Source organism: Haliotis rubra, unplaced genomic scaffold, assembly GCF_003918875.1.
Source record: "Haliotis rubra isolate DU_JTF1 unplaced genomic scaffold, ASM391887v1 Scf43, whole genome shotgun sequence".
Lineage (NCBI taxonomy): Eukaryota > Metazoa > Mollusca > Gastropoda > Lepetellida > Haliotidae > Haliotis > Haliotis rubra.
In genome coordinates, this window is record NW_025767113.1 from 957,329 (window position 1) to 1,097,429 (window position 140,101).

The 140,101-nt window shown below is 41.6% G+C and overlaps 5 protein-coding genes and 2 long non-coding RNA genes across 14 annotated transcripts; 3 read left to right on the top strand and 4 right to left on the bottom strand.

Moving 5' to 3' along the window:
• Positions 1 to 16,972: 16,972 nt before the first annotated feature.
• On the bottom strand, positions 16,973 to 26,905 carry LOC124288962 (putative amine oxidase [copper-containing]). Its single transcript, XM_046725554.1, has 4 exons — positions 26,610 to 26,905; positions 19,025 to 20,909; positions 17,754 to 17,961; positions 16,973 to 17,585 (listed from the first exon to the last, which is right to left on the bottom strand). The coding sequence occupies exons 2-4, from the start codon at positions 20,902 to 20,904 to the stop codon at positions 17,295 to 17,297; spliced, it is 2,379 nt and encodes a 792-aa protein (XP_046581510.1). The 5' UTR covers positions 20,905 to 20,909; positions 26,610 to 26,905; the 3' UTR covers positions 16,973 to 17,294.
• Positions 20,407 to 41,417, top strand: LOC124288965 (alpha-methylacyl-CoA racemase-like). Of its 3 annotated transcripts, XM_046725558.1 has the most exons (8): positions 20,407 to 20,421; positions 32,494 to 32,585; positions 34,936 to 35,072; positions 35,943 to 36,081; positions 37,069 to 37,212; positions 38,238 to 38,420; positions 39,965 to 40,129; positions 40,563 to 41,417. In XM_046725558.1, the coding sequence occupies exons 2-8, from the start codon at positions 32,525 to 32,527 to the stop codon at positions 40,961 to 40,963; spliced, it is 1,230 nt and encodes a 409-aa protein (XP_046581514.1). In that variant the 5' UTR covers positions 20,407 to 20,421; positions 32,494 to 32,524; the 3' UTR covers positions 40,964 to 41,417. The 3 variants fall into 3 exon arrangements, with proteins under 3 accessions (XP_046581514.1, XP_046581515.1, XP_046581516.1); XM_046725559.1 differs by lacking the exons at positions 20,407 to 20,421; positions 32,494 to 32,585 and adding an exon at positions 34,220 to 34,351; XM_046725560.1 differs by lacking the exons at positions 20,407 to 20,421; positions 32,494 to 32,585 and adding an exon at positions 34,220 to 34,331.
• A 1,386-nt stretch (positions 41,418 to 42,803) lies between these two features.
• On the bottom strand, positions 42,804 to 70,395 carry LOC124288963 (coiled-coil domain-containing protein 112-like). Of its 2 annotated transcripts, none has more exons than XM_046725555.1 (14): positions 70,322 to 70,395; positions 68,116 to 68,219; positions 66,855 to 66,976; positions 66,436 to 66,525; positions 65,163 to 65,238; positions 63,306 to 63,492; positions 62,933 to 63,019; positions 60,034 to 60,183; positions 59,369 to 59,509; positions 57,511 to 57,606; positions 51,440 to 51,589; positions 50,900 to 50,995; positions 45,906 to 46,024; positions 42,804 to 43,829 (listed from the first exon to the last, which is right to left on the bottom strand). In XM_046725555.1, exons 1-14 carry the CDS (start codon positions 70,346 to 70,348, stop codon positions 43,796 to 43,798), a joined length of 1,479 nt encoding a protein of 492 aa, XP_046581511.1. In that variant the 5' UTR covers positions 70,349 to 70,395; the 3' UTR covers positions 42,804 to 43,795. The 2 variants fall into 2 exon arrangements, with proteins under 2 accessions (XP_046581511.1, XP_046581512.1); XM_046725556.1 differs by lacking the exon at positions 70,322 to 70,395 and adding an exon at positions 70,110 to 70,200.
• Positions 70,396 to 75,738: 5,343 nt separating this feature from the next.
• LOC124288991 (oocyte zinc finger protein XlCOF6-like) lies at positions 75,739 to 86,452 on the top strand. 3 transcript variants are annotated; one of them, XM_046725589.1, is made up of 5 exons: positions 75,739 to 76,290; positions 79,736 to 81,033; positions 83,038 to 83,194; positions 85,410 to 86,046; positions 86,077 to 86,452. In XM_046725589.1, the coding sequence occupies exons 2-5, from the start codon at positions 79,926 to 79,928 to the stop codon at positions 86,407 to 86,409; spliced, it is 2,235 nt and encodes a 744-aa protein (XP_046581545.1). In that variant the 5' UTR covers positions 75,739 to 76,290; positions 79,736 to 79,925; the 3' UTR covers positions 86,410 to 86,452. The 3 variants fall into 3 exon arrangements, with proteins under 3 accessions (XP_046581545.1, XP_046581543.1, XP_046581544.1); XM_046725587.1 differs by having other exon boundaries at positions 85,410 to 86,452; XM_046725588.1 differs by lacking the exon at positions 75,739 to 76,290 and adding an exon at positions 76,386 to 76,607 and having other exon boundaries at positions 85,410 to 86,452.
• Positions 86,453 to 88,728: 2,276 nt separating this feature from the next.
• On the bottom strand, positions 88,729 to 94,642 carry LOC124289016. Of its 2 annotated transcripts, none has more exons than XR_006901565.1 (2): positions 94,303 to 94,642; positions 88,729 to 94,245 (listed from the first exon to the last, which is right to left on the bottom strand). It is a non-coding gene; the product is annotated as an uncharacterized LOC124289016 (long non-coding RNA). The 2 variants fall into 2 exon arrangements; XR_006901564.1 differs by having other exon boundaries at positions 94,280 to 94,365.
• LOC124289015 lies at positions 93,801 to 94,870 on the top strand. Of its 2 annotated transcripts, XR_006901563.1 has the most exons (8): positions 93,801 to 93,911; positions 93,968 to 94,040; positions 94,097 to 94,169; positions 94,286 to 94,333; positions 94,375 to 94,412; positions 94,469 to 94,584; positions 94,641 to 94,800; positions 94,857 to 94,870. It is a non-coding gene; the product is annotated as an uncharacterized LOC124289015 (long non-coding RNA). The 2 variants fall into 2 exon arrangements; XR_006901562.1 differs by having other exon boundaries at positions 93,968 to 93,997; positions 94,054 to 94,210; positions 94,299 to 94,412.
• A 1,970-nt stretch (positions 94,871 to 96,840) lies between these two features.
• On the bottom strand, positions 96,841 to 120,579 carry LOC124289014. The gene is given in 11 exon segments (XM_046725613.1): positions 96,841 to 100,245; positions 100,247 to 100,827; positions 101,080 to 101,369; positions 102,142 to 102,275; positions 104,272 to 104,399; positions 105,539 to 105,637; positions 106,656 to 106,877; positions 107,169 to 107,313; positions 107,316 to 107,893; positions 108,032 to 108,193; positions 120,483 to 120,579. Coding segments are annotated over 10 exon segments (3,105 nt in total). The 5' UTR covers positions 108,132 to 108,193; positions 120,483 to 120,579; the 3' UTR covers positions 96,841 to 99,417.
• Positions 120,580 to 140,101: the final 19,522 nt, after the last annotated feature.

The following is a 140,101-nucleotide window of genomic DNA, read 5'->3' on the forward strand; positions in this document are numbered from 1 at the left end:
ATTTAACACTAATAACAACAAAAACAAACCGGAACCAAAATGTGTTGATAATTACTTAAAGGATGGTTACCATGAATACGCCTCCAATCGAACAGATCTCAAATAACGATTGTTTATAAACATTTACAGCTGTAGTTTATACATTGTGTCATAGTCCCAGAATCTGTCACATTTTCTTATATGTTTTTGTTGCTGATTTTGACTTTAAAAGATGGAGCAATAAACATATTTGGTAGATATTAGTGAGTAATTGGTCTGTTAACGTCTATCTGAGTCGGTGTTTATATACGCCTGTCTCTGCTCCCTGCAGGCTGTGGTTGATCAGCGTTATGTGTAAAGCGTTACGACTACACGAACGTTGGGTCCTTGAGGGACAAGTTAACTGCTCGTGATAACGTGCTGTCCGAGAAACCTGTTATGTCATTTCAGGCCTTTTCTCATATCTCATATCTTTCAGAAGTTCGAGATAATCTCTACATTCAGCTATGCTGAAGATTATCATCTTGGTCAGTATTGTTTAAATATGTGATAACTGAAGATTATCAACTTGGTCAGTATTGTTTAAATGGGTGCTAAATGAAGATGGGGCCGTATCACGACCTCCAAGGGCATGGGTGGTATAAACAACGGCCTATTTCCGGGGTACCTCGCTGTTACACCACATCAAGGCAACATTTTACTTGATTTGGTGCAACAGGCACTTATATACTCATAGAAACGAATAAGGGAACACATGAAAGAGTTAGTGTTCCTCTATTTATTTCCAGAATGTTACTCACAGTGCAATACATACCTTGTGAAGAAACCTGAAAAGAATGAAGGAACACTTTCATGTGTTCCCTTATTCGTTTCTATGAGTATATTATAGAGAGATTATAGTTAGGTTAGACCATGTATCGCTAGGAATAATCTCACAATATGGTATATGCTGAAATGGTATAAAATGTAATATCATACCATATAGACATGTATGTGTTTGTATTTTTCAGTTGTACTTAAATGTGTTTCCTTATTCGTTTCCATGAGTATATTTTGGTGTGTGTTCAGGTTAAGGAATATGTAAATAAATGAATCTTTTAATAACCAATGCATGTGTTCAATTCAATTGATTCAAATTACCTTTGCTTTGATAAATATGCAAATATGTTCTTATGTGAGATAACTGTGCTATATGTATAGCAAATCTGTGAGCCAATATAACACTCGCTGTCTTTTTCCATTGCTGTTTATCATCATCAATTTGTAGTATTGTTAAGCTCTGTTTATATATACTTTGTACATATTCAGTTACAGTTTATTCAAAAGTATTTACAGTCAAGTCTGTCTTAGACATAAAACGAACTTCATTGTTTAGGATGTGAAGTAAAAAACTAGTTCCCCGACAACCCATTCTAGGTCTTGTAATTAGCTTAGACCAAACATAAACCTGTGAAGGTTATTATAGGGCAGGCGATGTATACTATTTGCGATGGTTCTTATCTCCTTATATTCCTCTTTAAAAGGTAGCCATCTGGCTGGGAGAGGTTCTTATTTTATTCGCTAAACTTGGGTGGCTTTGGGTGGGGCAAGTCTCCGTTGGGCTGGTCCCCGAATTGCTCGAGTTCCGTCAAGTGAAAGTGGCGGTGTGTCCAATTTATTATGCACACTGTCCGAGATATGGCAGTTCCTGCTTGAAACCATACGTGCATACACGGGGTGTTTCAGTCAAACTCGAAACCATCATCAAATAGTTAATGGTATAACAAGAGGCAGTATATTCACGACCAGTATAAGCAGATCTTCCGCCTCGATTTAACATAGGGGACAAGACTGTCATGAGCAGAGACCCCAGTACAGAACCAGGAAGTCTCGTCAGCCTCTGTATGTGGATGTACACAGAGCCAGTAACGGTGGAGAGGCCGGAGCAGCCACGTGAAGCAGGTACCCGTCAGTGCCAGGCTTGTCTGTATAGTCTGTCAGTATCGGGGCACAATACTGCATGGTTGAATCATATGTATAACTGACAACAAAGATTACCTTCTCCATGCTGTCAACTCTGTGAGCTAGCATCTCATACACTGAGACCATGAAGGGAGGAAATGGTAGGCCGGAGGCATTCACCACTCCCCTGCCAATACCACACCACAAACCCGTCGATGGTAGTGATATCGGCTCGCATGGAGTGATTTTCAATTTGTGGACAACAATCACGGGGACAATTAATTTGCGTGAAACGTACTGCAAGAATGTCACTTCACATACTTTTGTATCATCTCTTTCCTCCTAACTCTACCTCTCATTATTCCCCTGAACTACTTACAAACGCGGGCTTGACTGTCTTTTGTCAATAACGAACACAATGTTGTCTCAATAACTTCATAACAGACATGCGACTTGCTGTCACCCTGGCACTGTGGCCCTGAGGTCTCCTTGTTTCAGCATTACATATTACTTACACCCTGACTTCATCCACTGGTACATATTAGGCCTCATACACGTGACAAGGCCTGTAACTTGGAAATCAACTGCGGATATTCTGGTCATGATGTGTCCTGTCTATCGTGCACAGGTAGATAACGGTGTTGACCAGGTGGGAGAGGTGAGGTAGGGATATTCTGGTCATGATGTGCCCTGTCTATCGTGCCCAGGTAGATAACGGTGTTGACCAGGTGGGAGAGGTGAGGTACGAATATTCTGGTCATGATGTGCCCTGTCATCGTGCACAGGTAGATAACGGTGTTGACCAGGTGGGAGAGGTGAGGTACGGATATTCTGGTCATGATGTGCCCTGTCTATCGTGCCCAGGTAGATAACGGTGTTGACCAGGTGGGAGAGGTGAGGTAGGGATATTCTGGTCATGATGTGCCCTGTCTATCGTGCCCAGGTAGATAACGGTGTTGACCAGGTGGGAGAGGTGAGGTAGGGATATTCTGGTCATGATGTGCCCTGTCTATCGTGCCCAGGTAGATAACGGTGTTGACCAGAGGTGAGGTGGGAGGTGCCCAGGTAGATAGGGATAGAGGTTCTGGTCATGAAATGCCCTGTCTATCGTCCCAGGTAGATAACGGTGTTGACCAGGTGGGAGAGGTGAGGTAGGGATATTCTGGTCATGATGTGCCCTGTCTATCGTGTTGACCAGGTAGATAACGGTGTTGACCAGGTGGGTAGAGGTGAGGTGGGAGGAGGTAGGGATATTCTGGTCATGTTGTGCCCTGTCTATCGTCCCAGGTAGATAACGGTGTTGACCAGGTGGGAGAGGTGAGGTAGGGATATTCTGGTCATGATGTGCCCTGTCTATCGTGCCCAGGTAGATAACGGTGTTGACCAGGTGGGAGAGGTGAGGTAGGGATATTCTGGTCATGATGTGCCCTGTCTATCGTGCCCAGGTAGATAACGGTGTTGACCAGGTGGGAGAGGTGAGGTAGGGATATTCTGGTCATGTTGTGCCCTGTCTATCGTCCCAGGTAGATAACGGTGTTGACCAGGTGGGAGAGGTGGGAGAGGTGAGGTAGGGATATTCTGGTCATGTTGTGCCCTGTCTATCGTGCCAGGTAGATAACGGTGTTGACCAGGTGGGAGAGGTGAGGTAGGGATATTCTGGTCATGATGTGCCCTGTCTATCGTGCCCAGGTAGATAACGGTGTTGACCAGGTGGGAGAGGTGAGGTAGGGATATTCTGGTCATGATGTGCCCTGTCTATCGTCCCAGGTAGATAACGGTGTTGACCAGGTAGGAGAGGTGAGGTAGGGGAGAGAACTATCACCTCATTGTTGTTAGGGTTCGTTTCAAAATCATGAAAGTGACTTCACAGATTCCATACATTTGGTGTATTTGGCGCCTTTTTGTATTGATGTACATATATGTTTATTGAAACTTTAAAAAAATGAAACACAGGCGATAATGAGAATGTATATATTATTTATTCATAAAACATTCAATACAAATGCCATAGTCTTTATCAGACTATACTCAGCATGTTCGTTGGCTGGTGTAATGCACAAATGCAACCGGTGTGAACTAAAGTCTGTTTGACTAAAAAGTGTCCCCAGGAATTGCTTAATATATCAGTTTAGAAAGGTAGTTAATAAATATTACGAGGCAAGATATTCATATATAACCTATACCCAAACACCTTTTCAGCTATTAGAAATTGTCATGCATCACCGAAAAAGTTGTTTAACAAACTTTCATCAATATAAACATGATTGCTGACAAGATACACCGGCTCATATCCCGCGTCACGATTTTTCTGGATAGTCCTAAGAAAATGATTTCTCAAACGTACGCTATCTGATCGTTCGCACAATACTCTCTGTCCCTATACCCGAAAGAATGTAAGAGTCGTCATAGTGTGTATTTCGTTGCTGACAAATTGTTTTTGGTTTTCAAGGTGTTTCTGTAATACTTTTAATGACATGTATTTGTTTTCTGAGCACAGTTTAGTGATTGCCTGTCTGACCCGGTTCTTCTGGAAACTGTCTAATTTATTAACCTTTGTTGTGTGAATGAGTGAGTGAGTTTAGTTTTAGGCCACATTCAGCAATATTCCAGCTATATGGCGGCGGTCTGTAAATAATTGACTTTGGGCCAGACAATCCAGTGATCAACAGCATGAACATCGATCTACATGCGTTGTGTCGACAACACTGTCTCTCTTCTGTATTACATGTTTCTTATACCTATCGGTGGCATAAAACGGCCTCCCCCTTTCCGCCTCAGCGCGAACGAACTCATACACTTTAATTATCAACTTTTTTGCCTGTACAGTGAACTTCATTTCGTCAGCAGCACACAGCAGTTATCACGAAATGCCCGTGCATCAGATGCACCTGTCTATACTGTTGCTGCCGTGCCCCCCATCCGCGCCAACTGTCAGCAATCATGTTTATATTGATGAAAGTTTGTTAAACAACTTTTTCGGTGATGCATGACAATTTCTAATAGCTGAAAAGGTGTTTGGGTATAGGTTATTCATGAATATCTTGCCTCGTAATATCTATTAACTACCTTTCTAAACTGATATATTTAGCACTTCCTGGGGACACTTTTTAGTCAAACAGGCTATATGCAATGTTTATAAGATCGCACGTCATGAAGACGAATTTGAGAGCAGAAATACAAGCGCAAGTGACACTCAGGTACAGTGACAATGGCGGGTCAAACGTCAGTAGTCAACGTTGCAAACGTTTGTCGTCGCCATAGGACGTCTTGAAGCGAGAGAGTCCCCGTCTGCAGTTTTCATCTAAGTTCAATAGCACAATAACTCGTTTACTAGATACCCGCCTCTTCTCAACCCGAGAAGTGGTAGACAAAGATTTTCATTGACGTCTTGGAGATGCTACTGCCACCGACACTGAAGGTCATGAGTCTGGTTTGAATAACCGAGAGGATGGAACACTGTACAGGCGTAGACTCTGGTTCAGTGGTGAATCACGATTTGGTCTCCAAAGCCGAGATGGACGACAGCGTGAAACCTACGTCAACCTGTTCACAGTTTCGGTGGCGGAAGTGTTACGGCACGAGAGCCATATACTACTGACGGAGATCTGAACTGGTGGTTGTTGAGAATCATCTGACAGCATATCAGTACATCTTCCATGCTCTGTATTGTCACCGGCTTCCGATTATCAGATGCTAGAGGTGTTGTTGCAGCACAACACGCTACTCCACACACACAACGTGTCACTGTTGACATCCTCCATAGTTGTTAGTGTCTTGTTATGGCCTTCCAGATCTCCGGACAATAACCCGATAGAGCAATTGTGGGATGAACCTGATAGAACATCTGTGGGATGAACCCGATAGAACATAAATGGGATGAACCCGATAGAGCATCTGTGGGATGAACCCGATAGAACATATATGGGATGAAACCCGATAGAGCAATTGTGGGATGAACCCGATAGAACATATATGGGATGAACCCGATAGAACATATATGGGATGAACCCGATAGAACATATATGGGATGAACCCGATAGAACATCTGTGGGATGAACCCGATAGAGCATCTGTGGGATGAACCTAATAGAACATCTGTGGGATGAACCTGATAGAACATCTGTGGGATGAACTCGATAGAACATTTACTTCATACTCCCCACGCCCTCCGCATCCTGTCACGTCTTGTGCAGACGCATCCTGTCACGTCTTGTGCAGACGCATCCTGTCACGTCTTGTACAGACGCATCCTGTCACGTCTTGTGCAGACGCATCCTGTCACGTCTTGTATAGACGCATCCTGTTCCGTCTTGTACAGACGCATCCTGTCACGTCCTGTACAGACGCATCCTGTCACGTCCTGTACAGACGCATCCTGTCACGTCTTTTATAGACGCATGATGACACGTCTTTTATAGACGAATCCTGTCACTTCCTGTATATACGCATCCTGTTCCGTCTTGTACAGACGCATCCTCTTCCGTCTTTTATAGACGCATCCTGTCACGTCTTGTTCAGACGCATCCTGTCACGTCATGTGCAGACGCATCCTGTCACGTCTTGTGCAGGCGCATCCTGCCACGTCTTGTGCAGGCGCATCCTGCCACGTCTTGTGCAGGCGCATCCTGTCACGCCTTGTATAGACGCATCCTGTCACGTCATGTACAGACGCATCCTGTCACGTCCTGTACAGACACATCCTGTCACGTCTTTTATAGACGCATGATGTCACGTCTTTTTATAGACGCATCCTGTCACTTCCTGTATAGACGCATCCTGTTCCGTCTTGTACAGACGCATCCTGTCACGTCTTGTACAGACGCATCCTGTCACGTCTTGTGCAGACGCATCCTGTCACGTCTTGTTCAGACGCATCCTGTCACGTCTTGTACAGACGCATCCTGTCACGTCTTGTATAGACGCATCCTGTCACGTCTTGTACAGACGCATCCTGTCACGTCCTGTACAGACACATCCTGTCACGTCTTGTACAGACGCATCCTGTCACGTCTTTTATAGACGGATGATGTCTAATCTTTTTATAGACGCATCCTGTCACTTCCTGTATAGACGCATCCTGTCACGTCTTGTACAGACGCATCCTGTCACGTCTTTTATAGGCGCATCCTGTCACGTCTTGTACAGACGCATCCTGTCACGTCTTGTACAGACGCATCCTGTCGCGTCCTTATAAACACATCCTGTCTTATATCAAGTATAGATTCATCCTGTCACATCCTATTGCTTGTTGGTGAACAAGGCTAATGGTTAGAGGCTTGGTCCGTCCCTGGGCAGGAGTAACTGTATCCCGTTGCTGTTTTGTGGAGGAGATGTTAATGTTAATGTTTTAGTTCTTCACGCCCGCGTTCGAATACCGAGTTCAACGAGCGAAGTCAACGTTTTGTGTCCACCTGCGACCCGAAATACAATCTGTAAGGCTCCAAATTCTTTTAATTGATTTGGAACAAATTAAATTTCATTTTCCAGCCAGGTTTCTTAAAAATGGAGTGGATCCTCGGACATTTCCAATATTCAGCAAGGGGCATGTCTGTCTGTACAAGACGGGCATCTATATTTTGACAGATTTAGACAGAAAGATCTGCAAAGTGCTACAAGGAGCTGGTTTCAGAGCCACCGGCCTAAGAGAGTATTCTGGAATTTCTAGTATCTTCTTCTTGGGTATATAAAATATCTCAGTGTGTGGTGACCATTATACACCTGATGCAAGTTGGATTACTGTTTCAGACTGAATGTTACCATCTTTGTCTGTATTGCTATAATCACTCCTCTTGTATTACCTTTGTCTGTATTGCTATAATCACTCCTCTTGTATTACCTTTGTCTGTATTGCTATTATCACTCCTCTTGTATTACCTTTGTCTGTATTGCTATTACCTCTTCTTGTATTACCTTTGTCTGTATTGCTATAATCACTCCTCTTGTATTACCTTTGTCTGTATTGCTATAATCACTCCTCTTGTATTACCTTTGTCTGTATTGCTATAATCACTCCTCTTGTATTACCTTTGTCTGTATTGCTATAATCACTCCTCTTGTATTACCTTTGTCTGTATTGCTATAATCACTCCTCTTGTATTACCTTTGTCTGTATTGCTATTATCACTCCTCTTGTATTACCTTTGTCTGTATTGCTATAATCACTCCTCTTGTATTACCTTTGTCTGTATTGCTATAATCACTCCTCTTGTATTACCTTTGTCTGTATTGCTATAATCACTCCTCTTGTATTACCTTTGTCTGTATTGCTATAATCACTCCTCTTGTATTACCTTTGTCTGTATTGCTATAATCACTCCTCTTTGTATTACACCTTTATTACCTGTATTGCTATAATCACTCCTCTTGTATTAATTCTTTGTCTGTATTGTATATAATCACTCCTCTTTGTATTACCTCTGTATTATAACCTTTTGTCTGTATTGCTATAATCACCCTCTTGTATTACCTTTGTCTGTATTGCTATAATCACTCCTCTTGTGTTACCTTTGTCTGTATTGTATAATCACTCTTTGTATTACCTTTGTCTGTATTGCTATAATCACCCTCTTCTTTGTGTTACCTTTGTCTGTATTGCTATAATCACTCCTCTTTGTATTACCTTTTGTCTGTATTGTTATAATCACTCCTCTTGTGTTACCTTTGTCTGTATTGCTATAATCACTCCTCTTGTTGTATACCTTTGTGTATTGCTAATTTTCCTATAATCACTTTGTCCTCTATAAATCACTCCTCTTGTATAACCTTTGTCTGTATTGCTATAATCACTCCTCTATTACCTTTGTCTGTACCTAATCACTCCTCTTGTCTGTACCTTTGTTATTGCTATAATCACTCCTCTTGTATTACCTTTGTCTGTATTGCTATAATCACTCCTCTTGTATTACCTTTGTGTGTATTGTTATAATCACTCCTCTTGTATTACCTTTGTCTGTATTGCTATAATCACTCCTCTTGTATTACCTTTGTCTGTATTGCTATAATCACTCCCTCTTGTATTACCTTTGTCTGTATTGCTATAATCAATTCTCTCTTGTATTACCTTTGTCTGTATTGCTATAATCACTCCTCTTGTATTACCTTTGTGTCTGTATTGCTATAATCATCAATCTTGTATTCTTGTCTGTATTAATATAATCCTTTTTGTCTGTATTATTGCTATAATCACTCCTCTTGTATTACCTTTGTCTGTATTGCTATAATCACTCCTCTTGTATTACCTTTGTCTGTATTGCTATAATCACTCCTCTTGTATTACCTTTGTCTGTATTGCTATAATCACTCCTCTTGTATTACCTTTGTCTGTATTGCTATAATCACTCCTCTTGTATTACCTTTGTCTGTGTATTGCTATAATCACTCTCTCTTGTATTACCTTTGTCTGTATTGCTATAATCACTCCCTCTTGTATTACCTTTGTCTGTCTTGCTATAATCACCTCTTGTATTACCTTTGTCTGTATTGCTATAATCACTCCTCTTGTATTACCTTTGTGTGTATTGCTATAATCACTCCTCTTGTATTACCTTTGTGTGTATTGCTATAATCCTTTGTCTTTGTATTGCTATAATCACTCCTCTTGTATTACCTTTGTCTGTATTGCTATAATCACTCCTCTTGTATTACCTTTGTCTGTATTGCTATAATCACTCCTCTTGTATTACCTTTGTCTGTATTGCTATAATCACTCCTCTTGTGTCTTATTGCTATAATCACACTCCCTCTTTTGTCTGTATTGCTATAATCACTCCTCTTGTATTACCTTTGTCTGTATTGCTATAATCACCCTCTCTTGTATTACCTTTGTGTGTATTGCTATAATCACTCCTCTTGTATTACCTTTGTCTGTATTGCTATAATAATCACTCCTCTTGTATTACCTTTGTCTGTATTGCTATAATCACTCCTCTTGTATTACCTTTTGTCTGTATTGCTATAATCACTCCTCCTTGTATAACCTTTGTCTGTATTGCTATAATCACTCCTCTTGTATTACCTTTGTGTGTATTGCTATAATCACTCCTCTTGTATTACCTTTGTCTGTATTGCTATAATCACTCCTCTTGTATTACCTTTGTCTGTATTGCTATAATCACTCCTCTTGTATTACCTTTGTCTGTATTGCTATAATCACTCCTCTTGTATTACCTTTGTCTGTATTGCTATAATCACTCCTCTTGTGTTACCTTTGTCTGTATTGCTATAATCACTCCTCTTGTATTACCTTTGTCTGTATTGCTATAATCACTCCTCTTGTATTACCTTTGTCTGTATTGCTATAATCACTCCTCTTGTATTACCTTTGTCTGTATTTTGTCTGTATTGCTATAATCACTCCTCCTTGTGTATACCTTTGTCTGTATTGCTATAATCACTCCTCTTGTATTACCTTTGTCTGTATTGCTATAATCACTCCTCTTGTATTACCTTTGTCTGTATTGCTATAATCACTCCTCTTGTATTACCTTTGTCTGTATTGCTATAATCACTCCTCTTGTATTACCTTTGTCTGTATTGCTATAATCACTCCTCTTGTATTACCTTTGTCTGTATTGCTATAATCACTCCTCTCTTGTATATACCTTTGTGTCTGTATTGCTATAATCACTCCTCTTGTATTACCTTTGTCTGTATTGCTATAATCACTCCTCTTGTATTACCTTTGTCTGTATTGCTATAATCACTACCTCTTGTGTATTACCTTTTGTCTTTGTATTTGCTATAATCACTCCTCTTGTATTACCTTTGTCTGTATTGCTATAATCACTCCTCTTGTATTACCTTTGTCTGTATTGCTATAATCACTCCTCTTGTATTACCTTTGTCTGTATTGCTATAATCACTCCTCTTGTATAACCTTTGTCTGTATTGCTATAATCACTCCTCTTGTATTACCTTTGTCTGTATTGCTATAATCACTCCTCTTGTATTACCTTTGTCTGTATTGCTATAATCACTCCTCTTGTATTACCTTTGTCTGTATTGCTATAATCACTCCTCTTGTATTACCTTTGTCTGTATTGCTATAATCACTCCTCTTGTATTACCTTTGTCTGTATTGCTATAATCACTCCTCTTGTATTACCTTTGTCTGTATTGCTATAATCACTCCTCTTGTATTACCTTTGTCTGTATTGCTATAATCACTCCTCTTGTATTACCTTTGTCTGTATTGCTATAATCACTCCTCTTGTATTACCTTTGTCTGTATTGCTATAATCACTCCTCTTGTATTACCTTTGTCTGTATTGCTATAATCACTCCTCTTGTATTACCTTTGTCTGTATTGCTATAATCACTCCTCTTGTGTTACCTTTGTCTGTATTGCTATAATCACTCCTCCTCTTTTGTGTATTGCTACCTTTGTCTGTATTGCTATAATCACTCCTCTTGTGTTACCTTTGTCTGTATTGCTATAATCACTCCTCTTGTATTACCTTTGTCTGTATTGCTATAATCACTCCTCTTGTATTACCTTTGTCTGTATTGCTATAATCACTCCTCTTGTGTTACCTTTGTCTGTATTGCTATAATCACTCCTCTTGTGTTACCTTTGTCTGTATTGCTATAATCACTCCTCTTGTATTACCTTTGTCTGTATTGCTATAATCACTCCTCTTGTATTACCTTTGTCTGTATTGCTATAATCACTCCTCTTGTATTAACCTTTGTCTGTATTGCTATAATCACTCCTCTTGTATTACCTTTGTGTGTATTGCTATAATCACTCTTGTCTTGTATTACCTCTTGTGTTACTGTCTGTGTTGCTATAATCACTCCTCTTGTCTGTATTGCTATAATCACTCCTCTTGTATTACCTTTGTCTGTATTGCTATAATCACTCCTCTTGTATTACCTTTGTCTGTATTGCTATAATCACTCCTCTTGTATTACCTTTGTCTGTATTGCTATAATCACTCCTCTTGTATTACCTTTGTCTGTATTGCTATAATCACTCCTCTTGTGTTACCTTTGTCTGTATTGCTATAATCACTCCTCTTGTATTACCTTTGTCTGTATTGCTATAATCACTCACTCCTCTTTGTCTGTATATTACCTTTGTCTGTATTGCTATAATCACTCCTCTTGTATTACCTTTGTCTGTATTGCTATAATCACTCCTCTTGTATTACCTTTGTCTGTATTGCTATAATCACTCCTCTTGTATTACCTTTGTCTGTATTGCTATAATCACTCCTCTTGTATTACCTTTGTCTGTATTGCTATAATCACTCCTCTTGTATTACCTTTGTCTGTATTGCTATAATCACTCCTCTTGTGTTACCTTTGTCTGTATTGCTATAATCACTCCTCTTGTATTACCTTTGTCTGTATTGCTATAATCACTCCTCTTGTGTTACCTTTGTCTGTATTGCTATAATCACTCCTCTTGTGTTACCTTTGTCTGTATTGCTATAATCACTCCTTTGTGTTACCTTTGTCTGTATTGCTATAATCACTCCTCTTGTATTACCTTTGTCTGTATTGCTATAATCACTCTTGTGTTACTTTGTCTGTACCACTCCTTTTGTCTGTATTACAACTCCTCTCTTGTGTTACCTTTGTCTGTATTGCTATAATCACTCCTCTTGTATTACCTTTGTCTGTATTGCTATAATCACTCCTCTTGTGTTACCTTTGTCTGTATTGCTATAATCACTCCTCTTGTGTTACCTTTGTCTGTATTGCTATAATCACTCCTCTTGTATTACCTTTGTCTGTATTGCTATAATCACTCCTCTTGTGTTACCTTTGTCTGTATTGCTATAATCACTCCTCTTGTGTTACCTTTGTCTGTATTGCTATAATCACTCCTCTTGTGTTACCTTTGTCTGTATTGCTATAATCACTCCTCTTGTATTACCTTTGTCTGTATTGCTATAATCACTCCTCTTGTGTTACCTTTGTCTGTATTGCTATAATCACTCCTCTTGTATTACCATTAAATGTGTACTGCCACTATGTTTTGTACTGCCATAGTGAGACGTTGGAAGTGAATTGTGTTGATTTGTGAACTTGTTAATTGCATCACACTTGTTTTGATGTTTGTTGGTTTCACCCCTAGTTCCTGGTTAACTGTTTACTTTCAACTTGGGAATCAACAGGACTTGTCTGGAAGTCTTGTTTCGGTGTACCCAGACACGACCAAGTCTACCGAAGAAGTGAAAAGATGTTCAACATAAAACAGGACACGTGACCAGTGACAATTACCATCCTTCCGACGTTGTGTGCACCGTTGACGCCTGCTGGCAACATGGAGCTTTGTCAGCAGCTTGTGGACATTCTGTAATTCCAGGAGCCTGGGAGTGTGCAGCAATCTGGTTCACCGTACGAGTTCGATTAGTTGTGTCTGGTTTTTGATCTCTACTATGTCTAAACCAACAGTGAGGACTACCCAAGTGATAACTTCCAAACTTAACACAATACGAAAGACAATATCAGATATAACAACTATGGAGTATCGCTTGCAGAAATGTGTTGTACACATGGTCTACATGTTTTGAATAGAAGGTTGCTTGATGATAAGGAAGGCAACTTCACTTGTGTGACCCATAATGGTGCTAGTGTTGTGGATTACTTCCTAGCAAGTACTGATCTATTCCCCTATTTCAGCTCTTTTGGTATTCATGAAAGAGACGAGTCAAACCATTTCCCTCTATATTGTTCTATTGATCTTCCTGGTGCAGCTTCAACTCAAAGGTGTACAGATAACAATTCCAATCAGTCATGTGTTATGGATCAAGAGGCATGGATGAAATACAACTGGTCCCCTGAAATGTACAACATATTTTTAGTGGATTTTCATGAATTGTTTATGATGCAGTATGACACAATAAATAAACAGATTGAAGAAAATGTGGAAGAAAGCGTCAAAGCATTAACTGCTCTCTACCAGGCTGCAGCAGATAAAGTCAAGAGAGTTTACAATAATTCTCTTTCCATGTATTCCAAGCAGCCCCCTTGGTGGGACTCCGAATTAGAGCATATCAAACAAAAGAAATACTCAGCTCTTAGAGCACACAGATCAATGGGGTGAAAACATTGATTCTTATATATGTCAAAAGAAACATTTCAAATCTACATTTCAACTGAAGAAAGACTTATATCTTCAAGATCAAAGGAGAAAACTTAGTGACTCAAGAAATGACCCTAAACAATTCTGGAGTGTATTAAAATCAAATTCAGTTTCCCGTTCAGAGACTCCTAATATTCCTGTAAATGAATGCATGATCACTTTCGGAACCTTTTATATTGTGAATCTGTCAATGATGTTATTGAAGAGACATTATGTGAGGATATAAATGACAACATGACATCACAGTTGAATGATCCCTTTTCAGAACATGAAGTATTTTCTAGTCTTCAAAACATTAAGAGTGGCAAATCAGCAGGACCAGATGGCATAGCCGGTGACTTTTTCAAGGCTTCTAAAAGTTATATTGCACCATTATTAACTAAACTATTCAATAAGTTATTTGAAGATGGCATTTTCCTTGAGACTTGGGGAAAGAGTATCATCTGCACCTTGCATAAATCTGGAAACAAACTGGACCCAAACAATTTCAGAGGTATTTCTTTGATCAACTCAATGTGTAAAATTCTTACTTCCATAATCAATAACAGATTACAACAATGGTGTGATGACAACAACATAATCTCAGAGTGTCAAGCTGGCTTTAGACATGGTTATTCAACCACTGACCATATATTCACCTTACAAGCTATGGCAATCAAGTATTCATCAAAAATGAAGGGGAGATTCTATTGTTTGTTCATAGACTTTACCAGAGCTTTTGACTGCATTAATCATCAAATATTGTTTGGGAGTCTTGTGAGCATTGGTGTGAAGGGGAAATTTATGAAATTTATCATCAAGATGTACTCATCATTATGTGCTTGTGTCAGAACTGATACTGGATTATCATCTTATTTCAACTGTAATGTTGGCACAAGGCAAGGATGTATTTTAAGTCCTCAAATTTTCATTATTTTTATAAATCAACTATCACAAATGCTGGAGAATGATGGTGGAAGAGGTATTTTTATATCTTCACAAGCCAAGGATGTTTATTCTCTCCTATTTGCTGATGATGTCTCATCTGTATCTGACAGTGCTTTGCAGCTCCAAAAGAAAATTAATGTTGTTGAAAGGTTTTGTGCAGAGACTGGAATGAAGGTGAACCTGAAAAAGACTAAAATAATGGTATTTCGCAATGGAGGTCCGCTCAGGGATTATGAGGAGAGGTTTTTAAATGGAACACAAATTGAGGTTGTTAATATGTATAGATACTTAGGTATTGTGTTTACTCCAAGATTATCATGGATAAAAGCGAAAACCTGTTTATCGTCTCAAGCGAGGAAGGCCATATTTTCTATCAACAATTATCAAAAACGTTTTGGATATATTAACCATCATTAATTGTTTAAGATATTTGACTCTATGATTGCACCAATACTCTGTTACGGATCTGAAATATGGGGAACAAGCTACTGTAAACTAATTGAAACTGTGCACACCAGATTTTGCAAGTCATTTCTTAAAGTTAGTAAAACTACCAACAACAACATGGTTCTGGGAGAGTGTGGGAGAGCTCCCCGCAAGTATCAATATATCTCAAGAGCAGTCAAGTACTGGTGCAGACTGATACAGCTTCCACGAAACAGACTTTCTTATCAGGCATATCTAATGATGAAAACTCTCGATGATAATGGTAAAACAACATGGGCTTCTCATATTAGGCTGATATTTTTCCAATATGGATTTGGTTTCTTATGGATATCTCAAGACATAGGCTGTATATCCACATTCATGGTAATTTTTAAACAGAGATTCTATGGCTGCTTCACTCAAAACTGGCATGCATCACTAATTTCGTCACCCAAATGTAAATACTATTCACAATTTAAATCATCTCTAAGCGTCGAACCATATTTAACCAGTGAATTGCTACCAAATCAACGTAAAATCATAACTCAGTTTCGGTGCTGTAACTTCAGACTCGCAGTGGAATGTGGCCGTCATACAAACACCCCGTATAATGAACGTCTCTGCCTCTTTTGTCATGCTGCTGGCCTTGATTACATCGAAGATGAACTCCATATTTTATTAATATGTCCAAAATATTCCCAACAAAGATCTGATTGTTTTTCAATACATCTGACTCAACCACCGACAATCGAAACCTTCATCCGATTGTTGTCATCAGACAATATACATATTTTAAAATCATTGAGTAAATATCTTTCACAAGTTCGCCGTAGAAGGAATGAATAACTGTAAAACAAATCAATACAAAACTTTACTTAGCTTTACTCAGTATGTATTTACTTTTGCCAAATGTATGTATTATGGGCCTTGGGCCTAAATTACCGAATAAACCTGTCTGTCTGGTTTCTGATCAACAGATCCTGTAGCATTGTCGAATGGGATCGATTGTCACCCTGTTTGGTTATTGGTATCTATTGTTGTGAACCATTGAACGTATTGGCAGTTGGCTCCTGCCACTTGCCTTCATGCCAATAGCCCGTAGACGCCACATCGGTAGTTCATAAGCAATGAATGAATTCCTCAATAATACTGACAGAATTTTGGTCCACAGACCTAAAGCGACCTTACTGAAAGTGTCAGAAACGAAGGATGCCACCCAACGCACAATCAGATGTGTGTTGATGGTAGCTTCCACAAACGTACTTGCATGGGATGTGGGTAATCGCCATGTTTTGACTGTGCTCCAGTATTGGGCAGTAACCTATACCTTCCGTGATCCCCTACTTCTGTTACGAGTATATATGTAGGTGACTGCACACTCTAACAGACAAACATATTGCTGCCCTATTTACTGCAGTCAATAACTGTACCACCGCTTGGCGTGCGTCTTATCTGTCTGGTCGGGGTCACAGCAGGTAAAGTGGGGCTACACAGACGGCTTGCTGGCAACTGCAGTACCTCCTACTGGCTCCCGGGATACCGTGATGGGGGGAGACATATACCGTGATGGGGGGAGACATATACCGTGATGGGGGAGACACATACCGTGATGGGGGGAGGCATATACCGTGATGGGGGGAGACACATACCGTGTATATCCAAGGTCATGACCCGCGTGGTTGACAGGAACAGCTCTGCCCATATTGCATGCAGATGTAAACTCCATTCTTGTTGGAATTTTAACTGTTTAAAGTATTATCAGTTGGTATGTAACTTTGATTACAACAAACATTTCAGTGAGTGAGTGAGTTACATATTAGGGTCCGCAATATATCTTACCACGTGTTAGAATTAAGCATTAGATAGAAAGGTCCTTTATGTTAACTTTACTAGTAGGTTTTATTTAAGACTATTCCTGGCACGTTCATCAGTTGAACATTTCCTCTGCATTGTCCCCAAACAGTCTGTGAAGATCGGTTGATTTCGGCAAGCACGTTGACTCGTTGTTATATCCGTCAACTCTGACCCCTGTTGCCATGGTGTATCTCTCTTTAAGTTCTAACCTGACGGAGTCACGTGACGCCATAGATGGACACTCCTGAAAGTAGTTGAATGGAAGCAAGTATATTCCAAGATGGCCGCCGACTGTGGGCGTGACCGGCAAATCCTCTGTGTGGGGGATATGGTGGATCCCCACAGATGCCCACAGTACCAAGTCCTGAAACGACAGAACGAAAGGTGTTTTCGGTTATTTCTGTCCTGTTCCGGGTGTTAACAGCGGGAAGAGATAGTAAACATGGACTCATACCATAATCATACATACTATTCACAGCGGCGTTCAACCCCATAATCACTCAGTGTCATGGCCGAGGAGACATTTCCTTACCTCATCAACTATGCTTTCATTGTCGGCCAGGAAACTGGTAAAGTTAACAACTGGATCCCTCGAGTCGAACATGCCATAGCACGAGCTGCTCTCTCTCTCCCAGTCCTTGAATTTGGTTGCTGCTAGCTGATACCTCGACCACGATGCTGTAGCTTCGTTTCCACGGTTTTCAGGAAGAGGTTGATGGGACATTCCTTGAAGGTGAAGCCTGTAAGTAAAACAATACCAAAATGAGAGAGCATTCTTGTCTTCTCGCTCACCAGGTTAATGGAATATACGATGTGAATCTATACCTAACACCAAATAGTGACTTCAAAGTCTCCCATCCCAGAGCTCCTTAAGGTCAGCCAATCAGTTGTTTCGAGCTTTACTAGTTTCAGTTACAAGCCATGCTCTGAGAACTGTTTTAACAAAGTTCTCGATTAAAGATTTGAAAACAAACGTTTATCTGTTTATTACAGTCAGAGATAAACGATGGTTAGGGCGGAATCTATCGTAATTGTCGCTCGGAATTATAACCTTTACGAGGTTCACTGATTACAAAACACTATCCGACTGCCAGTTTCATAGTCAGCATCACTCGGATGAAGGGTCGTTCTGACGTGGTTTGTTTTCAGGTGTTTGTTTGGCGGCACCGAGGACTGAGATCTGACAAGTAATGAGTATATGTTGCCACTTCACGTCAGCAGTGTTTCGGCGACTGTTTTCAGCCATGTTTACACGGTTTTGCTAAAACGCTTGTTTAAATTAACTTTACTCCATCCTCGATAATCTCCAGGGTATACGTTACGATAAATCTCAACTAATACCATGGTTGCATCTATGGCTCTGTCCGATAATTTTATTACCTCCCTTTGCTGGCTCCGCATTCTCACAGTGGCCAATCAGCTAAGCCGCTGTTACACCCGAGTTTGCCAGTGTCAACAAAGACAGCGGTTGCAGCCGCGAAAGTTTGTTCGCAGTGCGACTCAGATTTTGGGGGAAATCATACATACAAATTGACAGGTCTGAAACCTTAAAAAATATATGCAAGAACCCTTTATCCCTCTTTCAGAGTACCTCTGCTACAATTATGTTGCCAAGTTTAATCGGTTAGATAAAACAAGCAAAAGTGAGTTGTGATAGGTACGCTCAACTTAGACACCTGATTGGATAAAAAAACAGCCAAGGGAGGTAATAAAATCATTGGGATTTTATCGGAACGTATACACTGGAGATAATCGAGGACGAGTTTACTCTGGTTGCTTTCCTTCACTCCCCAGTGCAATTACCTGTATCCGCTTATTTCTCCGTGCCGGGTTTTCACTCCACCATTGTGAATCACGTGATACTTTGGTGACTGGAAGTCATATCTAAAAGCTGCTTCCAACTCCGATTCTTTCAACTTCCTCTCAACCATGGTCTGCCAGTAGGTGGCGTTTGTGACAGATACGTCATTGGGAACCTCCACCGCATGGATGTCGAGAGTTTCGTATCTGTTACTGGTTCCATGAATGTCAAGGTCAATCTTGAAATGAACCATATGGTGGTGAATATTACCAGAAATGTAGTCCTCCAGCCTGAAGCCGTATTTTATCTCGTCAGACGTGTAGAATGAAGAGAAGATATAACCAGTAGCTGCTGCTCGGATGTGCAGGGCGCCATTTTGATGAAAAACAAAGTCCACTATGTAATCATAGTTAGCAATAACCGTGACAGCTCGCAGGACGAGGGCGGAGTCCACCAACCCATGGTAGAACTGGCCGTCGTGAGCGTAGTACGACTGATGACGATGCAGAGGGAAAGCTGTGTTTTCTTCAAAGACGCAAAACATCCTCGGAAGCCGTTTCGGTGACTCCACTGATCCCATCAAGAAGAATCCATCAACGAAGGTACTGGTGTCAGGACAGTCGACCCCGGGGACAAGAGCGTGGGAATTTTGACCAAGACCATCCGCACTGTCGATAAAGTCGGCAAATTTGTGGCCCCCGCTCCCGGAATAAAACACACCGATCTCCTGCAGGCTGATCTCATATGCAATCCGTTCGTCCAGGAAGCGGACATCGTACACCTGAGGTCCTGACTGAGCAGACATCCTGAAGTCAAACTTCCACTGCATGTACTCCACGTGGCGATGGACGATTCTGTACCTCTTGCCGTCTGGTTCGTAGAATTTGGGCGGCCTCTTTGGCAGCTCAGGGACTGGCTCCCCTCGTCTGTAGAGGGTCGAAAATAAGTCGCGTGTAATGTTCGGGAAAGGCTTTTTGTGTTTAGTTACTTCCCCTGAATTGTACTTGGAAATGAACTCGTCAATGGAATGGAATCTCTGGCCACCGTAATCAACAAGCTCAACAATGTATTTCAGTGGATTTGAAAGGTTGATAAGAAGTGAAAGTCCTACAGGATGGAGTGTATAGTATTCTACTGACTGCATAAGGACGACCCAGGTCTTCCTTTCGTCGGACCCCACCACCCCTGACCCAATTGGGACAGGGTAAAAGCTGAGACACTTTTCCAAACATCCAGGAGAGGGAAGCTCTGCTTCGTAACTTTCTTCTAAAATCTTTTTAAGCTTAGATCCGAGTTTTAGAAATAATTGCTCATATATATTTATGTATTCATTTCTTTCCATAGGTCTCTTGCTGAAGGGAATCGGATTTGGTCTGTTCGCGGAATGACGTAGTTCAAGGTAAGATGGAAGGGGAAGTGCTCCGACGATATATTCCTCGACAACTGGGGGTAATTTATCTCCCCTGAATATTAGCACTAATGCCTCTCTTTCGGGTTTCGCCGCGTTCTCGTCTAAATACCGCAATACGTACTCCTTGTTCGGAACGTGCAACTCGACTGAGTGTACGAAGCTTCTGACCAGTCCGGCTCCAGAGGGTTGAGAAAGGTTGAGTTCCGGTACAGAATATAGATACTTCTGGACAGACGATAGTTCTTTACTAGTGAGGTCATCAAAGACACCCGGGTCGTCTGCTTCTGTGACATCAAGGTCGTCAGCGTCATCACACATATCCAATGGGACGGTTCTTGGGATCCCATGGGTGAAAATCGCCATGGCAACCAGGAATATTGAAAGTACGATAGAAATCAGGATAAATACGACCGCAGTGAAGCGCCATCTCCCGATAGTTCTTCGGAACTGGTGTTCCTCTTCGATATTCATGGTACCTGCAACAAAAATTATGTCTGGGATTATTATGTCCATAAACGAACGAGCAATTTCCAACTTCATTATACTCATGAATCCATAACGTACCATAACGTAACGAGCAGCCCCGTCTTCCAATGTATTCATTCAATCACAGTGTAACAAGCAACATCGTCCTCCGACGTATCCATGCATCTACAACGTAATGAGGAGTCCCGTACTCCGATAAATATGATAAACTAAACTCCCGTCACCAATCACGCATCGGGGCAGCTCGACCTATGTGATAAAGTAACTTTCCGTCACCAATCACGCATCGGGGCAGCTCGACCTATGTGATAAAGTAACTTCCGTCACCAATCACGCATCGGGGGATCTCGACCTATGTGATAAAGTAACTTCCCGTCACCAATCACGCATCGGGGCAGCTCGACCTATGTGATAAAGTAACTTCCCGTCACCAATCACGCATCGGGGCAGCTCGACCTATGCGATAAAGTAACTTCCCGTCACCAATCACGCATCAGGGGATCTCGACCGATATGATGAAGTAAATGCCCATCACCAATCACGCATCAGGGGATCTCGACCTATGTGATAACATATTCTCCCAAAGGGACCTTAAATTGAGCTTAACTTTGTCGTTAGTAACTTAATGTAACTTCAATTATTTCCCAAGAATATTTATTCCCATTCAGAAACTCTGTCAATTAATAACTATATTTATATATATATATACATACATATATATATATATATATATATATATGCGTTGAAAAACACGCACCAAGGGAAGCAACTCAGTTACCTCCGGCAGAATAAGTATTTCTTCGTGCAATAAGCAGGCAAACTTTCATTCACGAAATTGTCGAAATGTTTTCTTTCTGAATAAAGTGAATCTTTTATCGGAAGATTTTTATATTAGCTATATCCGGTAGCACTGGACGCTACTGACTAAGGCCAAATATTTGTTGTGCATTTCTTTTTAATAATATTAATGCCTTTGCACCCTTTCTGCCAGCAGTTGTGAGACATGTATCCAGTTGCCCGTTGTTGTATGACATTGTCAATAACACTGACCGAATTGGGTTGAGTTGGGAAAAGTGCATCTATCTTACCATTCAATGATATTTTTACATAAGAAATGTATTCAAGTAACGAGTACGATGAGGCTGCATATACATTTGTAAGAATTATTTTACTGTAAGAGATATTTTACTGTCGCTTGCTGTCACAAAAGCAACTTGGTCAGATCATGTTAGTAATCGTGTCTTAAAATGTTTAGCTGAACAACTGTCAGTTCCTCTGTGTAATATTTTTAACATTTTTTTTATTAACTTCCCAATTTCCAGACATATGGAAATGTTCAGCTGTTGTACCAATACATAAGAAAAATGGCGTACACCATTGAACTAACTACAGACGTGCTTCACATAGTAGCTGCTTGTCGAACATACTTGAGAAGTGTGTTTTTAAGCAAGTATCAAATTTCTTTGTGGATAATGAAACTATCACTACATTACAATCGGATTTCAAAACTGGTCATTCTACATCATATCGGCTTCACCATGTATATGATTATATACGTAAGGCGATGGACAACGGAAAGGAGGTACGCGCTGTCTTTTGCGACATTAGTAAAGCGTTTAATGAGGTGTGGGACAAGGGTCTTTTGTATAAATTATGTGCTAATGGAATACGCGGTTCCCTTTTATCACGGCTCAAAAGATATTTGAGTAATCGGAAACAATATACAGCGATTAATGGATATAAATCAAATGTTAAATCAATTGAAGCTGGCGTTCGTCAGGGATCAGTGTTAGGCCTCTGCTTATTTTTGGTGTATATTACTGATATTGTTGAAAATATTCAGTGTAATATTAAACTATTTCCTGATGATACATCTTTATATGTGATAACTGACTACCCTGTTTCATCCAAACCGAAACATGAGTCTCATTAACCTATTCAGACAATGACCTACTTTTCAGCCGATCCGAATTTGCTCACGTGAAAGTGAAAAGAGACACTCCAAACAATTATAGTTACACTGAATTCCAATTCCTTGTTTCATAAGAAAATGGTATTTACAAATGAATTTTAATTTTAAACTTTAATAACATCGTATTTCTATATATTATGACGAGGTGTAGGTAGCAGTCACAGTTTGATGAGCTCGTAAAATGATTCAAAATGCATTTGGCTCATTGGTTACACCTGTTATGTGTTTTATGCGCTTATTAAGTGTAGTTCTGTACCGCACAATGTGATTGATATAATATCAATTCCGTACCAGACCGCCAACCTTTTCTAGCTGCAGAGCCTCGTTTTGCGATTTCCACGATTTCCATGTTTCTGTTTGTCAGAGCTCGCTGCACGACAGAGCACGCTGCACGACATGTTTGCAAGGATTATAAGGAGCGTAGCGTTGGAAAGTACAAGTGCTCAGATGTATCAAATAATACTGATTAATATTTAAGCATCCAGTTAAATGAATTGGTCTCAAAATTCTGGACTGGTTATTGTACTAAGTTGCGCAATAGGACGGAACCCAGTCAACAGGAAACAAGACTGTTGTGTAATCAATGTTTTGACTTGTTCAAATATGCTAAATGATGATCTAGAATTAATAGCAAAATGGGCCGAGGCATGGAAGATAGATTTTAACCCTAATAAAACAGAATCTATATTTTTTCTAGAAAGAAGGCAATATCATTAATGCCACACCTTGTTATGAATGATACAACTATCAAATATGTTGACTCTCATAAACGTGTAGGATTGACTCTGCAAAATAATGGCCAGTGGAATAAACATATAGATGATAATATTTCTAAGGTTGGTCCTGTGATCAATTGTTGGAGAAGCCTGAAATATCGCTTTCAAACAAAAAGCCTACAGCCATTGTGTAACGCATATATTTTACCAATATTTGATTATTGTGATTATATTTGGAATAATTGTTCAAAGACACAAGATTATCATAAGAAAAGCTTCATTCAGGTGTCTTAAGAAGCATAAGTTAGAGGGGTAAGTCATTCCAAACTGTATCTTGAAACTGCTCTTTCATCATTAAGCGATAGACGCAAACGTCACATGATGTGTGTTTTTCACAAAATGTTAACGCCGAAATACCTATCAGATTCAATTCCATTAAATATATCTTCTGTATCCACATATGAATCTAGGTCATCCAACATTCTTCAAAATACACATTGTCCCACATATAGAACATCATTTCGTCCGTCAATTCAAGAAATATTGATTCTGTTACCTTGTTTAAGAAACATTTTGATAAAACTTTACCTTGCAATCTGCATCCTGTTGTTAAAACCACCGGTACAAGACGCAATCAAATTATTCACTGCAAGATAAGACTGGGCTGTAGTGACCTAAATGCCCATAAACTTGACCTTTTCCTTCAAAATATTTCCACTTGTAATTGTGGCTATCGCTATGACGGTATCATTCCCTATCTTTTTATATGTCCAAATTTTGCTGAGTTTCGATCAGGATGTTTCTTTTATGGAAATGGCTTTTGATCTACAATTAGTTTTATATGGAAAATATTCATTTTCTGACGAAATTAATCAAACTATTGTCAACTCTGTACACAACTATTTTACCCTAACAAAACGTTTTTTCTCTAGTTAATTTCCTCCTATATCAGGTAATGTTAATGTACTATTATGCTATTACTTATTACTCTAACTCTAAAGTGTGTTTTCCAGTGTTGATAAATGAATTTGTATTATGTATTACTTTTGTATCGGAGAGGTATTCTTATAGGCGTAATGCCTGTTTACTGATCCACTCCTTTACTGAATGAATATTGTTTAAATCATATACATTTGTTAAGCACCAACATAATGGAGAGTAGAACGAACATGTCCTCCAAGTCATGGGTGGCCATGTCGCTTCAATGTCTTAGATATTGATGGAAGTGAACATTGCACAGCATGCAGTGGGGCATTCCCATGCCATTCCTCGCCTTTGGAATAATGTTTGGAATTGTTGCTCTCAAGTCTATAAAGTCACATGACCTGTGGAAAATGATAATGGCATTGCAACTGTGTTTGTGTCAAATGTTTGGAATGTGTGGTCATTGAATGAGGTATCTCCCTGTATTCAGAATAATGATTGCACACAACAGAATTCATGCTTTGTATGTTTATAGCTTTGTACGGGTCTGAAATTAATGGAAATAGCGACTGAAAGTGATGCTAATGGCAGTACAGTTTACGTTTTACGATTCGCGTTCGCGCCTGTGTACACATCCAGGTAGAAACTAATGAAAACACTGGGCCAATGTTTTCACATGTGCATGAAGTTGTGCAAGAGTTCCGACAAAGAGAAAAGAACGGAACGCACGCACACACATGTATATACACACATTAAAATACATATGCACACACACATACACATATATCTACACACAAACATACATGCACACACAAGCATATACACACAGAACATACACACACAAGCATATACACAGAACATACACACACAAGCATATACACAGAACATACACACACAAGCATATACACACAGAACATACACACACAAGCATATACACAGAACATACACACAAGCATATACACACAGAACATACACACAAGCATATACACACAGAACATACACACACATATACACACAGAACATACACACACAAGCATATACACAGAACATACACACAAGCATATACACACAGAACATACACACACAAGCATATACACACAAGCATATACACAGAACATACACACACAAGCATATACACACAGAACATACACACAAGCATATACACAGAACATACACACACAAGCATATACACACAGAACATACACACACAGCATATACACAGAACATACACACACAAGCATATACACAGAACATACACACAAGCATATACACAGAGAACATACACACACAAGCATATACACAGAACATACACACACAAGCATATACACACAGAACATACATACACATACATCTACAAACATACATGCCCACACATGTATATACATACAGAAACGCACACATATACACACAAACACGCGCACATGCACACAAGCGAGGAAGGCACCGACTTCGGGTGTTCACTTGATATCATGTGGCTCGTTTGTGTCTGAAGCCCGAACCATTTCTCACATGTCTGAAATGTTCTCAAAGTTGTGTCCAAAAAGTAAAGGTGAATGGTAACGTGCGCCTCGTGTGTCGGCAATAAAGCGTTTGGAGCTGAGACGTGTAAATAGTTCCGTGCCACACGGCCATCAGTGGCGGTAAAGAGCGTACCCTCAACACGTTCCTCACAATAGATAGGCCAGACTTGAAACCCACTACTCTCTGTGCCTTCAGGGTTAGATTGACTGCACTACATGTCGGCAAACCTGCACGGATTGTTCCTTGTAACATTGTTTCTAAATCCGAGAGCTGGGGTGTGAGATGTTGTGAGCTGTGATCCACAAAGTTGGATCACACGATCAACACGTCACAGGGCCTGACCACCATGTGGTCGCCGAGAACGACCAGGTTGTTGGGACCAATTCTGAAATCCACACGTTTGAATAGTAAACTCAGTGTAAACACACCCATGTCATTGACACCAGCTGTGCAGCTGTTGTGAGTACACACTGAAACCAATTGATGAGTTAGACAGCGAGGAAGGAAAATGAACAACACAAAATGTATTTATATCTCTAGTCTATTTTTCCTCTTACCGCAGAGTATTCGTAGAGGTGAATTCCGAAGTACCTTGCCAGCTTGCGAGTAGAACGAGATGAAGATGCGTTTCCCAGAAATCGTGTACTTATGAAAGACTTAAATTTCCTTCTGTTGTTTACGTGGACTCGGTAAGATCGGACAACAAGAGTACAGAATGGGCTAACTTTGTACACTCCCTAGAAAGCGATGTGGTTCCATAGTCCATCACTGTTCCATCGGGTGTGCACCTCGCCAACAGCCGGAAAGGTAGGATCGCCACGCACTGTAGGGGAGCTTTGTACCATAAAGTTGAGAGGTTGTATGCATCTGGCTAAGCTCCAAACAGAGAACCGACACTTTTTGCAACCACATAAACAAAAAGGCAGATGGCTCATGGAACATGGTTGCTGACTCGTTTGTTCGAGTGGGCGTGAAAGTCTCTTCTAAGATTGCCCCGACTCCACCAATTACCTCGATTTCCAGAGAGTTTGGTTTCGAACTTCGCAGATCCCATATCCTTCTTTCTGCTCGGGTCTCTGGACAACACATGCTAAGTAGCTCTAAGTGTTTCATAATGTGTTATGATCTAAGCCTTCTGTTTCGAGATGTCTACAATGTATATTTTATGTCAAGAAGTAGGCGATATTTTGTTTGGAGAGGAAAGTACAGGAACTAATGTCTGACCAAAAAAATGTGATTTATGTGGCGAGAAACAAGCTCCCTTACACAACAGTGTGGCTAGTATAAAACAATGGGGCCAGTAAATCTCCAGTCACTGGTCACGACTGGCTAGTGAAAGTTCATGGGGTCGTTTTTTTATGATATTTTGCCTTTTTGCAATCATTTGCTTAGTTTCTACATTCAGATTTCGTGCTAGTGAATTATTTTATGGACTAGTAACTTTCAGGCATAGCTAGCATTTAGAAAATATTTTGCACACTGATTGCAGGTAGGGGCACTTGGGATTAGTGTTGCCCAAACAGTCCGTCATCAGCAGACTTTGGACCCGGTACCAACAGCCACATGACGTCGATGAACGACTCCGCTCTGATCGCCAAAGGGCAACAACTCCAGCCTAGGACAGATTAGTCGGAGCAATGGCATTTATACATCGGTTGGTAAATGCCTCTCACACAACAGACGTGTTGCAACAGTACATGCCCAGACGGCGCGAAATCCGCGGCACATGTGACAGTTGCGAGTACGTCTTCCACGTGTCACCCCACTGCAGGTCATTTGAATGAGAGGCGTCGGGGCTGCAAGGAACGGAACATGAGCACTGGGGTAACATCAACATCAGCCCACGAGCTAAACACCCATGTAATACCATGTCCCTGACCTTTCCCCATAGAACACGTTTTGGTCATCTCCAGCAGCCCACGAGCTAAACACCCATGTAATACCATGTCCCTGACCTTTCCCCATAGAACACGTTTTGGTCATCTCCAGCAGACAATATCCAGTCGAAACGAACTCGGTCAAGATGACATCATCAAGAGCATGTATCGAATGGGCATGGGTCATGTCAGAGATGGTACTATTGACGTTGGCTGCAACTTGCACATTTTGAATTTGACCCCCAACTTCCTCAACGACCTTGTGCTACACCAGCTCATCAGCTACACCATCTCATCAACCCACAATCAAAATCAGCTAAATCGGATCGCTAACTTAGTATTTCGATTTGCCAATTCAATAAGTTTTCAGAATATGCCTTGCCCTTATTGGAGCTGTGGGGACAATGTTAGTCAGGATGGGGGCATTATTAAGGATACTGAACTAGACCATTCTTGGGCGTTGTATACCCTTTAAAGGAATCCACCATGGTGCTCAACTGTTATTTACACTCAGGCCCTACCCAAAAAAACCTGAAACGTTTCCACAACATAATACTTATACATAAAATATATACTATATATAATGTTTTACACATGCACGAACACACGCACACACACACGCGCGCGCGATTGACTGCAGTTCATTATGGAGAGAGATGGAGAGTGGTTGGATTATTGAAAATTAGATTCATGTTATACTCACTGGGTCGAATGTAGCATATTTTGTGTAAAGAATGTTTCATTTTCTAAAACTGCATGTACTAATAAACAAAGAATGGAATTCTGCAATTCTCACCTACGTCATAAAGCTTGCTAAACGTCAACTAATGCTGAATGGGCTTGTGGATACCACAATGAAAATGTTATTCGTTATCTCTTTACATGTAAATTATATACTGCCGTTAGATATAATGCATACTTTTATATAAATGGTCACAGCCTCCAAACTGTGTTATACGGAACACCGCCAACGACTAATAATGAAATAAGAATATTATGGAGTCCCTCCACCAATACATTTGCAAGACTAGACGATTCGATAAAACAGTCTAAACCAAATATTAAATAATAATTACCTTCACACAATAATTAACAGTAACCGCAAGCGGGTTGTTCATTAGAATTCGGTGCACATCCGATGTTACGATTTTATTTTATTTCATTTTGTCTTTTTCATTCTGTCTCTTTTGTCTAGTTCCTGTGTGTTCTATTTGTGTTATATTTGTACTGGTGAGGTATTCACAAAAGCAAAGCTTTGCTTGTTTACCAAACCAGATTCTTTCATGAATACAAATATGTTTAAACCAAATGTGGACGTCTTCTTTCATGTTAAAGCGCCTTTAAGTAGATTATGGTTACATGTTCTTAACTGAAGTTAGGCTCGACAAACGTTTTCCAGCATTTTCTTTCAAGTAATATTGAAAATTTAGACAATCATTGTTTTTATTATTCTAGTAAATGTGCCTTTTGAAAACGTATCTCGTACACCTATCCACACTGTAGATTATGTCTACACTTTCCAAATATGTCGTCATTGTACAATAACTTATACAAGGAAGGATTATTTAGATGATTAATTGTGCCCCAAATATTTCATGTTAGCTATGTTCGACATGTAAATACTTCCATGTTCCCCCTATACCTTGAAACTTGAAGTATTTTGTTTTTAATAATAAAAAATGTTTTCGGGAATGTAAATGGACAATTCAAGTATTGAGATGTTGTCGAATCCAAATATCAGGCGACTACAGAGGAGAATTGGTATGAGCATATTGTTAAAAAAACGCATTTAACATTTAAGTGATACATTCAGGTTCCGCCCTTTGCATAAAACATATAACATAAATTTCTATTAAAGGTCACATGCAAACAAAAAAAGAAATATAATTAAAACACAATTATCACTTATTCATGACATATAATATACATTACTGATGAAAAAACAAATAAACAAAATTATAAGAGCACAATCGCAAATCAAAGTGCAATATTTTGTTTCTTCCCTCGAAACGAAGCACCCGGGAGACCGAACCCAGTCAGAGCGGGTGGGTGTGCACTCAAGTGTAACGAAGCCTTTCATTGGGTGGTTCATTGCCGATACGCTGAGGACTCGTTGTGTGTGTATATAGAGATGTTGGGTTTTGTAAATACATGCTAATTTTTTCTGCATTTGCGTTCGATCCAATCAACAAATACTGAGATGGTGAACTACTGCGTGGCTGGAACTGTCGTTCGTCCAAGTGCAAAGCAGGACTTGAAACTGACAATCTGAGTTTGCACCGGTTTCCGTCCGATCCAGTCATCTGAGAAAAATGGATGCAGTTTGTTTGCAACCCACAGACATAATAACATGTCATGTGTACAAGTATCACACCTGCCTGTCTGTGTAATTACATAATGTGACAGAGACAGAACTCAGGTGCACGAGCCATAAATCAATGCGTTTTGTTTATGGTGTATAGCCTGGTACGTTTCAAGTTCAAATTGCATGTGGTCAATGACTGAAGTTGTGTATTGCATATTGTCATTAGCAGACAGGCAGACAGACACAAAGGTGTCAATAAAACAGACATTTAGTTTTGTCTGTGACAGAGACTGCTTATCACAATCAACATATTTTTCTATGTTTCCATAGACATGTATTTAAACATTTCAGTTTTCAAGCTGAGCAATTCTTAACAAAGAAATTAGTATTTCTAATGCTACACTTTCTTGAAAACTTGGTTTGCAAATCCAAAGCCCCCCAAAAGCAAGATGTGAAAACATATAAGACAAAGAATGGGACCAGTGTATTTTTATTACTGCAGACCAAAGATGCTTGTAATCACAAGAAACATCTTTTGTTCTCCAACTTCGACCACAGCGATAATCCTTGCACGCATCACTTGCTGTGTTTTTACGAGTCGCCTTTCCGGGGTTCAGGTACACCAAAAGGGGAGATGACAGAGCTGTGTTTAGAGAAAAGTACTCAATCCTGTCCATGCGATCAGCTTATCTCAGTTGAATACCCTCAAATTATATACCACTGATGAAACCTGCTGTAATAAAAATCCCTCAACCGATAGGATGTGGCTTCCTTCAGGTTGTTATGGCACGGGTTAAGGCACCAGCGTTACCATCAGGCAAAGGTAGACGCCTGGTCATCTTGCATGCTGGTACCCGTAGTAAGGGACTGATTGGGGTTGTGAGGGACTGATTGGGGGTTGTGAGGGACTGATTAGGGGTTGTGAGGGACTGATTGGGGGTTTTGAGGGTCTGATTGGGGGTTGTGAGGGACTGATTGGGGTTGTGAGGGACTGATTGGGGGTTGTGAGGGACTGATTGGGGTTGTGAGGGGCTGATTGGGGGGGACTTGTGAGGGGGACTGATTGGGTGTTGTGAGGGACTGATTGGGTGTTGTGAGGGACTGATTGGGGTTGTGAGGGACTGATTGGGGGTTGTGAGGGACTGATTGGGGGTTGTGAGGGACTGATTGGGGGTTGTGAGGGACTGATTGGGGGTTGTGAGGGACTGACTGGGGGTTGTGACTTTGTGTTTGAGGCCAAGAAATCTGACGGTGATGACCATAGCGGAATGAATGTGCAGGTATTGTTGGATTGGTTCGAACATCAGCTTTCACCGCAGCTGCATAACGCTGGATACCTGCGTGTCCCTGGTACCATCACACCCACCATGAGCAATCTCAAGGCTCATTTGCAGGATTTTCTCACTTCCTGTAACATGCCTTACAGGCAATCAGAAACAAAGCCCCAGCTCATGGAAAAATCCGGCAGCACAAAAAGCCAATCACAAAAAGCGAACTAGCTGCAAAATAAGGCCACATAGTTCTACGTACACCAGTACAGCACTGTGAGCTCAATCCCATCGAGCTGATCTGCAGTAACTGTAAGAATTTTATTGCTCGCAATAATACCACATTCAAGCTTTCGGACGTTAAAGAGCTTGTGCATGCTTCTTTTGGGAGAATTACCCCAGATGTGTGGCAAAAGACTGAGACCCTGTTCTCAAAATCGAGGACGAATACCGTCTGCGGGACGGCGTTAACGTCGGACGGAGGCCTCGACCAGCAGTGATACTGACACTTGATATTTTGAGACGGTCCCTGACATGTACTGCCCGTGCGTTACATAACGCTGTCACCCTGTCTGCCTGCCAGGTGGGTCACAGTATAGTTTGTTTCTTAGAAGTGTTTCTACCATGGAATCTTTCGATATCTTTTTCGATATTTTACGAGTAATCATTATGATTAGGGAATGGTACATCGTTATTAATCATATGCCCTATTAGGTCGAGGTGGTATGATTGATTATATATGAGTTTTGAATCTGAAATATCAACCAATATCAAATAATTGCCGAAATGCATTTTCCAAGCATTTCTGGCCTTTAGTGAATCGTTTGAACTCCGATTTCGCGGGGTTTTTTTCATCGCGTTATTTTTCAACTTTATAAGTTGAATTTGCATTTTTGATAATTTGTTACTGTAAGTCCATACCGAAATGTATTAGAATCTGCAAAGTTGTGTTTTGCGTTGCATGTGACCTTTAACGTTTGCTTTGTTGTAGTGATTTAAAACCAAAACCAAAACTCATTGAGATGTCGACGGGGGCCATTTATCACAAGAGTCTGAGAAATCATGAACGCTGGATATCACTAGGTAGGTATGACAAGAAGCTAAATATCACCAGAAATATGATATCGCAAGGCACCAAATATCATGAGATGTTAGATATCTCAAGATCCTAGATATAACTACACGCTGAGTTTTACGCCACTGTTGCTTTTATTCCAGCAATATCACAGCGCGGAACACCAGGCCTGCCTTCACACACTGTACATGTGTGGTGATCGAACACGGGCCTTGGGCGTGACGAGTGAACACTGGGGGCCGTTCATAATTTATGGCTAGTGGGGGTGATGATGAATTTCACGGAGAAGCATGTACAATGTGAATGCCCCCCTCCCCCCCTCTTCCCACCCCAAATAAATTAAAATAAAACTTAAATAAATAATAAAATAAATAAATATGTACAAAGTAAGTGACCCCGCCCTGCATGTCATGTACAAAATCAATCTCTCTCACTCCCCACACACACACACAGACACACAAACAAACAAACACACACCTGAACATAATTTTTAAGCATAATTTTTAAATATTAATATGTAAAAATTGCTGACCCCCTCAGTACTTGTGTACAAAATTTATGAACCCAACCCACCCCCACCCCCTCATCGCCAGAACAAAATGGGTGACCCCCTCCTAAAAAGGTCATAAATTATGAACGGCCCCTTCTACTGGCCAATGTGACATCGTCCTCTGCTGGATGCCGGGTCACGTCGGCATAGCAGGTAACACAAAAGCCGATGCCGCAGCAACAGCAGCTCTTGACAAGCCCTTATCTCCACTGCTGATCCCGTACAGTGATTTAAAACCCTCTATCAAAAGCTATACTCGGGAACTCATGCAAAACGATGGGACACTCAAGTACGGAAGAAATAAACTGTATGAATTGAAACCAACAATTGGTTATACCTACTTGGGTTGTCAGTCAAGACGTGATGAGGTAATTTTACGACGATGTCGTATTGGCCACAGCCGATTTACTCATGACTATCTGCTGAAAACGGATGGGGGATGGACCCCCCATGTGTGTCTCTTGCGATGAGATTTTCACCATCAAGCATATCCTGCTTGAATGCGTGGACTTATCGTCTGCAAGGGACTCACATTATGATGCAACAAACCTAAAAGATCTGTTCTCCCGCGTGAGCGCTCATCGGATAGTGAACTACCTGAGGGAAGTTGATCTGTACCATAAATTGTAACTGTCAAATGTAACTATCATAAATTGTAACTGTCAAATGTGACTAACAAATTTCCTGCCATTAAATTTGATATGTTTTTTAAATAAAACTCATTCCGAGTATGTACTTACAATGTTTATTAATGCAAACTTGTTCTCGTCACTATACGGCTGGAATAATGCCGATGTAACGCAAAACCCAACTCAACTCAACTTAACCACTTTGCCTCATGACCCTGATATTACAAGACGCAAGAAGATAGATGTCAGTGGCAGTTGCAACTATCAATACAAGTCTTTCTGTACTGCAGAGATTGTATTTGTAACGACACCTTATCGTTCGTTATTAGATATAACATAGATCAAAGACCGTAAGACGTATATTCTACATACGCCTTTGCATCTACAGATCAGCGAGTGGGCATTTCGTAGTGGTATGCAAACGCACGAACGTATGGATTAGTGACCTTAGCTAAAGCTCCGTACGGCGACAAATGAGGAGGCTTGAGTTTGTGAGCGTCTGCTCGAGTTCAAAGTCCCACAAACATGGTCACAGATTAAGCTCCAAAAAGGGCCAAGAAGCTGACGTTGTAGAAGTGAGAATAGTCGATGCAGCGTTAGTAATGTATAATGATGAGATTAGGGAGCTGTAACTAGTAGCGACATGTATAGCTACAGTGCTACAAATTTGAGTTGATAATTGTTTCTGGTGTTTACAGCTATTGTTTTCGAGGTTACATGCGGTGTACCGTGTTTTTACACATAGTAATATAAAACCCGTGGAACTAACTGCCACCACTTTACAGAACTGCATCTACAAGACGATGCTGGTGGTGGCAGTCATTTGATAGCTTGCTCTTCGACATCCATGGCATGTTTGGAGGGTCCAGGGTGACGTTATACACTGAGCATCTTGAAAACATAATCAATTATTAAGGGTGACCCTATCAGAAAGTATGGTGCATTCTTTAACATGCTGTACTGTTTCTATTTAGGGTTATATTATGCCACATCCTAGGTTTTCGGACCTCGGTTCTCACTGACATGATCACTAGTATAAGTGCGAACATGACACTTACAAAACACAGCACTACAACTGAAACAGACATAAAACACACTTCACTCCTCGCTGACATGATGCTAATAGTCCAGTGCCAAGGGAAGTGAAATGTGTTAACACTGATTGATGTTTAATTACAGACGAATCCATGCAAGGGAAGATATCCGACATGGCTCTCAGAGGTATCCGAGTCATCGAGATGGCAGGGCTGGCTCCAGCCCCCTTCTGTGGAATGGTCTTGTCGGACTTTGGAGCTAAAGTTATCAGAATAGACAGGGTAACTTCATATCAATACTACAAACTGTGTACAGTGGACTATTTCACAAACAAAGACGGTCTTAGCATGTCTTGTGCACTAAAAACATATATATCATGCAATGAACATAATATATATCATAATGCTGTTTATGGGAACTGCTACATGTGTCAGTTGCAGCTAGAGCACCTTTGTGTGTTAACCACTGCAGTAGCGTTAATCGGTGATACCTGCTTTCAACCAGTGAATAGAGATGAGTGAAGATTCATGCATTCAGAAAGGCAAACACAGTGTTGTTATACCACTTGTTTTGGTTTTTTTATTTGTGTAAGTATATGAAAGCAACTAACACTTCATTGGATAGTGGAGGTATCTTTTGTGTATTTATGTAGTTTATTTTGAGCTCCTTGAACTCCTTGGAAGTGAAGACCCGCAGTGATATAAAGAGAGTAAAGTCATTAAACCCTCCTGCAGTGTCTCTGTATCTAGGTGTGTGTGAAGGAAGTGTCCCTGTGTGGGAAGTGTTGCGACAGGACATCCCTACATCATGCAAGACATTATCTTGCCATTATGTATTTTCTTGAAATATACGTCTTGAAATGTCAAGTAAATGTAATATATTTAAATCAGTACAGAAGTCTGTAGTGCATATACTGCAATTATGAAGTTTATACTCCAATGTACTTGGCGCCTTTGCATGACTTGAACATGTGACCCATAGTATTTGAGATATTGTGTGAAGCACATGCTTTGCATTTGCATTCCAGAGCACAAGCGAATGACTGCCCTGTTTGGACCAAAAATTTTAAAATTATGATTCAGGCAATGTTTGATTAGCCGTCATGTGTATAGTTCTGACGTACATATTATATACGGGTTGTTTGTTTTCAGACAAAGAATCCTCCTGACACCGACCGCTTAGGTCGAGGGAAGAAGTCAGTAGCTGTAGACTTGAAGCAAAAGAAGGGAATTGAAGTTGTGAAAAAACTCTGCTCAGGAGCTGATGTGCTGATAGAACCTTTCCGCCCAGGTGAGACATGTCTCCAAGAAGGATTGGATATTAGCACTTAGCTGTGCTATTTTGTGAATAAAGTAGAAGAATTATAAACAAACCATATCAGCTGATCAACTAGAAATTGTAATGACAAACCATTTGTTCTGAAGTGTAGAGACATATGATTTACATTGTAGGAATTGTCATAGCAACTTGTTTCATACATATAGATTATTTAAAAATAACGCGAAAAGTAACAAGAAATATTTCAGGTATGCTGAGTAAGACATGTCTACTCTGTTGAGTAGCCAATCTTGTATTGACTCATCTGTAGGACCAGGTCACAAGTTGTGTAGGTATCAATCAGTAGGCATGTTTGTAGGACCAGGAGACAACTCATGTAGTTATCACCCAGTAGGCCTGTCTACAGGACCAGGATAAGTCATGTAGGTATCAATCAGTAGGCCACTCTATAGGACCATGTCACAAGTTGTAAGTTGGTAGGTATCAGTCAGTAGGCCAGTCTATAGGACCAGGACAAGTTGTGTAGGTATCAGTCAGTAGGCCAGTCTATAGGACCAGGACAAGTTGTGTAGGTATCAGTCAGTAGGCCAGTCTATAGGACCAGGACACAAGTTGTGTAGGTATCAATCAGTATCAAGGAGGGCCAGTCAAGTTGTGTAGGTAGGCCACTCTGTAGGACCAGGACAAGTGTAGGTATCAATCAGTAGGCAGTCAGTCAGGACCAGGCCTGTCTATAGGACAATCAGTAGGCCTGTCTATAGGACCAGAACAAGTTGTGTAGTTATCAATCAGTAGGCCAGTCTATAGGAGCAGGACAAGTTGTATAGGTATCAATCAGTAGGCCAGTCTATAGGACCAGGACAAGTTGTGTAGGTATCAATCAGTAGGGCATTCTATAGGACCAGGAGACAAGTTGTGTAGGTATAAATTAGTAGGCTTGTCTGTACCACGTTACAAGTTGTGTTGATATCACACCATGTTGCTGATGTTGCTGTGTAGGTGTGATGGAGAAGCTTGGACTGGGACCAGAGACACTGATGGTTGACAACCCAGGCCTGGTGTACGCCAGACTCACCGGCTATGGTCAGAAGGGAAGTCTGTCCCATCGAGCTGGACATGACATTAACTACATTGCTACATCAGGTGGGTGTGGTCAGCACTGGTCTCACTGACCACAGTGGACATGTTCCTGTTGTTGATCCCTAAGGTGTCGACAATCAGGGGCCAGTTACCTTGTACTGTATTGTATTTGAGAAAGTAAGTAAAGTGTCAATGTGGGTGTATATATAGTTATAGAATCCAGGTGAAACATAAGGATGATCTCCTGATCTATGAATACGAACAACTCTGACTTACTATAACAATGTAGAGTAATTCAGTGGTTCACATCTAAGTATCTCCCACCATGACAGTATGGTGTGTGTGTTACCTCAATGAGGGTGTTCTTCACATCAACACAATTGTTACTTGATTGGTTATTGATGTCCAGTTTAACCCATGCACTGGCTGACAGATAGTGTACAAATTACAAAGCCTGGGAAGAAGCGTTGAACTTTAGAAATGTGTGCATACAATAATATGAGTGTGTATTACCTTGAACTGAACACCCATCAATACAGGGGGCTTAACCAAGCAAGTTCAAGAGTGATGCAAGGGCGTGAACTTTGGATGTGTATACTGTGTACATAGACTTGCACTTGGTGTACACAGACTCTCATACAGGGTACGTAGGTACAATGCCTCGATATTAGCAAATGTTTTTCTGTTCTTGGGGAACACAGAATAGGAATTTTCCACTTTGGGACAATGAAGAAACAAGCAATTGACATGAGCCAAGAAAAGGGAAAATACTTTGATTGCTAGGCTACTATGACTTGCGAATGTAGTTGCTAACTTCACTCCAACTCACCTAACAAGAAAGTCTGGTTGTTGATAACATAGTGAAAGGGGAGGGGGGGGTCTAGTGGTTAAAGCATTGGCCCATCATGCCGATGTCCTGGGTTCGATTCCTCACATGGGTGCAATGTGTGAAGCCCATTTCACCGTGATATTGCTGGAATATTACTCAAAGCAGCGTAAAACCAAACTGACTCACTCACTTTCATCACACAAACGTATTATGCCAGTAATATGCAAGCGTTCTCAATGATATATTGCTTGTATTGCAGGTGTTCTCTCTACACTAGGCCGTAAGCATGAGAATCCCTGTGCTCCAGTCAATCTGTTGGGTGACTTTGCTGGGGGAGGACTGATGTGTGCCCTTGGGGTGGTGCTGGCCCTGTTTGAGAGGACACGGTCAGGCAGGGGCCAGGTGGTTGATGCCAACATGGTGCAGGGCTCAGCCTATGTCTGTGAGTGCTGGCATAAACAGCCTCCATCTAATACTCTTTTTGACATGTTTTGTGTAACAAGTCCAGTTTGGTTGGTAGGAATCGAAATATAATCAAGACTTTTGAGAGTTATATTTGTTCTCTAAATTTTAAATTGAAATTGTGTGCATTGTCTCATTGTTTAACCAGTGGTAGTCTATTGGTTTAGTTACAACTAAGGATATCTAGAATTAAAGACAAACTGCCCTAGAAAATTGGGATGGCTATCTAAGCTACTGACAATGCATCAGCTGCAGTTCATTGAGGGCTGTTTTTATCCGCCGCATAGTATTAGGCTTTGTCCATCCATCCGTACGTACGAATTGGAATATCTTAAGAACCGTTGACTAGATTCTTTTCATATTTAGTACCTAGGTTCATCACAGTATAAGAAAGGTCCCAGTCAGGTTTGGTGACCTTGACCTTAATTTCAAGGTCACAAGGGGACTTTAACGTTTTACTCTTGTCAGCAAGATATATCAAGAACCGTTCACTAGATATTCTTCATATTTGACGCCAAGCTTCATCCAGTGCAAGGCCCAGTCGATTTTGGTGACCTTCACTTAATTTTCAAGGTCACAAAGACACTTGAAAGATTTCAGCATGTTAAATTGCATGTTAAGATAGTCAGCAAGATATCGCAAAAAACATTTACTGGATTCTCTTCATAGTTGACACCAAGCTTCATCTTATGAAGGTGCAGGGCCCAGTTGATTTTGGTGACCTTCACATAAGTTTCAAGGTCATGGTGACACTTTGAAGATTTCAGCATGTTAACCTGAATTCACTGGATTTTCATCATAGACTTTCAAGACTTCCCTTGAATGTTTTTCAATAAGCAGTTTCTTTAGTACCATTTTTGGATATTTCATACACTATGACATCCATGTCAAGGTCAAAGTCAGTCTTGAAAATATTTGTGTTTGAACAACTAAAGAGCAAGATATCAAGAGAGGTTGACTGGTCATGTTTTTGTTGATATTTAACTTCATCTTAAACTTTCATTACTTTTTAAGTTTGATTTGATAATTTGCGGCGGGGGATTATGTCACCTTAGTGACTATGCTTGTTCAGTTTTCAAATGGACTGATTTTTCCATATTTCAAGATAAGGGTCTCTCTGACTAATCTCAACTCAGTTAAAACTACATGACCAGTTTGGGTTTGTCCATCAGTGACCAGTGATGTAGAACAGGTGGAGCAAGGTGAAATGAGGTTTCAGTCTCAGACACGACTATAGCCCATACACAGAACATAATGCATCAGTGAGTGTTGGTGTGTGCATCTGGGTCTTGTTAGACCCTCTGTCCACTAGTCCATGGAGGTAATGTCTAGATCTATTCACCAGTTGTCTTGGAGTAAATATATAAATTGTAATTTGTTCAAAATTTCAGATAAATAATGGAATGAAATAGTCTGTCAAATTTAAAAGACAGAGTGTTTGAATTAAACAAAAGGCTCAGGGCAAGTGACAAGTGTATCATAGGATAAACACTCAGAGGTTCTGAAATTCTAATGATGTTTCAGCTAACTTCCTATGGGCAATGAAAGACACCTTCGTCTGGGGTGCAGAGCGAGGGGAGAACCTTCTTGACACTGGGTCTCCATTTTATGAAACATACAAGACTGCTGATGGAAAGTTCATGTCTGTTGGTGCCTTGGAACCACAGTTTTATGCTGCACTGCTCAAAGGTAAAACTGAGGATGAAGTTGAGTGAGGTTTTACACCCCAGTTGACACAAATCAAGAACATAACACTAGCAGTTGGCTTGACATGTTGTACCCATGTGGAGAATCAAACCCAGGTTGTTGTCTGGTCAAACAACTAGCCACAAGCTACTACACCATCAAGTTTAGAGACAGTCTTCATGGAAATAGAGTTATGGAGACAACTGGTCACAGGATACTGATGTTTGTCTTAGGAAATCAAAGGTGTTTCTCAAATAGTATATGCATGTGAATAATATTGTCCAAATAGTTTTTAAGAATTCTAACCATGGATTACTTCAACACAGTGGGACACTTAAGATGAAACAATATCATATCATAGAAAGCCAGCTGTGTTCCCTGAAACCATTTGTTGAGAAATCTGAATATGTGCTACAACCTTTACTTTGTTTTGCAGGCCTTCAACTTGATCCAGACAAAGTATCACAGTATGGTGATAGAAAAGAAATGAAAAAGATATTCACAGACATTTTCTTGTCAAAGACTCGTGATGAGTGGACTGAGGCCTTTAGAGATTTAGATGCCTGTGTGGAACCCATTCTGGATATGGATGAAGCACCCTTGCACCCTCATAATCAAACTAATAATACTTTCCTGAAGAACCCCCGAGGTGGATATGAGGCCGGACCTGCACCTGGTCTGTCACGGACACCAGGTGTCAGCACCTTGGAGCCGCAGCCTGTGATTGGTCAACACACACTGGAGGTGCTGCAGGATGCTGGGTACAGCCAGGAAGACATCAGGAGTCTGGTTGATGCTGGAGCAGTTGAACAGACAAGCACTAGCTCCAAGTTGTGAAAGGCATGAAACAACTCACAACGTGTTTCAGTACATTGAACCCAGTCATCAGGGAAAGATTCTATGATTTCAACATGAAAAATCGGATTTAACCAGACCAGACACAAAGATATGGTGAATTTACTCAGATGTATGGATTATCTAAAATTTTACCAGACCATCTGGCTGGCTGTAAATTTAGACCATCTGTAAGAAATCTAGCCCATCTCGGACGGTCGGACGGGCCTTATTTCATACACTGGTTGCAGCACACATTTTCAATACGCTACATCCCACGATGGCTCACCAAGATGGCTGAGTTGAATTTTTGAAGCTAGGGACACCCCAGTGATCCTATCAAGCATGTCTACATTCCAAAGTGCCTTGTATTATGAGAAGCTGGTCCCTTGTTTAGTCAGCATAACAAACGCAGAATATTAATATGGAAATAAATATGCATGATTCTCTGCCACAACATCTTTCCCATTTATCACGGGTTTACTACAGATGCGTGTCAAGTGGCTGGATATAAGTATGTAAACTAGCTGTGTTATAACCTGTGTTTCTCACAGTCAACTCAATTGGCTCAGATGGTAAGGTTTTGTCACTGAGTGTGTGAGAGGAGGCTGAAAAATGGGATCGTTGCCCTTGCTGTTGGTCACAACACCTGAATACAGGTTGTACGATACAGCTGGGGAACTGTGGCATTATCAACACTCACTCTCACTCACTCACATGAGTAACCACTCACTCACGCATGAGTAACCTCATCAAGAGAGAGGGATTAGTTTTATGCCGCACTCAGCAATATTCCAGCTATATGGCAATCAACAAGAACAGAGAGGGATTGTGTCACACTATGACACAAGAAATTGTTGTTTGGACTAAGATTCACATTTGGTTAAAGGTACATACAGTCTCAAACAGATTCATGAAATGTTAATCAGCATACATCACCAAGAATAATGCTTCTCTGCTTGACATATATAAGAAAACTGTTAGATACTGGACTTGTATTTATTGGCATCTTTATACACTAGTATATTACATGCATGTTTCATATTCCTTGTCATGAACCTTCTGTAAATGTATATACATACATTTATATTTACACATTAACAAAGTCATATTTCATATATGTACACAAAAGTGTATTCTTGACCAAATTAACATAACTTATCTAGTGATATGATTAAACACAAACAGCAAAACAAATAATTTTGTAGATTATTACAAAGAATACATTCTGAAAAATATATAAACATTTTCAAATTTGATGGGAAATAATCCACCTGGACGGGACTAAGATGTTGGACAGAATGTTTGACCTGTTGATGACCAAACTACTATGTAGAAACTGCTCCCCAACTTCTTTATCACAACATATGCAAGGTTTTATTGTAGAAGCTGACACTGTTAACAAGCAAATTGCCAAAACATCACATATTGTAATAATATCCTTTATGAAATAAGGAAGTGGTATATAAATAAAGATATATCCATAGAACTATATCCTTTGTGTATCACCTTTTGGGCTGCCAGTGGGCAAGAGTTTTCAAGCCTTTGGACAGACTTCCTTGTTCGTGACACCAACTTCTAAATGATACTCAAGAACATTATTCAGTGGTAGTTGTTTCAGTTTGTTGTCAAATATACGGAAACTAAATCATATCTACAAAATGTAAGATACTTGTTACCATGGTACTGTACATTATCAGACTCCCTGAGACACATGCCAATGAAAGGGTTGATAATTGTGTAAAATCACATCCTTTACTAGAACATGAACAGATAATACATATACTTTAGTTATAAATTATTGTACATGACAGTATTCACATTATGTTAGTTTATATCTTGTAACAATGAAAGTGTCAAGTATGCTGCTTGATCATAAACATACATCATGTGACCTGCGGGCTGGAAACACGTTTAAAACCCATATACAATGTTTATTAATGTGTGGACGGAATTTGTTAACCCTTAGAAACTAGGCCTGGCTAACAAGATTGATAACTGGAAATATTGTTACTGGGAAAAGTTCATCATTATTGATATGAAGATTTTGTCATCACTGATATCGTACATAAACTATTGTCATGAAATAAAGTTTTAATTTATGCTGACAATACCCAAAGTTTGGTCTTTATTCATGAGATGCTTCTAAATTATGTTCAGAATGGACTTTAGTCCAAGCCTAAATATGTCACCACTTTCCAGTGATGTGAAATATGTTGATTTTCTTTCAGATTTTGGGGTCAGTTTTGCTCGCAATTACTACCCCAGTATTTATTGATAACGGATCTAAATTCAATAAATGATTATTGATCTCTACGATCTACATCGATAGCCAGTCCTCAGACAAACATGAGACCAGCAATCAGTGAGCTTACTGTACACATGATGGGCAGCCATGGATGCTCACAGTGCCTCACAATAGACACAATCTGGAGATCAGGCTGATATAGCAGATACTATGTTGCACATACACATTCACATCTGATTGTTTCACATGATTGTATCAATGCACCTTATTCATGGCATATTGTCCTTGTTCACATGGTTCTGAAGTGTCAGCATTACACTGCAGTCAGATCAGTGGACTCTCACTTCACAAATGTGATCACAAAGAACTTGCGTCACTAACATGAAGGGGCATGTTTAACCACAGGTCTACCATCACCCATACAGCTGGCTAGATCAGCATTTCGTTCAATTAATACTTTCTAAATATGGAATTACAAGGGTTGTAAATTCTCAGATTGCTCTCATGTGTGAACCCACTATGTCAAAGAAATAGAATTGCACCTAAATCTTTCTGTTCTAAACTTCAGCCAGCTGTTGCTTGGGAGGTCAGTTGAGTCCCTGTCTCCATGATGGAACAGCTCTGAAGGAAATAAAGGTGATGGCTGCTAAAACAGGCTGACTACACACACTCCTGACTCACCACCCTGTACCTCCTCACTGACCACCCTGTACCTCCTGACTGACCACCCTGTACCCCCTGACTGACCAACCCTGTACCTCCTGACTGACTAGCCCTGTACCTCCTGACTGACCAACCCTGTACCTCCTCACTGTCCAACCCTGTACCTCCTCACTCACCACCTCCTGACTGACTAACCCTGTACCTCCTGACTCACCACCCTGTACCTCCTGACTCACCAGCCCTACACCTCCTGACTGACCAACCCTGTACCTCCTGACTGACCAGCCCTGTACCTCCTTACTCACCACCTCCTGACTGACTAACCCTGTACCTCCTGACTCACCACCCTGTACCTCCAGACTGACCAACCCTGTACCTCACCTGACTCACCACCCTGTACCTCCTAACTGACCAACCCTGTACCTCCTGACTGAGCAACCCTGTACCTCCTCACTCACCAACCCTGTACCTCCTCACTCACCAACCCTGTACCTCCTCACTCACCAACCCTGTACCTCCTGACTGACCAACCCTGCACCTCCTGACTGACCAACCCTGTACCTCCTGACTCACCAACCCTATACCTCCTGACTCACCACTCTATACATCCTCACTGACCAACCCTGTATCTCCTGACTGACCAACCCTATATCTCCTGACTCACCACCCTATACATCCTCACTCACCAACCCTATACATCCTGACTGACCAACCCTGTACCTCCTGACTGACCAACCCTGTACCTCCTGACTCACCAACCTGAACCTCCTGACTCACCAACCCTGTACCTCCTGACTCACCACTCTATACATCCTCACTGACCAACCCTGTATCTCCTGACTGACCAACCCTATATCTCCTGACTCACCACCCTATACATCCTCACTCACCAACCCTATACATCCTCACTCACCAACCCTATACCTCCTGACTCACCACTCCTACATCCTCACTGACCAACCCTGTACCTCCTCCTGACTGACCAACCCTATATCTCCTGACTCACCAACCCTGTACCTCCTCACTCACCAACCCTATACATCCTCACTCACCAACCCTGTACCATCCTGACTGACCAACCCTGTACCTCCTGACTGACCAACCCTGTACCTCCTGACTCACCAACCTGAACCTCCTGACTCACCAACCTGAACCTCCTGACTCACCAACCTGTACTTCCTGCCTCACCACCTCCGGACTGACCAACCCTGTACCTCCTGAGTCACCACCCTGTACCTCCTGAGTCACCACCCTGTACCTCCTGACTCACCATCCTGTACCTCCTGACTCACCAAACCTGTACCTCCTGACTGACCACCCTGTACCTCCTAACTCACCACCTCCTGACTGACCAACCCTGTACCTCCTCACTGACCAACCTGTACCTCCTGACTGACCAACCCTGTACCTCCTGACTGACCACCCTGTACCTCCTGACTCACCAACCTGTACCTCCTGACTCACCACCCTGTACCTCCTGACTCACCACCCTGTACCTCCTGACTCACCACCCTGTACCTCCTGACTCACCACCCTGTACCTCCTGACTCCCTACCACCCCTCCTGTACCTCCTGGACTGTACCTCCTGACTCACCACCCTGTACCTCCTGACTCAGCACCCTGTACCTCCTGACTCACCATCCTGTACCTCCTGACTCACCAAACCTGTACCTCCTGACTCACCACCCTGCACCTCCTGACTCACCACCCTGTACCTCCTGACTCACCACCCTGTACCTCCTTTGAGGCCAAAAGTATTTGTCTCACAATTTTAATACTTATCCTGACTCATGTTATATGCTTATCTCCCTTTCCCTTGTAACGGTTACATGGAAACTTGAATCCCTTTGCTCCCTGCAGCAAACGTAAAATCACTCACCCAGTGGGATACCTCCCTTTTCCCTCCAATGTGTCCCACGTAACCTGAACACTGGTATGCTCTTGTCACTCTCTCCATGTAACCGTTTGAAGGGAAAGGGAGATAAGCATATAGCATGAGTCAGTGCTGAACGAAGAGCTGATTGCAGGCGTACCTGTGCGGCATTTGAAGCACCTGCCCCCCTCCACTGGGGCCTGGTTCTTTTAGTCTCTCCTTCCAGCCTTTGGTAGGCTTATACAGGCGGTCCGGATCTCGCGGAACAAACATCTCTACCTGAAATGTTCATGCTAATACATTGGAATAAAGTCAGTCTTTCAAACCAATTACATTATTTCAGTATATCCTTGATTAATAACTGAAAAGTAATTAACTTAGCTAAACCTGTAGAGGTTTTCCCAATTCTTTGAAGAGAATCGTCCTTGGGGTACATATATGCATTTTCTGTGGCTGAAAATGTCATGTGACAGTTGTATCAATGTTTTAATACAAATATTGTACAATAAATAAAAATCTGTTTTATCTATTATACAGCCCCCACCTCGTGGAGTTACCTCCCTGCTACGCATGCGCAGCCAACCAGGTAAGCACCTAGGCTGCTGCTGAATAAATCAGTGAACAGAATTGCGGCGAGGTGGGTGGCCCTACCCCAAGGACAATTCTCTTCAAAGAATTGGAAACCTCTACAGGTTTAGCTAATTCTTTTTCATAGAGATTGTCCTTGGGGTACATATATGCATTAACTCAGACTCCCAAAGACAGGAGGCTAGGGAGGAGGGAATTCTGTCAAAGTACACATAAATAGCGACCGTTAGGAAGAATGTAACAGACGCCACAACACTCACCTGTCACGTGTACCGAAGCTTCCACGAGAGGAATGATGGGAGGGTAACCGACAGACAGGAAAGTACTGAGACCTGACCTCACAGGTTAAGCAAAGTAAGACGCACACAGGGCAAAAGTAAAAAAACCCGCCCACATCGTGAATCTATTAAAGAGCACCGTAAGGGGGAAAACCAACTCACAACTGACTATAATCGCATGAGAGAAATCGAAAGTAGTCAGATATGATAACAGTGGATATATCAATTATACATAATTGAAAGCAGCGTCAACTGTCCAGATAACCAAGACTCACTCGGTCAGGGTGGCAGGACACTGTCCACTGGAGAGAACAGAACGGCCAAAACGCGCCCAATCACGAGAATGTGTATTGAGCTGATAGTGCCTGATAAAAGTGCTAGGCCTGCTCCAAATAGCGTCAGAGCAGATCTCTTCAATGGGCCGATGCAAAAGCCTTTGAAGTGGCCACTGCCCTGACCAAGTGATCCTTCAACCCCTCAGGGGGAGGCTTGCCCATAGCCTGATAAGCAGCACAAATGACTAATACAAGCCAGCATAATAGGGTCTGTTTGCTAGCCGGCATGCCAGCTTTCCCGCCACCGTAACAGCAGAACAGATGGGTACCCGTACGGATCCCTTGTGTTCGCTTGATATAGACCTTGAGGGTCTTACGGACATCCAACGGGTGAGTGCTCGTTGCAGAGGTCCCCGATGTGGAAGGCTGGGTAAGAGTAGGAAGTTTGATAGGAGCTGTCACATGGAAAGCGTGATCGATCTTCGGACGGTAAGTATCCAGGAGGCGAATACTGACACGATATGGATGGTACACAGTCAGCGCCGGGCCTGCCGACATAGCATGTAAGTTGCCAACCCTTCGCCCAGATATTACCGCCACCAGAAGTACGGCCTTCCATGCTAACAGCTGAATGGAAATAGCCGATAATCGTGAGAACAGTGTGGAAAGTCAATCTAGCACGATTGACAAAGCAGTGGGCTGGTTCACCTGACAGCAGGTGCATAAGAGGGTGCTGCCCCAGAAGAGCACCATCGACAGGGGTGTGGAAAGCTTGCAGTGGAGTAGCCACGCGAATGGTCCGAAGCCGCCAAGCTTTCTTCCAAACGAGCTTGCAGAAACTCCAATACTCGGACTAAATCCGCAGAAAAGGGATCTGCAATCCCCCTATCTGAACACCAGCGCGCATAGCGGGACCACCTATCCTCATATTGAACGTTTGTCAAATCCCGCCTCGAGGCCAGAATTGTGTCTGCAACTGCTGCAGGAATTCCGCGTGCTTCGAGGCTAGACGTGACAGAGGCCAAGCCACCCACTGAATCCTTGGATTGGGGTATGGCGCGCCATTCTGAGTGAGAATGTCCGGTCCCAAAGGTAATAGAACAGGAGGCTGAGCCAGAAACCTGAGAATTACCGGAAACCAGCTCTGTGACGGCCACAGCGGTGCCAGTAGCACAAGTATCCTAGCTGGCTGGGTGGACAGCTGGGAGAGGACCCGGGTAATGAGTGGTAGAGGCGGAAACGCTCACAGCACCTTGCCCATCCAATCCAGCAGGAAGGCATTGGAAGCCAACGCCCACTGGTCTGGTATTTGAGAGCAGAACATGGGTATCTGATTTGTCCCGCCGGACGCAAACAGATCCACCTGGAACGATCCGTACAACTGGGAGATAACTCTGAATATCTGCCGGTCGAGCATCCACTCGTGCGGGGCCAGGATCCAGCGAGAGAGAGCGTCTGCTCGCACGTTCTCCAGCCCCGGGAGATAAACAGGAATCACCTGACAGTCACACTGGAAATTCCAACGTCTCCCGAAGGAGCTCTAGGGACGCCGTGACGCCTTACTTCAGGATGTACGTCATGGCCGTACGGTTGTCCAACTGAAGACGAATCACCTGGCCCTGAACATGCTCCCGTTCTAAGACGTTGATGCTCCTTGCCCTTACCTTTGGCGGGACGGCTCCTCCTCCTACCTCTACCCAGCGGCTGAAGCCAGCCGGCAGACTCAGGCGTAGGCTGCGCCCTGGAGGAAGAACCCGCTACGGGAGCGAGAAGCCCGCGGTTTCTCCAACAAGGCCTTAGAGTCCTTGAAGGAGGTAGCTGCAGCAGCCTCCAGAATGACCTGATGTGTCCCCGGAAACAATGTCGCTCCCAGCTGAAATGGAAGGGCCAGCAAGGTCTGCTGTGTTGCTGCCTAATAACGGGATGAAGACAGCCACAGCTTGCGCATCCCAATGACTGCGCACATCACCGTAGACGCGGCAGACTGTAAAGAGTCTCGCATCAGGTGGGCCTGTACTTCGGATAGTTGGCGATAGTTGGGAAACGTCACCAGTGCTCCCTTCCGCCTCCAGAGCCGACCTTTGTATCGAGGAAAGGTACGCCTCGTGGACCACGACCCGCACCTGCTGCATGGCATTCCAGTAGACTCTTAGTAAGTCTGGTAAGTGTGATGCAGGGGGGTGCCCGCTAGGGCAAACGGTGGTACTAACCGCCCTTGCTTGGCAGCCGGGGCTGCACCTGAGGAGGCTTCCCCCGAGGGTGACCGAAATAAACACACACTCGTCAACCACCGGCACAAAGAACAGAGAATCATCCCCCAGCTGATATCTCTTAACAAGTTCAGGTAGATCGAATCGTATTCGAGAACCCACCAGGAGGGGATCCATCACGTCCTGCACAAGGGAAGGCAAGATATGGAGATGTGTCTGAGAGGGTTGCCTAGGGGCAAACGCCTCACCCAGCAGGCGGAACTCAGTCAAGTCTGAGCGACATGTCGGCACCGCGGCTTGGGGAATATACTCGGGTATACGTTGCCTAACCTCCCGGAGAGCCGACGATAAACGGAAAGTACCCTCCGACTCCTCGACCTCCCAAACCTCGGCACCCGAGCCCGAGTCAGAATTCGGATCTCCACGTGAAGAGGAGCCGAACCCCGACCCGGTGGAAAGCCGAGCCACAGACGACCAAGAAGGGAAGAGCCGAAGGAACTCTCAGCTCCGGCCACCAACACAACACTCGAAGCCCCGGTCCCGAGACACGGGAGGAAGGCCGGACAGAACCAGCTCCTCCACTGACATGGGGCGGGGCGGCGCAGGGACCGGTAACCCCAGGAATCCTCAACGGACCCTGCGCCAACACCGAGAGAGAGACTGGGAGCGAACCCTCCCCCTCTGGGGCAGCCGAGGCATTCGGACCCAAAGCCAAAGGCAAAGGATCGACAGACGCCTCCAGGCCAAGGGATTGAGCCGAGCTCGGCGATCCCAACCCGGACTCTCGGTCCCCCGATCAGAGTGGGCAAGGAACTCCTGCCGGAGACTTCCAACCGACTCGTGAAAGAGGGACTTCACAGAGTCCATATGCTGCTGAAACAATTGAGTGATAAGTGACATATCAAAACCACTGGACGGAGACGGAGAGTGTGACCTATGTGAAGACTTATATTTAGTTTGCTTAGCCTTTTTGGCCTTGGGCGGGGGGAACCTCCTGGGTCAGGTCCCCTCCCGCCTCACGTAATTCCTTATAAAAAAGGAAGGCAGCCGCCCGTCTCTTCTGGGCTCGGGGGGAGAAGCCCATGAACAACTCACAGATATCAGGGTTATGCCCTGCCTTCTCCAGGCAGCATAAGCATTTGTCATCCTTATCGGAACAGGGAATATTTTGCCTGCAGGCAGCACATCCCGTGAACGCCTGAAAGCAAACACGCAAGCATGTAGCGAACAGCGTAACCCAACAGCATAAATATACACGCACAAAACATTGAAAATTATGTGAATGCAACAATGCGACATGAAATACTTGGTTAATAACGCAATATTTCAACAACGTGGCATGCTTAACTTCCTGCCATGAAATAGCAACACATGCGTAAACCACAGGAAAGCTAGCGTAAAAGTTTAATACAAAGTCACATAAATGAGAAATAACAGACTGCAAAGTCCATAAAACGTTTCTCAAAACGAATAAAGACCATACATGCAGTTGTTGAAGTCTCAGACATTCTTCTACAAGAAGTAAATCAGCTAGTAACTCTTAGGTAAATATGTGTGAACACTAGAGTGACAGCAGAAGGAATGATGATACGGGCCTAGGTGCTTACCTGGTTGGCTGCACATGCGTAGCAGGGAGGTAACTCCACGTGGTGGGGGCCGTATAACAGATAAATAAGATTTTTATTTATTGTACAATATTTTTATTAAAACATTGATACAACTGTCACATGACATTTTCAACTGCAGAAAATGCATATATGTACCCCAAGGATGATCTCTATGAAAAGGAATGTTAATTCTTGCCTGTTGCTTAATCCTGGCCATTTTCTTCTCTTTTTCCCTTTCTTCTTCTTCTTTGGCCTTCTTCTTCATAACCTTCTCAGATACCGCTCTCAGATCCTATACGACAAAACACAATCATAATGATTATATAATTGTACAGTGAGTGAGTGAGTTAAAATATATATTCACATATTCAATATTAATAACAGATAATGTTATAGTTTAAAATCTGTCAGCAAAGCAAGTAAAGTAAATCCATCAGACAATTACAAATAGCATAAGCATCACTGTAATTACATCATTCCTTCAGGTGTTGGCAACATGGCAATTTGCCATACATTAAAAGAACATATATTCTACCATCAAAATTTACAGAGGATAAAAAATACCATAAAAGAAATGGGACTTACATACCCGCTCTGAGGTCAATTATTTTATGCTACTTCAGTGCCCTTTTGCATGCACCTTCAAAACTGGCCAGGTGATTTCAGTTTTGATTATAAAGTGGAAGACAACTGCCAGTCTGGTATAAAGAACATAAGCTGAGGATGCAGGACTGACCCGGTCTCTGAACTTGACAATCTCCCGGGCAGACAACTGCTGCTTCCTCTCACGCTCTGCCTCCTCACACCTCTCCTCTTGCGCCCGGAGGAACTCCTCCTCCTCGTCTCTTTGCTGCTTGTACTCCAACACCCGTGAATGCATCTCCATCTGCAATAGTGCATCAACACCTACAACAGTGTAACCACATCCACAACAGTGTGACTACGCCTACAACAACAGTTGTCATATTTTGGGATACACTTTCTCAGTAAATTAAAGATTCCAGTACTATGTGTCTTGGTGGTCATTCTCTGATGCAAATCATGATTGGAACTCAACCCCATTGGTACTAAAATTTGTATCCCATTGGTACTAAAAGTGTAATCCCATATATAACATATGTTACATCCGACCAATTTCTAAAAGGATTTGTGTATTCATGTTGATGCATTAATTTCAGGATTTACAGTAACAAGTACAAAAAATATACAAAGTACTTTCCATTTCTTATAAACCTATGGCCAATATTGTCTATTGTTCTTGCAGTTGCTTCGCATTATGGAATAACCTCGGTAGAAGTTTTACGATTGCAGGAGGTTTTACAATGATCATTGTAATACCTCGCAGGAGTTTTACAATGACCATTGTAAAACCTCATACAAGGTACTAAGTTTTACAATGGTCGTTGTAAAACCTCATACCCTGATATGAGGTTTTCTCAAATGACCATTATTTATGACTGATACAACTTTGTCTTGCTATGACTGATCATAAATGAAATTTTTTAGAGTAAAATTAATATTTTTATACTTATCCTGACTCATGCTTATTGCTTGTCTTCTTCTTCTGGCGAACCTAGTGGAACACTTGTATCTCCCAATTGAAGCATATATAAAAGCTAAAAATATAATAACAAACTCCGTAGAGTTGTTAGCTTATATATAGTATGATATAAACACCATAGTACTGAGCTTAAGATAATAAATTAAACTTAAGCAAAATATATAGATAGCATGTATCTATTAGTACTGTTATCCGATAAGTATAAAATCTGTAAGATAGACTTATCTTCTCCGTGGAACTGTCAACTGTTGAGCGAGGACCATGGGACCGAAATTGTGGATACCTGAGACTTCCTTGGTGGTGATATCTCTCAGATAGTGGTTGGCAAACACCATATCGGATCTCCAGAAATATCCTTGGAGGGTCGCGTCCTAAGCCTTGTAGGCACGTAGTATGACAGTTCTGATCCAGATAGAGATAGTAGTACGTAAGACTTCCGTCTGCATAGCTGTAGATATAGGGATAAATAATCTCTTGAATATACCTCTGCTCTATGTGGATCGCTGGAGATATATTTTCAGTGTACGAACTGGGCATAGTGATAGATCCATTGTATCATGCGGTCCAAGTATGGATGAGTGAGCTGGGACGTGGAATAATCTGTCTGGTTGACCTGGCAGTTGGTTTTCCCTATAAAATCCCACCAAAGTCCCAGATGAGCTATGTTATGAAAATCATCAAAGCGTGTTCTCTCGTAATCCAGTGGGTGAATCTGACATCCTGGTGGCCGTAGCTAGTGCTAACAGGATCAAGGTTTTGTGGGTCAGTGATTCAAACGATGTAGATAGCAATGGTTCAAAAAACCTCACTAGTGAGGTGTTGGAGCATTATATTAGATCCCAAGCTGGAGCATGAAACTTCCGTTTCTAGTCCTCCAATCAGAACGCTTGTAACAAACCGAGTAACTCTGCTGTTTTTGACGCCCGTTCTCATAGTTATGACAGAACTTATAGCTGCAAGATAAATGGACAAGGATGAGCCTTTTAGATTCTTATTTAACGTAGATAACATAAGAAATATGCCACTTGAGGATGTGTAGCATAACTGGCTGTAAATCCTTTCTTAGCAGCGTAATTGACAAACTGTGCCTTTTGTCATCGTATAAGTTACGAGTCGAGTTACGTCGTGCAAGCGTGACCGCTGTAGCCGCTCTGGCAGAATAACCTCTTATTCAGACATGCCTTGATACAATCCATACGTGAAGTTGGAATGCTTCTGGTGTATCGTGCACTTGTTAGGTGTGCAGATGTATCAATAGATTGGAGCGTTGTGGGAGCTGAAGAATTAGTTTTCCGAATTTTTTTGTATGAAATCTGGAAACCAAGTTCTCGCTAGCCAGTAGGGCGTGACCAAATCAGATGGAGGCTCTGCATTTGACTGATTTTCTGTAAGACTTGCTTAGTACGTCCGTTGCCCATGCTAGTGGGTCTGGCACTGGCGATACGAATGATGTCAGTTGCTTGTTGAACCGAGTGGTGAATAGGTCTATCAGAGGAGATCCTATTTCCATGATTATTGATTGAATATCTGTGTGTGGAGCATCCATTCTGTCGGCGACGGTAGGTGTAGCCTAGAGAGAGCGTCTGCTAATACATTCTATGCTCCTGGAATGTGGCAAGTACTGACGTGTATGTTTAGATTGTCGATTAGATCGAACAGTCTGAAACATCGAGTCAGTAGGTTCTGTGACTAGTTGAACCTTGTTTGTTCACATAAAAAAACGCCACTGTTGAATTGTCTGTGTGAACCATTATCTGAGCGTTCTGTAGTAGGTTGCTCCAGTGACTTATGGCGTTTATAACTGCTTGCATCTCTAGCAGATTATGTGACATTTGCTCTCTAGATTGCTCCATAGACCTGAGGCTGTCCTGCCGGTAAGGTGGGCTCCCCATTTTAGGTCCAACTTAAGTAGGTTTACTAACCATCTAGTTGTGTTAGTAGCTTGATGATGAATTCAACTGTAGTCTGAGACGCTATGGATTTGGATCCATTTGTATCCCGTCGTCGAGGTAAATTCGCTGCGAAGTGCTTGACGATGTAGGTGCACAACCAGGGGTGACTGCCATCGTTGAACTTTATGTAAATAATCGCCTGACTGCCGTGCCCTCGTCCTTACTTGACAGGGGAGGTCTCTAACCTCAAGAAGGCAGCCCAATCATGAAGGTTCAGATTAGCTGGACTGTAAGGAGGCTTGCTCGTTCACTGATATATTGTTGTCACTTGCAACCTATGTGTTCAACTGTGAACTATGATCGACCTCTGCGTGAAGGCGTTGTCCATCTCGGTCCAATCAGAACAAGGCATTTTGATTCTGTAGAGTACCCGCTGTGATGATCACACGGTGTAGCAGGAAAAGGAACCTTGCATAATATAGTGCAGTCGCTGATATTAGAACAATCGTCGGTCTTCACCGTAGCTTCCCCGGGTTACCCGAGTGACCACGTGTTTCGAGGGTTGATGGTAAACGCTGAAACCTCCGGTAGCCGAAATACCTCGCTCTGTAATATTAATGCTGGGTAGGTTATTTCCCAGGCTGTCGTGAAAGTAACTTCAGTCTTGAAGATAATTCCGACTTCCTTATATAAGGTTCAATAAACCTTGCAAGTTGTCAGCTTGTAGACTGTTAAAGCTGAACTTGTTGTACATATTTCTTCTCAGGAAATCGTTGACGATTATGAGTTTTACTCGTTGTAACAAGGCTGCTGTTCAATTTCGTTATTGAATTGTCTGCAGATCTGCGTAATGGTCACATGTAGATGTCGATCGTCGTAGGTAGGTAGTCGGCTTGAAGATCCTTAATTAGGCTCTTCATCTGTTGATAAATTAATACAGCGACGTTCTGTGTTGTAAATAGCCTGTGCAATTGTCTTCGCGTAGGCTTGTAGACGGCATATTGCTTACAGTTTATAGACAACTCATGCGATGTCTTGAACGGACTGACGAGTGGCTATATATGACGAGTGGCTAGTATATGGAGACCTTGGAGGAGACTTCCTCGGCGAACGCCAGGGACTTCGCGAAGATCTCGAAGTAATGCTTCTAGATCTTCTGGGTGAAGTAGACTTGGAGCCACTTAGCCTTCGCGAAGGTATCGAGTCAGAGTCCGATCAATATATGAGCGCTTGCTTCGCGAACGACCTCTGTGTTCTACAGGGTGTGGGCTCGTCGAAGCGCTCCTTCTCCGTGATGTCCCTCTCAACTGGTGAGGCTCTAGCTCCTTCGCGGAGGCGGCCTGGGACTTCCTTAGCGAAGTGTCTAGAGTCCGATCAATATATGAGCGCTTGCTTCGAACGACCTCTGTGTTCTACAGGGTGTGGGCTTGGCGAAGCCTCCGCAACTCTATATATGAGCGCTTGCTTCGCGAACGACCTCTGTGTTCTACAGGGTGTGGGCTCGTCGAAGCGCTCCCGAGCGCTTGCTTCGCGAACGACCTCTGTGTTCTACAGGGTGTGGGCTCGGCGAAGCGCTCCCGAGCGCTTGCTTCGCGAACGACCTCTGTGTTCTACAGGGTGTAGGCTCGGCGCAGCGCTCCTTCTCCGCAATGTCCCTCGCAACTAGTGAGGCTCTAGCTCCTTCGGAGGCGGCCTGGGACTTCCTTAGCGAAGTGTTCGCTACGGGCTGGGTTGCCCTTTGCGGAGGCGCGTCTGTGGGCTCAAAGGCCCTACGCGAAGCCAAGGCGGGCTCTAAGGCCCTGTATGACTTTGTATCGGGTGGGCTCTGAGGCCCGTGGCTCTGAGGCCTCTGTAAGCCGTAACGGTCTTCCATCAGCCTCATGATTTGGTTGACCAGGTCGTCTGGGATGGTCTGCACTGGCGTTGAGGGTGTCCTCTCTGTGATAGTGACGGGACCCTCAGTTATAATCTCCGGCGTCAACGTAGGCATCTCTGATTGCATGTTGATCTGCGCTGAAGTGACGGTAGCCGATACTGGTCAATTCTTATGACATACATCTGGAATGATAATCGAAATGTCATCATCATATAAACATAATTCTGAATATCAGAAGCAAAGTTTTTTTAGTAGCCTTCGTGGATTTCCCTTTGACGAGGCTGTAGACCTGGGGGTTCGGAGCGTATCGTTGAGATGACGTGGAAGCTCTTCTAGTTTAGACTGTGATGAAGGAACGTCCTGGGAAGCAGGTCGCTTCTAGGATATAGCGGACTGCGTCCCACGCTTATCCCCCGAAGGTAACTCAGGATATATCTGACTCCGATCTATTAGCCATGACTGAAGATTGTTTCCGAGATTTATCTGCCTTCCGTCTCAAAACGGAACATAAATATTTATCAAAGGCAGAAATTGGTAAATTAATACATAATTTACAACGAGAAACAATAGAACATGGAGTAATGCAACTAGGGCATTTTAAATGTGGATCGGTAGCAGAGTAACGTAATTTACAAACAATGCAGATTTTTATTAACGCAACTGCTGAGTAACACGGTGAACCGTGAATCAAGCAGCAGAAACACGAATAATTATCAATGCATGTTGAATAATGATACTAGTTACACCTCTATAGATGAATATAAGAGGTAACAAACTAAATATAAATAAAGGATATAGTGTGCAGGGAGACACAGGTGCTCTCACGTCTTGCTCACTGGGCGAAGAAGGAGAGAGTGAGGCACATGGGTTCAGGTGGCGCCCTCGTTCCCGCGCTTGTGGAAGGGAGGTAACTCGTGGTCAGTACTAATGAGTGATTTTTTATTGAAGGGAACTTCAATTGGGAGATACAAGTGTTCCACTAGGTTCGCCAGAAGAAGAAGACAAGCAATAAGCATGAGTCAGGATAAGGAAAAATAATATCTCATTATTGAAAACTTCCAATATTTAGTGGCGATAACTGGTTTCAAACTCGCAACCAATCGCTCTCTAGCTTGGTGGTTTTATCCACTAGGCTACGAAGGATCGCTGTGAGGAATGAGATTGTTTGTCAGTATGAACCATGTGTTTCTCACAAGACAGGTACTGCGGGCAGCGCACATGCAGGACACGGGTAGCAAGTGCAGAGCAAGGTGTTGGCTGCCAGTCGCACAAATTGAAAATAATACATATGTAATTTTTGTTGTCTTAGACGGTTTATAAGTTTGATAAAAGACGACTCCGAGGTTTTGGTTGAGAATGTAAAACCTCAGTGTCAGGAAATCCATCGGGATTTCCTGACACTGAGGTTTTACATTCTCAACCAAAACCTCGAGTCGCTTTTATCCTACACTTCAAGACTTTCCATTTTTCCAACCCACCTGTCGTTTCTTTTCGTTTTCCTGTTTCTTGGCTCGAGCCATCTCTTCCCTGATCCTTCGCTCTTCTTGCTGAGCCTTCTCCAGCTCCTTCTGAACCTGTACATTCACAATAGTCGCAAACCATGTGTGGGATTCAACATGCTCAAAACTAAAACATCAGCAAAACAAGTTCTTTACAAACATTAAACCATTAGGGCCTGTAGATATCCATTCACATTGATTGCCTATATCTTGACACCCTCCAGATCTTTGTTCACATCTATCCTGCCTATACCAGTAGACATGTGTTTACACTGATCCTGTACCTATATCTTGTCACCCTCTAGACATCTGTTCACATCTATCCTGCCTATACCAGTAGACATGTGTTTACACTGATCCTGTGCCTATATCTTGACACCCTCCAGACATCTGTTCACATCTATCCTGCCTATACCAGTAGACATGTGTTTACACTGATCCTGTACCTATATCTTGACACCCTCCAGACATCTGTTCACATCTATCCTGCCTATACCAGTAGACATGTGTTTACATGTGTTTACACTCTAGATCCTGTACCTATATCTTGACACACCCTCTAGACATCTGTTCACATCTATCCTGCCTATACCAGTAGACATGTGTTTACACTGATCCTGTGCCTATATCTTGACACCCTCCAGACATCTGTTCATATCTATCCTGCCTATACCAGTAGACATGTGTGTACACTGATCCTGTGCCTATATCTTGACACCCTCTAGACATCTGTTCACATCTATCCTGCCTATACCAGTAGACATGTGTTTACACTGATCCTGTGCCTATATCTTGACACCCTCCAGACATCTGTTCACATCTATCCTGCCTATACCAGTAGACATGTGTTTACACTGATCCTGTGCCTATATCTTGACACCCTCTAGACATCTGTTCACATCTATCCTGCCTATACCAGTAGACATGTGATTACACTGATCCTGTGCCTATATCTTGACACCCTCCAGACCTCTGTTCACATCTATCCTGCCTATACCAGTAGACATGTGTTTACACTGATCCTGTGCCTATATCTTGACACCCTCCAGACATCTGTTCACATCTATCCTGCCTATACCAGTAGACATGTGTTCACACTGATCCTGTGCCTATATCTTGACACCCTCCAGACCTCTGTTTACATCTATCCTGCCTATACCAGTAGACATGTGTTCACACTGATCCTGTGCCTATATCTTGACACCCTCCAGACCTCTGTTCACATCTATCCTGCCTATACCAGTAGACATGTGTTTACACTGATCCTGTGCCTATATCTTGACACCCTCCAGACATCTGTTCACATCTATCCTGCCTATACCAGTAGACATGTGTTTACACTGATCCTGTGCCTATATCTTGACACCCTCTAGACATCTGTTCACATCTATCCTGCCTATACCAGTAGACATGTGTTTACACTGATCCTGCGCCTATATCTTGACACCCTCCAGACCTCTGTTCACATCTATCCTGCCTATACCAGTAGACATGTGTTTACACTGATCCTGTGCCTATATCTTGACACCCTCCAGACATCTGTTCACATCTATCCTGCCTATACCAGTAGACATGTGTTTGCACTGATCCTGTGCCTATATCTGGACACTCTCCAGACCTTTGTTCACATTTATCCTGCCTATATCTTGACACCCTCCAGACATCTGTTCACATCTATCCTGCCTATACCAGTAGACATGTGTTTACACTGATCCTGTGCCTATATCTGGACACTCTCCAGACCACTGTTCACATCTATCCAACCTATACCTAGATACCTAAATCGTGGCAGGCTCTTGCTCACTGAGGAATGGCTGTTGTGATCATAGTAACCCACCTTCCATGCATTAAGGTGCGAGAATCTCTCCCTCTTCTCCTTCTCCACCTTCTCCTTCAGCTGAGCCTTTCTTATCTCTTCCTCCTCTTCCTCATCCAACTCCTCTTCATCAGCCTGCGCCAGTAGTTCCTCCCTCTCCCCCTACAGCAACGCACTATTGTTTACCAGCAGTGTAGCATAGTGTAGCATAGTGTAGCACAGTGTAGCATATTGTAAAGTAGCATCGTTCAGTGTAGTGTAGTGTATGGTAACATAGTGTTGCACTGTGAAGCACTGTTTAGTACATTGTAGCTTATTGTAACATAGTTCAGTGTAGTGTAGTGTATGGTAATATAGTGTAGAACAGTGTAGCTTAGTCTAACAGAGAGCATGGTAATATAATGGCGATGAGGTAACCTAATGTTTAAAACATCCACTCATCATGCTGAAGACCCCGGTTCGATTCCCCAAAGGAGTTCAATGTGATGTCCTCCAGTGTGATATTGCTTGAATATTGCTAAAAGTGATGTAAAAACATATATACTCACTCACTACGGAGACATGGTGTAGCATTGGTCTGTTAATGTTCTCAAAGGGTTGTCTAATGTGGCACAATATGGAATGTCATCAGATCCATGTGTAGCTGAACTGGTTCGTATTACCACTGGATACCTGTCTCAACTTACCTGTTTCTTTTGTCTCCATGCTTTTATAGCATCCTTTTTGACATCATTTAGGAAGAGGTATTCCTGATACCAAGACTCATGGTCACGGATTTCGTCTTCTCGTTTTGTGGGCAGTGCTGGTATCAGGTGCTGCACAAACACATTCTTTCCCTGAAACCAGATGTCAGCAGAATTTCACAGTGTTCAGAATTGGGAATTATATCACACAAGGAGATAAACAAACCTTTGCTTTACTCAACAGATGAAAATATCATAAACAATAACATGAAAGACTCTAAAGATATAGTGACACTATAGGTTTCATGAACACCTCCCCACCTTCAATCTCTTCCTGAACTTGAGGAAGGTCTGATGGTCACACTCAATAATGAACACCCACTCCCCATGTTCAATCAGTTTCTGAACTTGAGGAAGGTCTGATGGTCACAATCAATAATGACAACACACCATATACCTTGAATCTCTTTCTGAACTTGAGGAAGGTCTGATGGTCACACTCAATAATGAAAACACACCACATACCTTGAATCAGTTCCTGAACTTGAGGAAGGTCTGATGGTCACACTCAATAATGAACACCCACTCCCCACATTGAATCTGTTCCTGAACTTGAGGAAGGTCTGATGGTCACACTCAATAATGAACACCCACTCCCCACCCTCGATCAGTTCCTGAACATGAGGAAGGCTTGATGGTCACACTCAATAATGAACACACACCACATACCTTGAATCAGTTCCTGAACTTGAGGAAGGCTTGATGGTCACACTCAATAATGAACACACACCACATACCTTGAATCTCTTCCTGAACTTGAGGAAGGTCTGATGGTCACACTCAATAATGAAAACACACCACATACCTTGAATCAGTTCCTGAACTTGAGGAAGGTCTGATGGTCACACTCAATAATGAACACCCACTCCCCACCTTCAATCAGTTCCTGAACTTGAGGAAGGTCTGATGGTCACACTCAATAATGAAAACACACCACATACCTTGAATCAGTTCCTGAACTTGAGGAAGGTCTGATGGTCACACTCAATAATGAAAACACACCACATACCTTGAATCAGTTCCTGAACTTGAGGAAGGCTTGATGGTCACACTCAATAATGAAAACACACCACATACCTTGAATCAGTTCCTGAACTTGAGGAAGGTCTGATGGTCACACTCAATAATGAACACCCACTCCCCACCTTGAATCAGTTCCTGAACTTGAGGAAGGTCTGATGGTCATACTCAATAATGAACACCCACTCCCCACCCTCGATCAGTTCCTGAACATGAGGAAGGTCTGATGGTCACACTCAATAATGAAAACACACCACATACCTTGAATCAGTTCCTGAACTTGAGGAAGGTCTGATGGTCACACTCAATAATGAATAGCCCCTCCCCACATTGAATCTCTTCCTGAACTTGAGGAAGGTCAGATGGTCACACTCAATAATGAACACCCACTCCCCACCTTCAATCAGTTCCTGAACTTGAGGAAGGCCTGATGGTCACACTCAATAATGAATACCCCCTCCCCACATTAAATCTCTTCCTGAACTTGAGGAAGGTCTGATGGTCACACTCAATAATGAACACCCACTCCCCACCCTCGATCAGTTCCTGAACATGAGGAAGGCTTGATGGTCACACTCAATAATGAACACACACCACATACCTTGAATCTGTTCCTGAACTTGAGGAAGGTCTGATGGTCACACTCAATAATGAACACCCACTCCCCACCTTCAATCAGTTCCTGAACTTGAGGAAGGTCTGATGGTCACACTCAATAATGAACACCCACTCCCCACCTTCAATCAGTTCCTGAACTTGAGGAAGGTCTGATGGTCACACTCAATAATGAACACCCACTCCCCACCTTCAATCAGTTCCTGAACTTGAGGAAGGTCTGATGGTCACACTCAATAATGAACACCCACTCCCCACCCTCGATCAGTTCCTGAACATGAGGAAGGGTCTGATGGTCACACTCAATAATGAACACACCCACATACCTTCAATCAGTTCCTGAACTTGAGGAAGGTCTGATGGTCACACTCAATAATGAACACCCACTCCCCACCTTCAATCAGTTCCTGAACTTGAGGGAAGGTCTGATGAGTCACACTCAATAATGAACACCCACTCCCCACCTTCAATCAGTTCCTGAACTTGAGGAAGGTCTGATGGTCACACTCAATAATGAACACCCACTCCCCACCTTCAATCAGTTCAACTTGAGGGAAGGTCTGATAACACTCAATAATGAACACCCACTCCCCCACCTTCAATCAGTTCCTGAACTTGAGGAAGGTCTGATGGTCACACTCAATAATGAACACACACCACATACCTTGGATCTTTCCTGAACTTGAGGAAGGTCTGATGGTCACACTCAATAATGAACACCCACTCCCCACCTTCAATCAGTTCCTGAACTTGAGGAAGGTCTGATGGTCACACTCAATAATGAACACCCACTCCCCACCCTCGATCAGTTCCTGAACATGAGGAAGGCTTGATGGTCACACTCAATAATGAACACACACCACATACCTTGAATCTGTTCCTGAACTTGAGGAAGGTCTGATGGTCACACTCAATAATGAACACCCACTCCCCACCTTCAATCTCTTCCTGAACTTGAGGAAGGTCTGATGGTCACACTCAATAATGAACACCCACTCCCCACCTTCAATCAGTTCCTGAACTTGAGGAAGGCCTGATGGTCACACTCAATAATGAATACCCCCTCCCCACATTAAATCTCTTCCTGAACTTGAGGAAGGTCTGATGGTCACACTCAATAATGAACACCCACTCCCCACCCTCGATCAGTTCCTGAACATGAGGAAGGCTTGATGGTCACACTCAATAATGAACACACACCACATACCTTGAATCTGTTCCTGAACTTGAGGAAGGTCTGATGGTCATACTCATCCCAAGCCCCACGTACTCCTCCTGTTTGCTGGAGAAATTTCTGAAGAAATATGGACTTCTTGTCAATAACAGCACATATAGGACAGTGCTTATAGTAATACTCAACACTGAAGCTGAACTTGTGATACTATCATAAATAATACAATTTCAAAACTATTTTACATGACCAAACTAACAGAATTACAAACCACTGTGCCAAAGCCTAATACCCTCACAAGTTACCATCTTTTGATAAAACCAAATCAAATAACAATTGTCACAATAGTTAGTTAGTGTCCAATTTCACATATATCCAATATGGGCAATTTGTGTCATGATATATGTACCTCAAAGGCTGCAACTTCTGGTGGTAGATCTTTGGTGATGTCACGAGCTGTTGAGGGTGGCCTAGCACTGGCAGCATTGGTAACAGACGTGCCACCATTCTGGATCTGACTCCACACCTCAAACCTCTTCTCCAGTGCCTGGATCTCGTGTGTTGTCGTCCTTTCTTCTTTCATCAGTTCTTCATACCTATACAACAGACAGTGACAGATGACAGTGACAACATACAGGGACAGATGACAGTGACATCATACAGTGACAGATAACAGTTACAACATACAGGGACAGATGACAGTGACAACATAAAGGGACAGATGACAGTTACAACATACAGGGACAGATGACAGTGACAACATAAAGGGACAGATGACAGTGACAACATACAGGGACAGATGAAAGCGACAACATACAGTGACAGCTGACAGTGACAACATAAAGGGACAGATGACAGTGACAACATACAGGGACACATGACAGGGACAACATACAGTGACAGATGACAGTTACAACATACAGGGACAGATGACAGTGACAACATACAGTGACAGATGACAGTGACAACATACAGGGACAGATGACAGTGACAACATACAGTGACAGATGTCAGTGACAACATACAGGGACAGATGACAGTGACAACATACACAGACAGATGACAGTGACAACATAAAGGGACAGATGACAGTGACAACATACAGGGACAGATGACAGTGACAACATAAAGGGACAGATGACAGTGACAACATAAAGGGACAGATGACAGTGACAACATACAGTGGCAGATGACAGTTACAACATACAGTGACAGAAGACAGTGACAACATAAAGGGACAGATGACAGTGACAACATAGAGTGACAGAAGACAGTGAGAACATAAAGGGACAGATGACAGTGACAACATACAATGACAGATGTCAGTGACAACATACAGTGACAGAAGACAGTGACAACATAAAGGGACAGATGACAGTGACAACATACAGTGACAGATGACAGCGACAAAATACAGTGACAGAAGACAGTGACAGATGACAGTGACAACACACAGGGACAGATGACAGTGACAACATACAGTGACAGAAGACAGTGACGACATACAGGGACAGATGACAGTGACGACATACAGGGACAGATGACAGTGACAACATACAGGGACAGATGACAGTGACAACATACAGTGACAGATGACAGTGACAACATACAGTGACAGATGACATTGACAACATAAAGGGACAGATGACAGTGACAACATACAGGGACAGATGACAGCGACAAAATACAGGGACAGATGACAGCGACAACATACAGGGACAGATGACAGAGACAACATACAGGGACAGATGACAGTGACAACATACAGGGACAGATGACAATGACAACATACAGTGACAGATGACAATGACAACATACAGGGACAGATGTCAGTGACGACATACAGGGACAGATGACAGTCATGATCTGTATGTCGCAAATTATTCTGAAAGATTTGTGTGTATTGTGACACATTTAGAGGATTATTCACAGATCAATGTTGTTGGTACAATCTGCTGAATGATTCCAAATCTTTAAGTCTGTTGTTCATGGAACCCTGTTCGCATGAGAAATTAGTGATCCAGAAAGTGGTAAGCTGGAAGACAGAAGATGTTTTAGTTGTTTGAAGGTATGTCATTTTAATGCTGGAGGAAAGTCTAAGTGAATCCCTTAGGGATGGGTAGAATGCAGAAAAACAAAGAAGGGATATATTTCTAAACAAATAATTACATTCATCTTGAACCAGCAACCAACACCTGACCATGCCACATTCTAGAACTGCTGATTATACGAGCATCTAACACAGACGAGAATGGAGGACACTTACAGCTGACGTTGCTGCAACTTGAATGTGTTTATAGTTCCCTCTATGTCCTCCATGATCACTTTCAACTTCTCAACAACTGGAAATAAACCATAGCAATCCATTCAGTTATTAACATAATGAACTGCAACATAAAGTTTTAAACATGCCGTAAATGACAAATATGACAAACACAATACAGTCTGATTGTTTCAAGCTAATGCTTTGAGGTCTGTATTCCAGACACTATCATTACCCCACAGTATTGTTACCCCACAGTATCGTTACCCCACAGTATCGTTAGCCCTCAGTATCGTTACCCCACAGTATCGTTAGCCCTCAGTATCATTACCCCACAGTATCATAACCCCACTGTACCGTTACCCTTCAGTATCATTACCCCACAGTATCATAACCCCACAGTACCATTACCCCTCAGTATCATTACCCCACAGTACCGTTACCCCTCAGTATCATTACCCCACAGTATCATAACCCCACAGTACCGTTACCCCTCAGTATCATTACCCCACAGTACCGTTACCCCTCAGTATCATTACCCCACAGTATCATAACCCCACAGTACCGTTACCCCACAGTATCGTTACCCCACAGTACCATAACCACACAGTACCATAACCACACAGTAACGTTACCCCTCAGTAACGTTACCCCACAGTATCGTTACCCCACAGTATCATTACCCCCAGTATCATAACCCCACAGTATCATTACCCCACAGTATCATAACCCCACAGTAACGTTACCCCTCAGTATCATTACCCCACAGTATCGTTACCCCACAGTATCGTTACCCCACAGTATCGTTAGCCCTCAGTATCGTTACCCCACAGTATCGTTAGCCCTCAGTATCATTACCCCACAGTATCATAACCCCACAGTATCATTACCCCCCAGTATCATTACCCCCAGTATCATAACCCCCAGTATCATCACCCCCAGTATCATCACCCCCAGTATCATCACCCCACAGTAGCATCACCCCCCAGTATCATAACCCCACAGTATCATTACCCCACAGTATCGTTACCCCACAGTATCGTTACACCTCAGTATCGTTATCCCAAAGTATCATCACCCCACAGTATCGTTACCCAGCAGTATCGTTACCCCACAGTATCATTACACTTCTAATGGCAGGCTCATGTGAAGTTTTTTATTTTGTAAACTATTTTGGAGAGAGACCAATATAAAATTAACATTTCTTATAAAACAAAGTTTGAGAAAAAGTTCTGCATAATGATTAAGTTAAAACATGCTGAATACTTCATCTCACATTCAGGTGTAGGTTTGACATCCTTGAGTTCCCTTTGAAACCTCTTCACCATGTGGCTGATCTTCTCCAACTGTTGGCGCAGCTTTATCTCTTTAGAAGAAGTGAATATTGAGTCTAGTCGTGTTGGGTTGGGTTGGCATGCATTGACATAAGTAAGTATCAATAAGTCTGGGAAGACAGGTGACACAAATTATTAAATATAATTAAAAGCACAGCAGGTCCATAAACAACCATATTTAATAGTGGAATCAGAAACACCTTTCTTATAAGTATAGTTTGGGCAGCCTTATGACACAAATGATCAGGTATCCCTGATATTGTTTTTAGCTTGTCATGTTGATGCCCACTTCAGAGATGAATACTAAAATACTGCCATGTTAGCCATTATCTCCTATCAACATGATGAATACTCTATTTACTTTCAGTCTTCCTCTGCATGGTTGTCTTGCTGTCCTCCTCTTCAAGTTGACTGAAGTCTGCTCTATAGTCACTTCGCTTGCTGTAGAGATGAGTTCCTTTTTCTCTCTCCATGGCCTGAATTCTTCAAAGTGAGTGAGTGAGTGAGTGAGCGGGTGTGTAAGTGAGTGAGTGAGTGAGAGAGTTAGTCTAGTTTTACTCCACACTCAGCAATATTCCAGCTATATGGCGGCGGTCAGTAAATAATCGAGTCTGGACCAGATAATCCAGTGATCAACAGCATGAGCATCGATCTGCACAATTGGGATACGATGACATGTGTCAACCACGACAGCAACCACCTGATCCTATCAGTTGTCTCTTACGACAAGCATGGCTTACTGAAGATCAATTCTAACCCGGATCTTCACGGGTGAATTCTTCAAAGTAAAACAGAAAATTATTATTTACATTCTAATGACAGAATATTCTCTTTGTGTTTTCTTAAGAAGTAGATAACCAATTCTCCAGTGTTGTACCATTCACAAAACATTACTCATTTCACTGGTGTCATGTATATAGAGGATACTAAACGACCTTCCGTGTAATACCAATTATATTAAATGAGTTAATGATTTGGTATCAAATGAGTGAAAGCGAGTTTGATACTAAATCTTTCAGGAGTTTAATAAAAATGGTATTTCACGGAAGCGAGTTTAGTATTCTGTATCTTACTCTCCAACATCAATTGATAGAAACTGCCTTCAGTGTGATGACTCTCATATCAATTTTCCGCGAGTCAAGCAAAGTCTAATACATGTACCATTACGACAGAGGCATTAGCACTGTGACATCATAACTGTAACCATTATGACGTCATATGTCTACCGGTATTACACTAGTGTAATATTGCCGTAAAAATATCACACTGCAGTATCTTCCACAGGCGAGTAATAATACCATATATAATGATCTGTTTATAATAAGCGAAATGTTGGGACACAAAGTTACAGCACAACATGTGCTGAGTAATCCAGCCCAGTATTTGGTAACTTTAAACCCACATGACATTGATTTAGGTGCATGCTATCTCAATGTTATAAAATCAGACACTATATGAGACTAACAGAACACTAGCCCATCACTCAAACCTTGGCTGTTACTTACTTACTTACTTACAACCCATCATGCCTATTTCAGAATCCAATTCAGAAGTGAGACGGGCTTACAGACGTGTCAATGGATGTGTTTATCTTCTAACAAACATGACTCTGTTTTACTTACTGTATCTCCAATTTATGAATTTCTCGTAAAACTTCACTCTTTTTTGCCTGCTCAGTTTGTGCTTTCCATGCCCTGACTTCTCCATGTCTAGACGTGTTGACCACCTACAACAGGGAGACAAGCTGTCAGTCACTAAGTGAATATGTAAGGAGAGCGATGTGACTTGCTTACACAAGATCAGTCTAAAGTATACACATAATGGCAAGTCTTTTACAAAGTGAATCATGTTACAGTTTTTGTAGGAATATGATTCATGCAGACTCAATGGCAGGGTTAATAGTGGTGTTAGTTCTGAATCAGGATTATACCACATATGGGACAGTTTGTTGCACCTCAACATCAATATTGTTCAGGGGAAGCAGCTGAGACATCTAGCTACTGTAACTACAGGTTACCTCAAGCTTACAGTGTTATGAGAGTGTGTTTTTTGTAATTTGTAATTTGTAATATCACATTGATTAAGTGATAATTATTATTGGTCACAATGTTTAAAGTTTTGAGTGTGGGTTTTGGCTGGCATCTCGCATCATATATGTTCAATGGCAATAGTATTTTTAGCGGGACGCCTTTTGGATAGCACTTCAGAGTTGCCTCCCTTGGCTGGCTTTATTTTGTCCTGACTTCCGGTCATATGTTCGAGAAAATCCTTCATCGTTCTGAGAGAATAATGAGGGAGCCTAGCTTTGCTAGAATGCTCGAGAACTGTGTAAGAGCTATATAAGGGATGGTTGTTGCGTTGTGCTACGGGACTTTTCACATGAATGGATTTATGCGCATCTGTCTGCCACCGCGAAGTTGATCAACATTCAAGACTGACCGTGCTTGCCTATTCGTCTACTGTCATTGTAAACAACCTTCAATCAGTATAACTGTTCTCACTGTAAATGTCAAGACTCTGGTGAGCTAATATCATATATTTGTGACCCAACATTTTAGATTTGTGACTCAATTGCATTGTACTAGATATCTGTATTGTCATACATTGTAGCTTGCTCATTGTTTGCTCAGTATATTATTGAATATTTTAGACTTGTCTGTGTTCTATTTTGCTGGTTCAAAGGGGACTTCTAAACCTTTTGTCACAGCAAATTATTAACCGTACCAACGGATGTTGACATTTTTATACATATTTTTAAGGATGAACCAAGTATTTTTTCAGTTCATTGAGGAACGAATCGAAAAATTCTGAGCAAAATGTAATAATCCATGTAGCGGTTTCTTAAAGTTTGCATAAAAGTTTTTTGATTTGTATGTAAATGAAATGAACAAATACAAAGTCAGTCCTTATAATTACATTGGACAACAAAAAATATATGATGTCTACAATAGTTCCATCAAAAACAATTTCATAAATTTCATAAAGCCTTCACAAATTAAAATATTGATGAAGGCGAAGAAATTCATACAATGGTATAAAATGCCAATCTGAATGCTGCGCGCACACACACACTCACGCACACGCACGAAATAAATAAATAATTCAGAAAGTTTTTTCTTCATTCTTCATGCACAATACATCACTTCCTGTTGTAGTTTTAGGACATAATATATGCAAATGCGCTAATACAGTAATAGTTGTCGCAGGATTACTCTTGACGAAGTAAGTTTTGACTTGTGCAAGATGCAATGGCGGTAGGGGTCATACTAGTTCCAGAAGTTACTACAAAGATGAATACTTTAATATTTCATGACATACCAATTAAATAAATTACTTTTTCAAGAGCGATGAATTTATTTTACGTTATTTTGCATATGTAAACAGCCGATGGGGGCGTGGTATTTCTGCTTTGCCAATGTTTTCACATGCCGCGATAATAGAGAGCTCACGATAACACTAACAGAGAGTCCCGGTATAATTCATGCCATGTCATGCCATGCCTTGCAGTACATTTCCAACAAAGCCAAAGTTATCATTCGGTGTACGGCAAGCATGCTCAGCTCAGTTAGCGAGACTTTGACGCGACGAGTTAGTACTGTCCTGCCTGAATGCGCACTTTCTTTCGGTTCCTCCAGGCTCTCATCCCTTCAGTTGGTAGTGACAACGGGGATATTTGACTGTACTTGGAAGAATCATGAAGACGGATAGCCCTGGAATGGATTAGAGTGACACAAACGTTCACTGAGACATTAACTAGCTGCAGGTTGTCAGTGATAAGTTCACTCAGCACCTGCTATTATATGGTTACTGAGAAATAATGTGTCAAACCTGTGTTGTTCTTGGTTTGGCTGCCATTTTGACGCTTACTAATATTTTATGTTAAGCTGGGCCCCGTCTTGCATATCGCGTAAGGTGGCGGGCGCAAAGGGAGCCGGGAACCAGCGTATATTTTATGTCTGATTGGTTGATTTGAGAGTATCTAAAAGCTAAATTCCAGAAATGAACAGCGCAGCGTAGAATATAATCTTGAAATTGAATAACACAAAATTTGTAATGCAGGGAAGACACATACTTTCATAAATTACCGGGTATTCTTCTTTTATAATTTGTTGGCTTTATGGTGATATATGCATTGCTTGCGTTTTGTCTGATTTCGTAAAAGCAATTCTTAAAGATAGTATGAATCATGGGTGAAGGACGTTACATCAATACTCCACGCAGTGCACAGAAGCAACTAGTAATGTGTAAGAGTCAGTTATTTCTGCGAACACTTGGGACGCAGTGTCTTGCTATAACAATTGTTTCTTATTCTCAGTAAATATGCCTTTTAGCCAGGTATCTAATCAGTTTCATTTAATTTTCACTAAATGTGTCCAGCGAATATGCTTTTTTTCTGGTGTGTGTGTGTGTGTGTGTGTGTGTGTGTGTGTGTGTGTGTGTGTGTGTGTGTGTGTGTGTGTGTGTGTGTGTGTGTTGTCTTTGGACATTGTACATTGCACTCTCCGTGATGAGAGTGAAAAAATAGAAAATGAAAATATATATATATATATATGGGGCGCCATATTTTAATGTCAACTGTGAAGAGAAAACTTCTATATTTGATTATTAATTTTGGACTGATGATTCCGTTAAGGGGTCATGAAAACAGTTACATAAATATGGATGGGACAGGGGTATTAAACTGTTACATAAATTGGGGAGGTTGGCAAAATACCATGGTATGGTTGTACATATGCTTCTCCATAAAAATCATCGTCATTCCCACTAGTGGTGGCCCGATTAATTGAAATAATCGAAGATTGGTCGTAGTCACTAACGACTGAATGTAAGGGCTTTAATTAAAGATAAAATTAGAATTAGATCTATAAATATAGATAAAATATTTCTAGAAAAAGGTATCTCCTGGAAGCTACCATTATGTACATTGTTATTTGAAAATTATTATGTCATTCTTGTTATAAAATATATATATACTTGGCATTAGATATGTTTCTTGTGTTTTTATTTGGACTGTTACATTATAATGTGTAGGTAACAGGTAGTAGCTAATCTGTTCATTGAACCGTAAATGTTGTTGTTTTAAGGCGTCTGCGAACTGCCTGTCTGCCTATGGAGAATAAAGAATCTGAACCTAATGGGAGGATACCGACTAACGGGGTCGGGTTTTGAGGCTCGCTGACACGTCATCGTATACCAATTGCGTAGATGCTGGTAATGCTGCTAGTCACTAGAGTGCCTGGTCCACGCTCGCTTATTAACAGACCGCCGCCATATAGCGGCAATAATGCGGAGTGCGGCGTTAAACAACAACCTAGCAAACACCCTGGTTCTGAATGTTCAATATCACTCAGATTACTTTTCAATTTAAACGGAGCTATTTTTCATAAAAATCATACTTTCGGAGACTAAGCGTTAGTAAATTAGGCATAGTGAGATATCACATGTGACTCACTGACCCTTTGGTGGCCTTAGTCAACTGAGACTGTCACGTGTATTAATAAAGCAGATTAAATGGTTTCTTTATATGGTGTCTGTTTACATCCGATTTTCCTCCAACCCTTATAAAACATTGCCTTCTCTTTAACTAACGTTTATATATAGTCCCTTATAATATACACCTCTGAGAGAAACAAATAACTCAATTCAAACTGGTAAGAAGAGCCTGTGAGATGAATGTTTCAGAAGGCGAGGAAACTGTAAACTATTTGGGACGTGGCATTACAGACGGTGCTGGGCCCAAACGAAAATAAAGTGGTTCAAGGACTGTTGAGGTAGACATTTCGTATGCGAGGTCCTTCAGCTAACGTGGATTTGAAAATCGATGACCGTAAGCTTGGTATTATGAAATAAACAGGAATTAACGATCTACATGGAATTAAAAGAGTTTACACTAGGTTAATGACCTATAAAATATTTCACACGTCAAAGAAAAGCAGCACCCTTGAATATACGCACATAGAGAGACTCAATAGTAATTTGGTACACAGGTATATGTTTGATGTTGGAACTATTCCAAAATGGAAATCTTTATTATTCTATATATCTATTTTGGTTCTGTCTTTCCTAAAAAATGCAGTAAAAATCACAAATACACAAGTACCTTCTTGAAAGACGTGTGTCTGTTGGCGCTGCATACATTACTATTTCTCCACAATGCTTTGAAGATTTCATTACAGAACCAGTGTTCTATTATAGTAATATGTTTGTGGCCAATAACCTAGTTTTTAAATCATCATGGTTTGATAGGGGCAGAATATCGGATTTCATCAGTGTTGATGAAAGTTACTTGTCATTCTTCAAAATCTGATAATGACAAGTAACTTTCATATATATGTGCCTATATATTTTAAATATCCTGTCATATATATCATGGTTTTGTTGCCAGTAACATACTTGCAATGATAACTTCATATTATCTGTTGTCAGCAAAGGTTTTATATCTACAAACTAAATCAAAAGTATTGCCTATACTACTTTTAATCTCACATCATATGTATATAGAGTGTGAATGTGTGAGCGAGTGTGGTATCCATGTCTAATGTCTAAAACGTACAGACAGACAGACACACACACACACACGCGCACGCATGCGCACGCGCACGCACGCACGCACACATGCACGTACATACACACAATAAATAAATAAATAACTCAGAAAGTGTTTCTTCATTCTCCATTTTTGGTGCAATGGGGCTCCTCCTACCCTGGACAAGAGCTCCGATTTGTAACAGGGATTTCTGAGAAAAAAAAGTTAATTGAAAACAAAATAAAATAATTTAAAAATTGGTACACAGGTTCATCAACATTGACGGTACATATAGCACATTTTCGCGCGAAATGGATTCGACAATATAAAATATTAAACGCATCAACATCAGCTGTATGCTCCGCCCTAATTAGCGGTCTACGGGGTAACTAAATGCTTATCGTGTAAGTACTTCCACACTAAGTCAGCAGAGGTCATGCACGGATCGTCGACCAGTCAAAGCCTCGTTTTGGCTCCACAAGGGCACCCTGACCGCGTTGCAAGCACAGAACCAGAGCGAGAGGTCACTCAGAGAGCAGTGGGCGAGCACTGGGGTCTCCGCTGGGTCAGCTCAGGTCATCGTAGGTCGCGCTAGCTCGGAAACGGTATCACGACCCCCGTGATAGTGCAAAGGGTTCAATATATAGACTGACCTGGTACAGTGGACAGTGCTAGGTGTTAACGATGCATAACGACCCAATATCAATACATTGACAGAATGGACTCGTCCAGCTGTTGTTTACCAACAGAACACACAACGTAGCAGCACAGGAAGCGAGGCATGAGGTGACGCTTACTTGTTGATGGGTGTTGTGACAATAATGCAGAAAAGGAAACAAACCTGTCTCTTACCATCAGATGTGATTTAAAGTTTAAAACTATTTGTCCCTTTTGGACCGTGCCACGTAATTTCGTGATTTCTTTACTTTACTGTTAATTACCACAGAGACATGCGACTGGTCCATGTTAAACGTCAGCTACAAGAGTAGGATGACCAGCACGTAAATTGAAAATTTGAAAAATAACCATTAATTCAGATCAATTTAACTCTCGTCGAGTTAAACGAACGAGTTAAATTAACCTTTTCTAAATATTCATGCTGTTGGTCGATTAATATTATACTCATGCCAATAATGGTTGTCACCCCCTTAATTTTTTTAATTGAAGAGGGGGTGTGGGTGTGTGACGTTGGGGTGGGGAGGGGGGCGACAACCATTATTGGCATGAGTATATTTACAGACCACCGCCATAGCTGGAATATTGCCGAGTGCGGCGTAAAACCTGACTTACTGACTCACTTTTCCAAATATAAATTTTGCTTGACCTGATTCAATACGATTAACTTGTAATCGCTCATTTTAGAACCGGACCTGTGGGAGGAAGAAGTTCTTGAAGTCTAGATGTTTTCACTAGCTTACCCTGAATTACACCATTTCAGTGGAAGAAACCGGATAACAACGTGTTTTATATCACGCTCAAAATTACAGAAACTGACCCTCCTCGCGTCGACTCCCCATGTGCAGTCTACACAGAATCCAAGGAACGAATGTATTACTGATGCTTTGCTGAGACATATATTGGAATTAACAGTCCAGTGATAAATATAACGATATGATTACCATGGGTGTCGTAACCTTTGTAGTTGTCAGATTAACGTACATCTAGGAGGACATATTTAACTACTGCAAAATGAAAGAATCTGATCTTCTTAGAGTGTTTGAGTATCTATATATGTACATAGCCGTCCACATGGCGATCGAGTTGCTGTCTATACAAGGCTGTTGAACATGGCACATCCCATCAGCGGATCCCGTCAGTAGATCTGACGATTCCCACCTTGGACAAGGTTACTGTGACACTGAACTCGGTCGATGAGCAGCACATTCTCTCATGATCTTGGCATGACCGACCACTGAGGCGAGGCTGACAGCTGGTGATAAGACAATGGGCGATGCTATTCTTTCGTTGTGAAAGATAGATCTACATTACCTTTTGGGTTGAGGTCTTCATACATAAAAGCTGTTTATAAAAGTGTCACACATGAACCGCTTCACACTTGATAATTACGCATTCATACTGCCAACACAAACTATGATATACCGTAAAGAGTGAGTGAGTGAGTTTAGTTTTACCCCGCACCCAACAATATTCCAGCTATATGGCGGTCTGTAAATAATCGAGTCTGGACCAGACAATCCAGTGATCAAATGCACGAGCATCGATCTACGCAATAGGAATACGATGACATGTGTCAGCCGATTAAGTCAGCGAGCCTGACCACCCGATCCCGTTATATTTAGTCACCTTTTACAACAAGCATGGGTGACTGAAGATTAATTCTAACCCGCATCTTCACGGGACTATACCGTAAGGAACTAGAAACATGTAGACAGACATGTACACGAGATGTATGTAGTACACGTGCATCTTGTTGTTTTCTTTGATCCGCCCCTGCATCGGCTTTACTTGTTAGCGTTTTAACTCTGATCTTACTCATCGAAACCTAATCCAGTCAACAATCAAGCAATCAAGCAATCAATTTTTTATTATCGTCTCACTTGTATACATTTTACAATTCATAAAATATGTACATTAAGAATACATAACCAATCGCAGTGCGATTAAACAGAGACAAAGACATACTATATATAATACTAAAAGACATTAAAATATACACAAAATAAAAATGGGTAGCAAAAAGGGTGAAAGTTTATTTATATAATACATAAGTAAGAGCACTTCCTCATATCTGTATACAAGCCTGTCAATCCATACTCTGTTCATCACTTCCTTGATGACGGTAATAGAACACACACCCAAACGTCCCTCCTGTAATAAAGAACTTGTTCATGCATGTATTTTATCCATGCTTAAAGTACCCCAACTTCTCAATTCCTCTCAAATACGTTATTCTCTAGAAGTAGGAGTAGAGTCGGAGATGAGAGTGTCATGGTTAAAACTATCACTGGTTTGTCTGGTCCAGGCCGGATCTCGTCACGTGCCGCTGTGCCGAACACCCACAGAAATAATTTACAGTTTTGCAAAGAGAATCCAAGGAAATTCTATAATTTCGAGCTCTTACCATCCAATCGAGACAGTTGCAGGTTCTCGAATAGTTACACAATGATCGATCCCTTAACCGGAAGAGGGTAATTGGAGGCTCCACACGAATACTCCGCCATGTCAAATTACCAAGGGTGAAATCTGCGATAAACAGCTCATATACGACAACACTATGGCCAAGCAGTCAATTTCGACTATACAAGAAAAGGTAATCACATTTTCAATGAGAAAAACGGAAAACAGTTTCGCATAATGTGATCTGGGGGGCGTGGTCGTGTGTGACCAAGGCCCCACTAACGAGATCGCACAGACCCTCTCAAGCACACACCACACTCCCCCATCTCGGCGTTACGGGGACGTCTAATTAGCTATTGTGACTTCTAATTAGTGTTTATTACATTTATTAACAATAATTAGGCTTGTGCAAGTATTTACTGCGGTATGTACTTATCTATCACCGTTGTTTGGATGTGTTAGACATAAGGGTTGTTTCTAACTGCAAAGGGACCATTCATTGCAGCTGCGGTAAGCGTCTTGTCATATAACAGGTATTATAAATATCACGCGATGACATGATTTTATTTCACGCAAAGGTTCATCAGATAATACATAGTGGTGATGATATTTAGATTATCTCATTTGAATTGATGTATGATGTTCTTAATTTGTAACCATTATCACCACAGATATTACATAAATATTTCAATTCCATGTTGAATCTATCAGCTGAAGTTTGTTACTAGTATTTGGTCCATTTAGGATTTATCTTCACAAAGAAATTGTATTTGCAACCAATTAAGTATGGTTGTGGTTGATTCCAAGACACATTAAATGTAGCATCTCCCTTGCTGAGTGGGGACCATGGTGAGATGTAACAGCAGGGAAGTTTTAGGCACGTCACATGCTGCATGAAGCCCACCACTCTCCACAGAAACAACCTGATTCATGCTGAGTTCCAGTGTTTGTTGAAATGATTCTCTACCATACATTATCTCTTATTTGTATACCAAAATATTATTGTAATTGAAAACATTTTAGATTTCTCTCCTCAGAAGTATGAATTTGGACCAAAAAACAGTAATGGAATTATGTAAACAATAGAAAACATTGAATGCAGCAAATAAAGCATTTTCAACCACCTGAACCAAAAATGAACATTTGTTTATTTATCACCTATCCATCTGTCAAATATTGGTAGACTTTGCCATCTCCACTGAATGAGTGAGAGAGTTTAGTTTTACGTAACCCTCAACAATATTCCAGCTATATGGCTGCAGTCTGTAAATAATTAAGTGTGGACCAGACAATCCAGTGATCAACAGCATGAGCATCGATCTGCGCAATTGGGAACCGATGACATGTGTCAACCAAGTCAGCGAGTCTGACCGCCTGATCCCGTCAATCGCCTCTTATGACAAGCATGGGTTACTGAAGATCAATTCTAACCCGGATCTTCACGGGTCCTCTGAATGTTGACTTTGGGCAGAGGGAAGATAACATTGAGATTACATTGCACACAGGAGAGATTACATTGCACACAGGAGAGATTATATTACACACAGGAGAGATTATATTACACACAGGAGCGATTATATTACACACAGGAGAGATTACATTGTACACAGGAGATATATTTCACTCAGGAGGCATTGTATTACACATAGGAGAGATTACATTGCACACAGGAGCGATTATATTACACACAGGAGATATATTGCACACAGGAGAGATTATATTGCACACAGGAGAGATTACATTGCATACAGGCTGGATGGCATTGCATATAGAAGACATTACACACATTAGAGATGAAATTCCACACAGGACAGATGAAATCTCACACTGTAGAGATTGTGTTGCACACTGGTTACATGACAGTGCACACTAAAGTAATAAAATTGCACACAAGAGTGTTGTTTTGATACAGCCACTAGTGTATCCGGTCCAAACTGGATTATTTTTAGACTACTCAGATATAGGTGAAATATTGGAGACTGCGGTATTAAACAACAAACTGTATGGGGGATACACCTGAACAGTCTGACATTAGGTTTCCAATTTTATGTTGTCAAATCTTTTTGAAAACCAAGGGCTCAAAACTGTTCCTGGTTCTGGCAATAATGCCATTAACAAAGAATGCTGATGAAATTATACCTTCTGAATATTCATCTAAAGTACTGTTGGAAATAGAAAAAAAACTGTTTTTAGGCTGTTACTCTGTATCCCTAAAATTTACACAACTGCAAATAGCATATGTCGAAATAACCCACTTCGGCCTAACTTGGCATTCAGTGGGATGCGTAATAGGATATCCATAAAAGCATGTTTACTCGTAAAATCGGGCAAAACTTAGAAAAAAATACCTGTAGCTGCTAAAAACAATAGATCAGACTATTCATGCCAATTGGTCGCTCAGCCAGGTATGACGACGGACCGTCGAATCACCTGGCATGAAATGCATGTGTTGCCTACAGGCACAAGGGGGCATCTCAAAGATATTTTGTGCTTTTTCATGTCTGTTGACTATGTCTCATCTATTGATTAACATCTTACATGTCTTTCTTTCATAAAGTTTATGTTAAGATATGTAAAAGAGTATGATACCTGATAACCATAGAAACGCATCGTATTAAATGTCTCAAAATATATAGGTGGCATGACCACCCAATCGCGAAGATCGACAGGACTGTAGATTGTTATGACATGCCGTGTACTTCCCCAGTATAATTGCCCTAAAGGATTATCTTATCTTAGCTGATATCTCTATCCCCCAGCCCGACCCCAACGATCGTCTGCGACACCCGTCCAGGTTCTGGTTTTGAGACGAACCCTCCTATCTATTTCTTTTTTATAGTGACAGTGAGACTCCATGGTAGCTACATCCTTCATAGTTTCAGCATGAAAGTTATTACTTATTATGCCAGCTATCGTTAATAATGAAGCTAAGTCTAATTTCAAATTACGCATTTAAAAAGTGTCCTTTGTAATACAATATTGTCGCACACTATCAATTACATAAATTGTAGAGATAAATGAGAAAATACAGTTTTTGTCTATTTCCGACAGTACTTTAGTATCCGCCATTTTAACTATGGTTAGTGTTGGGAATTGGTTAAAATCTCATAATTGATGATTGGTTCATTACAACCAATCAACCATAGAAAATAATTGGTTTGCGCCATTTATCGAAATTTCCTGTTATGTTTGTTAATGCACAAATGTTTTGGTTTCCTTTTTGCAAACTGCACAAATGCATTTGCAAATTTCACATCTTTAAAGGATTACTAGTATGTTAGGAACATAATTTCCTGGAGTCTTTAAGAAAAAATCAATCATGACTTGGAACGAACTTGTATTGCTTATGAAATGTAAATTTAATTACACAGACAAAACCAACCTTGTGAAAAATATTGTTAATGCAAACAAGTGTTCCAAAATTGTTTGTGTTCGATTATGAAAAAAACACAATGGTCATTTAGTCACAGCAACCAACCTACGATTATTTCAATTAATCGGACCACCACTAACTATGGTATATTTGCATATGAGATATTGAAAGATTTTGCCCTGATAATAACTGTCAGGGTCAGCTGCTGTACTGTGGAATTGTGGTGTCATCTAGTATGAATGAACATTTTTCAAATTTGTTTCAGATTGTTGGCATAGAAGCTGTTTTCTCCACACTTGGATCAGGGGAACGGGAGAATGCTGTGGGCTTGCTGGAGGAATACCTGCAGAAACTCCGAGGTCAGATCAAAACTCCGGAATCCAGTCAAACTGAAACCCGTGCTGTGAAGGCGGAGACTGTCCCCGTGAAGACAGAGAAAGATCATCAGCAGGAGGATGGAGCGAAGACGTCAGGGGACGTTTCAAAAGTCACCAAATCCCCGGAGAAAACAGAATGTTGCACCTCCAGTTCATAAACCAACTGAAGAAGTTAAAGTGTCGTCGCGAGGAAGGATGACAAAGTTGCGTCAAAGTTATGCTGACTCTGACTGTGAGGATGATGTTGCTAGTTTTGAAGATGTACCTAAACCCAAACCAACGTCCAACAAGCGGGGAAGGCCGCCTGGCACTGGGAAAACCAGACAGTCAGCTGTGGTGAAGATGGAGGTGAAGAAGGCAATGGAGGCAGACGATACAGAGCCGGATGATAAACCTGACACACTTGGATCTCGGAGAAGGGGAAGGAAAAAACGTAAAATCAAATCCATATTTAATACATCAAAAGCAAAGCGACTCTATGTTCAAAAGAAGAAGTTTGTGTGCAAAGCTTGTGGGATGGAGTTTAAACATTACAAATCAATGGCTGTTCATATTCGATCACATGGCAACAATCTCCTGTCCTGTCGACACTGCCAACGGGAGCTGCAAAATGAGGTAGAACTTCTGCATCACGACTGTCAGACTCTCTCTGCCATCAGTTATACATGTCCCTCATGCGGTGAGAAGTTCACAAAGAAAAAGCATTGCAAGGTGCACATGTTAGAAAAACACAACCTGAAGTACAACAAGGTGATGGGGCGAAGCACAAAGAACATCTGTCGGTTCTGTAACAGGACATTTGTGAGGAAGGTGTCCCTCTTCATGCATTATAAGACCCATGCTGAGACTTCATTTGTGTGTTTGAAGTGTGGAGAGATATGTGAAGACTTTGCCATATATACGGAACATATGCTTGAACACGACAAGGCCGCATCGTTTGACTGTGATAAATGTGGGGCAACGTTTGAGCGACAGCAGCAATATCTGCAGCATCTGGTGGGTCACAGGAAGTATGACTGCCCTGACTGTAACATGTGCTTCACCCGGAACAAGGAGCTTCTGCGACACCGCCGCATCATCCATGGCGACCTGCCACAACCAGAGCTGAAGAAGTTTGAGTGCTATGTGTGTTTCAAGAAGTTTCAGCGTCCCATGCAGTTGGAGATCCACATGAGGATACACACAGGTTAGTCACACATTAATCATCACGTGAATACATGCAGGTAGGTCAATCACTCCTCCACCCGTGGATACATGCAGGTGGGTCAATCGCTCCTCCACCTGTGGATAGACATAGGTGGGTCAATCGCTCATCCACCCGTGGTAGACATAGGTGGGTCAATCGCTCATCCACCCATAGATATACACAGGTGGGTCAATCGCTCATCCACCCGCGGATAGACACAGGTGGGTCAATTGCTCATTCACCCATGGATAGACATAGGTGGGTCAATCGCTCATCCACCCGTGGATAGACACAGGTGTGTCAATCGCTCATCCACCAGTGGTAGACATAGGTGTGTCAATCACTAATCCACCAGTGGTAGACATAGGTGGGTCACTCGCTCATCCACCAGTGGTACAAATAGGTGGGTCAATCGCTCATCCACCAGTGGTAGACATAGATGAGTCAATCGCTCATCCACCCGTGGTAGACATAGGTGGGTCAATCGCTCATCCACCAGTGGTAGACATAGGTGGGTCAATCGCTCATCCACCAGTGGTAGACATAGGTGGGTCAATCGCTCATCCACCCGTGGTAGACATAGGTGGGTCAATCGCTCATCCACCCGTGGATAGACACAGGTTTGTCAATCGCTCATCCACCCGTGGTAGACATAGGTGGGTCAATCGCTCATCCATCTGTGGATAGACACAGGTGTGTCAATCGCTCATCCACCTGTGGTAGACATAGGATGGTCAATCGCTCATCCACCTGTGGATGGACAGGTGACATCAATTGCTCATCCACCATGGTAGACATAGGTTGGTCAATCGCTCATCCACCCGTGGTAGACATAGGCCCGAGTCAATGCGGCTCATCCACCCGTGGATAGACATAGGTGTGTCAATCAATCATCCACCTGGATAGACATAGGTGGGTCAATCTGCTCATCCACCAGTGGTAGACATAGGTGGGTCAATCACTCATCCACCAGTGGTAGACATAGGTGGGTCAATCGCTCATCCACCCGTGGATAGACACAGGTGTGTCAATCGCTCATCCACCCGTGGTAGACATAGGTGGGTCAATCACTCATCCACCCGTGGTAGACATAGGTGGGTCAATCGCTCATCCACCCGTGGATAGACACAGGTGTGTCAATCGCTCATCCACCCGTGGTAGACATAGGTGGGTCAATCGTTCATCCACCCGTGGTAGACATAGGTGGGTCAATCGCTCATCCACCCGTGGACAGACACAGGTGTGTCACTCGCTCATCAATACATGGATACATACAGGTGGGTCAATTGCTCATCCACCCATGGTAGACATAGGTTGGTCAATCGCTCATCCACCCGTGGATAGACACAGGTGCGTCACTCGCTCATCAATACATGGATACATACAGGTGGGTCAATTGCTCATCCACCCATGGTAGACATAGGTTGGTCAATCGCTCATCCACCCGTGGATAGACACAGGTGCGTCACTCGCTCATCAATACATGGATACATACAGGTGGGTCAATTGCTCATCCACCCGTGGTAGACATAGGTGGGTCAATCACTCATCCACCCGTGGTAGACATAGGTGGGTCAATCGCTCATCCACCCGTGGATAGATACACGTACGTCACTCACTCATTCCACCCATGGATACATGCATTTATTTATCCACACCTGGATCTAGAGAGTAGGTCACTCAGCATCCAGACTGTGGACGATTTCCAGTCATCAATCCCATAACTTGTACTCCAGTTGCCTGATAAGAATTTGCAGCTAGCTGATTTGCCATTTGAGTGGAATTTCCTACAGCCTGGTTTGGATCAGTGGATCCTGTAGTGTTGGCACTGTCCTGGGACTCGGGGCTGAATGAGGTTGATTGAGGATTGGTTAGTGCCTGTTATGTAATCTGCTAATCAGAGACTTTAGCCAATTTACACCTGGAGGCCTTAGACACATATCCCTTTACTTTTCATGAATCCCTACTATTGTTTTCAAGAGTGTATATGCCTGTGTGTTTCAGGGGAGCGGCCACTAGAGTGTGCCACATGTCAGCTGTCGCTCCGGACAACCAAGGCCCTTGCTAAACACCGACAGACCTACAATCACTGTCTGAAGGCTGGACTCTCCACACAGGAGAAGAAGTATCTGTGTTCAGAATGTGGCAAAGCTTACTTCAGGTAACTCTCCTTAACATGGACTCAACTGTAGGCTGTCATCATTACTTTTGGAACATGGTTTTTTTTGTGATATATTTGGTATGTTACCTCGAGTATGTTTGTATATGATAGGAATTAGATAGATGCCATTGTTGTTTAATTGTCCTCACTAGAAATGTGGGTTTTAGAGTTTGTCATCCCAAATTAAAAACCTTTCCTTGATTGCTATCATGTAATTTCATGATGGGATGTATTCCCTTTATGGTGGTAACAGGAAATGATGGAATGTGTGTCAACACTGACAGAATGTTGCCAAACATGCATTGTAAACAGTAAATCCCAGTGAAGACAGCATTCTCTAAATAGTATCAGTATTTCCCCTGTGTATACAGTATTTACCCAATATAGAAAGTATTTACCCAGGAATGACAGTATTTCCCCAGTATTAGCGGTATTACCCCAGTGGAGGCTGCATATCCCCCAGTGTAGACACTATGATCCAGGAGTAACTTTATTCACCCAGTATTGGCAATATTATCCCAGTATGGACTGTATTCACCAAGTATGGACTGTATTCAGACAGTATAGACTTTATTCACAAAGTATTGACTGTATTCACCAAATATGGACTGTATTCATCAAGTATTGACTGTATTCACTCAGTATGGGCTATATTCATCAAGTATTGACTGTATCCACCAAATATGGACTGTATTCATCAAGTATTAACTGTATTCAGACAGTATAGACTGTATTCACAAAGTATTGACTGTATTCACCAAATATGGACTGTATTCATCATGTATTGACTGTATTCACCCAGTATGAACTGTATTCACCCAGTATAGACTGTATTCATCAAGTATTGACTGTATGCACCAAATATGGACTGTATTCATAAAGTATAGACTGTATTCTATATTCATCAAGTATTGACTGTATGCACCTGTATTCATCAAGTATTGGACTGTATTCATAAAGTATTGACTGTATTCACCCAGTATGGGCTATATTCATCAAGTATTGACTGTATTCACCAAACATGGACTGTATTCATCAAGTATTGACTGTAGTAACCCAGTATGGACTGTATTCACCCAGTATAGACTGTATTCATCAAGTATTGACTGTATGCACCAAATATGGACTGTATTCATCAAGTATTGACTGTATTCACCCAGTATGGGCTATATTCATCAAGTATTGACTGTATGCACCAAATATGGACTGTATTCATCAAGTATTGACTGTATTCAGACAGTATAGACTGTATTCACAAAGTATTGACTGTATTCACCAAATATGGACTGTATTCATCAAGTATGGACTGTATTCACCCAGTATGGACTGTATTCACCCAGTATAGACTGTATTCATCAAGTATTGACTGTATTCACCCAGTATGGACTGTATTCACCCAGTATAGACTGTATTCATCAAGTATTGACTGTATGCACCAAATATGGACTGTATTCATAAAGTATTGAATGTATTCACCCAGTATGGGCTATATTCATCAAGTATTGACTGTATCCACCAAATATGGACTGTATTCATCAAGTATTGACTGTATTCACCCAGTATAGACTGTATTCATCAAGTATTGACTGTATGCACCAAATATGGACTGTATTCATCAAGTGTTGACTGTATTCACTCAGTATGGGCTGTATTCATCCAGTATTGACTGTATGCACCAAATATGGACTGTATTCATCAAGTATTGACTGTATGCACAGTATAGACTGTATTCATCAAGTATTGACTGCACCAAATATGGACTGTATTCATCGAGTATTGACTGTATTCACCCAGTATGGGCTGTATTCATCAAGTATTGACTGTATTCACCCAGTATGGGCTGTATTCATCAAGTATGGACTGTATTCACTCAGTATGGACTAATTTTACCCAACATGTTAGTATTCACCACAACCATTTCCCAGTGTGTTCGATTCTTTAGAAACTTGCCAGTTGTTTGTCTTCCAAACTCCATCAGGAGTCTGCCTACACTGCTGTCCGACTAAAAGCAATTCACTGTATTATAACACCATTGTGAAAACAGCCATCTTTCTGATTTAAGGTATACCAACATTTGAATGCACACTGTAAATAATGGTGTAAATGCGAATACACACTGTAAATAATGGTGTAAATGTGAATACACACTGTATATAATGGTGTAAATGTGAATACACACTGTAAATAATGGTGTAAATGTGTTCCACGTTTACAGGAAACAGGCTCTGCAGCGCCACATCCGTTACCACACAGGGGACAAGCCCCACACCTGCCAGTATTGTGGCTACAAGTGTCGCGAACAGAATAACCTCAAGCGGCACATTGCACTTCACTTTGAGAATCTTCGCAACTTCATCTGTGAAGTGTGTGGTGCTGCCTTCCACGCCAAGAAGACGCTGGAGATGCACCACAAGTACAAGCACACCGAGATCCGGGACTTTCCGTGCCATGAGTGTCACATGTCCTTCAAGGCTAAGAATGCCCTTAGGCGCCACATCAAGACACATGAGAAGACGAAGGACCATAAGTGCTGGTGTGGCTCGGCATTTGGGCGCATGTACAATCTCCGACGTCACATGAGGATGGTGCACGGCGATGAAGAGTCACTTCCACCCGTTAGAAAAGTCGCAGTCCTTGATGCTGCGAATGCGATCAAACAGGCAATAAAATCTCCTCCAGCCAAGAAACGAATGTACAAACTAAAGCAAATACCAATCGTTACTTCTGTGACCTCTGTGGCTCCTGACCATGAGACCATTATTATGAATGTCGTTTCGGACCAGATGACGGATGCAGCTCACAGCTCGCAAGCTCCCATATACAGCCTTCCACAGCAGCAACAGCAGCAGCAAGTAGCGTCACACATGGGGGAGGAACAACAGCAGCAGCAACAGCAACAACAACAGCAGCAGCAGCAGCAGCATAATATGGTCTATGAAACAGTGACTATGCAGCCGTCCATGGTGGCATACCATCACAATGCCCCTCCTCCCCCACCTATTGGTGCAGAAACTGTAGTGGACAACCGGGCCCAACAGCAACAGCAGCAACAACAACAGCATCAGCAGGCTGACTACTACAACAACCCAAGCATGCTGGAAGCCCAGGCCAATGACTACAATAACCCTTACATGTACATACAGAACGTCCTCCTGCCATCAGTAGCGATGGCCGGGCTGCTTGATCTGTCCCACGCTCCTCCACCCAAACAATGATAAACAGACAACTTTTCTCCAGAAAAAAACAGTTTCCTTCAAATGAGTTGTTTACTTTGATTTGTACCTCTCAAATCCATGGAAAGGTGACTGCCCATCTAAATGAGAGACGTATGGTTCTAGAGCCTGTTGATTACACTCTAGTTTTGGTGTGGTGGGCATTATAATAGGTGTATCCACAGCAATAAACTGGCACTGTCATCTTCTGCCATTGGTACCAGGAATTTAGAAGCCTTATGATGACTGGCTGATTAAAAAGTTCATGTTGTGAGACCTTTTGTACCAAGTACAGTTATAGTGCTACATCTCGCATGTGGTTTCAAACTAAATGATTCTCCCACAAATGTGATATTCCAAGAAAAAAAGCTTACAAAAAACCCAACAAATTCATGTGTTGCAAAAACATGCTTTTGTTCAACGCTGACAAGTCTTCGTGAATCAGATTTTTTTGTGATGGACAGAAGATAGTTGTTAGGCAGGGAGAACAGACTGTTGGGAGAAGATGGGGCTTCAAGACAAAGCTCTCAAAAGGCATCTCTTGAAAACCACAAAATACATATTCCCCAAAATTGACACATAGGTAGATGAACTGGTGCCTTTTGAAAACTTGATGTTTACCAAAAAATAAAGTTTTCAAGGCAACAACTTTGACTTAGACAAAAAGTTGGAGTGGGTATGTGCTCAGTATAACTTGTTGTATTCTTGACTAGTATTTACGATTGTCAGGGATATTGACTACTTTGTACAATTATCATTATTATGCATACATTTTTAGTTCTTTTGAATGAAAAATATCCCATTAAGAGAAGACATAAAATATTTACAGAATGAGACTGACGCCATTTCATCATTCTGTTTCTTCTCACACATCATTAAGTATCTGAGTCTGCTTGTTAAAGTGTTCGCTCATCACACCACATACTCGGGTTCGACACCATCAAAGAGTACATTGTACATGCCCATTTCTGGTGTTTTCCTCCATGATGTTTGCTGGAGTATTGGTAAAAACAGCACACACTTTCATTTGTTTCATACGGAACATTTATATTTTCAATAGACAATATGTTCTCAACAGTCTCTATATCGTCATTGGGGGCACCTGTACCTGGGTCATGTTGCCTGGTTACTGGTCATACTTTGAAAGGAATGTCAGCATGTAGTGATTTGTTTAACTGACATTTACCAGTGTGTATATATACCATATTTGTTAGATATGCATGTTAAAGTTTGAACACGAAACAGTTCTCTGAATGCGAGTTCTCTGGGGTTGAGTACTTGTTGCTTGTGGATTAGATGTGTGGATTTCTATGGTAACTCGCTGGTTAAAGAAGGTTACACTGTTCGCCATTCAGTGTTTTGGACATGTCTTATTATTCTGCATAGCATATTTCTATCATTGCAATATCCTCAAAATCTGTCAGGCACATGTACTTTTCATTCTTATTATTTTTACACTGAGATTGCCAAAATGTAAGCAGACCTGTGCCAAATGTCACTCTGCAAGTCTAGTACATAATACTGATATATTTATGTTTTTGAGTTTGAAAGTCCTCAGTGTTTGCCATAATGCAATGAATTAATGGATCAGATGAGATGGTTCCCCAGGACTGGATTTGTCTGTTTCCAAATAGAGGACTGCTCTGAGCTTGTCCAGATGTGAGGGGTTTCCAGACTATCAGGGTTTCACTGTAGTTTATCCAATGCATGACAACATATTACTGAAGGTGAACTTGGGGATAATTAGAGGCTGTTAGCGTGGATATATGGAATTACGTTTCCATGGTGTGAGTATTTAGATGTGTGAAATATAGAGTTGGTCCCAGTGTAGTGCATGTGATGAAGATATTAACTTGCTGTCGAGGCTCTCAGTATCTCACTGATACTACCCTAGTGGTACCCGGTGGTACCCGGTGTATCAGCATCAGGAGGAACCTCAAACATTCAGCGGTGTATTATTCTGTAGGGCATAAATGTACTTTCTCTGTAAACATGGTCAATGTTTTGTATTAAATTGAAATATTTATGAGTAATGTTTTGTCTTCAGTATGTAATGATATTCACAATTATTTATTTCACAAGTATGTCTAAACAACGTGGGTTGTAAGGAAATGGGATGCATACTCGCTGTGGTGAAATCCAGGATGGTGCTATGTCAGTGATCAGAGCCAATTTGGTTGCCCTGTGGAACAAAGGGAGACAACTCTGCATAGAATGTTGCAACACCATCAGAGAGTGATCTTTAACCACCACTTTTCAACTTACTGCTGTTTCTTCATTTCAGCAAAAAGTAAGTAAAATCAACAAATGACAAACAGCTTCTTACCAAACTGATATTTATTAAGAACTTGCTGTATATGTTAAAAACAAAGCTGCAAAGTCAACAGAACTTACAAATCACCCGATGGTTCACTGCTGCAGCCATGGCATCAGGCCTGTTTTCCCTACTCTGATGCTGTATACACAAAGCTGGTGGTGATGTGGAACAAAGCACTTCTACGTAACCATGGTAACCCCACCTCTGTCAGGGTCTCGCTACCGTATGTACAAGTTTGCAGGGGTAGGTGTCAAGTGGACCCTGAGTTGTGTCTTCCATCTTCCGCTGTCCTCACAAGGCCCACGCTCATACTATCACCGTTCCAGTGTTGATAGCTGGAACATGTCTACAGGATTTCATAATAGCTAGGATATAGTAACCCCAGTGTACTGAACTCCCAACTCCCAAACAACTGAGGTTCTCAGAACCTTCGGATTGCAGCACAGGCGTTCAATATGTTCTGTATTCACTCAACAAGTTTTAAGTAAACAGCATATTGTTTTCAATAAAGCAGGAAAATAACAGCAGCAAACATAACATAGAATAAAGAACCATGATTTCCTGTCATTCAGCAAGTGCAGAGATTGCATGGGTTTGGGGATATGAAACCAAACACAGCCAAGTCCCTTCTTTCCAGGCGCTGCCAGTCTGTGATTGTGTGTGAAGCCTGGTGCTCTACTTCCACCACAGGCCAATCAGGTGGGCTGACTTGTCAGGTGTGTCAGTCAGATGTTTCCATTATAACTGGGTGCCATTGGTCCTGAGATCCCTAGGGTCCTACCCTGCAAGGACCACTTGGTGGAGCCCCACATGGGACTTGCCTGTACATCAAACCTTGCCAGAAGTTCATGGAGGGAAACCTATTATCAGCACTAAGAGTTCAAATATTGCTTTACAGTTGTATTATTAATGAGATCAGAGAACATTAAACATGAAATGTTGACAATTACAAGTGTAATCACGTGAGTTGTATTTTTATGTAGCCAAACCAAACTGAAGCATTTCTAGGGCCCCAGTGAAGTCAGGTGTGGATCCTTCACATGACACATCATCAAGAAGCTTCGAGGCGAAATACCAGGTGCTTCCTGACAGAAAGGTTCCTCCTGTTCATATTACACAAACTTAGGACAAAACAAGCAGCAGACAAAATGTTGTTCAACATCAACTCTGAACCCATGGGAGAGGCAAGGATGGCAGATATGATGATTTTTATAACACTTGAATCTGCCATTCACTAAGGTGCATGCTTAATTGTCAATATGAACTTGAACTAATGTTTATGTATTAATACAATGAAATATATTTAAAGAGCAAATTATACAAAGATGTGTCAAGCTTCCGTATTCTTGACAAGGCATAAGTAACATCCCCTCCCTAAAGTTATCAAAACAAAATATTTCAGCTCCACCTTCAAGCAATCTCCACTCCAGTCATCCACAGTCAGCTCTACCGGACAAAGTGAGCCAAGATGGCCTCAAGATGGAGCTGGTGTAAGAAATACATGTCACTTATCCCAGCAGTAGACTATGGATGGATCAACTTAGCATAACAGTGTGCATAGTACAGAATCAACAGTTGGCTGCCGTCGTGCCCTATGTACAGGTGTGCACTCAACACAGATGCTACAGCAACACAACACTGGACACATGAAGGACTCCACTGATCATCCTCTGCTAACCAGTATCTCCTGTTTTAGAAGCAGACAGAGGACAAGTAGACATGACTGATGTTAAAAAACTGCTTTGATAGCTATTCTAATTTTTCTGTATAGGTCCTAACATTATTGACAAGTAAGTCTCCATTCTATTAGATATACACAGGACCCATTTAACACCAACACCAAGGACATTAAACACATCTGTCCAATCAACTTGAAATTTCTCATGACTGGTGTAAAGATGTTCTTAATACTTACAAAACATCTTTTCCAGCAATACATTTCTTTTTTATCCGTTTATTTTACCTGAGTGTAGCAGGGTTTGCTGCTGAAGTAAATATGTGTCGAAATTATGCCCAGAAGAATCAGTTATACTGGTTGAAGATGTAGATGTCAAACTCATGAGCAAGAGAAATTATGCATTCAGCTAGTGACAAGAGAGATAAAAATGGTGACTTCTGAAACAAATAATGGGTCCATGGTGTTAATCGTCACAGAACGGAGACAATTCACTGGACTAACAACACAGTCGGGTCACATGGACTCAATAATTGAATACAACAGCTGTTGAATGCATTGCAGGATTTACATTCTGTATTGAAACACAGAGAAGTAACTAGAACAAACACATCTGGTCAAGTCAAAGAATAGATGCCTCCTTTTCCATACAGTGACCACGGGTATAGTAAATGAATGCACTCTCCACTGAAATCCTCACAAACTATTCTAAAAAGAAGTGTTTTGGTTTTGAGGGAAATATATTAATCATGTTAATTATGGTAGACCGATCTCCAACATGAAGTTCATGTTAAATGAAAGCACTGACCTAGAAAACACAAACGTAAGTTCTGCCAACACAGACTGAGTAGGCAGATCAACACAGTACAGGTAACGGCATCTTTCTGAGACTTGGGACTCTTTGTGGCAAAGCAATTCCTGGTCCACAGAATAGTTTAACATGACTACCCATGACCTTGACCCTGGCATATACACCATCACAACACAATAGTCTGCTATACAAGTATGCACAGGGGTTGTGGCATCAACAATTAAAGCTGAAATGTAAGTTTCGTTGCATTAATAACTTCCGATAAAAGTTGACATGCCAACCGCTTCAGAACAAACAACTCTCATACCAGACAATAGGTGAAAACAAACTGTTCTTAAACAAGCAATATAACAGGTTCACCATATCTACATGATATGTCAAAAGAAATTTTACAAATGATAATAAATCTTAAAAGGAAAAGAAAGCACCATGATATGATATCAGTATAGAATCAACACATTATAATTAAACAATGTAGAACAAATATATATATCAACATACATAAATAATTCAAAGCAATAGTCATAAATACAGCCACATGTCTCAACTTGAGAAGCTTCAGTCATCATCACTGCTGAATACAAGGATGATTGTGTATAAACCATGCATCCACCATGATGCCTGGAGCCAAATGATTCCTGTAAACAACAATATACACCAGCTTCCATCTCCGATGAGGCATCCATGAAGACAAGAAGTAATCACAGCTTGTACCAGAACTACAAGCATGGCCCTCTCCACAGGTGGCAGACTGAGTACAAATCTGGAACACCTCTTCCACTTTACCTTGGCCCCAAAGCAATCTTTGCACCCCAGCTATCATAACTCCCAAAGTTCCACTCATGAATATCAATGCATGAAGATCACCTAATGGAAAGACTGATTTTATGAGGGACACAGCCACTTGGATTATCCAGTACATATATTCCAAAATCTGTTCTGAATGATGGCCACTCTAGATCTGTTAGCTTCATCAACTTCATATCTGACTCTACTTCAATGAGTGAGGCTTTTACTAATTAATTTCCTGTAGGGTAATCTAATGGCGGCAGTGTAGTGCAGTGTAGTTTCCTTACAAGTCCTGTATATTTGGGTGTACTGTGCAGCACACCTATTTAAAGTAAAATCGTCTAGTAACAATGGCCAACACAGCTCCTAGCCCGTCATCCATCAGGCTTCAACAGACTACTGGTCTTAGTGACCAGGGTTGTTCAATGCTATCTTGGTGTTCCGGTGATCATAACTCCTATACCGTCACATTGATGTATGTAGCTCTAAGGTTGTACACCGGCATTCAGGATTCAACAGACTGATCTTAGTGCTGGAGGATCCTGATGTCCATACTTTAACACAGAGTTCTGTGAAGATCACTTCGTGAAATGGGCGAACAGGACTTGACGCTGTTCCCACGCAGATTAACATGTATAGGTTTGCAGTTTTGTTACACAAGGGCTATGGGTACCTACTGTCATCTACTTGAACAGTTATGTTGAGCATACAGGTATCAGATGATCAAGATATGACTAGAGAGGGGTGTCAAAGAAGATGTTCTCTGACATCTTTGGAGGGCACATCATCATTGTAAAACAACACTAGATGTAAAACAGTACTATTAAGATAGAAAGTAGGAAGATATTGAAATAATTGAAAATATACAGTAAATGCTTGAATATCTCCATTGTTCAACATTTGAATCCCTCAACATGTGTGATGTCGACAAGCATCAACAACCCTGTTCAAATATCAAACGAGCTGAAACACAACAGGAATGTAGAAACTCCCATTTTTGAGAAATTATGTTCAGTTTCTACAAGCTAGATAATGATGATACACCTGTATAACGCTGAACCATCACTATCCACCATCTACTGCCCTGACTTCGGGCATCAGCAACAGCAGGGCATCATCACGGACACACCGCCAGGCTGACACATTTTCATAGCCACACCTTCAGGGCAACACCAGTGAAAAGTAGTCAGTCATCTTGGTCAATGTACAGATCAGGAACCAGTTCAACACAACAATTATACATTGTGCAAAAAACTATCTTCTGCCTAAGGTAAAGTATAGCAGTTAAGCAAACAGTAGTGCTAAACAATGTTAGCACCAAGTGTTGTAAGTCTAGGATGAAGAACATCAATCATACATGTGCTAACCTGTCTTAGCACCGAGTATTGTAACTGTGTGAAGGGACACAACCAGGATCCACTCAGAGCTCTGAGCACAACAACTTGGGTGACAGAGCTTGTAACACATCTGCGTTGAAGCACCAGGATTTGTTCTGGGAGTAGCAAGTGCTTACTGCTCGAATGATTATGTTTATATAGATGACCAACACAAACCCTTCCACTTGTGGGAGAGTGCTATTTATTATGCTGCCAACACAGATGCAGAGTGACAGACAACTGCTTCCTTGGTGTTTATCACAACAGAGTTGAAACATAACATACTGGATAACCAGGGAGGATTCAGTGAGACTTTAGGTAAAGATCATGCTGTAATTTCAAAGAGCACTATCTATATGATAGATCCAAAAGATGCTAAAGATACACAGTGTGTGGCATCCTTACCCTGAATGCAACCATCCAACATGTCGAACTTCTATCCCAACAATTTCCCTAAGGAGACCTGATGAGCCACACCTTGTCATCTTGACATCACCTCCTGCATAGTGACCTGATTACCACACTGGTGACACACAGGTTAGGTACACAGTGACCTGATTACCACACTGGTGACACACAGGTTAGGTACACAGTGACCTGATTACCACACTGGTGACACACAGGTTAGGTACACAGTGACCTGATTACCACACTGGTGATACACAGGTTAGGAACACAGTGACCTGATTACCACAATGGTGACACACAGGTTAGGAACACAGTGACCTGATTACCACACTGGTGACACACAGGTTAGGTACACAGTGACCTGATTACCACACTGGTGACACACAGGTTAGGTACAGTGACCTGATTACCACACTGGTGACACACAGGTTAGGTACAGTGACCTGATTACCACAATGGTGACCTGATTACCACACTGATTGACACACACTGGTGACACACAGGTTAGGTACACAGTGACCTGATTACCACACTGGTGACACACAGGTTAGGTACAGTGACCTGATTACCACACTGGTGACACTCGAGTCAGGTACACAGTGACCTGATTACCACACTGGTGACACACAGGTTAGGTACACAGTGACCTGATAACCACACTGGTGACACACGAGTCAGGTACACAGTGACCTGATTACCACACTGGTGACACACAGGTTAGGTACACAGTGACCTGATTACCACACTGGTGACACACAGGTTAGGTACACAGTGACCTGATTACCACACTGGTGACACACAGGTTAGGTACACAGTGACCTGATAACCACACTGGTGACACACAGGTTAGGTACACAGTGACCTGATTACCACACTGGTGACACACAGGTTAGGATACACAGTGACCTGATAACCACACTGGTGACACACAGGTTAGGTACACAGTGACCTGATTACCACACTGGTGACACACAGGTTAGGTACACAGTGACCTGATTACCACACTGGTGACACACAGGTTAGGTACACAGTGACCTGATAACCACACTGGTGACACACAGGTTAGGTACACAGTGACCTGATTACCATGCTGATGACACACACACAGGTCAAGAAAAGAGTTTGCGTGTTTCCAGTACATGTACTTTTCTGATTGTTATTTCTAGTGTAAGTTGATGTTTTGTGAATATCAATTGGGGCAAAAGTTGACAGTTAACAGCCTGACTAGGATAAAACACAGGCCACACAATAAACATTGTAGCCCTCCCTCAACCCAGCGTCCCCTGAGCAAAGCTGATATGTTCAGTGAATATCAACATGTATACATTGTGGCGGCATGAGCGTGTGTACAACACACATACATACATCTCACTAACATGTAAAGATACAGTTGTTTCAAATATTCCCTCGCCAGATGCAAGTCAAACAGCAAAGCCAGTCGTTTGTTCCCATATGTAAGATGTGCTATCAGTCATCATTTAATGCCTATTTTTTAAAACTTTTATGAAAATATACACAATCCTAGAACAGTTACTTTGGTTACTCAAGGATCAATCACCAACATGACAGAATGATTCTGATGAGACAGTAATAAGTAACACTGAAATGATTCCCCATTCCCCACAGCACACTCAGCCTCACAACTACAGTAACGCCTTTAGTACAGAGATCTAACATAGTAATATCATAGTAGAGAATAGTGACAGCACGATGTCCTTAGTTGAAATTACATTACAAGACATTTATACACTATATTCTCCAGATATATGATCTGCCGAGCTCTACAGATTCAGATTCATGATAATGAATGGTTCAATAGGTGGTAATATGTCAAGGGACATTCCAAAATGTGGACAACAAACAATCTGTCAAATAATCCTTTTAATGGTGATTCAACCATTTTCAACAACCATGACCCAGACACAGCTGGAAGCTAAGAGATGCCCCTTGACCTGAGAGTCCACTGATGGATGACGAGAACAAGGTGGACTGAGAGTGATAAGTACATCCAACTGGTACATCACAACATGGCCATTCATTGTTGGAGGTCAGGGGCCGGGAAACTCCATCACAACCCAACGGAGAATTGCCTGAGACAAATGGGTCAACTGTGAGCTTACATATATATTGTTAGATCTCAGCTCCACATATCAAAGTACTTTCAAAGATGCTGTATGAAACAGTTAATATATCAGACTGTTGACTGTTCACAAGAAGACAAAAGGGTAAATACATCAACTGTAGCAGACAGCAGACAATGTGGAAAATACCTCCGCTGTAGTAGACAGTAGACAATGCGGTAAATACCTCCGCTGTAGCAGAGAGTAGATAATGGGGTAAATACCCAAGCTGTAGTAGACAGTAGACGATGGGGTAAATACCCTAGCTGTAGTAGACACTTGGGTAAATACACTAGGTGTAGCTGACAGTAGACAATGGGTAAATACCCCTGCTGTAGTCGACAGTAGATGATGGGGGTAAATACCCTAGCTGTAGCAGACAGTAGACAATGGTGTAAATACCCTAGTTGAAGTTGACAGTAGACAATGGGGTAAATACCATTGCTGTAGTAGACAGTAGGTGATGGGGTAAAGGCCCTAGCCGTAGTGGTAGACAATAGGGTAAATTCCCCCACTGTAGTAGACAGCAGACAATGGGGTAAATACCCTAGCTCTAGCTGACAGCAGACAATGGGGTAAATATGTCAATGAAGCATCTCCAAAATAACTCGATGATATGTCTGAATGTAGTCCACAATATCTTTGTACAAAACTACAGACTCCTTAAATCTTTGGTTTCATGTGGCTTTCAGCAAATGAAACAATAAATATAAAACCAGTCTGCTTCAATGTTGAATGTTGTGAGTATGGCAGACCCTGTATGAATGGTAGGTTTCAGCATAATGTACATACAGTCCACAAGTACCATATGAATAGATTGACATTCCCAAATCCACCACGTATTACAATCATTTTGTCTCCATGGCTTCAAATGTGTGAAAAAACATTAACATGCTCTCTTGTAACCATGGTAACATGAATAACAGTACCAAATACCATAACTACGTTTGGCTTTACTTGATAATTGTATCATGCAGTATTAAAGATTTTCTCTCAAAATCTGATTTTCCTTCCACATGGTAAATGAATAATGTAAACCAATATATATCAATAAGTGAACAGAGGAGTATGTGAGGATCAATAAATATAAAACACTAATATGCTACCATCACAGGTCAACCTTACCCCTTCCCTTTACATCATTCTAAACCATGTGTGACTGGATTTCTATCTATAACACACCAGGGCCCCATCCTTGTGCTATGACTATCTTAAGCCCATGGTTCTTAAAACTGCCACTGCACTGGGAAGGGGCTGTGTTAATGTGAATTGTACATCAGCGGGAGTGAGATTGCAGTAGCTTGCCAGCCGTGTCGCAAACCAGGCAAGTAAAACAATGACACACCAATAAATATACACAGGTATATACACAGGCCAGACATGCTATATACAACACTAACTGTACACTCATTTCATATACAACATATGTAAATATGTAGGCTGAAATTATTATGTTGTGTAAACATAAATTCTGTTAATAAAAGCTTCATAAAATCATTTCAGAACACAGGCATAAAGGGACAAGAATCATGGACACACAAGTGGATTCCTTTGAACATGTTAAAATACAGAATTGATCTCTACTCTACAAATACAGTGCATGCAATGTTCTTGCAAATACCAACAGTGGTAATCATAGTAACTCTGCTGTAGAAACCTTGAAATGATATTGCATTGACGATGCACTTCCACAACATAATGCTACCAGTGTCTACGAGGAGTTGGCCTGAGGATTGTGAAGGCTTCTCGAAGGGCTGTATCTCAGGCACAGTGCTCCATCAGCTCATTTGGGCTTCTCCAGCAGGCTTCGGAGAGCGGGCAACCAGGGCTGACATTAACTTACTTAGATGTTGGCTTTGGGCTACAGTGTACAGTTTCACTTTTGCTTGCCAGATGACAAAGATTATTATTCAAACAGAGAAATGTTTAAAGTGTGTAACAATCACCAAACTCAAGACAAATACAGCCCACAGTAATGACCTAACTTTCTTCATTACTTTTCGTAGGATTAATTAAGACAAAATCATCAAAACAAATCACTCTTGCTCCACAAGTTTCTTGTATATTAGGAAAATTAGTAAAATCTACTAACTTCCTGCACTTATTGCTTACGACTCGAAATGTGGCTGTGCCAGACGATTGATGTTGAAAGCGTAGACTTTGATCACTTCCTGGTCTCGGGTAAACATCCATCTGCGCACGCATCACCAGAAGGTGATGTCAGCCACCTCTGATTATTGCCGTAAATCCCACAGATGAAAACAAAGAGTGGAGGTAGCTGAAAGCGCAGGGTGGGCCCTTATCATAAGTAGTGCAGGATAAGTATACAAATATAAAAAATATTTAGATTTTACTAAATTTTTAACTAATCCTGCACTACTTACTTCCTGCACATTTATCGGACAGGCAGGATGGAGGGTGTGTCATCTGTGGGGATCGCCTCGCAAGGTAAACAAAGACAGCTCAGTCAATGTTATCAAGTGCGCCTTGGTGGTGGAAAACCGCTGTCACACCTAGATCGGACAGCGAGTGACGATCAGGCAGTGGTAATACGCATATAAGACACATAGTCTTAAATGGAATATACCAGACAATTTTTAAAGCGTTATTAGCTTTAGGGAAATGTAGTAAAAAGCAGTGACTCGGGTTAACCTAAGCGTTACTCCTTAACTGACACACCCAGTTATTCTGGAACAACTCTTTTCCCATACGTCGTCGGCGTGCTTCATGGGAAGAAAAAGCATAGTCAACAGACAGTGACTATCTCTCAGTGGTAATTCGCATATAAGACATGTAGGCTTAAATGAAAAAGACCACGCGATTTTTGAAGCGAGATTTGCTTTAGGGAAATGCAGTAAAAAGCAGTGACTTGAGTTTTCAAAGTGTTGCTCCTTAACTGACACACCCAGTTGTTTCCCTCGGAACAACTCTTTTCCCACACAGCGACATCATGCCTCGTGGGAAGAAATATCATGAACGAAGACACCTTCGATCGTGGAATCTGGTCGACAGAGAGGGATTACATCTGTGGTCATTTGCATATAAGCCATATACTCTTAAATGCAAAAGGCCACACGATTCTTAAAGCATTATTAGCTTTAGGGAATGCAGTAAGAGGCATGGACCTGAGTCTATCCAAGTGTTACTCCTTAACTGACATTATAAATTATCACATCGTGTCAAGGGAAATACGGGGTTTTATCAGTCCCGAGTAAGGTTGTATTCCCCAAGCCGGAGGGGAGGGGAATACAACCTTACAAGGTGGCTGACGTCACCTTCCAGTGATGCATGTGCTGACGGATGTTTACCCGAGACCAGGAAGAGATCACAGTCTACGCTTTTCAACATCAATCGTCTGGCACAGCCACGTTTCGAGTCATAAGCAATAGATGCAGGAAGTAAGTAGTGCAGGATTAGTTAAAAATATGAGAAAATATTCCAAACTGTATAAAGATGACACCGCCCGGTAGCACATTGTGAGAGGCCTAAATGAGCTGTGGTCCCCATCAGCTGGGCTATAGTCGAGTCTGAGCTCGGGCCTGTGTGTGCATGGACTGTTGCCTTTGTTTGTAACACCCAGAACAGTAATGATCTAACTCAGGACTCCCAAAAAAATCACAACCATCATTTCTACATCTGTTACTTGAATACTGTCGCTGGCCAATCTGTGCTGGTCCTGTGGTCAAACGAGGATTAGACTGGGACAGGTCTGCTGGGACTTGGACACCTGATTGGCTCACACCTGATGTTGGCCGCGAAACCGATTGGCTAAGACCAGATGGAGGCCTTGCAGCTGATTGGTTGAAACCAGTAGGAGGTCTTGAAGCTGATTGACTGGAAGTAATATAAGTTGAACTGGACCTTCTCTGGTGTTGAGGGTCTGCAATCCTGTAGTCCACATTGTCATAGTCAGGAGACGGAGTTCGTGCATGCAGGCCATGTTGACCCATGTGGGACACATCCCCAACAGAGCGAGACTGATGGCGGTCCATGTTAGCAACAACAGACAGTCTGGAATCCTGCAGAGCAGGTTTCTCAGGACCATAATCCTCTACCCCAGTGTAGAACTTGGACTTTCCCAACTTGACAATGGTCGCTTCTTCCACCCCCTTGTTCCTGCCTGGGAAAGTATTATACACAAACTGCCCTCGCTGCTTCTCCTTGTCAATGGCTTCCTGCTTTTGTTGAGAGTAACACTTTGAACACAGATATGCAGTCTCGGCTGTACCAAACATCTGACAGCCTGGCGTTACACAGGTCACAGTCGAGGCGATTGAATGGGTGCTGACTCGGTTACGAATCTCTTCATTCTTTTTCCGCCACAAGTCTCTGTCCTTCTCGAAAGCGTTGTTCTGATGTGTGGAGATAGTTCTTGACGAGCTCCTGCTGCATCTTCGTCCTGCTCACACTGAGCCTGGCACACCACACTCTATCGCGACCAATATCAGTAGCAATGGTTGCAATAACCTTAGTACTCTGAGTGATAACACTCCCCACAGACTGGCGCCGACTGCTTTTGTCAGGGTCACCAATATTCTTCATGGCTTTACCAATATTCCCAAAGTTTTTCTTGATTTTCTTGCCCATACTTTTACCAATGCTCCCAAACTGTTTGGCCACGCTGTGCATCTGCTGTGACACCTTGGCATCCTTTTTCTTTTCCTTGTTTCCAACACAGCCTACGCTGTCATCAGACTCATAGGAGCCACAGGACTGCTTATCGCTGTCGTAGTCAGTGTCAAGGGTTGGGATCTGAAGCTTCTCCACATTCATGAACTGCTGCAGTAAGTTCAGTTTGTCCTCCGACGTCAGCTCTGCCACCTTCTTGTTGCTGCTGACTTTATTCCAGTCATACCGTGGACCAGGATCAATGTGGAAGTGAAGTGGAAGCAGCTGGAAGCTTGGGTCCACCAGGGGAATCGCAACTGTAACAGGGACACCATCTTATATAATGACTGAGAGAATGATTTCAGATTTTCAGTATGAACACTCACTAGGCTACCCATTATCAATAATGAAAAGCACAGGAAGCTGGGGATTCCACCACCTCTTATATCCTTAACCCAAATCCTCTAGGGATTCCACCTCTTATATGACAAGCACGGGTTGCTGGGGACCTAATCCGAATGCACACAAGATTACTGGTATGAAGTTGGCAATGTTAGAAAGGTACTTACTGGGTAGAAATGGTTTGTCATCAGGGGAGACCTCCTGCTCCATAGGAACCAGTGCGGAGAAGTGTGCAGCATCATACGTCAGCAGCAGTGGTGAGCGGTAGCACATCTTTGCCTCACACTCCAAGGGGAGATAAATCCCTCCAAATGGTATGGGGGCCAGGGCCTCTCCTCCCGAGTCCTTCAGGACTGTGTCAGCAACAACAATGATTGGTCTCTGCAGTACGTGCGCTAGCACAAACACATGGAACTCCTCTAGACTCTCGTACACCACGGGGTCACATGACGTACTGCTGAAACACACATAGTCCTCGAAATGGTTACAGGACATATTGTTAATACATATATGACAATACATAATCAGGGCAGTGAAAACAAAGAATGTCACCAAAGGGCAATCACAACTCTGTTAATTAACATATCTTACTTCTAAGCCCCTTGTAACCTTCTTAACAATCCCTCAGACGTGTTGAACTTCACTTACCACTCCAGAAGTTTAATAAGAATCTGTTTGCAGTTTCAGTTAAGTATCAGTCATCATTGTTTCCAGAGTGAGAGCAGGTGAAGTCACTCTCACACACATTACAGTTAATGATTGAATGTGCCTTCTTGGAGGCAGAACATCATTCTTGTATCACAGTGTTGGACTGAATACACGGTTTCAACATTGTTTTCTTCGCTGACACAAACTAAGCAAGGTAATCAGCTTTATGGTAGTGATTCCAAACATCTGCTCAATATTTATTACCCCTAATGCAGCAAGCATGTTTCCGAAATGTGCACTTGGTTCAGTTCATAGCAAAATGATCAATACCATTTTGAAAATGTAATCTGCACAAGTATCTACTGTATTTCCTTTCAAAATGGAAGTACTATTCAATCATCTGTTAACAACATGATCCATATGATATTCTCAAAATCCATTTCTTCACCTTAAAAGGAGTGCAATATTTATTCAAACCTACAAAAACTATGGAAGAGTCAACAGGTCTGACACAAGACCCCCAAATGATTTGTGACTTCAAAGAAAGTTTCTTGTGATGTAAATAACTGTGTTGTATGTACCCGTGAGTGACCGGACTGTCACAGCAGCTGGTTCTCTTTGTTGTTTCTGGAAATGTGCGTGGTGTTGGTGATGAAAGCTTCAACAGATTGTCCCATTCTGCCTGCCATTCCTCTTCAGACAACACAAGGCCAGACTGGAACACACATACAACACTGTCAATACATACTTCCTAGTAAACACTAAACCACAACTGGATACCTACTTTGGCCTACATCCCTTACAGAGAACTGCAGACTAAATACCTGATTAGGATTTGCCCTGGCTTACATCCCTTACAGAGATCTGCTCTTGCCAACTTCCCTTACTGGGATCTCCCTTGTCCTACATCACTGACTGGGATCTCCTCTGGCCAACATCCCTTACTGGGATCTCCCGTCTTACTCCTCTTATTGGGATCTCCCCTGGCCAACATCCCTTCCTGGGATCTCCCCTGTCCTACTCCTCTTATTGGGATCTCCCTTGGCCAACATCCTTTCCTGGGATCTCCCCTGGCCAACATCCCTTCCTGGGATCTCCCCTGTCCTACACCTCTTATTGGGATCTCCCCCGTCCTACACCTCTTACTGGGATCTCCCCCGTCCTACACCTCTTATTGGGATCTCCCCTGACTAACATCCCTCACTGGGATCTCCCCCGTCCTACACCTCTTATTGGGATCTCCCCTGTCCCTACACCTTACTGGGATCTCCCCTGTCTCCCTGTCCTACATCCCTCCCGGCCCTACACCTGGGATCTCCCCTGTCACCTCTTATTAGGATCTACACCCCTTGGGATCTTCCTGGGATCTCCCCTACATCCCTTGTCCCCTGTCCTACACACCTCTTGGGATCTCCCTGCCCTACTGGGATCTCCCTCCCATGTCCTACACCTCTTACTGGGATCTCCCCGTCCTACACCCTTACTGGGATCTCCCATGTCCCACCTCTACACTCTCCCTGGCCAACCTCCCTTCCTGTCCTACGCACCTCTCCTGGGATCTCCCCTGGCCAACATCCCTTACTGGGATCTCCCCTGTCCTACACCCCTTACTGGGATCTCCCTGGCCTAACATCCCTTACTGGGATCTCCCCTCTTACTGTCCTGTCCTACACCCCTTACTGGGATCTCCCTACTGGGATCTCCCCTGTCCTACACCCCTTCCTGGGATCTCCTACTATCCCTACACCCTTCCTGGGATCCCCCTGGCCTGGGATCCCCTCCCGTCCTACACCCTTATTGGGATCTCCCATGTCCTACACCCCTTACTGGGATCTCCCTGTCCTACACCCCTTACTGGGATCTCCCATGTCCTACACCCTCTTATTGGGATCTCCCTGGCTAACATCCCTCACTGGGATCTCCCCTGGCTTACACCCCTTACAGAGATCTGCCCTAACATCCCTCACTGGGATCTCCCATGTCCTAACACTGGCATCTCACCTGTCCTACACCCCTTACTGGGATCTGCCCTGGCCAACATCCCTCACTGGGACCTCCCCTTTCCTACACCTCTTATTGGGATCTCCCCTGTCCTACACCTCTTACTGGGATCTCCATTCCTACATGCCTTAACACCCTGGATTATAACCCTTACAGAGATCTGCCCTTGCCAACACCCCTTACTGGGATCCCCCCGTCCTACACCCCTTATGAGATCTCTGCCCTAGCTTACATCTCTTACTGGGATCTCTTCTGGCCAACACCCCTTACTGGGATCTCCCCTGTCTTACTTCCCTTAGTGGGACAGCCTATGGCCAACATCCCTTACCGTGGATCTCCCCTGGTCAAAATCCTTTACTGGGATCTCCTGTGGCCAACATCAGTTACTGGCATCTCCCCTGGCTTACAGTCATGACACACATGGTTAAAACAAGAATAAGCATCTCACATTTATCAGAGAGCGTTATCCATCTGAGAGTATCTGCTGCATCAACTCACTAGTATACTTAAGAGTATCTATTGTAGCAACTCACCTCTTTATACTTGAGAGTATCCATTGTAGCAACTCACCAGTATACTTAAGAGTATCTATTGTAGCAACTCACCACTATACTTAAGAGTATCTATTGTAGCAACTCACCTCTTTATTTGAGAGTATCCATTGTAGCAACTCACCAGTATACTTAAGAGTATCTATTGTAGCAACTCACCTCTTTATTTGAGAGTGTCTGCTGCCACCTCCACCGCCTGTACAAATTGTCCTTACAGCTTCCCCGGGTCATCTTGGCATAGAGAGCATTGCGAAGTATCAGTTGTCGGTCATGGATGCCCCACATGGCTGTCAACGACAACAGAGTCTGTACTAATACATGCGTAGTCAGTGCCCACATAATGTGGGTCCTTCAAAATTGATCTGTGTAAGTAACACTTGCGGTGATAATGAATGCGAACTGGTTCAAATCAAGTTAGTTTGCATGAAGTGCCCAAATGTATAATTTCTAAAATGTTTTTCTGTGAAGTCTCAAAGATCTAATACATATTAATACAGTACGTAACTCATTTTCCTGTGATGTCTCAAAGCTGTGATAAATATAAACATACTTCATCAATATATAAAAATAGAGTCACATAGACACATCTTAAGCACAGCCATGTGCTCTAGCACAGGGCAGTAGGACATTATTGTACAGTACCTAGTGACAGTAGGACATTATTGTACAGTACCTAGTGACAGTAGCACATTATTGTACAGTACCAAGTAACAGTAGGACATTATTGTACAGTACCTAGTAACAGTAGCACATTATTGTACAGTACCAAGTGACAGTAGGGCAGTATTGTAGTAGAGTACCTAGTGACAGTAGGTCATTAATGTACAGTACCTAGTGACAGTAGGCCATCATTGTACAGTACCTAGTGACAGTAGGCCATCATTGTACAGTACCTAGTGGCAGGACAGTATTGCACAGTACCTAGTCACAGTAGGACATTATTGTACAGTACCTGAGTGGCAGTAGGGCAGCATTGTACAGTGCAGTATTGTACAGTACCTAGTGACAGTAGGACAGTATTGTACAGTACCAAGTGACAGGGACAGTATTGTACAGTACCAAGTGACAGTAGGACATTATTATGTACAGTACCTAGAGACAGTAGGCCATCTATTGTACAGTACCTACAGTGGACAGTACAGTTTTTACAGTACCTAGTGACAGTAGGACAGTATTATACAGTACAAGTGACAGTAGGACACTATTGTACAGTACCTAGTGACAGTAGGACAGTATTATACAGTACCAAGTGACAAGTCATTATGATACAGTACCTTGTGACAGTAGGACAGTATTGTATAGTACCTAGTGACAGTAGGACAATATTATACAGTACCTAGTGACATTAGGACAGTATTGTACAGTACCTAGTGAGAGGACATTATTGTACAGTACCAAGTGACAGTAGGACAGCAATTTATTGTACCTAGTGATGCAGCATGGAGGAGACAGTTGCCATCTCCGGAGGTGGCCATGGGAAGAAGGCGCTGACAGATTCTCATCTCTGCCCACCAGTTAAGTCTCCCTTGAAACATATATAAAACCATCACAGTATGGATCAATCATACACACCATGGATCAACCATACACATCACAGCATAGATCCATCATACAGAATCACAGCATGGATCCATCATACACCATCACAGCATGGATCCATCATACACCATCACAGCATGGATCCATCATACACCATCACAGCATGGATCCATCAAACACCATCACCGAATGGATCCATCATACACCATCACAGCATTGATCCATCATACACCATCACAGCATGGATCAACCATACACCATCACAGCATGGATCCATCATACACCATCACAGCATGGATCCATCATACACCATCACAGCATGGATTCATCATACACCATCAGAGCATGGATCAATCATACACCATCACAGCATGGATCAACCATACGCCGTCACAGCATGGATCCATCATACACCATCACAGCATGGATCAACCATACATCATCACAGCATGGATCAACCATACACATCACAGCATGGATCAACCATACACCATCACAGCATGGATCAACCATACACCATCACAGCATGGATCAACCATACACCATCACAGCATGGATCAACCATACACCATCACAGCATGGATCAACCATACACCATGGATCAACCATACACCATCACAGCATGGATCAACCATACACCATCACAGCATGGATCAACCATACACCATCACAGCATGGATCAACCATACACCATCACAGCATGGATCAAACATCATACATCACAGCATTGATCAACTGCATGGATCAACCATACACCATCAAAGCATGGATCAACCATACACCATCACAGCATGGATCAACCGTACACCATCACAGCATGGATCCATCATACACTGTCACAGCATGGATCAACCATACATCATCACAGCATGGATCAACCGTACACCATCACAGCATGGATCCATCACACACCATCACAGCATGGATCAATCATACACCATCACAGCATGGATCCATCATACACCATCACAGCAAGGATTAGCCACATATCACATGATACGAACCTGCTTGTTCAAGAGACACTAGTGTAGAAGTCTCTATCAGGTCCTTCTCCAGGTATGCCCTGAAGTCCTCAGAGTACACGGTCAGGTCCGGGAGCAGAAAGGTAAGGAGGTACATGTGATCATGGCTGTCTTCCTCAATGTCATGAAGCACGCTTGACCTGGCCTCAGACACCAAATTTACATTCTCCATTATATTGGAAATTCCTCGCTTTAATTTAGGAGCTGTAAAACAAAATGTAATGTTTAAAAATATATAAAAAATTAAATGTTCAAATGTCAATGCATACAAATCATTCAGTCCTAATTCAGTGTAACCACTCATCTCTGCCACTGAAGCTGGTTTGATGTACACCCAACACCGTGTTTATGACAGTTTACAAACTCAATAAATTGGAAGAATGACTTTGGATGCCAAGTAGAGCTCCATCAAGACTTGACTAATGCTGATATATATGAAACCAAAAGAAACAGGGTTGCGATTCTCTATATCCAGTTCCATCACAGCAAACTTACTATGATCTCCAGCTGGTTTGCTGCCTGGAGTGACATTGCTGGCATCCTTGTGTTTGTCTGCCGCCCAGGAGCTGGGGGCGGCGGCATGGCTTTCTGAGCCTTCTGCTCCTCCAGAGAGAGGGGCATGGTCTCCTGGACCTGGGTCTGGCGCTGGAACTGTGGCGGCCTAAAGCCTTGCTGTGGTGGAGGGTTGGGCAGGACTCGATGGTGTTGCTGTGGAGATGGCTGTTGCTGCTGCTGTTGATACTGCTGGTGCTGAAAGGGTCTGGGTTCACTGGACCGGTTCTGAGACTGTGGTATTGTGGGAGCGGGTAGCTTGACAGCAGGCCCCCTTTCAACATGGATCGGTACTATTCTCTCTGTGGGACGATAAGCTGGATCTACTTGTGACCTTGCCCTTGTGTTTTGTTGAAGATCATCTGAAACAATGGGGAAGCCCGAGTGGGCCATGGTGTGACGCTGCATGGGCATGGTTTCATAGCCTGGTCGGTTAGATGGAACAGTGTAGCCACCAGCCCTCCCTACACCAGTGTTCGTGAAGCTCGGGGGGAAGGCTCCCCCTCCCCGCTGGCCAGGCAATGACCTAGGAGTGGTCCCCATGTGATGAACGGGGATGGGAGTGCCTCGATTATTTGGATGGTTTTGCATATTTCTGGCCCCCTGCACTGATTCAATACAAAGTTTCTCTATCTCCTTGTAGTTGTCCTGAAGCTGCCAGTTGTTTTCTGAAACACATGGGTAGTTCATGTATGTATTGAGGTAGAACTGGTCCTGAGCAACCACCAATGTAAATATCTCTGACGCAATTGGTGACTTAACAGACTGATGGTGGCCAAGGGTCAGATATCCCAGTAAGCACTCACCTTGCAGAAGCCCGAGGGCAAAGTCCCTGTTTGCTCCTGTGTTTCGAACAAGCTCTTCCAGAATCCGAGTCTTGGTCTGGTGGTTGAGAGTGTCCGTCATGGCCGCTGGAGTGAGTCATGGTCAACTCTCACACACTGGCCTCGCCACCAGACATCAGCTCTCTGGAACGTATGAACACAGGGACATCAGCTCTCTAGACATCACATTTGTATTTGACCAAAGCATTTGTTTCAATCTCTTTTGTAAAACATCTTTCCATCTTTCAATGACCCATCATGGCCATGCTATAAAAGGATCAATATATTTTCTTACGTACTGTTACACTGTTATCCATGTATAAACAAAGCAGCTGTACACCATTCACACATTTCACAACCATGACAACAGTGCCAGAGGGACGTAGCTAGAACTTGCAAATTGCAGTCACTGCTAACTAGATTAACTAGCTTCTGCACCACTTTACCATATCGCTGCCACTGTCAACAACAGATTTACCTGTGTCCCCTGTGTCAACAATAGACATACCTGCATTGTTACCATTGTCAGCTAAGTCTTATCTGTGTCCTCACCACTGTCAACTAGTTCCACCCGTGCCTCAACTTGCCATACCTGACTCTTTACCACTGTCAACTAAATTTTCACCTGTGCCTTCACCATTGCAGGGGTGGAAATAACTTTAAAATTGCTAGTGTACTCCGGTACAGTGGCACATGTGAAATCACTTGCCCTGATAATTTTTCCACTATACCGGCCGTTTTCTTGTTGAATTTTTTAAATAAACAACATAATTAACATTGGAAAGTCAACTGGATGCCGGTACAGTATGATATATGAATTTGCTTGCCCGACAGAAAAAAACACTGTACTCAGACGTCGGGCAATGGGTTATTTCCACCCCTGCATTGTCAGGTTTACTTGTGTCCTTCTGAATGCGGAGTTTATCATCGTTAGTAACAGTGTTACCTGTGTGACTGCAGACTGCTATATCACCATCTTGCCCAAGTGTTTCATACAGTAGAAATACCGGGCTGTCCCACACAGCCTGGCTTGCCTCTAGTGCGTTGATCAGTTTGCTTGGTCACAGCAAATATTACCCAATTCAAATACAACATGTACCACTACACAGGTGGTAACCACTCCTAACCCCCGTCTCGAGGACAGGGCGGGGGAGATTATCACGGAAATCGTAATGAAACGTCATAGTAGAATGACTCAGTGTTAATAACAATGATAGGTCTTTACTAACAAAACCTAAACAATCACCACACGGACTCAAGCTAAACCTGGCCACACACGTGTCAGTCAGTCACTTGTCTCCAAACCAGTGTGATTTGTCCTGGAAACAGCTGTGAGGATGTGAGGAGATGTGCAGCCACCTGGGTGTTACGGTGGACCTAGTGCCCCTCTGGGGAGCAGGTACTGGTAACGCCACTGTGTCACGGTGGACCTAGTGCCCCTCTGGGGAGCAGGTACTGGTAACACCACTGTGTCACGGTGGACCTAGTGTCCCTCTGGGGAGCAGGTACTGGTAACACCACTGTGTCACGGTGGACCTAGTGCCCCTCTGGGGAGCAGGTACTGGTAACGCCACTGTGTCACGGTGGACCTAGTGCCCCTCTGGGGAGCAGGTACTGGTAACGCCACTGTGTCACGGTGGACCTAGTGCCCCTCTGGGGAGCAGGTACTGGTAACGCCACTGTGTCACGGTGGACCTAGTGTGCCTCTGGGGAGTGGTACCACTGTGTCACGGTGGACCTAGTGCCCTCTGGGGAGCAGGTACTGGTAACGCCACTGTGTCACGGTGGACCTAGTGCCCCTCTGGGGAGCAGGTACTGGTAACGCCACTGTGTCACGGTGGACCTAGTGCCCCTCTGGGGAGCAGGTACTGGTAACGCCACGGTGTCACGGTGGACCTAGTGCCCCTCTAGGGAGCAGGTACTGGTAACGCCACTGTGTCACGGTGGACCTAGTGCCCTCTGGGGAGCAGGTACTGGTAACAGGTACCACCACGTGTCACGGTGGACCTAGTGCCCCTCTGGGGAGCAGGTACTGGTAACACCACTGTGTCACGGTGGACCTAGTGCCCCTCTGGGGAGCAGGTACTGGTAACGCCACGGTGTCACGGTGGACCTAGTGCCCCTCTGGGGAGCAGGTACTGGTAACGCCACGGTGTCACGGTGGACCTAGTGCCCCTCTGGGGAGCAGGTACTGGTAACGCCACGGTGTCACGGTGGACCTAGTCTGGGGAGCAGGTACTGGTACCTGTGTGTCCGCGGTGGACCTAGTGCCCCTCTGGGGAGCAGGTACTGGTAACGCCACGTGTCCACGGTGGACCTAGTGCCCCTCTGGGGAGCAGGTACTGGTAACGCCACGGTGTCACGGTGGACCTAGTGCCCCTCTGGGAGCAGGTACTGGTAACGCCACGGTGTCACGGTGGACCTAGTGCCCTCTGGGGAGCAGGTACTGGTAACGCCGTGGACCCAGTGTCACGGTGGACCTAGTGCCCCTCTGGGGAGCAGGTACTGGTAACGCCACGGTGTCACGGTGGACCTAGTGCCCTCTGGGGAGCAGGTACTGGTAACGCCCACGGTGTCACGGTGGACCTAGTGTCCCTCTAGGGAGCAGGTACTGGTAACGCCACGGTGTCACGGTGGACCTAGTGCCCCTCTAGGGAGCAGGTACTGGTAACGCCACTGTGTCACGGTGGACCTAGTGCCCCTCTAGGGAGCAGGTACTGGTAACGCCACGGTGGACCACTGTGTCCGCGGTGGACCTAGTGCCCCTCTGGGGAGCAGGTACTGGTAACGCCACTGTGTCACGGTGGACCTAGTGCCCCTCTAGGGAGCAGGTACTGGTAACGCCACTGTGTCACGGTGGACCTAGTGCCCCTCTAGGGAGCAGGTACTGGTAACGCCACTGTGTCACGGTGGACCTAGTGCCCCTCTAGGGAGCAGGTACTGAGCATGTCACGGTGTCACGGTGGACCTAGTGCCCCTCTAGGGAGCAGGTACTGGTAACACCACGGTGTCACGGTGGACCTAGTGCCCTCTAGGGAGCAGGTACTGGTAACGCCACTGTGTCATCACAGAGCCTGACAGTCAAGCCCCGAGCTCACAGAAGGAAGTTTCCCAGGAATGAACATTATATAGCTTACACGTGAAACCCATGTTTGACAACCAGCCTGATCCACTTGATGAGTACAATGAACTAATTTGGGGGACTGATCTTAGCTGCTCTCTGGGCATGTTGAAGTACAACTGATTCTGGGCTGCTACAACAGCATAAGACGTGGCCTGAAACGTACTCTGCAGACTATTGCCTGATGGCAAACAGGAACAGAGCAAGCCATTGTTTAGTCAGGGATAATTGTCACAAGATAATATGTCTGCAAACAGTTTTGCTGAAAGAGACTTTATCAGTGTTCAAGTAAATTATTCACTTATTGTTTGAATCATTATGATATTTCTACAATATTACAATATTTACACTCAGTGGGTTAAAACGTGTCTGGTAGCACATTGTTACTGCTACAATCAAGGCAGCTGGAAGTTACTTCCTTCTCTTTGAACATTTAGCCTGCGATGATAAACACTGACACATACTGTGAGTGTTGTCAACATGCTATCTGCAGTAACACAAGGGCACCTCACTGCTTGTTTATGAGGGAGAGATTTCTACCTGGAAATACTACTCCACTGATCATGCTGATGATGGACACTTGCATCAGTTATACTGCACTTTCACAGTGAAGTTCTCTCATCCTTGCCTTCACCCTCAGTTGCCATGGTTACAAACATGTGTCAGGGAAAAGTCAGATTTTTAATAAACCCTAAATGAATATAATCAATATTTATTGGATGTTGCAAATGATGCTGAAACTGAAAAATCGTTTAAAAGGGTTGAAAAGTGATGGAAAGGAGACTTTAAATTTGTACCTGGAATCTGAAATCTATTCTGCATTTAGCAAAAGCACACAAGACTTTGACTGCCCATGTGACCATGGTCATTGCTAGTCAGGGAAAGATAATTTCTTGCTACATGGAAGTTGGGTTTCTGCTTCCATGTTGACACACACTAACGCAAGTACCAGCAGAAAACACCAGACACCTTTCATAATCATTACAATGATAATATAGTATTTGCTGAGTTCAAAAACAAACTCATTTGGAGCTTTGTTGTCACTTTGACAACACACATAGGATCAGTAGCATGTAAATGATAATGAAATGATATCCGCTACTAATAGCTACAACTAGCTTTTCCTTTGGAACCTCCTCTGAAATATTTATTTTCAAATCCAAGGGATTCGATGTGAAAATGCTTATCGCAATACATCCTATCGTTACTTTGAAGCATCATTTCACTCCTTGTAAATAAAACTTGATAGTATTATCATGAAAACTATTTGTCTGTAGTAAACCTATAGACTATTCTGAGATGATTCGGTGAAAGATCAAAGGAGCCGACAGTACTTTATCAGACAATAATGTACACTTTTTGACATTTCGTCACAATGTATAGGCATCACTGCGTCCTCGTGCTTTAACTATACTAGTTCTGGGCGAAAGTGTGCTTTATCACACAATACATGGTCGTAGAGCAAACTGTATTGCTAAAATTATCTGTTATTGTTTGTTATCCAAAGAGAAGACACGGTAAAAGTCAGCTGGGGGAATAACATTTTTTCAACTTCAGCTACATGTCTAAAACATTTCATCACAGTCAGTAATATTGGGAAGTAGAGGGTTGTATGTTCAAATAAAATAAAATAATTCCAAAGAACAAATTCTGGCTAGTGGTTTGTAAACCTTTGGCACAGGCTGCACAACTGAATTAAACATTTCTCAAGACTACTCATTAAGACGTTGGCTTTTGTTAACTGGTCACAATGACCCCATGTTTCCACTGTGTCAGTTTAGATTAGGAAGAGCCCATGCATGGAGCCCATGCATGGAGCCAGCAACCTGGCTTTATAAGGGACTGGCCCACAGTGGTGTTGAGTCAAACAAATAAACTTTTCAACTGGAGATACTCTAAATGCTTGACTTGTTCAATGATTTTGCTGCTTCGAGGACGAGTATGTCATTTGTAAGTCTGAGGCAATCCACCATTTTAATGAGTGACGAAGGGCTTAATGTCCTCCACACTGGGTGCTTAATGTCTTTGTGATGCCTGCCATTAAAATACAACTTGAAAGTAATCAGATTATATCATACTATCCTGTATTAAAGTTTACTATGGGAACAGGGTTCAGTGGGTGAAACATTTCCTGTGGTAATGTAAGTGTCAGAGTTTGTACTGGACACGCCCTGTGATCATGCTCATGCAACCCTGCGTCAAAGTCAAGGGGTTCTTTTCATGAGGTTTATGTTCAGGTTTAAGGGGGTTTCTAGATTTAAATAACCTAATAGAGAGTTTTGCACAATACAGAAATGACTGAGTGTTCAGTAGAATGGACATCTAGTAATATTGACAGCACCAAATTCTTCACAAAAATATATATAGGTTCTGTAAGTAAAGTAATGATCAAATATCACATGATATGACACTAAACTGCAGCACCATTTCATTACTACAGAACTGTCCTATTGCCACAAGATTAATTATTGGATCTCACCAATGAAAGCTGATAGACCACAAAGACCCAGGGGCCCCCTTTATTTCGAGCACAGTATCTGACTGTAAAGTAACAAGAAACTCTTGGAGTGCATACACAGATATTCAGTTCTTCCCACACTGGACCACTAGCTCCTGGTCAGCTGACCAGACCAACAAGTACAGCTGTCACCTGTTATTCTGAAATGACCCTGGCAATGAAAGACACATGGAGGACTGCAAACATGTAGCACAACAAACATTCCCTCATTATAACACCATCCTCATCATATCATATCATCATGTATATTAAAATTATAACAAAACCAAATGGACAAAACCCATACAGGTGCATTACCATGTATCGTCATAAGATATTTGTTCAGTTGTAATTATACTAAACGTTTAAATTATCTGCAAGAAGTTGCCATATGGTGAACAGGGGAGAGGGTGTCTCCACAAGAGCTGGGACATGCAGCTGACCTCTACCAGCGGAGCAAACACACAATCAATCTGAACCCTGATTACTAACATCTTGTGGCAGATCAGATTATATCTAATAATAACCACTTATTGCTGGTGATCACATTCCACACTAAGTAAATGCTCCACAGCTTAATACAACACCTCAAATCTCTTGAGTGCTCCGCTTGTTAGCTGTCATGTCATGGTGTCTAGACCAATACAACCTCTGCAGGCAGTGAGATGGATGTGTATGGATACAGCATGAAGACAGTGTGTGTTTCCTTCTGAAGTACACACTATAGTTCTGCTATGTGTCTGTACACTGTAAATATGTACAACACTATATTCCTGCTATATGTCTATACACTGTAAATATATACAACACTATATTCCTGCTATGTCTGTACAATGTAAATATGTACAACACCATACTCCTGCTATGTCTGTACACTGTAAATATGTACAATACTATATTCCTGCTATGTTTGTACACTGTAAATATGTACAACACCATACTCCTGCTATGTCTGTACACTGTAAATATGTACAACACTATATTCCTGCTATGTGTCTGTACACTGTAAATATGTACAACACTATATTCCTGCTATGTCTGTACACTGTAAATATGTACAACACTATATTCCTGCTATGTGTCTGTACACTGTAAATATGTACAACACTATATTCCTGCTATGTGTCTGTACACTGTAAATATGTACAACACTATATTCCTGCTATGTGTCTGTACATAATATGTACACTGTAAATATGTACATACTATATTCCTGCTACTCCACTGTAAATATGCAACACTATATTCCTGCTGTCTGTACACTGTAAATATGTACTATATTCCTGTAAATATGTACAACTGTATATATGTACCTGCTATGTTCTGTACACTGTAAATATGTACAACACTATATTCCTGCTATGTGTCTGTACACTGTAAATATGTAAAACACTATATTCCTGCTACACTGTGTCTTTGCTATGTACACTGTAAATATGTACAACACTATATATCCCTGCTATGTCTGTACACTGTAAATATGTACAACACTATATTCCTGCTATGTCTGTACACTGTAAATATGTACAACACTATATTCCTGCTATGTCTGTACACTGTAAATATGTACTGTATTCCTGCTACTGTAAAAATATGTACAACACTATATTCCTGCTATGTGTCTGTACACTGTAAATATGTACAACACTATATTCCTGTCTGTACACTGTAAATATGTACAACACTATATTCCTGCTATGTGTCTGTACACTGTAAATATGTACAACTATACTATATGTGTCTGTACACTGCTATGTCTGTACACTGTAAATATGTACAACACTATAGTTCTACTATGTCTGTACACTGTAAATATGTACAACACTATATTCCTGCTATGTGTCTGTACACTGTAAATATGTACAACACTATATTCCTGCTATGTCTGTACACTGTAAATATGTACAACACTATATTCCTGCTATGTGTCTGTACACTGTAAATATGTACAACACTATATTCCTGCTATGTGTCTGTACACTGTAAATATGTACAACACTATATTCCTGCTATGTGTCTGTACACTGTAAATATGTACAACACTATATTCCTGCTATGTGTCTGTATGTGTCTGTACTGTAAATATGTACAACACTATATTCCTGTGTCTATACACTGTAAATCTGTACACTGTAAATATGTACAACACTATGTACATATTCCTGCTATGTGTCTGTACACTGTAAATATGTACAACACTATATTCCTGCTATGTGTCTGTACACTGTAAATATGTAATATTCCTGCTATGTGTCACAGGAAATATCTGAGAGAAACAAATAAAGGGATCTTTAATATTTTCCAGTTTTTCAGTTTACCAGCTTTGAATAGCGCTGTGGCGATGAAAACTGGAAAATAAGAAGGGAACACTTGCATTTTCCTGTGATTCTTTTCTCTCAGTATATATACAACATTATATTTGTGCTGTGTCTGTACACTGTAAACATGCAACATGTCTGTCATGACTGTGGACTGTAATTCATTCAAGTCTGCACGAGACAAATCAGTGGCTGATATTGAGAATGACTACCCCATGTCACCTTTTCATAGCAGGAACAGGAGTTCATTGTTTTACCCTGGATACTAGGCCTTTGTTGCAGTGCGGTGATTATTACCATCATTGTCTTTGTTGCCGTAATCACTGTGGTTTGCCTTTAGTACAACCACTGTGTTTTGTACTGCCACTGCAATACCTTTGTTGGGATATGTATTATTGGTAAACTTTGATAATGTTAGAATACCATTGTTAATTACATCTTAACTCTTTGTTGTTTGCTCGATTCATACTGACTTCTTTTACAGACTGACTTTCGGTCAACTTTTAGTTTCAGCTTGGGAATCAACAACACATAACAATGGACCAATCAGATGCCAGCTTACTAAAATGAATCAGCAGCATTTTCTCAACATCTAAAAGTTAAAATTTAGAAATTTACAGCAGAAACTGGAGTGAGTGCGGATGGTTTTTACGCCACTTTTAGCAATTTTCCATCAATATCACGGCAGTGGACAATACCCTTCAAAGGTACAATATTTTGGTTGTAGATGCACCAGTGCCCAGACACCACAGGATGACTAAAATAGACACAATGAGTGACATAATAATGCAAACAAGATGACAGGCTCAGTTCTCAAGCTACAAAAAAGGGACAAGGAGCTTAGATCAATGGTAATGTCAGAACAGCTGACTCAGCAAATGTATTTACATAGAAAGCCTGTTGGTCATATGTACATGTCACTCTTCCCCCACTATTATATTATTGTTCAGCAACGTGGTACAGGAAACATCTCCCTCACACTGGAGTGCTCATATCGCCTATGTCTTGCTCATCCCTCTCTAGAAAGGAGGAAGAGCACTTTATGTTCATAATTGTCATCAAGCACGTTGTTAACCCTACTGACTGAAGCATACATAAGATGGGCTGGGTAGTCATCTCTTCGTCAACACTGACTTTAATACTGACATTTCTACAACACAATTTGAACACAGCCAACGCCTATATCCATGACAGTCAGTGCTAGAAATGAAGTGTGTCCTTCAAGTTTTCAGTGATAAAGGGAAGCACTTGAATGAAAGGACCTCCCAAAACAGTGCTTAATACATAAGGGTTATGCCATGGACCCCTTAAGTAACTTATATTTTCTATTTTGAACAGTTTTATCTCATTGTATTACAATAATGACATGAATTGTTCAACTATTGCCATGGTTGAAGATCTCTCTTATTACCAGGTTAAATCTTTGATTCAAACCCATTCAGCAGATCCTGAGTGTTGCCATGCTCCCTTGAATCTAATATTTGACAGTATGATAGTTACATAATACTATCCCATTATAAAATCTTGGCAAACTCCCAAATGTTTCATTTAGTTACCATTTCATGAGAACAAATGCAAATAATGTCTGTGAATATGCTCTGTCTGATCATGCTGATCTGGCATGATATTTAATATCAACATGACAATTACCTGCCAGCTGTATAGAATGTAATTATTGTAGTAAATTCCAATTTCAAAATTTATCAGAGTTCTTACAACATTCTCTTAAAAGGAAAAGGATAGTAATCTGTTAATAAATCATATTCTGCTAAGCTTTGCAATGCAAATACATCCACTGGAAAAACTTACAAAAGTAAAAGGTCCGGAAATTTGTTAATCACAGTTGTGTATTTGTACATAACATTAAAATTATTTGTTTCAATAAAAAAAATTAATCCCAACATAATGATGTCATGATTAATTCCGCTAGTAATGATTCATTGATAAAACACAATTACATGGATTGATACTAAAGCAATGTCCATTCAAAATACTGCAAATCACATTCACGATACATTTCATAGTCTCTGCTTCAAGTCACCCAGCGGGCGGTGGGGTAGCCTAGTGGTTAAAGCGTTGGCTCGTCACGCCGAAGGCCCGGGTTCGATTCCCCACATGGGCACAATGTGTTAAGCCCATTTCTGGTGTCCCCCGCCGTGATATTGCTGGAATATTGCTAGAAGCGGCGTAAAACTAAACTCAGTCAGTCAGTCAGTCAAGTCACCCAGCACAACCATTATCAGTGATTATGAACTGTTATGTTGGGGTAACAACAACTTTAACATGAAAGAAACACGATACATGCATTTCAACATTAGTCGGATCTAATGTGATCCTACTCGTCACTGAAGGAGTCAATATATTGAAAACAGATTACAGCAAGTAGAGACTTACAACCTGTAAAGGACCCTTCACATGCTAACTCCAGCAGGAAGACCTACATGGGCGGTGATCAACATATAGTGAAGATTTTGACACTATTCAATGCAGATGTTGTGACAGTTAACACAGAATCAATAACAACCATGTCAGTTCTTAAGCTTCTGACACAGTGAGCTTGTCAGTGTAGATAGATGGTACACTCACCTAAATGTCAATTACATATACATATTTTTTTAGGTACATTTAATGGCCATCTCATATTGTGGAATTTTCACTTACTCTTTACTCATAATTATATAATATGGCTTTCCTACACAGAGCATGAAACACACAATACCCATGACAGTTAACACCAGTGTTGAATAGGTAGTTGACAGCTGACAGTGGGTGCCCACAGGGAATGTCACACAGTCTGTCGAGGGTAAGCGGTATACAGAGAACTAGATGGGTTTCAGGGCAGACAGGGGTTACCCGGTTTTAACATTATTCAGCCTATCAAATATACTACCCATCAAAAGTTTAGACTCACTTAAAACACTCACTATATGTTATGTATATATTTATATATTATATGGTTAGATCGAAGATTGATTTCTCCACTAACATGGGGGGAACCAACTGCAAACCTTATGTAGATGAACTGCACGAGAATCATGCATCAAATTGCGGAATAGCTTGTGCAAATATCATGCATGTAAACAGCTTCGATTTGGTGTAAAGTTTTGTTAAGAATTCGCCAGTTTTCACTATTTTTATCATTTATTAAACTTATGACAATAATCTATTCAACGTTACGAATTTGTTTTACAATACATTAGTTCATGTGTAAACAGTACCTTTAAACAGTATGGAATATTTTGTAAAATTTAGTTCAGAACAGTTGCCTGAAGTAAGTGGCTATATTTACACTAGTGAGTCTAACCTTTGATGGGAAGTATATTTAAGGTTATTGTGCATCATTGAATATGTCAAAGTATAAGAACTAGGAATAGAGCAACTAGAGATTTGAATCAAGTCATATTTACAAAAATTCACTAATGAAATACTAGTTTATGTTTTATAGGTGGCTCTGACTAAGGCATGAATGCACTCCCAATCACAATACAATGCATAAGTTTGACTCCGCTGTCCACTACTTACTGGAACATGTACATACACCCCTGATGCAAGCTTGTTTGTGTTGGAAGGAAATATGATCTACGCCCTACACTTAAAAAGACAGAGGATTAAATATGTTGAACAATTCCTGTACTGTAAGCAAAAAGTATATACCATGAAGCAATTGAGGTAGTTGAAGAATCTAAATTATATCACAAAACATTTAATACACAGAAGCATTCCATCTTGTTTCACACATAAACATATTGTGCATATAATTGAAATAATCCTTGAGGTGCCTTGATTCAAAATGTTCCTCCCAGTCCAATAGAACATTCCATGACATAACAGTTCAGGAAAAAATACCTTGTAATTATATCAATTTAATGCATGAAAACTCAACAAAATAACTAACTAATCTGCAGTGACAAAACTGTCAACAACAAATCATGTAGAGAGTTACCTTGTCAGCTAAACCATTTCAAATATATCCTCATGTATCCTCCAAAACAAACAATATTCACTTCACATTCAAGTTTCAGGCAAAACGTCTGTAACACAAACTGTTGTATAATACTGGGTGGTTTTCATACATCTACATGTTTTCATGTTTTGTAGCACACAACATAAATTCTAACCAACGATCGTGGCTGCACAATAAGGTGAGATTTGAACAGGGCGGTGTATGATTCATACATAAACAATGTGAAGTGGCCACGCACTTCTTATTTCGGAACATCCAGCTACAAACATTATACCCCATTATACGTGTCTAATGTCATTTGTAAACAAATCAGTGCTTCCGTCAAAGTGCTCAGCAATGTAACGTCTCTGTCGTCCGTCTTCCCCTAATCCTACAATTTCAAGTTCAAAGCCAAGTTGTTATGATCTTAATTTTCTACAAATCGATGTACAAGGAACATACTGGAAAATTAGCTATAGACACATTGAGGGATTTCTAGTCCGTGCCTGTCTCGCCTCATGGGATTCTACATAAAATAAATGAGCTGCCATTACCTTACTACACTCACTAATCCAAATCCTCTCCCGTTGGTAATTAGACATCCGCCATGTTTAACTTCCCGTCCACGTCCGCGCATGTGCAGTGAAGGCGGACTAAAGATGCTCTGTGCGGGAAATTTAAAGTACCTATGAGGGCTAAGAGATTTTGACACTGAGTGTGAGTTGTAAACTTCATATTTTTCGGAATGGAAGGTGTGTATGAGCAGCCCCTTTCACAAATAACCAGACAGTTCAGCAACAACAGGATAAATTCAAAGATTAAAAAAGGCGTTGTAAGACTTGAGTGATCAACACCAAGACCACACTCCGGCACAGCGATGACATAACATCACTGCCACAGGCTAATTTGCATATCACATGACCGGACTTTTCTCTTGTTTGTAATCAAACGCGCATATTCATAATAAGAAGAGACTGGACTCACGAAAGATTTTCGGCGCTCTCTTCATAATGTTTTACATTGTTACATATATATTCTTCCACAACTGCGACAGTAAGGTCTATGACAGTACATATTTAGATATTAAACTGGCTGCATCGTTTGCTCTCCATCAGCTTCGATGACAGCACGTGGAGCCGTACAACCTATGTAAACAAAGGATCACTACGCAAATCGAAATAGTGTTACATGTTTTTGGATATTTTCTCAGTGAAACTAAACCATTCTATTAAAGATGTTTAGTTAGATGTGTAGACTCGTCAAAAATAAAAGAGTTAAAGAAATCTGTACATTATATTGAATGGACATTGCAAGATTTGACGAATCGTCACATTTGTCTGGCCTGTGGCAGAGTAAGCTGGTTCCTGGCTCCCTTTGCGCGCGCTAACGTTCGACAAAGCTAGGCGTATATTGCGATATGCGAGACGGGGCCCAGCTTAGTGGCAGAGATACTATGCTGGCTTGCCGCATGGAACTCTGGGTAGGAGAGTGCACCAAGACCCATCGTTTCCTATTCATCAGGTAAAACTCATTTCCAACGTATGGTGAGTAGAGCTGTAACGATGCATCTATCGATGGATTGCAATTGTTGAGTCTCAGATAGCAAGTAATCGATGGTAGAAACGGAAAACTATCGATGCATCGATAGTATGCGTGGCTATCTAATGACTCTATTTTTATTTACTATTATGCTGTTTTATAAATAAAAATATTGTTTGGGTGCAGACTTGCAACTTCATTGAGTTTATGTCTTAACTGTTTACTTGATCTGGGTTTCAAGTTTCTTGTTAGCTATTAAAGGAGACTGAAACTACTACAACTTGTTTTTATTTCATTTGGGAAATGAATTCAAATGAGACAATTCAAGGAGAGAAAAAAACACTGCAATAGTTGGTCGCAATAGTATGTTGCAATCGACTATCGCTATCGCAATAGTTGTTTCCCCTCAATAGTCACCCCTAATGGTGAGTGTATTGTGAGTAGTAAATACCCAGCACACATCACGTAACTGGGCCAGTACTGGCATCGTTCTGGCCTGTACCGTTGGTACTGGCATTATGTACGACAGTATAGATCCAGTAATGGACCAACATCAAAACTGTACTGGGCCACATATGGGTGGTTACCGTAAATACTGCACCGCAATACTGTACCGGCCCAGTACTGACCCAGTACAGACAGTGCACTTCCTGTCTGCATGGTGAATTGTGGGGGATTATCTCATGACCATGTCGTCTGCTCAAGAGAGGCGGACAAAAGGTAGAGTGTGACATTTTCCACAATTCTGAATGTAGATTGACTTAATGTGACACTAAAAAGTAACGGTATTTGTTGTGAAAAACTTATAGAAACTACTTTTTCAACTAAGGTTAAGTGTTGGGCTAAATTTTGAACAATAACATGCAGTATGAATTTCGCTGGAACAAGGGTAGTTTGAAACATTCAGGATGTATGTCATGTTGTTAGATCAAGGAAAGCCTGCTGACATGCCTCATTCAAAAACATAAATTCAATATATGGCCTAGATTATAGTATTGTTTGATAATCATGTCAGCACTTTAGTAACCTCTTTGACCCTGAAACAGATTGCACACAGGTTTATATACATGTTCGAACATTTCTTGAAAACCATGATGTTGTTAATTGTGAACAATGTAGAGACTGTGACGATATCTTGGGTGACGAGATCTCAAAGGATGAAATCTTGAATGCACTTAAGAATCTTAAAAATGGTAAATCTCCCTGGGCTGATGGTATTCCGACGGAGGCCATTAAGGAAACTTGTTTGATATTATTACCTTTTTATAAACGTCTTTTCAACGAGATTTTCAACACTGGTAATTTTCCAGACTCTTGGAACCTTGGTCTTATCGTTGCGTTATATAAAGCTGGGGATAGAGAGGATCCCAATAACTACAGAGGTATTGCTCTACTTGATATAATTAGCAAAGTATTCACAAGTATTCTAGATACACGTATAAAACTTTGGGCTTCAACACAGGATATCATTTCCGAGTCGCAAGCAGGGTTTAGAGAAGACTACAGTACTATTGACCAAATTTTTGTTCTAAATTCGATTATCCACAAGTACATAAGGAAAAAACGTGGAAAATGTTACTGTATTTTTGTTGATTTTAAAAAAGCTTTTGATACCGTTGACAGAAACAAGCTCCTATATATACTTCTCAACAATGGTCTACATGGTAAAATTAGCACTGTTTTACGTTCAATGTATACTCATGCAAAAGCAGCTGTTAGATGTACGAAGTACAGTATGACTGAAATATTTAACCCAGTGACTGGAGTACGACAAGGTTGTATCTTATCTCCAGTCCTATTTATTATGTACATTGATGAACCAGTTAACGACATCATAAACAGCGACTATAGTGGCGCTTTTATTGATGAGACTATAAATGCACTGTCAATTCTTCTGTTTGCGGATGATGTCGCTATATTTGGAGACAGCGTTGTGAACCTACAGAAAAAGATAGATATCTTAGAACAGTATTGTACGAAATGGGGATTGTCAATAAATACAAATAAGACAAAGGTCATAGTTTTTAAAAAAGGTGGTAGAATAGCAGAAAGAGAAAAATGGTCAATTGGAACAGAGAAACTAGAAACTGTCTCCTATTATAAGTATCTGGGATTAACGTTATCCTGTAGAAATGTATTCACAAACGCTTGTGGTGTTTTGTGTAAGCAAGCAGAGAAAGCATTATTTCCTATTAAGAAATTCATGTACAGATATAAAACAATTCCGTTCGATATATTTTTCAAAATCTTTGACTGTAAAATACAACCTATATTATTATATGGAGCAGAAATTTGGGGAACTGTTATCCGCCATGGAATAGAAAAAGTACATTCAAAATTTTGTAAAAACGTTCTAAACGTTAGCTATCGCACATCGAACAAGGCAGTTTTAGCAGAATGTGGGAGATACCCTTTACATGTAAATTATATGACACGGGTTGTTTCGTTCTGGATACGTCTGCTTCAGCAACCAGGCACACGTTACCCACGTCGCGCGTATGATATGTTGAAACGTTTAGACGACAATGGAGATATTAACTGGGCTTCGGCAGTACGATCAATATTATTTCAACATGGATTTGCTTATGTATGGATATATCAAAATGTGGGAAACTGGAAATTGTTTTTAAATCTTTTCAAACAACGTTGTAAAGACATGTACTATCAAGAATGGATACAAGATATAAGAAACTCAAAATCATTACATATGTATTCTGCCTTTAAATCTGATATTGTTCCGGAATTGTATTTGATCGCACTCTCTTCGTTACATCTGCGCAGAGTCTTAACAAATTTCAGATGCGGCTCCACCAATTTAAAAATAGTTTCGTACAGAAGATCTAAAGACAATGACATTAGTGTAGGTATGTGCGATTATTGTAAAAATGTACCAGAAGATGAGTATCATGTGTTAATGAAATGTCCTTTATATGCAGCGGTAAGAATTACTACATACCAAGTATATATATGAACCCAAATGAACAAAAATTTGTACATCTTCTAAATACTAAGAACCATAATATAATACTCCGTCTAGCAATTTTTGTAAACAAAATCATGTCCATGCGCTCTGTAAAAATTTAATCTAAGTTGTCATTTTGTACTATTGGCCTCATGGCCACATCTATGAAATAAACCTGTCTGTCTGTCTGTCTGTCTGTCTGTCTGTCATACTGGACAACACGTCGGAAAGATTGAATAGTAAATGAAAATTTGAAATGAATTTTGAAACTTCTGTTGAACAAGCTCATCCAGAAGGACAATGAACTCTGAATCAATGAAAGAACGACGCATCATGTTTTCATCTTGTTTCATGAATTAAACTCATTTGGATAAACTCGTGTGTTCATGTTGTTGTTTTTTCATTTTGGTATCAGCTGTTTTATTTAGTAGAAACTGTGTTAAACTTAACCGGGCCAGTGCCGACCAAACTGTAAAGGGCCAATTTGCAACCGTTGCGGCTGTGTACTGGGCCATACTATACTTTGCCTGTACTGGTCCAGTTCAACGTCAATATGCAAAATAGTATACAGGCCCAGTTCCGGAATGCCTAAAATGGGCCTGATTTCTGACTTTACTGGGCCAGTAATGGCCCAGTTTCGTGATGTTAACTGGGTAGAATCATAGCTGAATGATACGATGGCAGATGACACAAACAAACATGGACTTGACTCTGATCTGGAATATAAGACTGCGCAAGCGTGAAAATTATAAACTATAATATATTACGACTGGATGTCATGGTAAATGTACAATCTGTTAAGAAGTATGTATGGATCTGTAAAAGCAGGTATAAAAGTTGGTTGCTCTAAAACTTCCCTCTAAGCACCTCTAGTAGGTGAAGATCTGATGTTACTCTTATTTGCCGATGACATTCAGACATTGTGCTTTTCTCGTATACTGTTCGGGGCGTACAGGGAATGCTAGATGTTTTCAATACGTTTTGTTCGAAATGTGGGGATTTTGTGTAAATCTTGATAAAACAAACGTTATTGTATTTAGAAATGTAGGAATGATATATCAGTGTGAATCACGGGCGCTGGATAATGTGAAGATGAACTCGGTAATTTACTATAAATATCTTGGAATTATGTTTTCCTCACGGTTAATGTGGTCCAAAGCATGTGAAAGTCTTGTCATGAAAGCACGCAAGGCAATGGGACCATGCAGTTTATCATTTGTTCAGTAACGACAGTTTCATAGATTTCCCAACTAAACTGCTTGTAACATATTTGACAGTAAAATCGATTGATGTATGGCTCGAAAATATGGGGTATACTAAATACCATGACACAATTGAAAAGATACAAACATGTTTTTTATAACGCTTTCTTGGTGTGGGAAAACTTGCAGCAAACAAAGCTATTTGGGGGTGAAACTGGACGTCATTATATATACGCATAAATACGCAAATAAGGGTAATACAAGGCCACAAAGTCACTTGCCACTGACATATAGAGCCACTTGTCTTGGACTGGCTGAAAAACATTTAAGCCAGGGAATCGTGCTTAGATATGTACATGTACTTGTAATCATCTCCTGCTGACTGGAACTATGTAAGACATGAACTACACTGAACAAAGAAGGACATTGACAATGCGAATGAATGCAAGCCGATATCCCTTCCAAAGTTGTGTTACGCTTAAAGTATTATAATGATGAGAATGGTAAAGTCAGTTGGGCATCGTATTTGAGACAAATGTTATTTAATAGCGGTTTTGCGTATGTGTGGGTATACCAAGATGCTGGGGATAAGAACGTGTTTGTTTGCATATAGAAGACGCCTAAGGTACGTTTATTTACAAACATGATATCACAGTTTGGAGTCGACTACTTTTTAGTGCATTTTTATACGCAGAGACAAACGATTAGTTAAAGCAATGTGTACATTTCAAATATCACTTCACAACTTTTGAGTAAACATTATTCGTAAATGGTCATTGTTAAATATGTCTCATCCAGAATCTGTATGAAAAAACTGAACCCGTGAAGATCCCGGTTAGAATTGATGCTTGTCGTAAGAGGCGACTGAAGGGATCGGGTGGTCAGGCTCGCTGACTTGGGTGACACATGTCATCGTATCCCAGCTGCGTAGATCGATGCTCATGCTGTTGATCACTGGATTGTCTGGTACAGGCTCGATTATTTACAGACCGCCGCCATATAGCTGGAATATTGGTGAGTGAGGCGTAAAACTATACTCACTCACTCACTGTAAAATACTTTTACCTTCATTGGGTAGAAGATGAATAGCATGTTTTTTTAATGTGTAAGAAGTATACTCACTTGAGAAATTGTTTTCATACGTTGTTACAGGAATATTATAATGGTAGAATTATGTTCGAAAGGTTATTAACTGCTGTGGTATTAATGTACGCTCGATAGCTTTATATTTATGTAGGTTATTGAAAATGAGATCGACAGAAATGTAACACTGGATATGTGACCTAAATATTCTTTATCTTTCAGTGAGTGAGTTGGGTTTTAAGCCACTTTTAGCGATATTCCAGCAAATTCACGACGGGGGACACCCGAACTGGGCTTAACACATTATACCCATGTGGGGAATCGAACCCGGACCTTCGGTGTGACGAGCGAACGCTTTAACCACTAGGCTACCCCACAGACCCCTTTATCTTTCAACTGTACTATGGGCCATGTGGCCTGAATTACGAAATAAACTTGATTGATTGATATAGTACTTGGTTGGCTATAAGTCCCATTCGGAAACGAACTGACACTCTCTCTGTGAAGCAGACAATCGCCAGCACATATATAGTCAACGATTTAACCCCCTCAGCCACCAAGGCTACCACCAGTACTTGAGCGTGTACGTATTTTACTGGGAAAATATAATCCCATGTATAACATTTGTTACGTGTAACCAGTTCTAACTGCCACTGAGTACTCACTAACCATGTACATGTATTTGGCGAAAGTCATAGCCACACGAACAGTTCAACAAACAGAAAATATGTATCTTCAACAAAAATTATACGTATCATAATATCGGACTGCTAGACTCGATATTCTGTTGGTATGGGATTAAGTCTATCCACATACCATAACCAATGGTATTTCATTTATGAGTTCGTCTTTCCCTTTTCGGAACAGTGAAAACAAATGACTATGAGTAATTGAAATAGCCTTTATTGGAATTCGTTTCATTGCCCACGAAAGTATCTGGGTAAGAATTTATCTTCATCAGTCCATGCTTGTCCATTCGTGACGATCCGTGTTAGAATTGTGTTTCTGGAACCCATGCTTCTCCCCTGTCACAATCTGTCTTCCACAACCCAGGCCTTTCTGAAGAAGATCGGCTGTATATTTTAGGTGAAAATCGGCTTAATGTGGAAACGGAACATGACGAAGATTGGCCGGAAGGAACCTTAGCTAACCCCAGCCCCTGTACAGATCCGGATTACAACTGTCTGGTTTTCGGCCGGGTATGGTGTTAAACAACAGACAACACAAACAAGACTATTGATGGTATCCAACCACAGAACATGGCTGTTACGTTTCTCCTTACCTGTATACTCGTTATCCCGATTGTGCTGATTTCTCGAACCGCCTCTCTATATACATACACATATACTGATGTACAAAAGAAAGTACACTCCTGGCGCTTTGAGACTATGAAAACAACGTAAATATTTTGCTAGCAATGTTCCAATTGGGTACGATATCTATGGTGTTATTGCAACACGTACACAATGTTTATGACTTGTGAGTCCAGTACCTTGGCTACCTGCATGGACCCTAGTTGGATTTACACCATCCCTTCAGCTGCTGGCGATTGTAAGAAATGTTAGCTATAATTAAATGACAAAAATGCTACGTTTTAAAAATCCTGGAAAGTTTAAATTGACTTTCGAAGTTTTGGGACTTACGTACCCTCTCAGGGGGACAATATTTTTACGATACTTCAACCCTCCTTGAGAGTACAGCCACTAACAATCTAAGTTACTAATCAAACTACCAATTATTAAAACACAGCTATATACAGAACATATTAATCAAAATTCATTAATGAAATCAGTTTCTTTTAAAACCCAAGAATTAAATGAAAATGAACAGAATAAAAAAAGATCCTTAATAGTTTTAACATTGAAATATTTACCCCTTATGATGGAGATTCAACACAGTCAAGCAGGAGATGCTTGACTGTGACTCTCTCATCACAAGGGATACAAAACGGAGGATCTTCACCATTTAACAAATATTTGTGAGTGTACCTTGTATGGCCAATACGACATCGTCGCATGATGACCTCTTCAAATCTGGACTGACAACCCAAGTAAGTGTAACCGATATAGGGTTTTATTTCATGTAATTTATTTATACCTACCTGGGTGTCCCACTTTTGCATCAGATCACGGATGTAGGTTCTAATGCTGGCTTTGTAATCAGAGTAAGGAATAAGAAGTGGTGTCACAGATTTGTGAAGTGCTGCCTTAGCAGCAAGATCGGCCATTGTATTCCCAGAAATGCCAACATGGCTGGGTAGCCAACAAAAGACGATGTCGCATTGGCCAGTAGCAAGCACGTTATATAATTCAATAATTTCTAATAAAAGTGGATGTTTACAAGAAATATTTTTAATAGCCTGAAGGCAAGAAAGAGAGTCAGAAAAGATGATATATTGTTGATATTTAGGTGTTTTTAATATATTTTAATGCTGTTAATATGGCGTTTTGCTTCTGCTGTAAAAATAGAGCTGTTATCTGGTAAACGAGAAGATATGAGTTCTGATCCAATGACAGTGGCACATGCCACCGCGCCACCATCCTTGGACCCATCTGTAAATAAGGGTGTATATGTATTATATTTACTTTTTAATTGATTGTATTCTTGTTTATATTGTAATTCATTAGTTTCTGCTTTTTTAAATGCTGTTAATGTTAGGTCAACTTGTGGTCTAACCAACTGCCAAGGAGGAGAAGAAAGAAGACGGGAAGCAGCTATAGTTTCCAGCTCAACGCCGGCATCAGAAATGAATGGTTTAATTCTTAAACCAAGAGGTGGACAATGTTTATGACTTGTGAGTCGCAATCAAAACACTTTTCTACATATTACTGATTTTCTAAATATTTTAGGAAAACATTTTACCAAAGCATCAGGTGTGTACTTTCTTTTGTACGTCAGTTTACATTTGACCGATAATAAAACACATGTACAGGGGAAATACATGTACAGGGGAAATACACATGCAGGGGAAATACATATACAGGGGAAACACATATGCAGGGGAAATACATATACAGGGAAATACATATACAGGGAAATACATATACAGGGAAATACATATACAGGGAAATGCAGGAAATACATATACAGGGGAAATACATATACAGGGGAAATACATATACAGGGGAAATACATATACAGGGGAAATACATATACAGGGGAAATACATATACAGGGGAAATACATATACAGGGGAAATACATATACAGGGGAAATATACAGGGGAAATACATATACAGGGGAAATACATATACAGGGGGAAATACATATACAGGGGAAATACATATACAGGGGAAATACATATACAGGGGAAATACATATACAGGGGAAACACATATACAGGGGAAACACATATACAGGGGAAATACATGTATACAGGGAAACACATATACAGGGGAAATACATATACAGGGGGAAATACATATACAGGGGAAATACATATACAGGGGAAATACATATACAGGGGAAATACATATACAGGGGAAATACATATACAGGGGAAATACATATACAGGGGAAATACATATACAGGGGAAACACATATACAGGGGAAACACATACAGGGGGGGGAAATACATATACAGGGGAAACACATATACAGGGAAAAACAGGGATATACATATACAGGAAATACATACAGGAAACACATATACAGGGAAACACATATACAGGGGAAATACATATACAGGGGATACATATACAGGGGAACATATACAGGAAATACATATACAGGGGAAATACATATACAGGGGAAATACATATACAGGGGAAATACATATACAGGGGAAACACATATACAGGGGAAATACATATACAGGGGAAACACATATACAGGGGACAGAAACACATATACAGGGGAAATACATATACAGGAAACATACATAATACATACAGGGGAAACACATATACAGGGGAAATACATATACAGGGGAAACACATATACAGGGGAAATACATATACAGGGGAAATACATATACAGGGGAAACACATATACAGGGGAAATACATGTACAGGGGAAACACATATACAGGGGAAACACATATACAGGGGAAATACATATACAGGGGAAATACATATACAGGGGAAATACATATACAGGGGAAATACATATACAGGGGGGAAATACATATACAGGGGAAATACATATACAGAGGAAATACATATACAGGGGAAATACATATACAGGGAAATACATATACAGGGAAATACATATACAGGGAAATACATATACAGGGGAAAATACATACATATACAGGGGAAACATATACAGGGGAAATACATATACAGGGGAAACACATATACAGGGGAAATACATATACAGGGGAAATACATATACAGGGGAAATACATATACAGGGGAGAAATACATATACAGGGGAAATACATATACAGGGGAAATACATATACAGGGGAAACACATATACAGGGGAAATACATACACAGGGAACATATACAGGGGAAATACAGCATATACATGGGAAATACATATACAGGGAAATACATATACAGGGGAAATACATAAATACATGGGGAAATACATATACAGGGGAAATACATATACAGGGGAAATACATATACAGGGGGAAATACATATACAGGGGAAATACATATACAGGGGAAATACATATACAGGGGAAACACATATAACAGGGGAGGGGACACATACACAGGGGAAAACACACACACAGGAAACACACACACACACACACAGGACACACACACACACACAGGAACACACACACACACACAGGACACACACACACAGAACACACACACACACACAGGACACACACACACACACAGAAGACACACACACACACACACACACAGGAAAATCACACAGGAACACACACACACACACACACACACACACACACACACACAGGACACACACACAGGACACAGACACACACACACAGGACACACACACACACACACACAGGAAAACACACACAGGAAACACACACAGGGAACACACACAGGAAACACACACAAGGACACAGGACACAGGGACACACACACACAGGAACACAGGAAACACACACACAGGAAAACACACACACAGGGACACAGGAACACACAGGAAACACACACAGGACACACACACACACACAGGAACACACACACACACACAAGGACACACACAGGAAACACACACACACACACACACACACACAGGGAACACACACACAGGAAATACACACACAGGACACACACACACAGGAAACACACAGACACAGACACACACACACACACAGGACACACAGGACACAGGGACACAGGACATGGAAACACAGGAAACACACACACACACACACACACACACACAAGGACACACACACAGGAAACACACACACACAAGGAAACACACACACACACACACACACACACACACACACACACAAACACACAGGACACACAGACACACACACACAGGAAACACACACACACACACACACATGGAACACACACACACACACACACACACACACACAGGACACACAGAAACACACACACACACAGGAAACACATGGAACACAGGAAACACAGGAAACACAGGAGGACACACACACAGGAAAGGACACACACACAGGAAACACACACACAGAGGACACACACACACACAGGAACACACACACACACAGGAAACACACACACAGAGAAACACACACACAGGAAACACACACACACACACAGGAACACAGGGAAACACACACAGGAAACACACACACAGGAAACACATAAACACAGGAAACACACACACAGGACACACAAACACATATACAGGGGAAACACATATACAGGGGAAATGAATGACAGGGGAAACACAAGGGAAACACACACACAGGAAAATACATATACAGGGGAAATACATATACAATATGGAACACATACACAGGAGAAGAAATACAAGGAAGAAAGACAAACAGGAAATATACAGGAAATACATATACAGGGGAAATACAAATACAGGAAATACAAACAGGGGAAACACATAAGAAATGATAGGAAGGAACACATAGATATACAGGGAAACACATATAATATGGAAACACATACAGGAAATGGAAATACAGGAAGATGTACAGGAAATACATGGACAGGAAATACATAAACAGGAAATACATATACAGGAAACACATGACAAGGAAGGACAGGAAACACATACAGGAAACACAAATACAGGAAATACATATGCAGGAAACACATATACACAGGGGAAATACAGGAACATACAGGAAATACATATACACAGGAAATACATATGGAAACACAGGAAATACATACACAGGAAATGCATATACAGGAACATACATATACAGGAAAATACATATACAGGAAATACATATACAGGGGAAATACATATACAGGAAATACATATACAGGGGAAATACATATACACAGGGAAATACATATACAGGGGAAATACATATACAGGGGAAATACATATACAGGAAATACATGTGGAGGGGAAATACATATACAGGGGAAACACATATACAGGGGAAATACATATACAGGGGAAATACATAATACACATACAGGAAATACATGCAGGAAACAAATACAGGGAAATACATATACAGGGGAAATACATATACAGGGGAAATACATATACAGGGGAAATACATATACAGGGGAAATACATACATACAGGAAATACAGGAAATATACAGGGGAAATACATATACAGGGGAAATACATATACAGGGGAAATACATATACAGGGGAAATACATATACAGGGGGGAAATACATACAGGGGAAACACATATACAGGGGAAATACATATACAGGAAATACACATACAGGGGAAATACATATACAGGAAAATACATATACAGGAAATACATACACAGGAAATACATATACAGGGGAAATACATATACAGGGGAAATACATATACAGGGGAAATACATATACAGGGGAAATACATATACAGGGGGGAAACACATATACAGGGGAAACACATATACGAATATACAGGGGAAATACATATACAGGGGAAATACATATACAGGGGAAACACATATACAGAGGGAAATACATATACAGGGGAAATACATATACAGGGGAAATACATATACAGGGGAAATACATATACAGGGGAAATACATATACAGGGGAAATACATATACAGGAGAAATACATATACAGGGGAAATACATATACAGGGGAAATACATATACATAATACATACACAGAAATACATATACAGGGGGAAATACAGGGAAATACATATACAGGGGAATATACAGAAATGCATATACAGGGGATATACAGGGAAACACATATACAGGGGAAATACATATACAGGGGAAATACATATACAGGGAAATACATATACAGGGGAAATACATATACAGGAAATACATATACAGGGAAAATACAGGAAATACATACAGGGAAAATACATATACAGGGGAAATACATATACAGGAAATACATATACAGGAAATACATATACAGGGGAAATACATATACAGGGGAAATACATATACAGGGGAAATACATATACAGGGGAAATACATATACAGGGGAAATACATATACAGGGGAAATACATATACAGGGGAAATACATATACAGGGGAAATACATATACAGGGGAAATACATATACAGGGGAAATACATATACAGGGGAAATACATATACAGGGGAAATACATATATACAGGGGAAATACACATGCAGAATGCATATACAGAATACAGGAAATACATATACAGGAAATACATATACAGGGAATGCATACAGAATACATGAAATACATATACAGGGGAAATACATATACAGGGGAAATACATATACAGGGGAAATACATATACAGGGGAAATCTCGAACCTTCCACTTCGGTCCCAGCAGTCCTTTTAAAATTGAGTTGTGTAGTAGGTTTATAAATAAGACTTGTCAGTGAGCGCAAACTGATGTGATATGGATAAGTCGAACTCGAGGCCACCTTTCTGAATGTAGGACCGCGTCCGAGGCGTGGTGGAGGGTTTAGCTGCCCAGGGTGATCGTGGGTTCGATCCACAGCCACGTCACACAAGAAACTAGGTGTGGTCATGGAGCATGTCATCTGGCACACAAAAACTGGAGCACGGAGTCAGCACACTGTGTGGGGGGTGTCCGTCTTTAAACGGCGTGTCTCAGTGGGCTTGCACCAAATAAACCCAGAATACACACACACACACACACACACACGACACACACACACACACACACACACACACACACACACACACACACACACACACACACACACACACACACACACACACACACACACACACACGACACTATATAAGTGTAGTCAATCTCATTAAAGTCGGATACTTTATGTGTCCACATTGTGCACTGCTGCAGGCCTGACACTTTGGTTTCATTGAGGCCACTGGGGAAGCCCTGGGGAGATCATTCCATATCCGTGGAATGATTTGGCGGAGTTCCTGCAGCGTTGTTGGAGGATTCGGATGGCGTCTCTGGTTCAGTTCCATTCACAAGATTACCAATGAAACCTCCATGTCACAATAACATTTCCCTCTAAGTATATATACATGCACTTTACATAAAATGAGAATCAGTTCCGTGGATCAAATCTCTTTATTCCATTACTGAAGAGGCCACAGGCCTATAGTACAAAATATACAAACAATAATGGCATACAATCACAATGTTTGCAAATGTTATTTTCTTTGTTCAAAAGCATGGTGGATATACATACATGTACCAAGTTTACGAATATAAGTTGTATTATTAGAGTTCATTATCAAATTAAATTTAAACATGGTAGGATGTGAATAGTAATATTGTGGTAGATATTTTGTCCTTAAATCAGCATAGTAAGGACATACCAGCAAAATGTGGAACTCATCTTCAATTACATTTAGTGCACAAAATTTGCACAATCTGTTTTCTCTTGGAATATTATAATATCTGCCCTTCTCGATCATAAGATCATGTGAAGAGCATCTAAATCTGGATAATGAATCGTGGATCGTGGAGAGACAAATCTGTCACCATCAGAAGTGGAGCAGTGAACAATATTTTCAGTCCGAGTTTATCAGCCGATTGGGTCAAGGGAGATAATACACTACTTCACTGATTGGATCTGCTGGGATAATATACCACGTCACTGCATCCTCCACTGATTGGATCTAGTGAGATAATATACCACGTCACTGCATCCTCCACTGATTGTCTCTAAGAGATAACATACCACCACGTCACTGCATCCTCCACTGATTGGATCTACTGAGATAATATACCACGTCACTGCATCCTCCACTGATTGGATCTAGTGAGATAATATACCACGTCACTGCATCCTCCACTGATTGGATCTACTGAGATAACATACCCCGTCACTGCATCTTCCACTGATTGGATCTATGGAGATAATATACCACGTCACTGCATCTTCCACTGATTGGATCTACGGAGATAATATACCACGTCACTGCATCCACCATTGATTGGATCTACGGAGATGATATACCACGTTACTGCATCCTCCACTGACTGGGTTGACAGAGATAATAGAATAGAATAGAATAGAATAGAATAGAATAGAATAGAATAGAATAGAATAGAATAGAATAGAATAGAATAGAATAGAATAGAATAGAATAGAATAGAATAGAATAGAATAGAATAATACTTTAATGCCTTTTCAGGAATTTGTGTTACATCAGCAGAGCTACTGACACACCAGAGAGATACAAAACATATTTACATAAATTCGAAGATTTAGGTATCTTCACATTTGTTAAAGAGAGATATGGTACTTGGAATAAAGGATGTACGGGCTATCTTAGTTTTCACAATTGGAACTTTGTAGCGGCGGCCTGAAGGGAGGAGGTTGTATACCGATTTAAGTAGTGAGTACGGTCAGATATGATTTTGACAGCTTGATTCACGATTTGCCGCTCATATATTGATGATAAACATTCAAATCTGACTCCTGCGATTTTACTTGCAGTGTTAACAATTTTGTCTATTTTAGATTTGAGATGAACTGAGAGAGACCCGTACCAACAATGGAAGGAAAATGTTAAAATACTCTGAATAAATGCTGCATAAAAAGATGACATCACAGATGGGTTAACATTAAAAGATCTCAGTTTACGCATGAGATGAAGACGCTGTTGACACTTTTTGTATAGGGCTTCAGTGTTGGAGTGTTAATATACCACGTCACTGATTGGGTTGACAGGGATAACATTCCACGTCACTGGGTAAGTCTTCTGATGGCGGATGTAAGACGAGCTGTTGCACTGTAATCAATCTGTGACCTCAGTCTGTCTTGTAATGAATAATGTATGGCAGAGTTTGGTGTCGGCAGTCTGGTGGGTGAGCTCCATCGGTTCCTGGACTTCAACAGATCAGGAAAATGCATTCGAGGTTTGTGTTAGATTTGCGTAAAACAACACCAAACGATCAAAGTCATGTATTATTTAGAGAAGCGGCTTAATAACGACCTATAAACAGTGGAAATACTATGATTAAGAAGGGTGAACTCTATGTGTAAAATATCAATACAATAATACCTCAAGAGATGACTATCGGGTGGTCAGACTCGCCGACTTGTTCGAATGTCTTGGCGTCATCACTGGAATGTCTGGTCCTCGTTGGATCACATACACATTGTCGTCATATTTTGAGTTACGTGTTGAATAGACAGAGAAAACACCTTCACAAGCATCATACCTTCGCGCTAATCAGAAGGAAATGCATATATGTGAGTTAGGTTATTTTCGAAGCATTACAGTTACAAGATTCTTGGAAAGCGTTCGTTGGCTTATCTTGATCCGATGCGGAGCGAGTTTGATACGTGGAGTGGAAAGCCTTCAAAGGGTGGTCCTTCGTAAAAGTGTTCTTTAATGGATTGTGTACAAACCTTAATATACATTGAATTCCAAACGTGCGTATGAAATAGCGAATTATGCAATCCGTTCTGTGGCTTTGTTTCTGGGACATTTTTCTTCAGACTTCTGGGACCGCTCTCAACAGTTTGGTCAGTTGAGGGGTGGGGTCTGGTTACAAGGCACCCTTTGGTGTCTTTGCTTTCGCAGCATTGAAAGGTTCGGACATAATGTTCATGCCTCAAGATAAATAGGAGAGTGCTACACTGAAACGATGTTTGCAATCCTGACACTGGGCGAGGGAAGTGTTTACGATCGCAGGGGATGCTACATTCTCTTCCCACAGAGGTTGAGTAAGAAGAGAATGGGGTGCTACTGATACAATAGTTTTCATTTCACAATTAAAATGACCAGCTGAAATATATACACATGAACATGAATTAAGCACTATCTGAATCCAAGGGCACTATGTTTTATACATGGTCCACTTAGCGATCATACCCTGGCATACTGAAGTGCATGCATGTGCTTCACCATGTATCTCAAAAGCTATAGGTCAAATGTTCACGTTCTGGGTATAGTCACTAGGCACATTAGGGTATAAATGTCTTAACTGCTGAATGTGCACTACAGTGTTCTGAACTGATTAAAAACACGACAGCACTTAAACATTACAGTACCCGGGACACTCAATGGACAATGTTATCAAGTACTGGATACCGCCGTCGTGCCACAGTTTGATAGCTATCTCCTTGCTAGCCCTCCGACATTCATGGATGACAAGGCCCACTTGCGGAACAACGCCATCTAAACATAACCGTGGTGAGCACGGAGCCCCGATATGAACCACTATTGAACATACTTTTTTGGCTTTTATTAGATGTCATGTTCGGGCTGGAGATCCTCCTGTTCGAAGTCTGCAGGAATTGACGCAGACACTCCATGATGAATGGCAGAGGGTTCCCGCCCTGAGAATGTGACGCATCATTGACATTATGTGGAAGCTGCGGTGGCTTATCGGGTTCTGGGTCTGACTTTGTGTGCTGGCGATTAGGTGCCCGACTCTGAGGGTGTGGGTCCAAATCCCGGATGTGCTCAACCCAACCAAAGTAATAGAATCTGTACTAAGCGTTCGGTTTCAAATGAAATTAAGAGACTATCAATTCGGTCTAACATTCATGTGATGTTCAAACACAGTACGTTCATCTCCTAAATATAACATGTTACATTTGACCACTTTCTAAATGGCATTGTGTATTCATTATGATGCAGCGATTGGGAGATGTTAGCTGTACAAGAGGTGGCTACATTGGGTAGTGATGAGGTCACCAGTGGTGGGTCATATAAACACAACACCCATGATCTTTCTTCTTATTTGAGTGTATGCCTGTGTGTGTGAGTGAATGAGTGAGAGAGAGTGGGTAGGGTATGGCATATGTGAGGACAATCATATAATTTTCTGACGAAAACTGAGCTTGAAACAGTAAAGCTGCCATCCTCTGTTTTACTTTAATGGACCCAAATCATATGTTTTTGATACAATATTACACATTGACAGTTCAAAGCATGATCATGAAACTTTATAAGATAAATACAATTCTCCAAATTAGTTCAGGACCATTATATTCGTTCACATTACCACAGTGAATCTGTCCTTTGTTGTTGTTTAACGCCACACTCAGCAATATTTCAACTATAAACAGGAGGACAATCCAGTCACTGAAATCAACAACACTGATCTAACCAAACTGTGACATGCATCAGTCCAACCATCAAATCTTATATTGTCGTCTCTAATGATAAGCATGGGTTCATTACTGAAGACTGTTTGAATTTCTTACTAGTTAGTGAACCTTGCCATGACAGAATAACTAGGGTAATACGAAAGAATTAGGTGATAATGAACTTCTTTTGTAGTATAGTTAAAAGAAACGTATCTTCAGATGTACTGACACTATAACATGTTTCTTAAATGGCAGAATACCTTCTTTAAACAAAAACATTCTGCACCTTCTTGAAGTCATCTGGTGCTGCAAAGTTGCAGATATGATATGGTGAGACACATGTTTATATACATAGTATGACATACTTCTGTACATGGCATTTAGAAGCTGGTGAAGAGGAACACATTTATGGATTGACAACTTCTTTATTTTAATAGATGTGTTCAGTGTTGATGCTAACCCCATCATCCAGCAAGTACTACTGCAATAGACGTGTTCAGTGTTGATGCTAACCCCATCATCCAGCAAGTACTACTGCAATAGACGTGTTCAGTGTTGATTCGTGTTGATGACTAACCTTGATCATCATCAGCAAGTACTGATGCACCCCATCATCCAGCAAGTACTACTGCAATAGACGTGTTCAGTGTTGATGCTAACCCCATCATCCAGCAAGTACTACTGCAATAGACGTGTTCAGTGTTGATGCTAACCCCATCATCAAGCAAGTACTACTGCAATAGACGTGTTCAGTGTTGATGCTAACCCCATCATCAAGCAAGTACTACTGCAATAGACGTGT

Excerpts from the sequence above, each read along its gene's own strand:
- LOC124288962 (XM_046725554.1), bottom strand. The coding sequence starts at position 20,904 with ATGAATATCGAAGAGGAACACCAGTTCCGAAGAACTATCGGGAGATGG. Across the intron at positions 17,962-19,024 it reads GGAGAAATAAGCGGATACAG|GCTTCACCTTCAAGGAATGT; the intron begins GTAATTGCACTG and ends TTTTACTTACAG. Across the intron at positions 17,586-17,753 it reads ATGAAAGCATAGTTGATGAG|GACTTGGTACTGTGGGCATC; the intron begins GTAAGGAAATGT and ends CTGTCGTTTCAG.
- LOC124288965 (XM_046725558.1), top strand. The coding sequence starts at position 32,525 with ATGTCGACGGGGGCCATTTATCACAAGAGTCTGAGAAATCATGAACGC. Across the intron at positions 35,073-35,942 it reads AAGTTATCAGAATAGACAGG|ACAAAGAATCCTCCTGACAC; the intron begins GTAACTTCATAT and ends GTTTGTTTTCAG. Across the intron at positions 38,421-39,964 it reads GCAGGGCTCAGCCTATGTCT|CTAACTTCCTATGGGCAATG; the intron begins GTGAGTGCTGGC and ends ATGATGTTTCAG.
- LOC124288963 (XM_046725555.1), bottom strand. The coding sequence starts at position 70,348 with ATGGCAGCCAAACCAAGAACAACACAG. Across the intron at positions 65,239-66,435 it reads TGTCAAACCTACACCTGAAT|TTGTTGAGAAGTTGAAAGTG; the intron begins GTGAGATGAAGT and ends GTTTATTTCCAG. Across the intron at positions 43,830-45,905 it reads GTGCTTCAAATGCCGCACAG|AGCTGTTCCATCATGGAGAC; the intron begins GTACGCCTGCAA and ends TATTTCCTTCAG.
- LOC124288991 (XM_046725587.1), top strand. The coding sequence starts at position 79,926 with ATGGAGCGAAGACGTCAGGGGACGTTTCAAAAGTCACCAAATCCCCGG. Across the intron at positions 81,034-83,037 it reads CCACATGAGGATACACACAG|GGGAGCGGCCACTAGAGTGT; the intron begins GTTAGTCACACA and ends TGTGTGTTTCAG. Across the intron at positions 83,195-85,409 it reads TGTGGCAAAGCTTACTTCAG|GAAACAGGCTCTGCAGCGCC; the intron begins GTAACTCTCCTT and ends CCACGTTTACAG.